Source organism: Mesoplodon densirostris, chromosome 3 (assembly GCF_025265405.1).
Source record: "Mesoplodon densirostris isolate mMesDen1 chromosome 3, mMesDen1 primary haplotype, whole genome shotgun sequence".
In the NCBI taxonomy this organism is placed as follows: domain Eukaryota; kingdom Metazoa; phylum Chordata; class Mammalia; order Artiodactyla; family Ziphiidae; genus Mesoplodon; species Mesoplodon densirostris.
The window spans coordinates 96,076,462-96,203,621 of NC_082663.1; the positions used below are offsets into that span (position 1 = coordinate 96,076,462).

The 127,160-nt window shown below is 40.3% G+C and overlaps 2 protein-coding genes and 1 pseudogene across 2 annotated transcripts; all 3 read right to left on the reverse strand.

Annotated features, from left to right (window-relative positions):
• Positions 1-65,862: 65,862 nt before the first annotated feature.
• On the reverse strand, positions 65,863-104,334 carry TRIM36 (tripartite motif containing 36). The gene is made up of 10 exons (XM_060091857.1): positions 104,001-104,334; positions 101,461-101,695; positions 93,796-94,121; positions 92,099-92,245; positions 87,810-87,905; positions 75,750-76,003; positions 75,391-75,515; positions 71,668-71,958; positions 68,404-68,701; positions 65,863-66,952 (listed from the first exon to the last, which is right to left on the reverse strand). Exons 1-10 carry the CDS (start codon positions 104,025-104,027, stop codon positions 66,598-66,600), a joined length of 2,154 nt encoding a protein of 717 aa, XP_059947840.1. The 5' UTR covers positions 104,028-104,334; the 3' UTR covers positions 65,863-66,597.
• LOC132485344 (tRNA methyltransferase 10 homolog B-like) lies at positions 85,753-86,933 on the reverse strand. Its single transcript, XM_060091855.1, has 3 exons — positions 86,718-86,933; positions 86,218-86,683; positions 85,753-86,158 (listed from the first exon to the last, which is right to left on the reverse strand). The coding sequence occupies exons 1-3, from the start codon at positions 86,900-86,902 to the stop codon at positions 85,859-85,861; spliced, it is 951 nt and encodes a 316-aa protein (XP_059947838.1). The 5' UTR covers positions 86,903-86,933; the 3' UTR covers positions 85,753-85,858.
• Positions 104,335-105,535: 1,201 nt separating the features above from the next.
• Positions 105,536-113,313, reverse strand: LOC132485346 (E3 ubiquitin-protein ligase TRIM36-like; annotated as a pseudogene).
• Positions 113,314-127,160: the final 13,847 nt, after the last annotated feature.

The window sequence follows — 127,160 nt, forward strand, 5'->3', positions numbered from 1 at the left end:
GTGTAACTGTGTGTCTACTCTTTGAGAGTATTAGCTCTTGGAAAATAGAGCCACTTCTTAGGCACCTTTGCATCTTCTGAATTTAGCACAGTGGCCTGGCATACAGTAGGTGTCCAATAAATGTTTGCTTGCATTTACATCTTACTTATTATTTATGTATTAGTACTTGTTATTTATTAGAGTGGGTTTTTTTTATCTGATGCTCTAGCTTATTCAATAGTCTTTTTTGAAGGGGGTTTGAGTAAAGCAGTTCTAGGGACCTGACACCTTTTTTGTACATTGATAAAATCATGATTCTGGACTTCAAAAAATGAAAAAATTCCTAGATCCCTCTCTCGAAATATGATAACCACATCAAGATAAATTCATCCAGTGAGAACCATCTGGTTTCTATAGATGTCATCTCTAGTTCTGCCTGAAGTACAATAATCTACATTGTGTTTGGGGACATGTAAAGGAGCTCTTTGGGACTAAGTATGAAAATATGATGGAGTTTTAAGAAGCAAACTATAAAACTCTACTGAGGGATATAAAAGAAAACTTGAACTACCTAAAAGCAAAACGGGCAAAGGATGTAAACTAGTAATTCACAAAAGAAATAGCACTGCTCACATAAGCAGTTCAAGGATTATAATCTGACAAAGATTAAAAAGACTGATCCTGTCTGGCTTTAGTTAAGTAGAGAGGCAGGCACTGTCAGCAGCAATGTAAATTCATACGGCATCTTTGGAGGGAAATTGACAATATCCAAAAAAAAAAAAGTAAATTTTATATCCTTTAACCTATCACATTTCTAGGGATTAATCCTGTAGATATACCTGTGTGAATGCAAAAAACACATGTACACAGCATATGTTCACAGCAGCACTAAGACAGAAAAAAAATTGGGAATAATCACATGACCATATGTTGCCAGTTAAGTGACTTTTGGTGCATCTATGAATAGAATTCTATACACCCACTAAAACAACCAAAATGAAAATGTTCTGAGACAGAAACATGTCCAATATAGTGATGTAAAAGAAAATTATAGTATATTATTAAATGATTATTAAAGAATAATATGATTAAAGGATTTCATTTAAAATGATAATTATTTGTAAAAATTTTTCAACTTCAGGGTAGTATTAGGGTACTACCTTCAAAATTGCTGCCATATTCTATACCACTCATGCTATTATTTACTTGTTTCTTAAAAATCAACCAATTTTTTAATATAAATGAATGTATTGGAAGAGAAGAGTGATAACATCCATGAAATCTTGAGTTCAATATGTATGTTTTTCTGATACACCTGGAAAATAAATGCAGAATATTAAAATAAAATATGTTCTTCCCTGCACCACCTAAGGTCATCTCTTGTGTGTCCCACTAGTGTTTCACATTCCTCACTTTGTGAGTCAGTGTGAGGACTGGCAGAGAAGACCAGCCAGATGTGGGGATTCCGTCACCAAACTGATAACAACTGGGATCCGTGGGGCTGGGGTGCCGAGGTGGTATTATAAAGAACTGTCATTTTCTCCATTACAGATGTCTGGGATATTGGGGGTATCCCCAGGATAATGAGCACACAGCACCTTTGTACTCAGAAATTAATAAATATTTATTTCAAGGTTTCTCTGTCTTGGATTATCTGTCAGAGAAACAAATATCACACTAACTAGACCTCAGACAACATGAACGAACAGCAAATGAATCACCTTTTAAATGAGGCCAGCGCAGTGCTCTAGCTGCAAGGTGGTGGCCACAGTCTAAATGTCACAGGTGGGGGCTTCCCTGGTGGCGCGGTGGTTGAGAATCTGCCTACTAATGCAGGGGACACGGGTTCGAGCCCTGGTCTGGGAGGATCCCACATGCCGCGGAGCAACTAAGTCCGTGAGCCACAACTACTGAGCCTGCACGTCTGGAGCCGGTGCTCCGCAACAAGAGAAGCCGCGATAGTGAGAGGCCCGCGCACCGCGATGAAGAGTGGCCCCCGCTCGCCGCAACTGGAGAAAGCCCTCGCACAGAAACCAACGCAGCCATAAATAAATTAATTAATTAAATGTCACAGGTGGGACTGATGTGTGAGCCTGAAGGATGAGTCTGTGCGCGTGGACAGCTTATAGTGATGAAGTGACTGCCACGCCGCCGTCCACAGCACCAGCACCTCTTCCAGTCCCAGGCCCGGGAGTCACTGAGAAAATAAACTCCTGTCACGCATGGGGAAGATACGCCACCCAGCACCGGGCTGCTGTTTGTGGGGAATGAAGACATTTACTGCTGCCCTGGAAGATCATCATCTCCGGCACTCAGGATGGGAAAATCAGTGCCTGTGCCAGGGTAGAGACAGGAGAGAGGCTCAAAGGAGCAAGAAGAGTGGCTTGCGGTTAGACTGAGTCTGTGCAGCACCCTGCTCGCCCTTCACAGCGACCCCTGCACAGAGGAATGAGAGGCATTCTCGACTAAAGCAAGCCCTCTCCCCTCTCCACACAGACAGCTCTGCTCCAGTCTCTGCACCTCTAACCTGAAATACTGGGTTAAACAACAGTGATGATGGCGAGGAGGGGGAATGTGCCAGTTCCGCTTACACTACCTGCAGCCTTCTAAGATTCTCAGTCTATGGGTCAGGTCCCAAACCACTGTTCTTATGTAAAGGCAAGCATCCTGATAAAATTGCACGTGAGTGCTGCTGAAAAACAAATAACATGAATTTCTTCCCACCTCGTTTAAACTTTTCTTTATGTTATGCAGCTAGATACCCACAGGAGTTGATGTGTAAGATATTAGCAAGTGACCAAAGAGGAATGTATAATGACGCCAAACCAAACATCTAGAAAAGATTGACAATTCCATGGTCAAAACAGAGATGTTAATATAAATGTTAATAATTGTTAGCTAAATAGCATACTGTGTAGCTATTCTATGAAATTACATCTGTGTAACAATTTTAAAGTACATAAGTCTTGAAATATGTAATAAGGATCTGGTGGTTTAAGTACAATTTCCACGAAAATAAATAAATAAGAAAACAAGTGAGTAGAATAAGGGGAAAAAGGTTTTTTAATATATATTATTGTCACCATATGAAATTACTATATTAACTCAATCAACCTGAAACTGTCATCCTTAAAAGCAGAGTCAAGACAAATCCAATTATTTCTTAAACATAAAATAAAATCTTAACCACTCTCATTTACTAGAGCACAAGAAGGCAGCCTCCAACTTCCGGCCCCCTCTGGTCCTCAGCTTAATTGCTTCTGGACAGGAAGGCAAATCCTAAGAGGTGACCACATTTGTGCTCTGAGTTGCAAAGCATGTTATCTGGCTTTAAAATCTTTAAATGAGATTATCCTCAAAAGACAAAAAAAAAAAAAAAAAAAAAAAATAGTTCTTTTATTCTCTGAAAATGTTCTCCTATCCATAGAAGATTAAATGAGACACTGCCATTTTATTAGGGAGGCAAACTATTGGGGGGGGGGGGGTTACTGACCTTAAATAAAAGTTAAAACACCCTTTTAACAAAATATAACAATATATATGTAGTCAATTACCTTCAAATATTTTTGCTCTTGTTTTATTTTAAAAACCAGTTTTACAAAATGAGCTAGATCTTGACCACCACTCATCTGTTCAAACATTTATGAAACACCCTACTATGTGTAGGGCTAAGAGTTGGGGATTCTGAACTGAATGATATCAAAAGGTATTGAGTCTAATGTAGGAGAGAGGTGAGCACATAAATAATTATTATGCATCTAAATAAGTAACATAAAAATATATGTGGTGAATTTATAGTCATTGGGCACTTAGGATATACTAAGCACCATGCTGACATCTTTATATACATTGTATTAATTCTCTCATTTCTTTTTGACTAAATGCCATTACTGAATTTATATTGTAAATGAACTTATATTATAAATGAGGTAACTGATGTAAATTGAGGTTAACATACTGGACCAGGATAACTCAGCTATCAAGGGGTTGAGCCAGAACTGGATCTCAAGTCTCTTTGGTTCCAGTGCTGGAATCGCTGGCTGGACTGGGAGGAAATGGGATGGGAGCAGGTCAGGGAGGTCCTTGGATGCCATGTTTAGGATTCTCTTTATCCTTTAATCAGGTGGGAGCTACCAAAGAATCATAATCATGGGAGGAAGACTTGTTTTTGAGAACATCTCTGCACAAATTTTAATAAGTGTTAGCTAAATAGCATACTGTGTAGTTATTCTATGAAGTCACGTCTGTGTAATAATTTTAAAGTATTTAAGTCTTGAAATATCTAATAAGGATCAAGTGTTGTTTTAAGTACATTTCCATGAAAATAAATAAATAAGGAAACAAGTCAGTATAGCTAATTGTAGAGAAAGAAATTTGGATAAATTGACTTCTAGACTATCGCTATAAACTTAAGAAGGATTGGAAAACAGACTAAGCAGAATTTAATGACTGGATGAGTGAAGTGATGGATAGTGAGTGACTCCAAATGTCATGACTTGAGTACCTGGATGAACCATAAGTAATCAATTCATATAGGGGAACAGCAGGAAGAGCTTTGGAGCCAGGAGCAGGGGTGCAGTGGAAAAGAATGAGTTCATTTGGGGGCATGTTGAATTCAACTTATGTGGAATAGAGTAGACACATCCAGTGGGCAAATAGAAATATTACTCCAGAGCTCAGCAGTTAGACCTCTTTAAAGACGAGCTTAGAAATCATCAGCTGAAAGGGTGATTAAGCCCACAGAAAGACACAGAGGAGCGTTCTTCCATTTCTCATCCCCTAACTTCCTTTCCCTCTAACTTTCCTCCCCTCCCTCTGTCTTTAACTGTTGTAATTTATCAAAGAAATACAGTAGGCCAAATAATGCCTCCCTCCCAAAGATGCCCATATCCTAATCTCCAGAACCTATGAAAAGGTAGCTTATATGACAAAAAGGAGTTTGCAGAAATGATTAAATTGAGGATCTTGAGCTGGGGATATTATTCTAGATTATCTGGGTGAGCTCAATCTAATCACAAGGGTCCTTATAAGAAAGAGACAAGAGGATCAGAGTCAGAGAGAGAGAGAGAGAGAGAGAGAGATTGGAAAATGTTACACTGCTGATCTGGAAGATGAGGAAGAAACTGCAAGCCAAGGAATGCAAGTGGCCTCTGGAGGCTGGAAAAGGCAAAGAAACGGACTCTCCCATAAAGCCTCTGGAAGAAACACAGCACTGCTGATATACTGGCTTTTACCCAGTGAGACTGATTTTGGACTTCTGACCACAAAAACTGTAAAATTTAAAAAAGTGTGTTGTTTTAAGCCACTACATTTGTGGAAATTTATTATAAGAACTATATAAACTATATAATTCATACAAGTTTATATACAAACTATGTAAACTAATACAAGCACTAACCTATTTTTGTTTTACTCTTTAGAGAGCATTTTGCATGACCTGTTATTATTAATTGTTTGAACTCTATTTTATTTTTTATACAGCAGATCCTTATTAGTTATCCATTTTATACATATTAGTGTATATATGTCAATCCCAATCTCCCAATTCATCACACCACCACCACCCCCTCCACCACTTTCCCCCTCAGTGTCCATACATTTATTCTCTACTTCTGTGTCTCTATTTCTGCCCTGCAAACTGGTTCATCTGTACCATTTTTCTAGGTTCCACATATATGCATTAATATACGATATTTGTTTTTCTCTTTCTGACTTCACTCTTTATGACAGTCTCTAGATCCAGCCATGTCTCTACAAATGACCCAATTTTGTTCCTTTTTATGGTTGAGTAATATTCCATTGTATATATATATACAACATCTTCTTTATCCATTCATCTGTCGATGAGCATTTAGGTTGCTTCCATGTCCTGGCTATTGTAAATAGTGCTGCAATGAACACTGGGGTGCATGTGCCTTTTTGAATTATGGTTTTCTCTGGGTATATGCCCAGTAGTGGGATTGCTGCATCGTATACTAATTTTATTTTTAGTTTTTTAAGGAAGCTCCATACTGTTCTCCATAGGGGCTGTATCAAATTACACTCCCACCAGCAGTGCAAGAGGGTTCCCTTTTCTCCACACCCTCTCCAGCATTTGTTGTTTGTAGATTTTCTGATGATGCCCATTCTAACTGGTGGGAGGTGATACCTCGCTGTAGTTTTGGTTTGCATTTCTCTAATAATTTGTGGTGTTGAGCAGCTTTTCATGTGATTCTTGGCCACATGTATGTCTTCTTTGGAGAAATGTCTATTCAGGTCTTCTGCCCATTTTTGGATTGGGTTGTTTGTTTTTTTAATATTGAGCTGCATGAGCTGTTTATATATTTTGGAGATTAATCTTTTGTCTGTTGATTCATTTGCAAATATTTTCTCCCATTCTGAGGGTTGTCTTTTCATCTTGTTTGTAGTTTCCTTTGTTGTACAAAACCTTTTAAGTTTCATTTGGTCCCATTTGTTTATTTTTGTTTTTATTTCCATTACTCTAGGGGGTGGATCAAAAAAGATCTTGCTGTGATTTATGTCAAAGAGTGTTCTTCCTATGCTTTCCTCTAAGAGTTTTATAGTGTCTAGCCTTACATTTAGGTCTTTAATCCATTCTGAGTTTATTTTTGTGTATGGTGTTAGGGAGTGTTCTAATTTCATTCTTTTACATGTAGCTGTCCAGTTTTCCCAGCACCACTTACTGAAGAGACTGTCTTTTCTCCATTGTATATCCTTACCTCCTTTGTCACAGATTAGTTGACCATATGTGCGTGGGTTTATCTCTGGGCTTTCAATCCTGTTCCACTGATCTATGTTTCTGTTTTTGTGCCAGTACCATACTGTCTTGATTACTGTAATTTGTACCATAGTCTGAAATCAGGAAGCCTGATTCCCCCAGCTCCGTTTTTTTTTTTTTTTTTTTTTTTTTTTTTCCTCAAGATTGCTTTGTCTACTCGGGGTCTTTTGTGTTTCCATACAAATTGTGAAATTTTTTGTTCTAGCTCTGTGAAAAATGTCATTGGTAATATATATACATATATTTTTTGCAGTACACGGGCCTCTCACTGTTGTGGCCTCTCCTGTTACGGAGCACAGGCTCCAGACGCGCAGGCTCAGCGGCCATGGCTCATGGGCCTAGCCGCTCCACGACATGTGGGATCTTCCCAGACCAGGGCATGAACCCATGTCCCCTGCATCAGCAGGTGGACTCTCAACCACTGCGCCACCAGGGAAGCCCACCATTGGTAATTTGATAGGGATTGCGTTGAATCTGTAGATTGCTTTGGGTAATATAGTCCTTTTCACAATATTGATTCTTCCAATCCAAGAACACGGTATATCTCTCCATCTATTGGTAACATCTTTAATTTCTTTCATTAGTGTCTTATAGTTTTCTGCATACAGGTTTTTTGTCTCCCTAGGTAGGTTTATTCCTAGGCATTTTATTCTTTTCATTGCAGTGGTAGTTGGGAGTGTTTCCTTAATTTCTCTTTCAGATTTTTCATCATTAATGTATAGCAATGCAAGGGATTTCTGTGCATTAATTTTGTATCCTGCAACTTTACCAAATTCATTGATTAGCTCTGGTAGTTTTCTGGTGGCATCTTTAGGATTATCTATGTATAGTGTCATGTCAGCTGCAAACAGTGACAGTTTTACTCCTTCTTTTCCAATTTGGATTCCATTTATTTCTTTTTCTTCTCTGATTGCCATGGCTAGGACTTCCAAAACTATGTTCAATAATAGTGGTGAGAGTGGACATCCTTGTCTCGTTCCTGATCTTAGAGGAAATGCTTTCAGTTTTTCACCATTGAGAATGATGTTTGCTGTGGGTTTGTCATATATGCCCTTTATTAAGTTGAGGTAGGTTCCCTCTATGCCCATTTTCTGGAGAGTTTTTATCATAAATCGGTCTTGAATTTTGCCAAAAGCTTTTTCTGCATCTATTGAGATGATCATATGGTTTTTCTTCTTCAATTTGTTAATATGGTGTATCACGTTGATTGATGTGCATATATTGAATAATCCTTGCATCCCTGGGATAAATCCCACTGGATCATGGTGTATGATCCTTTTAATGTGTTGTTGGATTCTGTTTGCTAGTATTTTGTTGAAGATTTTTGCATCTATATTCATCAGTGATATTGGTCTGTAATTTTCTTTTTTTATAGTATCTTTGTCTGGTTTTGGTATCAGGGTGCTGGTAGCCTCATAGAATGAGTTTGGGAGTGTTCCTTCCTCTGCAATTTTTTGGAAGAGTTTGAGAAGTATGGGTGTTAGCTCTTCTCTAAATGTTTGATAGAATTCACCTGTGAAGCCATCTGGTCCTGAACTTTTGTTTGTTGGAAGATTTTTAATCACAGTTTCAATTTCATTACTTGTGATTGGTCTGTTCATATTTTCTATTTCTTCCTGGTTCAGTCTTGGAAGGTTATACCTTTCTAAGAATTTGTCCATTTCTTCCAGATTGTCCATTTTATTGGCAGAGAGTTGCTTGTAGTAGTCTCTCAGGATGCTTTGTATTTCTGTGGTGTCTATTGTAACTTCTCCTTTTTCATTTCTAATTTTCTTGATTTGAGTCCTCTCCCTCTTTTTCTTTTTTTTTTTTTTTTTTTTTTTTTTTGCGGTATGCGGGCCTCTCACTGTTGTGGCCTCCCCCGTTGCGGAGCACAGGCTCCGGACGCGCAGGCTCCGGACGCGCAGGCTCAGCGGCCATGGCTCACGGGCCCAGCCGCTCCGCGGCATATGGGATCCTCCCAGACCGGGGCATGAACCCGTATCCCCTGCATCGGCAGGCGGACTCTCAACCACTTGCGCCACCAGGGAGGCCCCTCCCTCTTTTTCTTGATGAGTCTGGCTAATGGTTTATCAATTTTGTTTATCTTCTCAAAGAACCAGCTTTTAGTTTTATTGATCTTTGCTATTGTTTCCTTTGTTTCTATTTCATTTATTTCTGCTCTGATCTTTATGATTTCTTTCCTTCTGCTAACTTCGGGTTTTGTCTGTTCTTCTTTCTCTAGTTCCTTTAGGTGTAAGGTTAGATTGTTAATTTGAGATGTTTCTTGTTTCTTGAGGTAGGATTGTATTGCTATAAATTTCCCTCTTAGAACGGATTTTGCTGCATCCCATAGGTTTTGGATCGCTGTGTTTTCATTGTCATTTGTGTCTAAGTATTTTCTGATTTCCTCTTTGATTTCTTCAGTGATCTCTTGGTTATTTAGTAATGTATTGTTTAGCCTCCTTGTGTTTGTGTTTTTTACGGGGTTTTTTTCCCTGTAATTGATTTCTAATCTCTTTAGTGTGTGTTCAGAAAAGATGTTTGATATGATTTCAATTTTCTTAAATTTACTGAGGCTTGATTTGTGACCCACGATGTGATCTTTCCTGGAGAATATTCTGTGCGCACTTGAGAAGAAAGTGTAATCTGCTGTTTTTGGATAGAATGTCCTATAATTATTAATTAAATCTATCTGGTCTATTTTGTCATTTAAAGCTTGTGTTTCCTTATTAATTTTCTGTCTGGATGCTCTGTCCATTGGTGTAAATGGGGTGTTAAAGTTCCCCACTATTACTATGTTACTGTCGATTTCCTCTTTTATAGCTAGCAGTCGCATCATGTATTGAGGTGCTCCTATGTTGGATGCATATATAATTCTTATATCTTCTTCTTGGATTGATCTCTTGATCATTATGTAGTGTCCTTCCTTTTCTCTTTCAACATTCTTTATTTTAAAGTCTATTTTATCTGATATGAGTATTGCTACTCCAGCTTTCTTCTGATTTCCATTTACAAGGAATATCTATTTCCATCCTCTCACTTTCAGTCTGTATGTGTCCATAGGTCTGAAGTGGGTCTCTTGTAGAAAGCATATAGATGGGTCTTGTTTTTGTGTCTATTCAGCAAGCCTGTGTCTTTTGGTTGGAGCATTTAATCCATTCACATTTAAGGTAATTATCGATATGTATGTTCCTATTACCATTTTCTTAATTGTTTTGGGTTTGTTTTTGTAGATCCTTTTCTTATCTTGTGTTTCCCACTTAGAGAATTCCTTTACCATTTGTTGTAGAGCTGGTTTGGTGGTGTTGAATTCTCTTAGCTTTTGCTTGCCTGTAAAGCTTTTGATTTCTCCATCGAATCTGAATGAGATCCTCGCCGGTAGAGTAATCTTGGTTGTCGGTTCTTCTCTTTCATCACTTCAATTATGTCATGCCACTCCCTTCTGGCTTGTAGAGTGTCTGCTGAGAAATCAGCTGTTCACCTTATGGGAGTTTCCTTGTATGTTATTTCTCGTTTTTCCCTTGCTGCTTTCAATAATTTTTCTTTGTCTTTAATTTTTGCCAATTTGATTACTATGTGTCTCGGCATGTTTCTCCTTGGGTTTATCCTGCCTGGGACTCTCTGTACTTCCCGGACTTAGGTGGCCATTTCCTTTCCCATGTTAGGGAAGTTTTGGACTATAATCTCTTCAAATATTTTCTCAGGTCCTTTCTCTCTCTCTTCTCCTTCTGGGATCCCTGTAATGCAAATGTTGTTGTGTTTAATGTTGTCCCTGAGGTCTCTTAGGCTGTCTTCATTTCTTTTCATTCCTTTTTCTTTATTCTGTTCCACAGCAGTGAATTCCTCCATTCTATCTTCCAGGTCACTTATCTGTTCTTCTGCCTCAATTATTCTGCTATTGAGTCCTTCTAGTGTATTTTTCATTTCAGTTATTGTATTGTTCATCTGTTTGTTTGTTCTTTAATTCTTCTAGGTCTTTGTTAAATATTTCTTGCATCTTCTCCATCTTTCCCTCCATTCTCTTTCCAAAGTCTTGGATCATCTTCACTATCATTATTCTGAATTCTTTTTCTGGAAGGTTGCCTATCTCCACTTCATTTAGTTGTTTTTCTGGGGTTTTATCTTGTTCCTTCATCTGGTACATAGCCCTCTGCCTTTTCATCGTGCCTATCTTTCTGTGAATGTGGTTTTTGTTCCACATGCTGCAGGATTGTAGTTCTTGCTTCTGCTGTCTACTCTCTGGTAGATGAGCCTATCTAAGAGGCTTGTGCAACTTTGTCGTTAATTTTTTAAGTACATGAATAGAATGTTCTAAAGACAGACATACAGACACACAGATGTATGTATTTATTTTTCTTCCTCAATTTATTTTTCTTTTGATCAATGGCAGGATCATGGTAGGAAAAGTTTTGATCATGATAAAAAGATGGTTTCCACTCCTGTTGGATTTCCCTTAGCAAAGGTTTCCACTAGGCAGTGCTTCTCAATCTTAGCTGCACATTATAATCACCAGGAGAACTTTTTAACTCCCTGCCCCACCCCACCCCAATGGCCAGAATCTCTGGATACAAGTTTTCCAAGTGCGGTTCCTGCACCAGCAACATCAGCATCAACCAGGAACAAGACAGAAATGCAAATTCTTAATCCCAAATCCAAATTTACTGAATCAGAATTTGGGGGTGGGGCCTAGGAACCTGTGTTTTTACAAGTTCTACAGATGATTCTGATACATTCTAAAGGTCTGTTCTAGTGAAAGAAGTCCAAGGTTTACCTCTGTTCTCCCTTATAATTCCTCACCTGGACTCACCACTTCCTGGAAGGAAGAGTCAGTAGGGATTAGTTATACATGGAAACACTGGGTAGATCATGTTTGCTTGGGGTGCAGTCACTTTGCACTAAAAGCTCAGCTCTTAGGCATGGCTCTCTCCCTTCTGTCTCTAACACCCATGGATCCAGAGCAACAAGTCCTCTTGACCAAGTAAGTCCTGTCATCACCACCCCCTTTCAGATATTCTCACTTCTCTCTCCAGGAGAAAGAGAAGATCTTGGCTGGACCAAGATCTCTAAAGGCCTAAGCACTAAATATATTATAGTAATTCCCTCTGACAAAAGTAATGAAATAAAATTTTTAAAGTTTCTTCAAAATGAAACAAAAGCTGTATGCTTATAATAGAAGTTTCTTTCTAGATTTTTCTAGGAATATTCAAAGCAGCTGACTTGTCTTTTCTTTGCTCCAGCTTTTCAGGTGTCCTAAGCACACACTTAAGCATATCTCAGCCTGGCCCTCCAGAAAAGAGCTGGGGTTATCTTTTCTGTGGGGCAGCCTCCACTGATTCCACTCAATGCCAGATGGATGCCTCCAGCACAGGTAATGTGAGTGTTGGATGGTCCTCTCCTGGTGGCAAGATTGAAGATTTGGGTGTGAGCTTCAGGAGATAAAACAGAAAATGCTCACTAGCTTTGAAAAGATGAACTCCAGGTAGTCCTGCCCAGCTTCCCAGAAGTTGGGGCTTTGATCCAAAGCTCTAGCAAACAATAAGGTAGTACTTTGCCTCTGAGTTGTAGGTCGTTGCCTCCTTGTGTATTATATTCATTTTTCTCAAAAACTAGATGAGGTGAAGCAATCGATTATGGATATTTTTTAATCCCATCACATGGTTACAATTCCTTCATCACTTCCAACAAGCAAGTAGTAAACTTGATGCTCCAAACATTTAGCAGGAATACAAAGTAATATTAGACATAATTCATGCAGAAGAGCTTTGACTCTTTGGGAAGAAATCCATATACATAAACCCAAGGGATCCTTTTGATGACCTATACTGAAAATCACAGTTTTCACGATGTCAAATGTGGAGATCTGGTGACTTCTACGTGTTCCACTCTTCACAATAAGAATAAGTAGAGGGCTTCCCTGGAGGCACAGTGGTTGAGAGTCCACCTGCCAATGCAGGGGACACGGGTTCGTGCCCCGAGCCAGGAAGATCCCACATGCCATGGAGCGGCTGGGCCCGTGAGCCATGGCCACTGGGCCTGCGCGTCCGGAGCCTGTGCTCCGGAACGGGAGAGGCCACAGCAGTGAGAGAGGCCCACGTACTGCAAACAAACAAAAAAACAAACAAAATAAACAAACAAACAAACAAAAAGAAAGAATAAGTAGAGATGCATTCATCCTCCCTACAAAAGTGCTTTATCATTGTGTTATTTAGAATAGTTCCCAGAAGGACACATACTTCCCTGTGCTGCTTGGCTAAGTCAGAAACAGCTGCAATGCTCACTGTGGACAGAGTCAAAAACAGCTCTTGAAAGCCACAGAAAACGTTCATCTGTAGCTACTCCACTGAGTGGCTTCCTAAAAGAAGTCTCTCTGCTCTCCTAGCCAGTGCCATGTGCACAATGACGCCACACAAGGTCAAGCTGGCCATGGGAGTGCGGCCACCATGCCTGCAGGCACTTATCACATTCTGGAGCCTTTTTGTCTCACACAGAGGGGATACTGGCTCTGAAGCAGAAGTGGTGACTGGTAGGGTTTATAAGAATTGGCTGCCAGCCCAGGGGCTATTTGGATTTCTCCACTGCTTTAGCTGAACGATTCTGCAGGAAGATCCTTTCAGGGCACCCACTGCCATCTGAGGTTACATAATAGCAAGCATCTGAATAAGTGATTATTTGAAATTCTTGCAAAACCATCAAAGCCCAATTCCTGGTCTGAGAGAAGGGAGGGGATGGGAGGACTTGAAGTTTCTATCTTTGGAAGCTGACAGCTTATTATTAAGAAGGGCAAGGTGTCAGAGGCTTGACATTTTTTGTTACCCCTTTCACTGACTTCATACTCAAGCAAATGCACTTGGCAGCCTTTTAGCCAAGCACCAGCTTGAGAGGAGAAACCAGTTCAGGAAATGGATTTATACTCCAAGCTCGGATGAACCTGAGCTCATTTCAGAGGGGACACCAGCGGACTGGCAAGGACATGCCTCTGAAATCAGCTCAGATTGACAGTGTTTATAGGCAAGAGGAAAATGCTCACATTCTAATATGTTTGGGGATGTAAGCAGAGGTGGACCCTGGCAAGGGCAGAATAGCTAGAATCTATCCAGGCTAGGTGTTGCATGGTTGTCTGGGATAGGGAGTGAGGTGAAGAGGAAGGGCTGCAGTTTTCTGACAAGTTCACAGTCGACTAAATACAGAGCTACTACATCCAGAGGCATTTGAGGCAGCAACTGGGCCACGTCCTGAGATGCATATTCAGCTGGAGAAATTTCCATAAGTCACCAATGACCCACATCTTCATTGGTGGACTTGCATGCAGAATGACATACATTAGGCACCCTCACAGAAGATTTTCTGATCAGTCATAAAGTTGACCACTCCCAACCATTTCCCTGGTGTCACAGCCTAAGGAAGAAAGGGTTTTCAGGAATCTTATTTACACATAAAATGGAATTTGTGGAGACAAAAAAACCTGAAGGTCTTATTTGCCTACAAGATCAATGTGTGGTAAATGTACATTGGAGTTAATCAGTCAATCTTAGAGTGCATTCCCATTTCCACAAGTATAGCGGATGAAACCTCAGAGGTGATGTCTCCGTTGTTCTGGCACTGTGTTCTCTTCCCAGTGCCTTTTAAAAGAATCACCGTATCAGTTAGGATGCCTTCAGTTGCTGGTAACTGAGAACTCCAACTGAAACTACCACAGATGACACTGAAATGAGTTAACTTTAAATTAAAGAAGTTCAGAAATCTGGTCATCCAATTCCTGTGATTCACTTGGCTTTGTTCTTCTCCATGTGTTGGCTTCACCCTCCAGATGGGTGGGAGAGTTCTAAGCTTCACATCACACGCAATCAAGTCCACAGGCAGAATAGTGTCACTTCTCCCACTGGCTTCCCTGGGGAAGGAGGAAACATCTCCAGAAGCCTCTGTCCCCAGAGATCTCCCTTCACATGTCATTAACCAGACCTGGGTTACAACCCTTTCCCTAAAGCAGCACCACACAGAGAGACTAGGATTCCCAGTATTGTCAGGAGCCAACTAGCATCCACCACCAGGGCTGGAAATGGAGACAGTTTTTCCTGAAGCGTATGGATGGATGTGTGAAAGAAGGATGGAGGCCTGAACAAATGCAGTCTCTGCTAGGAAGGAGAAAGGAAGGAACGGCTATCTGGTGGGTGACCAGTGGTGCCTGCTATAGGCATTCATCAGCCGTCCCTTATGCAAGGGAAGGTGATAGAAACATGTTCTAAGTGATTAATCCCTTATTCAATTCAGAGTCCAGTTCCAAGGGAAGGTTTACAATGAAAGGTCTGTGGAAGTTAAGGGTTCCTTCTTCAGATAGTCCTGACTGGATTACCATAGAGCAGAGAGACCTTCAGCTCATGTCAAAGCATAAGCAGCCTCTGCCACCATGAGGATCTGCAGGGCCAGCAGGCAGTAAGCATGAGCCCCTGCAGATGGCTCCAGCAGTAGCCTGTGGAGGATCCTACAAAGTAACTCACACAAAAGCAATGGAGAAACAAACGTTGTGGAGCACAAAGAAAGTAGATAAGGGAGCACAGCTGCTACCTTCTAGCTCTAAAATAGTAACTTGTCCTGTGTATTTCTAGACTTAAAAACTGGGTATTCTGAACAGAAGTTTCAGGAAAACAACTTTTAGCTCAATATAAAATTGAGGTTACCAACAACCAGAACTGCCCAACAATAGTATGGGCTCCCATTAAAGGCTGAGAGGTTCTTTTCACTCAAGGAGTTCAGGTGACAAGGCTGGTGACAAGGAGATCTGCCCCAGGAGAAACACACTCAAGGCATTTTAATAACAGTACAACTCATTTTGACACGAAGCATCATGCTAGTAACTTATAAGGCTCAACGAGTGCTTGATTGTCATGTATAACATGGATTTATTTAAAGTTTCTTAAACCTGAAAAATATTCTCCACTAAAATTTACAACCAGGAAGCTCCCGTGCATTGATGAAGTTAGGACATGGGTTCATTTCCTCTGTATGAGTGGGTAAGGTGCAAAAGAATGGCCAAAACCAAACTCATCTTCCCCAAAGTCAGCACTGACTCTTGACTTCCCTACCTCACCACCATTCTCCTTGTCACCCAGGAGTAAGTCCTTGGAGTCAGAGGTCCTTTCCTTTCCCTCCCAACCAGCCAGCAAGCCATTTGAATGTGGCCTCCAAAATGCTTCTCACATTTATCACTTCCTCCCTTTCCGACTGATCCTCTGGTTCTGAGAATAATTACCTATCCCTTGAATTTATGCAATAACTTCCTGACTTGTGTCTCTGACCCAAATGTACTTCCTAAAGTTCAGCTTCAATGACATTACTCGTCTGCTCAAAAATTTCCATCAAGTAAGGACAGCTAAGCCTCCAGAAACACACATAATCCAAGAATAGGTGGGTCTAATTAAGGCACAATCCACACCTCCAGAGTAAGGGGGTCTTCACAATGTCTGCCCAGTGGGATTTCAGCATGCTGTAAACCAGTGACTGCTGTAGGTCTGCCATTCTTCCCCCTTCCAAATGGGAGTTTAAAAATGGCTCCACAATTATACATGAGGGGAGAGGGCAAAAATCTTATCTCTTTAGTTTATAGGAGGAAGGAGGAGTTCATTGAACTAATAGAAACTGTTGTAAATCACCTGGAGATCCTGAACTCAGAGCTGGGTAGAGTGACTGGATTTGTGTTTGGATTGTTTCCCTTGGAGAGAAGGTGACTATAATCTATTGTAAAAAGCTCATTGACAAAGCAACTGAGAAGAGACAATTCCAGGTTTTGACAAAATCCCATTTCATATCCCTTTTCCCGAGCACACAGGAAGACCATGTTTCCCAGCCTCCCTTGTAGTTGGATGGGGCAATATGACTGGGTCCTAGCAAACAGGATGTTTACACAAGTCAAGCAGGACACTTCCAAGCCTGGCGCTTAAAAACTTCTTGCAGGACCCTCCATTCCCCTCCGCTGTTTGCAGCAACCTAAAACTGTTCAAGTCAGTAAATTTCCAAGACAGTGGAGCCTCTATCAGCCTGAGTCCCAGAGTAACCACAGAGTAACTGAGTCCCAGAGGAACAGAGCCCCTCCCCCTATTTACTCTGGTTGGTACATTCTGTGCTTGAGAAATGTTCCTTCTGACATTTGACATTTAGGGTCAGTATAGCTGGTGCTGACTAGTCCATACACAATCCCCAACCAGATATTTCATAAACTATACTTTTGGTCAAAAAAGATCCAGAAGAAAGAGTGTGGTTAAAATTAACCAAATTCATCCAACCTTCAGAAAAATTCTCCCAGGGTATCAGAGTCCTCTTACTATTAAAAGTTAGCACAGGTTCATCATCATCTGCATGTTTTACTTTAATCACCAAAAATTGCCATTCTTGACCAAAAATTAATTTCACCAAACTTGAAGCTTTTCCTTACTTCATCAAGAAAAAAAAAAAAAAGCGGGGAATACCTTTTCCCTTGAATATCTGAGGAAATTTTTACTACAAAATTAAAGTTAGAGGGCCTCCCTGGTGGCGCAAGTGGTTGAGAGTCCGCCTGCCGATGCAGGGGATACGGGTTCGTGCCCCGGTCTGGGAGGATCCCATATGCCGCGGAGCGGCTGGGCCCGTGAGCCATGGCCGCTGAGCCTGCGCGTCCGGAGCCTGCGCGTCCGGAGCCTGTGCTCCGCAACGGGGGAGGCCACAACAGTGAGAGGCCCGCATACCGCAAAAAAAAAAAAAAAAAAAAAAAAAATTAAAGTTAGAAAGTAGCTCAAGCTGTTAAAAAAAATTTTTTTTTAAGCAGCTCAACTGTAAAACTCACAAGCAGGAGTCTAAAAAGAAAAGACTAGTCCACACGTTAGGTCGTCTTTAATTTTTGGTTTAAAGTGATGTGGTTTTAACATTTATAAAATATCCAATCTTATTGTGGGAGGTAGGAAAACTTACTAACCTAAAAGATGAATACGACTTGAAAAAATAGCATTGATCTGTTCTCAAAGGGCAATGTTACGTATCTTTAAATATTAAAATCAAAGAAAAAGCTAGTTACTTAAAGCACTGAGGTAGCAATTTTTAGATTGCAGTGTCAGGCAACAGTTGTAATTTTCAACAATATAAACTCCCCTCTGTGCTTGTATGTGGTCCTATGAGGCCTCTTTGGATTGCCCCTTGGAATCTCAACACCCATGTTACCAGAATATACTTTAACTCCAATAATCCATTACAAACTTTCAAGTACACAGACTTCATCCACATAGACAAAGACTAACCAAAGCAAGCCAACACATGAAATGAAAAAAAAAAAAAAAAAAAGAGTTAAGCAGAGAGAAAACCACAAGAATAGAGAAAAAAGAATAAATTGGGGAAAAGAGTGAAGCAAGGGAAGGTGTGTAAACAGAGAAGTGCATTATCAGCATCCCTCAAGTTACCAGGAAAGGAAACAGGAGGAAAGAATAAACAACTGAGAAAGGCCACGTGGAATCAGCTGGGCAGAAGCGTTCCCTGAGTCTGATGTCCTATGAAAAATTAACATCTCAGGCTTTTGTTTCTGTCTTATACCTGGTAGGACCACAGAATTTGTGAGTAGGAAGGTCCCAAACACCATACCTACCCCTGTCTGACGCAGAAATCTTCTTAAATGTCTCTGAAATGTTTTCCACTGGAACTGGAGATTGGGTATCCCAGCATCACTAAGCTGATGAAATTTCATAGGAGCCAGAGTAAGATTGAAAATGCCAGGCAAGTGTCTGCTTTTCTTTCTTTCTTTCCTCCTTTCTTTCCTTCCTTCCTTCCTTCCTCCTTCCCTTCGTTTTTCTTTCTTTCTTTTTCTTTCTTTCTTTTTTCCTGACTCCCAAGATGTGGGAGTAGCATGTGATACACTTCCTCTCCTCCAGGGAATGTCTCAGCCAAGTTACAGACTTTCAGATTTGGAAGTAGAAGTTGAACATGGTCAAAGAAGGGAGGACAAACAGAGAAATGAAAAGTTTAGCGACAAAATTCACTGCAAAGTGAAAATACAAGATTGTTTTCCTGGGAAACTAGGTTTAGGGCAAGAGCTGGTCCCGTCCTGGATAAAAGCCTTTAAAACTTTAGCTGATGTTAATGATCCCTCAGGGAACCTCGGAGATCCATCCTCAGCCACCCTCTCTTTTCACCCTACACACTCTCTGTTGACTCTTACCTCCCTACCCTCACTCCACTGGGAAGGCTTAACCTTTCTGAGTGGCAAAAAGACAGGGTGATGACAATTGCATTGACCCAAATCGATTCACAAAAGCTACCATGTCAGGAGAATGAATTCTACATCCTCCCAGTCTTGGGGTTTCATTCTAAGCAAAAGTGATCACCAGGGAGAAAGAAATGGCAACACAGATACATAAAAATATTCATCTGATTTTCATGACCCCAAGCCAGCAAGAGACAGGACAGGTTATAATACAGAGGAAGTTCCAAGCATGAAAACTCAATTCCTTCCTTTGTTTACAACTCCAAGACTACCACCCCTATGATCTCACCCTAATCACATCTCACGACCCTTGCAAATTCCTTTCCAGATCCTTCTCCAAGGTGGAGCCAGATTGATCAAATACTGTCCATTTATAATTATTGTTTGATTTATTTACATTTGACTTGCCTCATTATAATATCATTTTCAAGGAAGAGACCTCTCATTCCAATAACCAGCTACTCACTCTTAAGACCTCTGTCCTATCTGGCCACACTTTGAGTGTGTTCCTTGTTTATGTCACCATTAGAGTTACAAGAATTCAGATGCTATTCGGCCTCCTCTTCATTATCTTAGTGAACTGAGTATTTCAACTTTAACTTAAAAAACCCCAAGTACTAAGGTCTACAAGATTACCTCTTTACAAGGCCTTTTACCAAATGCCAAACAGTAACATGTATAGACCCACATACTACTATTGCTTCTATTCTCCTACAACAGATGTCCTCCTTCTCTTTGTCAGAATCTATCCCTCTCCCAGAGCAAACTCATCCAAGCATGGTTTCACTACTGTCCTTAGAGGGATGAGGTCCAAGTCTGTATCTGAAGCACAGACCTTTCTTCTAAATGCCAGCCTCTATTTTCAGCTATTTACCTGACATGTCCCTGAGCCATCTTGCTTAGCTTGGCTTCCCTGGAAAGCAGAATCTGAGATGGAGATTTCCACGTGGTGGTTTATTGGAGCTGCTCTTAGGAACACCACCTGTGAGGGAGCGCTGTCAGCAGGGAGGGGCAAGGAGAGGTTGAATGGAGATGCAGCCCCAACAAAGGCTCCCTCAATCCCACAGGAACCAGATGATCCTTCAAATCTGTTCCAAACTGGGGCAAGGAGGCTCAGACTTTGTATCCCAAGATCTACCAGCCCTTGACTGTAGGCCACCCCCAGAGAAGGGGGCATAATCTTCAGCGAAGCAGTGTCCTTCATGGCGAGCTCCAGGAAGGAATTCAGCTATGAGCCATGGCAGCCAACTTCCCAGGCAGCTGGGGAAATGAATATCTAGCAGCTTTAGCTCCTCCTGATGGTCAGAAGCAGGTGCTACTGCTAAGACCATGACTTCTTCCCTTGCCTCATGCTATATTGGCACGAGGAGCCTGAAGTAACTAAGTGAAGGCATAGCTGGAAGTTTAATAGAGACTCTTCTTGTGTTTCCTGATGGAAACATGTCCTTCTGAGAACCAGGACTTCTAAACCCGTGAAGCCCAGGGTTGCAGGGGCAAGAAACACGAATTCCCCAAGTGGGTCAATGAAGCAATGGCAAGAGGGGCCACCTTCCACTTCTATCCCCTTGGTTTCCAGACTCACGTATTCCACCTTCTTGGGACATAGCACCACATATTGGTTGTTGATTTAGAATGCATATTGCGTCCTGGAGGATGACCCCATCCTGGCAAGGTGTTATCTCAAAGTTGGTGCCACAGCTGTGCCTTTGAAAGGCCATTCTGTTGCTCTCTTTGGCTGCACCTTCTAGGTGGCATGGTATATTAGGGCTGGAGGTGCAGTATGTGGTGGACACAGTGGATCCCATGGTCAGGGGCGCATTGCTTCACTTCCTTTGTGGTAAGTAGGTGCAGGTGGCTCATCACAGTAACACATCCAAACTGAACTCATCGTCATCTCTATCTCCACTCCCAATCCACTCCACATCCTACTTTTCTTATCTGTCACAAGCACACTGCCATGCTGCTCAAATGTGATGTTCCCAGGCAAGCAGTGCCACAGCCTGTGTAGCCCTGGCACTGCATCTTCTCTGGCACATGATTCCATATCCCAGAATATATTCAAAGCATCCTCCTGGAGCAGAAGTTCCTCTCCAAGATAAGTAGCTTTTAATAGCATTACTATATAGAAATAACAAATATGTTATACAGTAGGACAAGAAATCAGATGAATTTTCAAAAAAACAGACAACTTCAAATAAATGTGGTGTTTTAGCAGATTGATTTGGACTGGATGCCCAGAATCCCAGGGAAATGTATGCACTGTCCTTTATCCTTAGAAATTATTTAAGAGAAGGAAGCACTGCTTTGGGAATGAGCACTGGAGTAATAACTAAGAGATCTGAACTCTAGAATTGGATTTTCAATTGATAATGATATAATTTAGTTAAGACATTGAGCAACTTAGTCATCCATTTCCTCATCTATGACCCTATCTACAAATATCTATTCCATGTCTTCTCTTGGATGTCTCAAAGGTACCTCAAACTCAACACGTCCAAAACCTACATCATAGTTTTTCCCTACAATCCAGTCCTTTTCTAATATTTCCAGTTCCTGCAAATGGTACCACCACCCATTCAATAGCTCAGGCCAAAAATCTAAGAATTCTCCTTGACACCTATTTCTTCTTCAACCCCTATATTAAATCTATAATCAATCCCTGCTGATTTTACTTCCTGAAATCAGGATAGATGGCTCTAAAATTCATCCACTCCTGTCCATCTCCTCCACTACCATCAACACACCCACACCTACTCTAGTCCTAGCCACTTTTCATTTGGACCAATGCAGGATCCTCCCAACTGTTCTACCTGCATTTACTCTGTCTTCTCCCCATTCTCTTGAGATTCTGGGCATTTAGTCTAAATGCCCCACAGATGCAGATACACACACATACACACACACACACAGATCAATTGTCCACAATACAACCAGAGTAACCTTTTTTTTTTTTTTTTGGCTGTATTGGGTCTTCATTTCTGCACTCTGGCTTTCTGTAGTTGCAGCGAGTGGGGGCTACTCTTTGTTGCGGTGCGCAGGCTTCTCATTGCGGTGGCTTCTCTTGTTGCAGAGCACAGGCTCTAGCGTGCGCGGGCTCTAGAGCACAGGCTCAGTAGTTGTGGCGCACGGGCTTAGCTGCTGCACGACACGTGGGCTCTTCCCAGACCAGGGCTCAAACCCATGTCCCCTGCATTGGCAGGCAGATTCTTAACCACTGCACCACCAGGGAAGTCCCCAGAGTAACCTTTTGAAGAGCAAATTCCCTCCTGTCACCACTGCCTGCTTGTTTAACATGACCTAAGGGGCAGGACACGGCCAGGCCCCTGCCTCCCTCTCCAGCCTAGTCTGAAATCAAGCTCCCACTCACTCTGCCTCCTGGAAATGCTCCTACCTGTTGTGGGCTGAATTGTGCTCCCCCTCACCCCAACCTACAAAAAATGCATGTGTTAAAGTCATAACCCCCAGTATCTCAGAATGTTATTATATTTGGAGGTAGGGCTTTAACGTAATTAAGGTAAAGTGAAGTCATGTGGGTGGGCCCTATTCCAACCTGAATGGTAAGTAAAATCAGTAAGAGGAGATTAGCACACAGAAGAAAGACCATGTGAAGACCTAGAGAGGATGGTCAAATACCAGCCAAGGAGAGAGCCTCAGAAGAAACCAACCCTCCTGTCATCCCAGTCTCTGACTTCCTGCCTCCAGACCTGTGAGAAAATAAATTACTGTTGTTTAAGCCACCCAGTCTATGATAATTTATTACAGTGGCCCTAGCAAACAATCTCCCTAAACAAAATTCCTAAATCACATCCAAAAATAACAGCTATCAGTTTTTGAGCACATGCCTTGTGCCAGGGCCTGCCCTTGGCCCTTTGTTACATTATCTCCTTTAACTCTGACAAGAACCATTGTCCCTAATGAGAAGGAACATGAGAAGCTCATGGATTTGCAAAGACCACCTGGCTCCAGAGCCTCTGCTCTTCCACACATGCCATGGCTTCCTGAGGAAAACTTGTCTAATGTTTCTGAAATTCTTGGGGATAATCTGGATTATTGCTTAAAGCATGAGTGTTATAAAAAGCCAAGTCTCCTTTCCACTTGGAAGCTGAAGAGTGGCTCTCAGCCCTGCTGGTGGAACACCACAAGAATTCACTATGATGGCCATGGAAGGAGGAGGAAGGTAGTAGGGATGGGGGGGTGTCTTTCCTTGGGGGAGCTTTGTGATCTAGCTAAGGTTCCCCCCAGCCCTCCCTCCCAGAATCTCTACATACAGGATCTCTACCATCACAGGGACTGAGACCACCAAGGTCTACACCATCACAGACACTGTGACTACCAAGGGGGCCATTCTTTCTTCCCATTGGTCTGTACAAATTCAACAAATTCTTACTGAACACTCTCTGTGCACCAAGCACCCTGCTATCTGCGGTGGTCACTGAAACTGACAGTTTTTGCCATTGTAGAATTAAAGACAAAAATTAATAACAAAGCAAAAAACACATAATTGCTAACTACTCTAAATGCCAAAAAAGGAAAAAGCCCAGGGTGCTGGGAGGGCTTATTATCCGGGATATGACCTATGGGAGTGGAGTGAAGGAAGGCATCCCTGAGGAAGCTAAGAGGGAGGGGAGGAAAGGAGGTAAACAAGCACTGAAGGGAACATGTGCAAAGGTCCTGAGGCAGCAAGAGGATTGCACATTAGAGGAAGTAAAAGAAAGCCAAAGGGGCTGGAGCACACAGTCAAATGAATGTGGTGGGAAACAGCACTGGAGAGGTGACGTGAAGCCTGGTGGCACAGGACAAAAGACCACCAAGCACCTTCCCCACCAATGCCCCCTGCCTCACTGGACTGCCCCACCTCTGGGATGCATGATCCCGCCCTCCCTAGCAGGTTTGCCTGGTCTCTGAAATCTAGTGCTTTCCACCTGGGTCCTTCCTGGTTTCAACCTCATCCAATTTCTAACATTACCTAAGACTGTATTTTATTGTGAATTGATACAAAGAGTGTGGTCCTCTGATGACAGAGGTGAGCTCATAACAGGGAGGGCAGAGGCTTTCAGCACAACAGTTGGTAGTCAAACTATCAACAAGTGTTTTCCAGTGATAGCGATTAGGGGTCCACATTGAGGAGCTGTGAATTGTGCCCCTCCTTTCCTAGAGTACATAATGCTCCTGCAAGACTCTTCCTCTGGTTTGCTGGTAAACAAGATCAGAACACCACTTACCAAGAGAACTCCAAGCACCGGATTTTGTTTTTCAATGCCATGCGTGGCATTCAGCATTAATGCTAAAAAAAAAAAAAATGCAACTTTGCCAACAATAACCCACGGAAATGTGAAGGACTCTTTACAGTGAATAACATCTGTGATGATGAAGAAAGTTCAAGGGAAAAAAGCCTCAGCTGCAGTCCTGCAGAGATGAAAGCGAATCCAGGAGAGGAGGGGACCTTGAGATTCAGCGCTCTTGAAAGGCAGCATTATCTTTCGCTCAGTCAGTTTAAAATCCTCACGCTATATTTCAGGGACAGGGACACTAATGAATCCAGTGAAGCAAGTCACAAAAACCCCAGATGGAACCGAGGCGGCCCTTTGTCCAGGTCCCATTTTCACCCTATCCCCAGCTAGGACCTCATCCAGCTGATCTCGGGCATCCTTCTGCTTGGACCCCCCCAGCACACCCAGCTGGACCCAGACCACCGGAGAGGAAGGTCAAGATTACTGAAGACTTCTATTTTACAAGTAACTGTGCTGCTCAAGAGACAGAGGAAAAGTAGACTACACGAAAACTGTATGAAGATACCACTTTGTCAAATTCATTAGAAGTTAAAAAAATAATAAGACAAAAGAAGGGCAGAGGCTTTTTCAATCCCTAAAGAAAAGCAGTAGAGATTCACCTGAGGCGAGTACTTAACTATGAGTTTATTTTGAACCAAAGTTGATCCTTTTTTACTATCAGTTTAAAAAGTAGCTCATAAAGAAAGATAAGCTTCACATATTCCTAATTCAGAGCGTGTTTCATGAGGCTTGCCCACGATGAGACACACATACCACAGCTCACCCTCTGTCTTCAATGAAAGGATCATCCAGCTGGGGGCGGTGGTTTCCAGGCCCCTCAGCAGCCCTGCGCTCAGCCATTTAGCTGAGCCCTTTCTTACCCTCCATAGCAATGGCCTACCAAACGCCGGCAGAGTTAGTCCAGGAGACCCGCCCACCTCCATTCCGGAGGGCTCTGCTGGGAAAGCTAGTACACACTCATCCACACTGATGCTTTCCCTCCCACTCATCCAACAATCCAGAATCATGAGATGGTGGGATTCAGAGGGGGCAACGTCCAAGTAAACATGGTACTGCCTGTCAAGGCTTTAAGACAAATTCAGCAGTGGGTCCAAAAAAAATGTGCATGCTTCCCCACGCTTTCTGAGCTTGACTGGGGCTCTAGGCTCCCAGAGGCAATAAATTTAGGAGCAATTGTGTGCTTTCTTGACCTGACAACGGGGAAACTAAGAGAAGATGACAAACAGAGGTAAGAGAGCAGCAGCTGCCGAAGGATGTCAGTGCAAACTGTGGGTGGGGTCGTTGGTTTAAAATAAAACTTGAAAAAAAAGGAAAAGTAGCCAGCTTACCCTGAGCAAGGTCTGAGTGCCAACTTGATCTTCTGAGTTCACACAGGGTCATCGAGGGTCAGCCTCTAGAGCACCATATTGATACTATCATCCCCATTTATTGAGCACCAATGGTATGCCAAGCAGTGTTTAAAATGCTTTATCTGCATGCTATCATTTATTTCTCACTATAACCCCGCAAGTTTGGTATTTTCACTACACCCATATCACAACTGAGGAGAACAAGTCTCACAAAGGTCAAATCAATTGCTCCAGGTCACACAACTAGAAAGCACAGACCTTCAGACCCGGGACTGCCCACCCCCAACAAGGCAGCATCTTGTTCATCTCTGCAGCATGGCCACCACAGCAGGTTGTCAGCAAACCACATGGAGTTGAAATGACACGACCCCAGCTGCTTCCAGCTCACATCACAAGAGCCCCAGCTGAGTTTACAACACCTACCTTCTGGTCGGGACCATAACTGGGGGGGCGGAGAGTAACACAGGGCCCCCTCTGTTCCAAGAGTGAGGAGACCTAGGCCAAGTGGCTACCAGAGCCTTCGGTGGGCCAGAAGGACAGACCCCCAGGGTGGAGCCAGCTTCCAGCTGTCACATCCGCAGACACATGTCACATCCTGCTCCTGAAGGCCAGGGCAGAAGTTGTGACACTGTGAAGGGAGAAATGAGAATCCCTCTACGAGGAGTCTTACCCTCCATTGCAGGGTGGGTGTTAAGGAAGCACATAAAGCCAGCTGAGCTGACAAGTGACAGGCTGCAGGAGGCCACAACTCCAGCTGCCATATCTCACTGCCAGAGCTCTGGGGAGATGCAGCCTTGGGGAGCACAGAAGGGGGCCTGAAAGGCCAAGGAGATGCAGTACTGGCAGCAGAGGCCCTGGCCTAGGACATGCTCCACAGATGCCCAATGAAGAAATGAACAAGGTAAGGAATTCAGAGGAGCAAACGACTATGTGTAAAATAAATAAGCTACAAGGATACATTGTGCAGCACAGGAAATACAGCCAATATTTTACAATAACTATAAATGGAATATAACCTTTAAAAATTGTGCATCACTGTGTCATACACCTGAAACATATAATATTGTACATCAATTATACCTCAATTTTTAAAAATCAGTTCTGTAACAAAAAAAAATGAACAAGTTGCAAACAAGACCTTGGACCTGGATGTTGCCTCGAAACCCCACATGAGATGGATTGCTGGAATTCTTCTGGCCTAAAGCAGGAATTTGGGAACAGGGTTCTAGATGGGGATGGGGTATGGAAAATAGCAGCATTTTTAGATAATTGAGAGATTATAAAACAGAGATGCCTCACCCGAGCCCACACAGGTCAGTGAGGAAAACAAGGTAAGAAGCCCAACCTCCAGGTGCCCCCTCCATAGCCTCCCCTCCCCACAGGGTTTCTGCACTTGCCTAAGGGTCACCTGGGGCACTTGTTTTAAAAATATGAATTCCTGGGCCTGACTCGACATTTACTGAATCTGAGTCTCCAGGGGCCAGGGCATGCATCTTTTTCATACGGACTGCAGGTCCTCGTAAGAGCAGACATGTCTGGGAAACACAGCAATAGTCCATGACCTTCTTGCAATGGCCTTTCTGACATGAGAGCCTCACCAGTGTAACAATTTTGAAAGCTATTTCCTAGCTCAAATGAATGTTTAGTGGTTTCAGGTTTAAAAAAATTAAAATACAATACAATGGGAAAGTCATTTTTGAGAGAAGAGTAAGAATTAAATGAAAATGGACCATTTAGCAATTATTTTCAAAACTCAGATGATTTTGTAGAAAACCGCCAGCACAGCTGAAGCTGAAGGGATCCATTGTACTAATAAATATACTAATAAAGATTTATTTGGAATTCAAATAAAAGTCAAAGAATAAGCTCACTTAAGACCTGCCTGTATTTTTAGAGACTGTGCTTTCTTAAGAACTCTAGACCCGAAATTAGGAAAAGTCAGTGAATCCTCTAAGTAACTGAAAAAGGTCTTGATCCCAGCCTACCTCACAGAAGGCTCCATCGTCTAGGCCCTACTAGATGGTAGATTTGAGACTCTCCTCTTTCCGTCTACTGGCTGGCCTGCAGGAGGCTGGGTGAGGGAGTCCCTGAGGAAACAGGCAGACCTGGAGGGTTTCAACTCCTGTCTCCATAACCATATGTCCTTGGGCAAGTAATTTAAACTCTCTGGGTCTTGACTTCATCATCTATAAATTAGGGTAATAATGAAAGCTCATTCTCAGGGTCATTAGAAGTATGAAATGAAGGAAGTTAACACAGAATCTGCACTTAGTCAAAGCTCCGTAAGTATTAACCTGTTTCATTACTATTTTTATTGTGAAGTCTCAGTGTTACTCAGCTTTTTAATTAACACTGGCCTCATGTGGTCACTCACGCTAAAATATTTTCTATTCCTGGCTTCCAAATTTGCTTGTATGCCCGACATCTGAATTTTTACCCAGACCTAGTAGCATCATCCACATCAGCATCACAGCTTTTTAAAATCTCTCTCTCCAGGCAATAGGTTGCTCTGAGTTGCCCCATGATAAAAAAAAAAAAAAAGTACTCCTAAAGGGGAATGGACTGAATTTTCCCATATTTAACTATGCTGAAGAGTCAGATCTTATAAGTACACTTCCTGTGATGGGATTCCCTCATTCACCATTCAGCCAAGTCTTACTTTTCCCTTAAAACCTCCTATGTGAGGTCTTTCTTCCCAATGAACCTAATCTGTGATGGGGTCACACTTCACTAATGACCTACATTCAGCAATCATTCATTCATTCATTCCTCAACAAAGATTTACCAAACACCTACTAACTGCAACATTGCTTTTGTCTGTATCTTTCATCTGGCACTCTCTTGTGATTAATAATAATAATTATTATTATATTATTCCCTCTCCACACTAAATTGTAACTCCCTCACCATCAGAGACCATGCTGAATTCCTCCCTAAATCCCTAGTGCCCAGCAAATGCTTTCCATACAGCAGACTTCCAGGAAAAGCTTTCTCATTGACCATGATCCAGATCCTTATCCATGTGGGGCAGTTTCCCTCACGGTAGAGAAGATAGGCTGCTCAACCAGCTTGCTTGGTCTTACTAGCAAGGTATATGACCTTAAGGTAAGTCACCATGTCTCTGAGATCCCCTCAACCCTTAAGACTTGATGCAACTTAGATCCTTGTACTTCTAAAGCTTAGTTACTTCATCCTCGGCCTCAGAATTTCCACTAAAAATGCTTCTCTCTGGGCATCCCAACATAGACAAAAGCCAAGGGACAAAGAGACCTGCACATCCTCAGAGAATGGTTTCTGCATTTTCCCAGTGAAGTCACATATTCTGTTTCATTTTATTAAAAAACTCAAAAACATTCTGCTGCTAATCTTATCCACTTCCCATCTCACCCTTTATCGTCTCCTTCCCCCCAGGAAAAGACAAATAAAAACACATTAAGACCAAGTTGACTCCAATCAACACCAATTTCAGCATTCCCTGAAGAACAATGAACTCAGTAGTTGGCCAGTGACCAAAGATAAGAAAATTACAAAAACAAAAAGACCAATATCTGTCCTAAAGTAGACTGAAAATTCCCTGCCCGTCTGATTTGTTGCACTTTTCATCCAGATGATTTGGCATCATGGAGACACAGGTTTTTACTCTGTTTATATTTTCTGCCTTCAAAGGCAATTCATAAAAAGTAAAATAAAAATTTTTAAAGTATAATTCTTGGGTGATAGGAGTTTCATTAAGCCATATTTGTTACTTAGATTTGGCACCATAAATTGTATTTGAGTCTGATATTTGACTTCTTTCATCAACTTTCCTAGACCTCTAAAATGTAGAAGTTCATCCATATTTTCTTCTTCACTCACAGATATCTTCCAGTGACGTTCTAAGTTGGTGAATAAATTATTATAGAAGTTGTCTGAATTGCACAGCCTCATTGGAGACCAAGGTGAGTCTCTCTGGAGCCACTGGTCTTCACGCTGCACTCTGAGAGCACACTGTACCCATTGCCCTGCTCACAGCCCTGTCCTTGGGAACTAACTGCTGGTCCTGAGGCAGAGAGAACAGAGTGTGGGTGAATTTGAACAAAGTCATCACCATGGCTAGAGAAGCAAAGTACAGTTTGTGCTCATGGTGGGTGAAAGGCATCTTTGGACTCCGAGTACAGGACACTTCACTTTCATAAAATATTACTGGGATGTTCTCAGACAACAAGTGATGCATTTGATTCCCACCCTAAGCTGCCCCAAAAGGCAATGATGAGAAAGTCTGGCCATTAGCTTGGGTACAGCAAGTGCAAGAAAATCACAGGACGTTTATAGTTCCTCAACTTGCTGGCTATTTCATGCTCAAGGAACATGAGATTACATTTCTCTTTCTATTCAAACAAATTAAGCTACAGACTCCAGTTCCTGCAGCTGGAGCCATCTTATTGCTTCATAGCCTCTTTTTGCTTCTCTTGGTTTAAAATCTTGTCATGGGGGTGGATCGGACCAAAAGACCTACTACTCCTCTCATAGAAATAACCTCGCAGAAGATACGAAAAGAACTCTTGGTCATTTTTCTAAAACCTAAATGAGCACTTGATGCTGGGAATAGCGAAACTATTTTTTACTGTTCTATCCCAATTTATGTACTCTTGTCTTGCCTGGTAGTGAAATTTGTAATGTGATTATAAAGCCATGAACTAGATACAATGTCCCTAAATTTAATAACTGGGCTCCACAAGCAAAAACAGTAGGGAAAAAAATAATAAAAAACAATTGCCCTAGAATCACCCGTTCTCTCTAGTTGGGAACAATACTGGGTAGACTGGCATTTTAGGTACCATTTGGCAAATTCATTCTAACAGAACCCACACAGCCCCCAGACCAAAAATTAGTTCATTCATTTGGTAAAAGGAAGCATGCAGCTCTCAAAAGGTCAAAGTCATGTGAAATTCTTTCATTCCCCATTTAAATAATAAGCCCAGTTGGCTTAGGGAGTGAAGACATGCTAGGTTACAAGAAACAATATTCATTTCCCTACTGTTCTTCAGTAACATCCTCCTCTCTCCCTTCTTTTTTCCTCCCATAATTTCCTCCCTGAAACTTCAGTTTGCCATTGTCATGAATGGACCCAGAGTCCCTTAGAACAGAGTGAATGTTCCTGAAGAAAGAGGAGTAAATGGGGCCACGTGAAAGTAGACAGCCACAACTCAATTCTTCAGGCAGTTCTTTACCTAACTTCATTCCTTACCTTACAAACCTAGATGGGTGGCATAAGAAGAACATAGCTAAAAGTAAGAAGACATTTTAATCCAAATAAGAGAAATTCATGATTATTCAGAATCATCCGGGGTTCATTATTGCTTTTTGACCCTTCTTTCTGAGTAGCAAATAAATTCTGTCAGAGGAAGTGAGATCTTATCAGTCCTCTCTGGGAGAAAACAGACAGTTATACTTTTCCAGTGAGGAAGTGCTAATGTTAAATATATCCATATAGATATAGATATATAACTATATAGATATAAAATATATTTCTATATAAATTTTTAATATTTATAAATATTTTATAAAAAATAAATATATATTTATGTGTAAGTTATGTTTATATATAATATAAACATGTTTTATATTATATATAAAGTATATGTTTATATATTATATATAAATATATATTTAAAATATTTTATAAATATATATTATATATAAATATATAGTTAGACACAAAAAATACAGATAGGTAGATATGGATAGATAGATCTAGATAGACAGAGCTAGATAGAGATAGGCAGGTTGATGATTGATTGATTGATAGGTAGATACATAGATAGGGAGATCAATTGATCATCATTCCTAGGACATCAGTACAGAATTGAAAAACAGTACTGCAGGTTTGTACACAAATGCAGGAACATATGACGCCAAACCTAAAGAACACTAAGCTGCTTCCTAGAGGTTTTCAGGGGAAAATATTTTTCTTCTCAAATATCATCAGGTAGAGAATACTTGAAGCCAAACCAAATAACACTGAGCTACTTCCCAGAGGTTTTCATGGAACAATATTTTTCTTCTCAGAAACTATCAGATGGAAAACCCAATGACCACACAAGGAAGATCACAGTTGGTTACAACAAGCCACTTTACCATGAACAAGCTTTCCTGTCCTCACTGAACTGTTTTGGCAGATCATGCTGTAGTGTTTGAGGCGAAAGCAAATCCAAAACAAGACCACCTAAATCACAATGGGTACTTTCCCTCCTTTGTCTCTCTAGAAAGAAAGGAGCTCAAAAGCAAACCAACTTCCCCATCATAAGCTGAGATTTCTCAGGTTCCATTTATGGAGGAGCAGTACTATGGAGAGAACAGGAGCATGACCTCCATAGTCTGAGATAACTGTGTCCCACTTCTTCCTCTTCCTACTAGTAGGACTGAAGTCTCCATTTCCCCATTAGGCAAATTAAACTGTTATCTACTTCACTGTATTATTATAAAATGTAAGATTAATACATATAAAGGATCTAGCCCACCGTACACAGTAAATTCTCTATAATACTAGCAATAGTTATTATCTTTTGATTATAATACTTGTAGTTAAGATTCTGTAAATCTTGATATTGTCATGACAATCAAGAGGCTGCTTAAAAAGATTATGTATCTTGCACCCCTATATTCATAGCAGCACTATTTACAATAGCCAAGACATGGAAACAACCTGAACGTCCATCGACAGATGAACGGATAAAGAAGATGTGGTACATATATACCATGAAATGTTACTCAGCCATTAAAAATAATGAAATAATGCCAATTGCAGCAACACGGATGGACCTAGAGATGATCATACTAAGTGAAGTAAGTCAGAAAGAGAAAGACAAATACCATATGATATCACTTATATATGAAACCTAAAATATGACACAAATGAACTTATCTATGAAACAGCCTCACAGACATAGACAACAGACTTGTGGTTGCCAAGGGGGATGTATTGGGAGTTTGGGATTTGCAGACGTAAACTAGTATATATAGGAGGGATAAACAAGGTCCTATGTATAGAACAGGGAACTATATTCAATATCCTGTGATAAACCGTAATGGAAAAGAACATGAAAAAGTATATATATATGTATATATATATATATATATGTATATATATATATATACATATATATGTATACATATATATATGTATTTATACATATATATAACTGAGTCTCTTTGCTGTACAACAGAAATTAACACAACGTTGTAAATCAACTATATTTCAATAAAATTAATTTTTTAAAAAGATCAGGTATCTCAGAATTTCCAGGACAATTTCAGTTTCAAATATCTTATCCTATGGTCATACATCCAAAGTATTCTCTTAGTAACTAGGGTACTCACTGATAGATACTGCAGGTTATTCGCAATGAAAGAAGGAAGGAAGAAAGGAGAAATTAAGAGAATACAGGATCTACTGAATATGGTCGTTTCCAAACTGGGGTTCCTGAACCCCTTAGAGATTAATGAGAGCAATCTTTTTGTGTTCCTAAAGTCATAATAGACATCTTACCAACTACACAGTCACAAAGATGCTAAAATATAACCAGCACATTAGACAAGTATACTGAATGCTTTAATGGAAAAGGAAACGAGAAATGCTTTCATAAATCTAGCTTGCCAAAAAAATAGTAATAAAAAGGGTGTTTAGTGATAGAAAACTTAGGAACCACCACTTCAGATGAAGTTCTTCCATGGCTTCAGGGAAATGGACAACAAAGCTAGGTAGGCAGTTACCTAGAAATACTTTAGTCTCTCAGTTACTTGCTGTTGAGTTTTTGATCCAAAGAATCAAAGAAATGCCACTGTCATCAATCCTCCCCAAGCTCCTCTTAAAGTAGCAAATCAGCGATTGCCTTCTTTTTAAACCATAACTAGATGTGAAGTGATATTTTTGCAGAATTGGTTCAATAAAATCACACTGTAACAGTGACTAGAAAATGTAAAACATGTGTTTTAAGTGAGGGTGCTGGCCTCTGTTTTAATAGATAACATAACTTCTATGTCTTGAATGGGATGGTGGTTCTAACAGTTACTTTTCAGTGAGGCCTGGGTTCTCCTCCCAGGCTTTTATCCTTATGCCTCCCTCAAACCACGTACCTTTGTTGTCTGGATTCAGGAAGATTCTGTGGCTGTGGAGTAAGTTAACCTCTATGGGGCAGAACTGGCTAGCGATGAGGTAGAAAGCTCCGTCTCCATCCATCCCCTTCGTGACTACCAGTTGTAACCAGCAGAGCCTCAACACAGCACTTGGAAAAGAAGACAATGGGTTCCCCCTAAATACATACACTTACAGGTCGACCATCATTATCAGCTCTTAATTGCAGAGCACCAACAAGCTGGAGCACAATGAACTTAGAGGTGGGAGAGTCAAAACCCAGAATGTCTGGGCTTCCCTGGTGGCGCAGTGGTTGAGAGTCCGCCTGCCGATGCAGGGGACACGGGTTCGTGCCCCGGTCCGGGAAGATCCCACATGCTGCGGAGCGGCTGGGCCCGTGAGCCATGGCCACTGAGCCTGCGCGTCCAGAGCCTGTGCTTTGCAACAGAAGAGGCCACAACAGTGAGAGGCCCGCGTACCGCAAAAAAAAAAAACAAAACAGAATGTCTGTATCCCAAGTCAATAAGAGCTGGCTGTGACGCTCAACACACCTGCACACAAAAGAAATTCCAGGGGCTTCCCTGGTGGTCCAGTGGTTGAGAATCCACACTCCCAACACAGCAGGCAGGGGTCTGCTCCCTGGTCAGGGAACTAGGATCCTGCAGGCTGCCCAGTGCAGCCAAAAAAAAAAAAGAAGAAGAAATTCCATCCCCTGAGATTGCCAAACCTCTCCACAGCCTAAGCTGGTTTGTGGGTCTGAGGGGTGATGCTGTCTACCCCAGAAGTGAAGAATTGTGTGGGAAGCCAAGAAAGAGGAGAGGAGTAACGTCCCTCTGTTTTGTGTCTGCCCTCCTTTATGTGGCTTCCTTATTTTATTTAAAAGTATATCTTGGAATGCTCTGAACACACTTCTGTATTTTCTTCCTAAATGAAGCTAAATATGTCTGGACTAGAAAATATTGTATTGTTACTATCTAAAGAAAAAGACAGAAATTAGGGACGTACCTCCTGACAAGCTCAACAGTGTTTTTTTCTGCCACCTTCAAGGTACACTGCTGCATCGTACTCAGAGGTTTCCCACCCATCACAAAGAAAGACATACTGTTCTCTGGAGGAAGAGGAGAAGAGGGGAAACACCCTTTCAGGGAAGGGCACCTGCTTAGTGTTTTCTCATATTTATTTTCTCATATTTATTCCCCCTTGTGACCAAAGATTATGTTTATGAGATGCCTCTCTTTTTTATTTTTCCCATTTCATTATGCTATAATCCACGAATAACCATACTAAAAGATACCATTTATAAAGCACCTATTCCATTCCAGGATCAGTAATAAGCCCTTTCATTTAACTTTGACAACAACCCTTGAGCTAAGTATTATCACCACATCTGGATGATGATAAGTCAAAAGCTCAGAGAAGGTGTGTAACATGCCACACTTCACAGTCCTAGGAGCCGCCAGAGCTGGAATTCAAACCCACATCTCTTTGTCTACAAAACCTAAGTTCTTACCACCTCACTAGATACACCTGCCAAGAGGCAGACTGGCAGACCCAGAGTTAACAGGATTACAGGGGTTGGTGCCAGGGACACCCCCAGACACGTCTTTCCTGGCCAGTCATGCCAGCTGGTGAGTCCACACAGCCGTATTCCCCTCTGTCTCCCCTTCCCCAAGTGGCTAGCCTGCCTTGACCCACCTGAGTCATGACTTTGACTTGGTGAACCGACTCCAATCTCTTTGCTTCTGACATTAGTATCTAGTTTTGGGTCTGGTTTATCCCAAATCCTCACCTCTAATCTGAGCCTAATCAATCCTTCCCAAGTAGTTTTTCCAGTTGGTCTAGAACCCCATCTCATGAACTGGATGCCAGAAATAATCAGCACATGTGAGCTAAGAAAGTCTTCCTATTAAAGAATTATGAGTGTGTGTGTATATGTGTGTTAGACATAGATACAACCACATTATTTATTTAAAAAAAAAAAAAAACAGCTAGTACTAAGATGACCCTCTAACTAGCCTGAGGATAGACCTCCCAGGAATCCTTTTGCTTCCTTCAGAGAATTCTTCACAGCCCCACACGTCTGGGGAAAACGGCCCTACAAGATCAAACCTACTCGACACAAGCCTCACGTTCTTGCTGTTTTTCCCAGGCCTAGCTTGCCATCTACTGGCAAGAAGCAGCAGCAAGAATCCAGGGGCAAGGACACAGGAAAAGAAAGACAGGAGCGGAACCTGACAGCTGCCCTCTACCAAATATTCATGTCCTTAGATCTTCCAAGGCCCAGATCTGCTGGACAGCCATGGAAAGGCTGGGAGCAAGGCAAGTTCTCACTCCCAAGCTGCTGGCAATATCTGTGTCTCCCTAAAGAAACACTATGAGCAAGTGAGTGGTCCTGTGTACTTCACTGGCAGAAAATTTTCTTCCATTTAAGAAACTACATTTAAGAAAACGCATTAGACAGAAGAGGCAAATATGAACATCCTAGAGAAAGCTCCAGAAGACAGCCCAGGAGGACTTTGATGCTTCCCAGTGTGCTGGCAGATGGCATGGAGAACACACAAGTCCACGGCGGGCCAGCGGACAAAGTGGTGAGAAAGCAGTTCATTGCTCTTCCCAGGAACTTGAACTTGTGAGCCCAAACTTGAAGGAATGCCAATAACGTTCTAGAGCCCAAACTAAAGCCTAATGTTAACTCTTTTACTGACCTTCAATGGAAACATTCTCTGAAAAATAATAATATCCTTGCCAAGCTCATATAAAATTAGAAATGTCTGTATTAAACATATCAAAAACATATCGCTCAAATCTGATTTCAAGGCCCACACCCTTGCAACACCCTGAGCTTCTCAGTAACAGCGAGTCCTTCCAAAAATGACTTTCTTTTACAAGCTTTGATTTTGTTCCCTAATCTTCTCCACATCCTGAGAAAAGATGAGAATAAGGAAGAAAAATGGGCCAGTCTACCTCATTGCCCTGTGCTCTCACTTGTCAGAAACTGGCCTAATGGGCTTTAAATAAATTTTAAGTGTTGGGGTCTTTTCTCTGTTTAGAGTGCATGTGAATTTCAGGTTAATCGTGACAGATGGATCACGCCTATTCATTTCCTTTCCCTCCCAACACTTGACTGAAATGACAATGACAAAATTAAAAAGATATTACGCACAAGGGCAAAGAGAATGAGAGAGGAGGCAACAGCAGACAAGGGACCCTGGCCCACGTGTGGAACACTGAGCACTGGTGGACGTTACAGAGCAGTGGTATTTCCACCTAAGTGCCCACAGGGAACAGCGCTGCAGAGAAGCACAGGAATTCAGTCTGCAGAATCACAGAGGAGAGCCGAGTGTCTGCTGCAACCTGCAATCCAAGGCAGGTAAAGCAAGAGGTACAGGACAAGGAGTTGGTTGAAAGTCTACAGACAGAGCAGTTAGAAGTCATTTCTCCCCAAACAACCTCATCCCCGCAGAAAAAGATGACTACCTTTCTCACCCACCACCGGGCTCCCTGCCCCAGCCACACTGGAGACTGAGGTTTATTCTCTGGAGAAATCAAGCCTAAGAGAGGCTCAAAATTTTGGGGTGCCAAGCAGAGCCAAAAATTCCGATATGGCATCAGGCAAAAAAAAAAAAGACTTCAGAGTGAACTCAGCCCTGCACCCTGAATACCAGCAACCAGGTTTACACATCACTATGGATTCAAACGGTGTAAACACTAATTATTCAGTTCATCAGAACTATGTCACAATCATTACTGACTTAACCAAAAATTGTGGAATAACTATAGGGAGGATTGAGGGAGGGAAGGTGGCAGAGAGAAGAGAAGACAGCAGGAGCCTAAACTGCTACCACAGAAGTCTAGAGATAAAGTGAAATTGATATATTTGAAAATGGTAAAAACTTAATGTTTGTAAATATGCAGGTAAACATCAGAAGAAACCATTAAAAGAGTAGAAAGTAATTGCCTCTCAGATGAGTCAAGGAGATAGAGAAAATGGGGGCACTGATCTTCTCTGTAAGACTTGTTGTACTATATTATTTTTAAATTATGTGCATGTGTTACTTTGATAAAAATATTTTTAATGAAAACAGTTAAGGAGCTTCATTTTGCAGAGATAAAAAAATTCCGGAGATGAATGGTGGCGATGCTTGTACAACAATGGTAGTGTACTTAATGCCACTTAAAAATCATTTAAAAGGTAAATTTTATCTTATCTATTTTTACTACAATAAAAAATGTTAATTAAAATAGCATTTGGATGGATAAAGAAGATGTGGCACATATATACAGTGGAATATTACTCAGCCATAAAAAAAACGAAATTGAGTTATTTGTAGTAGGTGGATGGACATAGAGTGTCATACAGAGTGAAATAAGTCAGAAAGAGAAAAACAAATACCGTATGCTAACACATATATATGGAATCTAAAAAACAAAAAAGAAATGGTCATGAAGAACCTAGGGGCAGGACGGGAATAAAGATGTAGACCTACTAGAGAATGGACTTGAGGACACGGGGAGGGGGAAGGGTAAACTGGGACAAAGTGAGAGAGTGGCATGGACATATATACACTACCAAATGTAAAACCGATAGCTAGTGGGAAGCAGCCGCATAGCATAGGGAGATCAGCTCCGTGCTTTGTGACCACCTAGGGGGGTGGGAGGGAGGGAGATACAAGAGGGAAGAGATATGGGGATATATGTATATGCATAGCCGATTCACTTTGTTATAAAGCAAAAACTAACACACCACTGTAAAGCAATTATACTCCAATAAAGATGTTTTTAAAAATAGCATTTGGTAATTAAGTCAGGGATGATTGAACCATTGACCCACTGGCAATGGTTGACCATTCGTTGCCATCTACAATATGTGGCAAGGCTAAGTGGCTTTTCTTATATACATAAACTTACAGGCTCAAGCTAGTTGGTACAGGGCATTCATTAATTTCACTGAAAAATTATCAAATGATACAATAAGCACATGACTGAAAATGATGAGAACAATGGGAGACAAATTTTGACCTCAAAGGGTTTAGAGTTGAACATACAGAGAAGAGCGATCAACAATGTATTGCTAGATGTAAGAATCTAAGATGTAGTCTGTGAAAAGACCTAGATGGTGCCTCACAGCAACCACTCCATGAGTGCTTGTCAGTGCTGAACAGAAACTGGAAACAGGTAACTGCTCTACTGTTGGTGGTAACAAGGTTTTGTAGAAACGTAATTCTACCCAAAGGACCAGGGGAGACTTTCCAGAGGAGATGCCTTTTGAACAGAGGTTTAAAGACCATTCCAAGCAGAAGCCAGTGGCCTCTCCCAGATGTCCAGGCTATCCAAATACACCACAAATACTGGAACTGGTGAGGCTGCCATTTAAAGCTACAACAGCTTTACCCATAAAGGCTTTGAAATAAAGTCAACAATGAATGATTTTATAGGGCAAAACAATGCTTTCTCTGACAATCTGTTACCCTGAACAGAGAGGCTGATGGTCTGAGGCAGGGCAGGGAGACAAGGGCTTGGACGGAGCAGGGTGGGGGGAGATGGAAAGGAAAAATGTTCATCAGGGGTCTAGTATTTGCTAATTCTCTTGGTCTTACCATCCAGAAGCAATTACCCTTCAACTTCACTCACCTTTCCCTAGGTTAAACAAACCAAAAACTTCGCCTGAGAAAATTGCCCAGTTTTTCAAGCCACCCAACAGAAGCAAACAAGACAATTCATAAAGAGGCTCAGAATACATTGTAAAGCAATTATACTACAATAAAGATGTTAAAAAAAGGTGGGGGGGGGGCCACCCTGGTGGCGCAAGTGGTTGAGAGTCCGCCTGCCGATGCAGGGGATAGGGGTTCGTGCCCCGGTCTGGGAGGATCCCATATGCCGCGGAGCGGCTGGGCCCGTGAGCCATGGCCGCTGAGCCATGGCCGCTGAGCCTGCGCGTCCGGAGCCTGCGCGTCCGGAGCCTGTGCTCCGCAACGGGGGAGGCCACAACAGTGAGAGGCCCGCATACCGCAAAAAAAAAAAAAAAAAAAAAAAGGTGGGGGGGACTCCGTAGCTTAGAGGAGAGGTATATGGGTATATGCATGGCATCACCCTCCTTCTTCTGCTAGTCTCAGAGTTCATCTTTAACTCGTGATTGCCCTACAGAGAGGCAAGCTTTTGATTTTTATCTTGATGGGCCTCCATGTCCTACACACCAAGAACATGATTTCTAGCAAAGTACTAGATCTACTATGTTACCATTAAGACCAAACAAATTGTCTGATAGAGCTCCTTCCTATGGAATTTTACATGCTTATGGAAGCACTTACCTCCAAATCATCTAATTAACTCTACTAACTGACTTTCTCCAGTCCTGACCTGAAGAAATCTCATCATTTCAGGTATTCCTGGGAATTTTGAGAATTTGGTTTAGTTTCTCTATGGTGGAGGATCCCAAGAGCACTTTGATTCTATTACATTTCTACTGTAATGTTACTTGTGCCCTCTTTAGCTCCCCATGGAACCGTGAGCCCCTCTGAGGAGGCACTGTGTTGTATTCCTTGTGAAAGGAGTAAGAGTTGATAGAAACAGAGAAGCATAAAGCCGATGCTATGGTACCCTGTGTTAATGACCTCAGCTCACCCTGGAGGGCACTTGTAGGTGGTTCTTATTCCCACTGCTGGCTTCAGGCATCTCTATGCCCAGAGGGTGCCATCAGGCCATGGGAGCGTGTCAACCTACTTGTATAAGATGAAGTGTGAGGATTTAATGCCCCAATGAAGGAGGAAGGTTAATGGATAAATGTCCCGGTTTCCTGACCCTCAGTGGGACAACTCAGAGCTATGCTCCAAACAAATTTCTCACGTGGTCCCCAGCACAATGAAGATCTGGTTGTCCATGGCTCATTAATGGCTTTCCTTGTCTTGTTCCCGCAATCGCTCATAGAATTTCTGTAACCACCTCTCAAATAAACTTCCTATATGGAGTCTTTGGAAAAGCCCAATGGAAGAATCACAGCAAAGCAAATAGCAGTTCACCGTTTGGAAAGCAGCTCTAACAGGTTGCTAGAGGCTGAATGGCCACAGAAAATCAGGAGACCGCATGACCAGAGCTGCCATTCAGGAGCTGGGTACGGTCAGATCCATGAAGTCCTAAGGTCAGGCAGGCACAACATGAGTGGCTGGCACAAGAGAAATGCTATTTTTAGGATTGAGCCCAAACAGGCTGGAAGGTACAACAGATTTACACAAAAAGATGATCCAGACCCTAAGCTGTCAAACTCTTGTCCCTCCCTTAGTGCTTATCTATGATCCTGTGAGAGATTCCCGAACACCAGCCGATAAAGAAAGGAAAAAAAGAATAACAGGCCTGGTTCATGGGTAGGTCATAAAAATGTACTGCTACCGCAGTACAGGGCGCCCCGGGGAATCCTGCAAGCAGCACACATGGTCATTAACTTTGTGTGGAGGGAGAAGCGATCAGAAGTCAGGATATTCAAGAACTCCTGGGCAGTGGCAACTGACTCAGTATGTTGGTCAGGGGCCTAGAAGGAGCAAGAGAACAATATTCAGAAATAGGCACAAGGAGGTCTGGAGAAGAAGCACTTAGATGGATCTAGGAGAATGGGCACAAAATGTAGGTCACTGTGAATCAGATCAATGTCCACCACCAGATCATCCACCATGAGATGTTGTACAGAAAGGCTCATCCCACGGATGACAGCGAGCCTCTGTCCTTGAGCACCCCAAGCATTTACACAACAGGTTCATAATGGAGTAGTCAGAGTGGCAGGGATGGAAGCTATGCATAGGCCCAGTGGCATGGGTGCCTTCTTATTAAAGATAACTAGTTATTCCCTCTGATAAATGTTAGCAGCAGAAACTAATGTTGAGCACTTGATACGATACATTCCCAAGGGGGCCAGGTCATCTGGTGGCAAGTTGATTTCATTGAACCCCTTCTACCCTAGAGAGGATAGTGATCCTTCCTTACTAGGATTGACATGTATTCCAGGTATGAGGTTTGCCTTCTTTGCTTATGCTGCCTATACCAATACCACTATCAGAGAGTTCACGGAGTATCTGATTTACAAGTGTGGGATCCCATATAACTTGTTCTTGGACCAAGGAACCCACTTTACAGCAATGCAACAATGGACACGTGATCAGAGGATCTACTGGCCCTATCATTTACCACTCCACCTAGAAGGCTGCCTGCCTGGTAGAACACTGAAATGACCTCTTAAAGGCACAGCTCATGTACTAACTTGGGAATGACACCCGATGAAGTTGGGGTGTGGCCTTCAATATGAAGTATAAACATTGAATCAATAACTCTTATGAGGTCAGCGTCCCAATAGTTAGAATACACTGATCTGGGAACTAAGGGGTAACAGCAGAATGACCCTCTCTCCATCACTTCCAGCAAGCCACTTGTGGATTTGGGGCTTCCTGTCCTTGCAACTTCAGGTTTTGGGGGATATAGAAGTTATAGTCCATGGGGGTGGAATACACATGTGAGGGGACACAGTATAGAATTCCACTGAACTTAGTTACCACTGCCACTTGGCCATTTGGGGCTCCTCTGTAGGAGTTCATATACTACTAGGGGTAGACTGTGATTATGATAAGGTGGGTACCACATAATGGGGGCAGGAAGGAATATGCCTGAGAACATGAGTGATTCACTGGGGTGTCTCTTAATGCTTCCACAGCCTTACAAGGGCAAAATAATCAGGGAGTCTCAGCAGGGCAGAAGGTCTGGGTCATCCCATCAAGCTAGCAATCTACAGTGAAAATGTTAACCAAAGGCAAGGAGAATCCAGAATAAGCATCTGTGAGGGAGAGGATGAATATCATCTTAGCCTAGGGAACACCACAGCAGTGCCCTACCAACTCTCCTGATGTTAAGTCCTTATATTAGAGATAGGACTAAAAACCATGTTGAAGAAGAATCAGTGCCAGAGTGACTTAATGTGGGGCATGATGATGAGCAGTACAAGGGAGGCACCAGGGAAGATGTATCCATGCCCTGCTCTTATCCCCTGACACACCCTGGAGGTCATGTGAAAATGATCATTCCCGCATGGTCCATTGGCTTCCTGCATCTCTCTGAGTCTGAGGGCTTTCTCCACATGGGAAGTGTGCTTGGCTCTCCCATGTGGGGTAAGCTGGTAGTACCAGGGAGTTAACAACCCCGGAGTGACTCAACCAATGAGAGGCGTTGATAATGACCCCAGCTTTCTCACCTTTTGGTGGCACAATTCTGAGCTGTGTTTCACACTGTCTTAGAGGGATCCCAATGAGACTGAGCCCCAGTTACCCCCAGATGTCACCCCTGATTAATGCCACCCAAATTGTTTTCTTCCTTTTCCTGTCTCACTTCCCCATTCCTTCTGAGTGCTTCCTGGGATCACCTCCCAAATCAACTTCTTAACTCCCAAATCCTTGACTATGGTCTACTTTAGGGGAAATCCAGGCTAGGACCAGAAAGTGAAGGAAATGTTGATATATCCAATTAATAGAATAATATGTGGTCAATGAAAATGATAAGTATGGAGGAATATGAAAAGACATATGCATTATAGTGTTGACTGAAAGACAACTGTCTATTTGTTTACAACCGAAAGCATGTGAAAACATATGCTTAGAAAGAGAATAGAGAGATTGACCACTGCCTTGTTGGAGTTGAAGGAAGAAAGTCTCTCAAGGAGGGAGACCAATAGCGTCAAGGTGCTGAGGGTTCTAATGAGAGCGTTGCTCTCAAAGTTCTCAGCAGTCACAAACCACAAATCAGGGGCAAGATCATCACATCCTGGGTACTGCCAGTCCTTTTCCCCAAAGCTGGTCATTTGCTCCCAGAGAGAAGGCTGGGAAAGCTCAGCTGATTCTGCTGTGGCTCTGGAAAGCCTAGATGGGAGAAGCTAGACTGACCATGTACAACCTTTGTAAACCAACCGCGGTTTGGAAGAAAAGCTTGACCTCTATGTTGGGATACTCAGTAACAAAACTCACTACCCCACAGACTCCGAGCAATTCTGACCCACCTTCTGAGTCCAACAGGGCAGAAGGTACCAAAGCCACAAAAAAATGGCTTCTGTCAATGGAAATTTTCCTTTTTACTGAGAGAAAACCGATTAGCGTATGTCACAGACCAGACCATAAATGAAAAAGGTTTTAAAATTTACCATATAAAAATGTAAGACAACTGGGGGGAAAAAAACCCACCATAAAAAGAAAGTCAAAAGCTAAACAATAAACTGGAAAAAACACTTGTAATATATACTATGACAAAGGGTTAATATCTTTAATAAACAAAAACAGGAGACAGATGGTGAATAATCTTTATTCATAAGCTTCACCAACATATTTGAGATAGTCAGCTCTCAGCAAATATTTGGAATTCTATGCTGACCTAAGAGAAAACTTTAAATGCTTTAAGAAGTCAGCATTTATCAATGGCAGTGGAACTGCTAGATTTTGTGAAGGAATCCAGGAAAAGCATTGGCTCATTTCCATGGTTTTACACTGAGCAAAATAAGGAAAGGAAAGTGTTATGCTGGGGCTGAAGTTGTATATTTAAACATAAAGCCCTGTGACCTAGGGCTTTCCAAAAGTTAACAAAGTCCTGGCAAGCTATGGGGAAAATAAATAATAAGGAAATCATTCAATAATAGCTCTGTTTTTAATAAGCTAATGATTTGACAGTTCTATAGATTGGTTTGCTTTGGCAAGCTTGGAAATAATCACAGAATAAAATGTGAGATAATTATTTGGATAAAAATAAAAGCAACAACAAAGCCCAAGATTTCATATTGCACAAAGGAAAGCAGCACCTTGTATTCCTCAGGGACTGAAAACCACACAGAAGCAGATACCCATACTGTAATTTGAGGGACCCTAGAAGCTTCCAGTGGAGAGTGTGTCCCTAATTTCCTCCACTAAAATTCAACCTTTGAAATTCAATTCACCGAGATCTCAAAGGCCTTTGGTTTCTTATGCAAATAGCAACAAGGCTATCAATCGAAAATCTTTTGCAACTATCACCTTTTGGGGAGGATGTTTTTCAACTTAGAGTCAGACCCCAAGGGAAGGAGAGTTGAGATGGAGATTGAGGTGAGAACCCTAAAACGGGAAGGCCTGGAAGGGGGAAAATACACATTTTGAGCCATTCCAGTTGTGCCAGCCAGGCTTCCGCTGGGTATGCACACTCACAGGCACATCTGGAAGGCGTATGGCTCAGAAGAAAATGCCTCTGGATTCCAGAGTAAGGTGATTGCTAAAGTGTGATTTACTGGTTTAGATAAGGCTCACTTAAAACACATAATGGACAAGCCTAGAAGGTCTTAACTCCTCCCACTGAACCTCAGTCTTTGGGGCCTCTCCAGAGTTTCACAAACCCACCCGTTTCACAAGATGAATGAACTGCCCCAGCAGTGGGTTTCCAATTTCACCACAGCCGCTGCATGCCCTTCTCTGTATTTGCACACCTTGCTGGGTTTTAACAGTGAGGACAATTGGTCACAGATCAGTTAGCACCTCAGGCAAGGCAAGAAAGCTTTTCTGAGAAAAGAAAGAGAGATAGTCTGCAAGGCCTCCAGATGCTGACCACTTCAGAAGAATTGTTTTGAACTGAGCATCCCACACAGCTGAGAATCTTCCTCATTCTAAACCACCTCCCACCAACCCAGGGATATTCAGGCCATTCCCATTGTCTTCTGGGGATATCTCCCTTGTTCAGAAACCAAGAACATTAAATTCAAAAGAAAATTAACATTCTTTAGCACCTACCCATATCAGGCACTGTAAAAGGTGACTTACATTCATTTAATCCTCAATTTATCTCCATTTTGAGTGTGGGTGTTATTGCCCCTATTTCACCAAGGGAGGAACCGGTGCTCCTAGGGCTCAAACCCCTGCCCAAAGTCAGCAACTGGGGTGGAGTCAGAAGGCAACGGAAAAACCAATCTGATCGACACTAAACCTGAGGCCTTTTCCACTTCATCACTGTACTCTTAGGTTTGTGGCTATGGAAAAAAAAATGCACCTAAACTGGGTTAAGGTCCACACAAATCAACTTAATAGAGGAACTGGGTATACTCCTAAGATCCTCACTGGGGAAGAAAAGAGGGAGAGAAGTGGCCCCTGCACTAATGCAATATCATCGGCACATTCATTCATTCAACAAGTATTTACTGAGTGTTTTAAGTCCTAGAGGATGTTCTAGGTGCTGGAGATAGCCTGGATGGGGACAGACAAAATCCCTAGCCTCATAGAGCTTATGTTTTAGTCAGGGAGAGAGATGATAAACACAAAGAAGTCATGACAGGTGGCGACAAGGGCAATGAAGAAAAATATGCAGCGGTGGGCCAAGGGGACAGGACAAGTGATGTTGGAAGGGTGGGAAGAGAAAGCCCTTTGAGGAGATGACCCTTGAGCACAGCCCTGCCTACAGTGAGGAGGGAGCCACCCACGTGGCTGGGGAGGAGGTTGTGGGCTGGGGGACCACAAGTGCCAAAGCTGGGAGGATTTCACTTGTCATGTTCCAGTAATAGGAGAGGGAGGAGTGAGGGGCAGGGCTAGGAGCTGAGGGCAGAGGACAGGCCACAGGCCAGCCCATGCAGACCCATGGAGCCACCCAGAGGGTGGCTGAAAACACAGGTTGTTGGCCACCCTCAGAGTTACTGCTTCAATAGGTGGGGCCTGAGAATGTGCATTTCTACCAAGTTCCCAGGTGATGCTGATGCTGCTGGCCTGGGGACCACACTCTGAGAGCCACTGATGTGGAGCCTTGCAGATCATGATAAGGCTTTGAATTATGTTCTCAATGGGTCAGGAAGGCACTGGAGGACTCCAAGCAGGGGATGAAGGAAAACTGTCTGTAAGGGGCAAGTATGGAAGTAGGGAACCAGCTGGGGAGCAACGACACCAGCACAGGCAGTGAGAGTGAAGGTCTTGAACTAGGGTGGCTGGAGGGGGAGGAGGAGGGGGAAATGGTCAGATTCAGAATATATTTTGAAGGTAGGACTGACAGCACTTGCCAATGGACTGATGTGTATGAGAAGCAAAGAGAGAAATCAAATGATGACTCCTTCATTTTAGATCAACCTGCTAACGGTGGAGGCATTTGCAAAATTGGGGAAGACAGCTTTGGGATTGGGGTTCATTTTGAACATACTGATTTTCTGAGATGCTCATTTGAATCCAAGCAGGATAGCAAGTAGGTAAATAACTTACATGTCTCAAGCTCTGGGAGAGGTCCAGACCAGAGGTATAAATTTGGGAGGCACCATTTCCTAACCAGTACGTGCAATGATACGGCTGGATGTGATCACGAGAGAGTATAAACCAGCAACAGCCAGTACTGAGCCCCGCGGCACACAAAGGAGATGGAGAAGGAACTGCCGATGAAAAGGAAAAACCCAGGAGAATATGAAGTTGTGGCAACCAAGAGAAAGACTGTTTCCCTGAGAAGGGAGTGAACCAGTCCTGGTGACAGAAGAGGAATGATGAGTGGCCCCTGGGCTTAGCAACCCGCACATGGAGTAGTTGGGTGGTGGGAGAGACAAGGCTCAAAATATATGGAGAGAGAAATGAGTCTGTGCAAAGTTCCCATTTATAAGCAGGATGTTCATTTTCATCAACACATTGTCAAAATGGAAATTCTCTCCTGTCAAGAATATACTTGATATTGCTGTGAAGACAGTTATTAATATAGGCTATTTATTTGCTTTTTTATGTGAATCATGTAAGATAGAGTTTATCAGAGTCCCTATATTTGTTGGGTACAAACCTGTAGCAATAATACAAACAATGAAGGTAACTTTATGTCAAGTTGTATGTTTTATGTATCCCAAGTATCAATAATAGAAACAAATGTTGGTCAATTATTTATTCTAGAGGAAAGACTAAACTGTCTTTATATTCTCTCAGTAGAAAATTATATTACAGAATTTTGTCATGTGAGGAAACAAAGAACATGCAGAACCAAGAAAGTTAAGGAACAAGTTATATAAAAGTGCGTCAGACACTTAAGTCATAAAAAAAATTTTTTTTGGATTTTGTAATGTTTGTGATCTCTACCAGCTTTTTACAATCCTTAATTCGTTGTGACTTATTTTCTCATTCCACATATTTATTTTCATGCCTAGTCTTGTATTCATAATTTGATACTCTTACAGAGGCTTCCCCACCCAGGAAATTGTATAAGCTTCAGGTCCACAAAACCTGCATCCATCCCTGAATGGAGGGGACGAAAACCAGAATGGGATATGTGCAAGCAATGGTGGGAAGAAAAGAAGTACAGACAGCAGGTATGAAAGCTCTTCGGTGGCACAGGGGTAAGGCCGGGGGCCGGGGAGTGTGGAGGAGGGGTTACAAAAGGAAAGTTAAATCATGGGAGGAGTGCCTGGGAAATGACACCACAGATGTCTCACATCAATTGGAGATCCTTGGCTCTCACATCTTCTGGAGTTTTCAGTGATGGATAACAAGGGAGTTGGGAGCTTGGAAGATAGACCACACACAACTGAGCATCACCAAAGAGCCTGTATCTCCAGAATTTCTCCTGGCACCAGCCTTACACTCTGACCTTGTGTGAGCACCAGAGAGAAAGGGAGGTTTGGCAGAAGCTGTATTCTAAATCACCTCAGGCACACAATTTCAGTGGGTTTTTAGCCATTGTTAAATGGCATTTGATTTTTGCTTAAGTAAAAGAGCCTGTTCCATCAAAATCTTATGGGCATACCCAATATCTATCAGAGATTAAAACACAGAGACCGGGCTTCCCTGGTGGCACAGGGGTTGAGAGTCCGCCTGCCGATGCAGGGGACGTGGGTTCGTGCCCCGGTCCGGGAAGATCCCACATGCCGCGGAGCGGCTGGGCCTGTGAGCCATGGCCGCTGAGCCTGCGCGTCCGGAGCCTGTGCTCCACAACGGGAGAGGCCACAGCAGTGAGAGGCCCGCGTACCGCAAAAATAAAATAAAATAAAATAAAAATACAGAGACAAAGGAGCTGCCAGATTTGGTGTCTGGTGAGGGCCCACTTCCTGGTTCATAAACAGCTGTCTTCTTGCTGTGCCTTCACACGGTGGAAGGGGTGAGGGAGTTCTCGGGGTACTTTGGTGAGGGTACTGCCCTCATTCATGAAGGTTCTGTCCTTTTTACTCCTTACTAGCCAATTCCCTGTTACTCCAACCCCCGTAATAGTTAATATCTACGCTTAACTTTTCCTTTTCAAAATACTATGTGGTCTTTGTCTCCCGGTTGGACCCTGACCGATACAGGTGCTCAGAGGAAGGACGCATTCTAACACACTTGCTCTCCCTGATAACAAAACCCAGAGAAGCCTTCAGCCTGGCCAGTTTTCCAAATTAAAAACACCGAATCCAACATCCTGACGTTGTGTATAGAATCTGACACCAGCGATATTTAACACAAGGTACATAAAAGGTATAAAAAGATTTTCTTCCATGAAGGACAATAGGTTCCATATCCTAGTGGCAAAATTCATGCCACAAAGTAAGCAAACACTTATCACAAATGTGAAGGAAAACCTTGTGAGCCAAAACTCATCTCTGAAATGAGCTGCTCCTTCTAAAGGTGCAGCCATCTCTTATACTCACAGAAGATCACAGTCCCTGGAAATGTCCACGCTTGGGTTCCAACCAGTACCCAAATGGGCAATAGTTACTGTTAGTTACAGATTTCCCTCACACCGCATAATTACCATTAGTTCTTTTGAGCAACCACTAATAAGTCAAAATCAGGGCAATAGTCTGGGTCCTTGGGCAAACATGAAAAGCTCAAAAGTGTTCAGCTATGGTTTGAGGAGGGGGCGCTCCTGGCTGGGCTACATTTCAGCAGTAGGGGGCACTATCCTCATTTAGAATCTGCTCTCCCCTTAAACACACCTAATACATCTTTGTTGTGGCTTTATTCCTCCCAGTTAAAGGGAAGAATCCCAAGAGTAAAAGAAAATCAAAGGCCGTTCAGAGTTCACTTGGGGACTGTGAAAGACTTGCTCTCCAACTAGTTTCAAAACTCCCAAGTGTGGTCACTGAATTCTGGTTTTTACCTGAGCAGTTAGAACGTGTGATTTTCGGTGTGAATGACTCCCGGTCTTATCCATTCAGCACTGTCCCCGCCCTCATCATAACTTGTTCTGCTAACCCCAAAGCACCCCTGGCTTCCACCTAGCAGGTACATGGACCACAGTTTCAGTCTAACTCCCACTGTGACAATGAGGAAACTGAAAATCAGTTACTCTTCAGAGCTTCCAGATCCAGCTCTGAGACCAGAGCCAATGGTCTGGAGAATCCCCAAACATTGCTCTTTCCAGTGAAGTTATATTTAAAAACATCGTAACAGAATTGACAGAAAACGATTCCTCCAGGTGGTGTAAAAAACTTCTCCAACAGGAAGAATTGAGGCTCTGTTTCCACCATGGTAATTCAGCTGATTGCTTGTACACAGCTCATGTTTGGAGTGGATAGCAATTTGCATCTGTATCACGGCAGTTACACTACACATTTACTCTTTGCCAAACACCAAGGCGGATGCAGAGAGTTCTGCAGTTTGTTTACTGCACAGCAGTACTCAGCTCAGGGGCCCACACTCGGCACTGCCTCTTTTTATAACCGACACAATGGTGTCATCTACTCACCAAGCTGTGTACCCCCCAAGGCAGTGTCTGTGAGGAGGAGGGTGCCTCTTCTAATTCACACAAAAGCACCCCATGGACTAGCAGAGGCCCTCGCAGTGAAAATGGCTTACACGGTTTATCTTAATCCTCATTTAATTACTGCAACCTTATGAGGTGACTCCTATCATGCACACTTCACAGCTGAGGAAACTGCCTCGTTCTAGGTTTCCCACATTACACAGACAGTAGGTGATAAAGCAGGAATCGAACCCAGGTCTGCAGTGCCTAAGCATCTACAAAGTTGTTCTGGTGCAGACGATGAAAAGCTGTATGGTTACCAGTGTCAATCTGACCTCACAACATTTACATACAGTCCCAGGGAGAATAGTCGCCATGGGATCTTCCCCAAGTCCCCGTATGCCCCTTCCTCTCAACTGTGCTCCAAAATAAGCATGTAAAAATGAAACCAAATAAATTGGAAGGCTGTTGCATTAGCTATTTCATTGTGAAACATTATATATAAGAAAGCACATAAAACAAATGTATATGCACTAGAGATTATCATACTAAGTGAAGGAAGTCAGAAAGAGAAAGACAAATACCATATGATATCACTTATCTGTGGAATCTAAAATATGACAAAAATGAACCTATCTACAAAACAGAAGCAGACTCACAGACATAGAGAACAGACCTGTGGTTGCCAAGGGGGGTGGGGGGAGGGAGAGGGATGGACTGGGAGGCTGGGGTTAGTAGATGCAAACTATTACACTTAAGATGGATAAATAACAAGGTCCTACTGTATAGCACAGGGAACTATATTCAATATCTTATGATAAACCATAATGGAAAAGAATATAAAAAAAGAATGTACATATGTGTATAACTGAGTCACTTTGCTGTACAGAAGAGATTGGCATAGCATTGTAAATCAACTATACTTCAGTAAAAAAAAGAATAAACAAATGTATAGTTTAAATAATAAAGTGAACACTCCTATAATCACCACCTAAGTCAAGAAATTACCAGCACTTCCGGAGACACCTTCCTATTAGTTCCTTCCCAGTCATAACTTCTGCCTGCATCCCTAGAGGTAAACTTCCCCTGACTTTCATGTTAAGGGTTTATCTTTTTTGATATCCACATATACATACCTGAACAATATGGTTAAGGTCACTTGGGCCAGAGTCTCTGTTCTAGGCATTTGAAATAAGATCCTTCCCCTCATGGGGCTTATGTTCTAGCAAATTTGTGTCTGTTTTTGAACTTGATACAAATATCATGCAGACATATAGCACTGTATTTCTTCTGCACAACATTGTGATATTCACTCACTTTGTTATATGTTAGTTGTAGTTATCTTTCATTGCTCTCTATAGTATCCCACATACAAATGTTTCATAATTTATTTCTTCATTCTGTTGTTGATGGACATCTGAGTTGTTTCCAGTTTGGGACTATGAGCTTTCTCGTACATGTATGCAGATGGACATGAGAATGAAATCTCTAGTACATAGACCTATGAGTAGAATTGCTAGAGCATTAGATATGCAAATTTTCAAATTTATGACATAATAAAACTGTCCAAAAACGGTTGTACCTATCTACCATCTCACCAGCCATGTATGAGTTCCTAGTATTCCACAATTTTGCAAGTACTTGTTATTGTCAGATTTTAAAATGTTTGCTAATCTGATGTGTTAGTGATATCTCAGTGTGATCTTGTTTTGCATATCTCCAAACATGCATTGTTGGATTTCCTCTTTTGTGAAGTGTCTATTCTAGTCTTTTGCTCACTGACAGTGAAATACAGAAGCTAACCTGATCTGGAGTATACGTCTGATACTGTTAGTCTACAGGCTGTCATTATAATTTGGATGGTTTTTTTTTTTTGGCCACGCCACGTGGCACACGGGTTCTTATTTCCCCGACCAGGGATCAAACCCATATCCCCTGCAGTAGAGTGAGGAGTCTTAACCACTGGACCACCAGGGAAGTCCCTAGATATTATTGTTGACATGACGACAGTTGTACCACAGGCTGATGGGGTCTAGAATTTGCTGAGCACCTATTATATGCCAGACACTATGCCAAGGAAGCTACAGCGGAAACTCACCTCAAACAGTAATTCCAAGGTAATTGTAAACAGAAGCAAAACAACAATGTAAAGACAACTTTCTATCATCTAATTCAAGATATTGGTCTAGCTAGAAAAATAAAATTGTTCAATTAAAATGAAAAAAATTCATTTTTCTTTGAACATACTCTATTGATAGGACACTTGACTATAGGAGAACAACAAAAAAAAAATGGAAAACAGAAGAAAAAAATCTTACTTCCTCAATCTACCAAGATCAAACGAGAATCTCATGTTATTGAAGGGAGCCAACGAGTATATTCCACTGTGTGAGAGAATTATAGAGAAACCCAGGGGCTTCTAGAGAAACCGGGACTTTGTGACATTTGCTCCCTGTTTGTGAAAGTAGGAGGGAATTAATATTGTTTATACACCAGGCATACATTACTTCAGCTAATCTTCACAAACTCTACAAGATAGGTATTTTTTCATCTTATAGGTGAGGAAACGGTAGTTTGAGGGGTTATGACACCTTGCGGAGGTTACTCCCTAAAAAGTAGTGGATCTGCCAATTGAACTTGTCTACCTCGCTCCAGAGTTCTTTACATCTCACCACAATCCCTAGGCAGTGGGTCCAGAAAGCATGCCAAGTGAGGACATTGTTGCCAAAGTCCAGGAGACCAGCTGGGTCAGAACTTCAGCAACACTGACAGGAGGCAGGGAGGTGGGGAGAATTTACCACAGAAGCCATTATTGTTTATGATTTATTAGGCTCTCAGAAGTGGGATGGCGAATTGCTGACATGATTTTCTGGTGCACTTTGATGAGCAGTTGAGGATACAAAAAGGACCCTCTATCTAAATTCTCTCTCTAACCCACTGTTCTATCTTTTTTAAAAATAATAATAATAATAGCTCTCCTTTTAAAATGAACTGCCTAGTTGGGGAGAGCAAGGGTCAAGAGCCCTGGGAAACTACAGCTTAGTTTTGAGAAACTCTTGAGACATCCAGTGTCCATGGCAAGTGGGCGGTTATATAAATGGATTTGGGACACAGAGGAGAGGTACAGGCTGGAGAAAATAAACTGTGGAACCATGACTGAAGTCACGTGCAAAGATGCGAGCACTTAAGGGATTAGGATAATCCCCAGGGCTCCACTATGTTCCTAGTGTTAATCAATTAATAGGCTGGAATTTGAAAATCCTAAAACACCAAGAGCAAACACAGATGGTCCAAAATGACTCAAGATCCTCTCCCAGAAAGTCAGTAGGAGAAAAATGCAATGATCTGGAGTCTCTATTTTGTTTCTAAAGACTTAACTGTTTCTAAGAGATCTGATCTCTTCAAATTTAACTCATTTGCAATCCAATCTCTTAGTACAGGAGACCAGGGTAGGCAGCCTAATTTCAGTTATCTTTTTACAGTAAGAACCTAATCCTTCAGTCTGCGTTTCTTTGTCATGTTGCACCCATCTCTCTTTTTTTTTTTTTTTTTGCGGTACGAGGGCCTCTCACTGTTGTGGCCTCTCCCATTGCGAAGCACAGGCTCCGGACGCGCAGGCTCAGCGGCCATGGCTCACGGGCCCAGCCGCTCCGCGGCATGTGGGATCTTCCCAGACCGGGGCACGAACCTGCATCCCCTGCATCGGCAGGCGGACTCTCGACCACGGCACCACCAGGGAAGCCCCCATCTCTTCTATTAATACAAGTGCAGATTCCTCAGATGTCTAGATCCAAACCTAAAGTCATCTAACTGCCAAAGGCTGTTTCATGTCCCTATTCATGGGAAATCTAGGTTGGAAAGTCTTGGAAATATCATTAGAAAAATGATCATTTGGGCAAAAAAATGTCAAACTCATGGGCCAACATAATCCAAGAATATTAAAAGCCATGATTTAAGTCCAGGTGAGTCAATTACATTCCTAGATAAATTAGGAACAGATGCAAATGATTCAAATAATTGCCCTTTATTTCATTTACCTCCCTCATCAAAATATTTTGGACTATCTTCGATGTGATTATTTTGTTTAAATCAATACTTTTTTCACTTCAGTTGCCCCTAAATTAAACTATACATCAGTGGAATGCCAACCTTTCTAGTTTCACAAATAACCTTTTAAAGTATAAAGTAATTTTATTAACTACATACAAAGGAACTGTGGACAGGTTGGAAAACTGGAGAGAAGTGGTTGTGGCTCTTGGTTGAATTAAAACTGATGAAACAAAAAAGTCTTTGGAGGAGTGAGGGAAATGATCTCAAAGAACTCAACTGAGACTATTCACAGATTGAATTAAAATCTTTTCTGGGGCTTCCCTGGTGGCGCAGTGGTTGAGAGTCCTCCTGCCAATAGGGGACACGTGTTTGTGCCCCGGTCCGGGAGGATCCCACATGCCGCGGAGCGGCTGGGCCTGTGAGCCATGGCTGCTGAGTCTGCGCATCCGGAGCCTGTGCTCCGCAACGGGGGAGGCCACAACAGTGAGAGGCCCGCGTACCGCAAAAAAGAAAAAAAAAATCTTTTCTGAGGCAACTTACATTTTAGGGTAAAGGGAAAAGGCAAAGGGTACTGTAGACTAAGCAAATAATAAAGACAGATTTGGGCACTGTCACCAAGGTACACACATCTCTAATAATGGCAAGGCAAGGTGCTACCTAGAATAAATCTAAACTTTGTAGATAACGGGATTTTCCTTAACTGGAATCTAATAACTCCATCCATTTTAGAATTGATTATATAAATCTGAAAATTGTCTATGAAAAAGATTTCTTACCACCAGAATCCTTGCCAAACCATCTGCATTACAAACTTCACGGGTATGGTTTCTCTCGAAAATACTTAAAAGCTGAGTCTACTAAAGATACTGAAAAGATAGAGAACTTCTCATCTTCCCAACTGACAATACATCTCTTCAAAACTCTGTGTGAGCACTGAAAAGCTCAAAGGCTTTCAGAGGCGGGGCAAGTTACAAAGGTGAGAAGTGATCCTGAAATGGAAAGGTACATGCCCTGCCCCAAAGCAGAAAGGCATTCAAATTCAAGTTCTGTTTTGTTTACAAGACAGGTATTTTTCCCATTTACAGTTGAGGAAACAAAACATACACAGGTACATTCCTCCAGGAGTGGCCACTTTCAAACCCATGTACCAAGGACTTTCTTCGAAGCATTATGTACAAGAGACTAGAAAATCTAATGATCCAACAATTAAATTCTATGCAGTCATTTAAAACTTGTTCTCTAAGAGTTAATGATAGAATCTATTTTTTCAGTTATTGTCATCATTTTACTTGCAAACATTCCTCAGTATTTAAGTGGGTTTAACAGGAAAGTTGGATACTGTTTCAATAGTTAGATTTGGGGATAAGTTTTGAATTCAAATCCCCCTCTGCTACCAATTAGCTCTGAGACGCTAGGGAGGTTATTTAATCTCTAAGCCTCCTCACCTGTACCTGATACACTCTTGTGAATGTTATGAGAATTAAAATAAGATCTACATAAAGCAATATGCATAAGTTCCTATAATACAGCAGTCAACAAATGATAATAAATAATAAATTCTAACAAATCTTTTAGCTAATCGTGGCTATATTCACAATTACCTCATTCTAGTATTACCAAGGACCAAGGGTTAGGATCAAGCAAATTCAATACAAGACACATTCTGGCAGATATATGTTGAGATTGGTTGGTTTGTTTTAAATAGATGTGTTCTATAACCCCTACACTTAATTTGGGACGTCCAAACTCACTCTATTATACTGTATGACCCAGTATCTTGGAAATTTCAATTGAATGTTTACCCAAATGCCCGAGCTGATTCAAACCTTTTTTAAAAGATAATTTTGGCCTTACCTGTAAATCTCATGAGGCCAAGCTCAGATGACAGTTCCCATTCCAGTTGAGCTGAGACTGCTAAGTTTTCACTGCAAACTTTATGCCGTCATACCTCCTATCCCGGCTCCCCAGCCATACACGCACAGAGGAACCGTCCTGCTCTCTACAGCCCGGCTACTCACACTGTGATCTATGGATGAGCACTATTGGCTTCACCTGGAGCTAATTAGCAATGCAGAGTCTTAAGCTCCCCCTCAGCCTTCCTGAATAAAAATCTGCATTTTAACTAGATCCCCAGGTGATCCATATGCATGTTAACACTGGAGAAGCACTGCCCCCACAGTACCTGCTGCTTTTTAATTAACAAGATCATCAGCAGGTTCCAGGAGCCACTGAGAGATACACAGTGAACTGAGTTTATGAGACCCTGAATAGGTGACACAGACTACATGTCCTTTTCCTTTGTGTTTTATGTTCTCTTGCTCATTTTTATATAACAGCAAAGAAACACACCTGGACCACATTATCGTGGCCTCACAGAAAACTGAATTATCTGACTGGCTGAATTATACCTCAAGTTAATTATTCATATACAATAGTTCCCCCCTTATCCACAGTTACAGTTTCTGGTTCAGTTACCCACAGTCAACCAGAGTCCAAAAATATTAAATGGAAAATTCCACAGATAATTCATGAGTTTTAAATTGCACGCCATTCTGAGTAACATGATATCTCACACTGTCCTGCTGCATCCTGCCCAGGACCCTCAACCATTGACATTGTCCACTCCTGACATCCAAAATCAACCACGATATGATCATGGCTTGATGATCCAGGATCACCCAAAGCAGATGATCCTCCTTCTGTCGTATGGTCAGAAGATCAATAGTAGCCTAATGATATTCACAATGCCTGCATCACTCACATCACTTCATCTCATCATGTAGGCATTTTAACATCCCACACCATCACAAGAAGGATGAGTACAGGTAAATAAGATATCTTGGGAGACCACATTCAGGTAACTTTTATTAGAGGATAGTGTTACAAATGTTTTATTTTATTATTGTTGTTGTTATTCTCTTACCATGCCTAATTTATAAATTAAACTTTATCATAGGTATGTATGTATAGGGAAAAAACATAGTATATATAGGGTTCAGTACTGTTTGCAGCTTCAGGTATCCCCAGAGGGTCTTGGAACATATCCCATGTGGATAAGGGGGGACAAGGGGGGACTACTGTACCTCTCCAGTTTGGTTTTGGACATTAAAAGCAAATAACATCAGTTGAAAACTCTGAGTCCCCTAGTACAATTTTGTATTCAAATATATTCCCATCATTTGTAAAAGATATCTTATGAGGTTAAATACTATTTTCAGAAATGCTATTTAAAAGCAGAATATATATGTGAAGTCACCATATACTGAGTACTTACTATATACAAGACACTGTGCTAACTATTGTATATACATTATCTTATTTACCTAAGTACACAGTGCTAGAACTATTTTACAGATAAGATGAAGCTCACAGGTTATGAACTTGTCTAAGATCACACAATTGTTAAAAGACAAACCTCAGATATAAATCCAAACCAAAACTTCATACTAAACACTACTGCTCTGTCCATGTGATCCACAAAATTCTCTGTGAGACTGAGCCATATAGGCAGTAAATGCTGTTAGAATTCCTGCAGTCAAAAACACATCAAATATCTAATTTTGCTTAATGGAGTATCACCCAAACTTATTTGCTCATGGAGTCCCCTCCTTTCCCCCAAACCTGTAAACTACTGTTAGATCACCCTTTAGACATGTACCACAATGTACTAACTTTTACAACATTTTTAAATGTTTTTAGAACTCTCTGTCACTCAACAGTTTTAAGGCATATTAGGGACGCTCCAAGAAGGAATTTAAATGCTTACATGTCAAAGATATGGGCAGGGGGCTTCCCTGGTGGCACGGTGGTTGAGAGTCCGCCCCCTGATGCAGGGGACGCGGGTTCGTGCCCCGGCCTGGGAGGCTCCCGCATGCTGCGGAGCGGCTGGGCCCGTGAGCCATGGCCGCTGAGCCTGCGCGTCCGGAGCTTGTGCTCCACGGCGGGAGAGGCCACAACAGTGAGAAGCCTGCGTACCGCAAAAAAAAAAAAAAAAAAAAAGATATGGGCAGAACTGGTAATCCAAGAAATTTTACCAGGAAAATAACTTCTGGAATACAAATATTTCCACTTAGTCAGATGTGCTTTGTTTAAAAAATGGAGGGACCATCTAGGGTACAAAGAATCCAAATGGGAAAACAAATTAAGGTGTCATACAGCACCTTAAAACACTCGGATTTTGTAAAATACTGAATCTACTCACCAAATACAAGTTCAATTTACCACTGATTTTCCAAAAAATATCTTCTATCAAACAAAGTACATCTATACACTATACTATAGCGCCATCATTTAAAATAAACAAATAAAACCTTAAGAGTCAAGGAGGGACTTCTCTCGTGGCACAGTGGTTAAGAATCCACCTGCCAATGCAGGGGACACGGGTTTGAGCCCTGGTCTGGGAAGATCCCACATGTTGCAGAGCAACTAAGCCCATGTTACAACTACAGAGCCTGCGCTCTAGAGCCCGCAAGCCACAACTACTGAAGCCCGTGTGCCACAACTACTGAAGCCCACGTGCCCTAGAGCCCGTGCTCTTCAACAAGAGAAGCCACCGCAAGAAGCCCGTGCACTGCAACAAAGAGTAGCCCCCGCTCATTGCAACTAGAGAAAACGCATGCGCACCAACGAAGAACAAACGCAGCTAAAAATAAATAAATTTTTTTAAAAAAAACTTTAAAAAAATGAGTCAAGGAGTTATTTTCTAGAGCATTATAAAATGAAGATCTTAAAAAGATTCTAATTATATGGATTCACCATTCCCAAAATAATATTTTATCTAGTTTCAAGATGGCAAAGTCCTATCCACCTCCTCCTCTTGAAAATCACCCCTAAAATGAACAAGAAACTGAAAAGCAAACTCAACTACAGTGCACCTAGGAGACATTATAACTGCAAACTATAATGAAAAGAGAACAGACGGAGGAATGGCAAATGCCTTAGTGAAGGAAGGTCAAATCTAAATGCTTGCAGAGGGAGAAGCCCATGAGAAGCAGGCTGATTAATTCACACAGACCCCAGATGGGCTCAGGAATTGCAGGGACCATGTACCACAAAGGCAGAGATGAGTCACAGGGCTGAAAACCAAGGAAGACTCAAGGTGCTGGGATCCAGCAGTGATAAAAACTGGGTAAAAATCCTGCCCTCGTGAAACTGCATTAGAGGATGCAGGCAAAAGTTAAACTTAAAAGTGCTTTGGAAAACAAAGCAGGGAATGAAAAGTATTGGGGGGGTGGGCACAATTTAAATAGAATGGTATCTGGTTCTCATTGAGAAAGTGACATCTAAAAAAAGACAAAGGTAGGGAAGAACGTGTGGATACCTGGAACAGCAGGAGTAGCATGAAATGTTTCACTTTTTTTCAAAAGGCTTATTCTGATTTTTTAATCGAGAAAAAGTAACAGTGTGAGGGCTTGAGGTATAACATTGTTAGCCCTCACTCATATCTGGTTGTCTTCTTCCTGAGCACTCAGAAGATAACACGCCCATGCCTATTAGTTAGCATCATGCAATTAGTTCCAGCCAATAAAACATGAATGGAAAGCATGTGCTGAGGCATTATTAACTGCTGGGACTCCTCCATGCTCTTTTCCTGCTGTAGTAACTTTAGAAACCGTGAGCTCGGAAGGTGGTGTCACAGAAGGTAGGGATCCTGATCCCTGTATCATCAGTGGAGGAGAGCTTTACTGATCTACAATAGATTTTGTGAGAGCAAGAAATAAATTTTGGTTAAATCCAGAGGTTTCAGGGTTTATTAGTAGTAGAACTTAGCTATCCAACTAATTCATGGCTAAAGAAAGAAGACCTGTTAGGAAAATATTATAATGATCAGGTTAGAATGTTGGTAATGGTGGAGGTGGGAGAAGCTGGATTCTGAGTATTCTGAAAGTCGAGCTAACAGGGACTGTTGGAAAATTAGTATATATAAGGAACAGTTAAACCCCACCCTTCCAGCTTCCCAGCTCCACCCTATATTATCAGATGATGACCCTCCCTCCCACCTCTCTCCTCTCCACCTGAGCCTCTACCACTACCACCACCAATCACTTCAAAAGAAGATAGAAGAGAAAGTCTCTGAAGAAAACTGGAAGAGTTCCTTATTCAGGGACAGCAAGTCCTCAGTTCCTAAGGACCACTATTCCGACAGAAGATTGAAGAACTCTTCTTTGGAGAAAAATGAATATCTCCAGAAGAAAGACCTGTAGAGTGATTTGGGGGATTTGGGGGGTGGAATCTAACAAAAGCCACCTCATCACTTGATTAAGTGATAGTGAAGTCCAGCAGTTAATAATCAGCCTTTAGTGCTTCAATCTTTAATAGAAATAGCCAAATACATGCAAACAATTGAGAAAATGCTCTAAAAGGGAAGTCAGGAAAAAGAGTGGAAAACTCAAAGGAATAAAGTAACAAAGGGAGGAAAAAATTTTTCAGAAAAATAATTTAAAGTCTAAGAGTAGTAAAAAAAAAAAAATACTGCGTCAGTGAAACAAGAACAGGATGCTATCAAAAAGAATAAGAATATGAAGTAGTCTAATAGTCACTAGTAAGACTGTTGCAAAAAGGTAGTGATATGAAATTAAGGGGAAGAAATCACCAAAGAAATAATACAAGAATGCTTCCCAGAACTGAAGGAAATAACCAAATTTCCAAAACACGGAACAGGGGAAAATAACACACACTAAGAAACATTATAAATATTCAAAACAACAGAGAGAAAAACAGAAGCTAAAAGCTTCCAAAGAGGAAAAACAGGTCACAAACAAAAAAATCAATAATCAAAATGGCATCAGAGTTTAATAGCAAGACTGGGTGCTAGGACACAACAGAACAATGCCTTGAAAAATAGGAAAATGATTTCAAACAGTTAAGTGGGAGGTTAGAATAAAGAAATTTTAGAATGCAAGATTTCCAAAAATTCTACCTTCTCCAAACCTTTTCTCAAGATACTTACTGGAGAATATGCTCACTAAAACTAGGGCATAAACCAAGTCAAAGAAAAACATAGGATCCAGGAAATGGGGTTCAACTCAGAAGAGAAGGATGGGTTATTCCTGGCATAAGGGCAAAGGGAAGCCCCAAGAGAGCTATGTAACAAGCTGAGGAACCAACTAGTCCATATTGGAACAGGATGACAAAGAGCTCTAGGAGAGATTCCCCAGGAAAAATAAAAACATAGAAATATGTTTGATCTGTGAAAATGCCATATTAGAGGCATTTTATAGAGCTTTTGGAAGATGTAGGACAACTTAGCTAGAGAGCCAAAGAAAATTACGTAAACAAAATAGGCACTTATTAACTCCAAGGGAAAAAAAAAGTTGTACAAGAAAGGTAGACATAACAGACCTACTTAGCTGAATATTGAACAATATTTACTTAGAGAGTTAAAATCCTCATTTAATATTATAAGATGTTGGTAAGTAATGTCTAAAATTATTAGGAGAAAATGAACATTACTATAAATGCAGAAAAAACAAGAAAGAGTTAATGTCACTGACTCTAGGGAACTGGAAGGGGTGGAGGTGGGGGACTGGGAGGCCTCTGTGTTTTGGTATGCATCTTTTTTTTTTTTTTTTTTTGTGCTGTACGTGGGCCTCTCACTGTTGTGGCCTCTCCCATTGCGAAGCACAGGCTCCGGACGCGCAGGCTCAGCGGCCATGGCTCACGGGCCCAGCCGCTCCGTGGCATGTGGGATCTTCCCAGACCGGGGCACGAACCCATGTCCCCTGCATCGGCAGGCGGACTCTCAACCACTGCACCACCAGGGAAGCCCTGGTATGCATCTTTTACCATTATTTGACTTTATAAACCTTGCATTTATTATTCTGGATATATAGATATACTATATACATATTACTTAGAAGAGAGAAAATACTTTTACAGCAGCTAACAGTACTCACCACTCTACCAAGGAAAGAAAGTTAGAAAATCAATGTTGCTCCAATAGTCTTAATAACACATGACAGGTGTACTTTTCCAAAGGACGTTAGCTCTGTGCTGAAAAGACTTAAGGTCTTTTAAGGAGACCAAGACTTAGAAAAAAAGAAACCAGATCTTCAGAAGTAGTCCTATAATCTGGCCAGGGAGCATAGATTCAAACTCATCTGAACCACATTCTAACGTAAACAAAATCAAGGAACTTTTTTAGGTCTTCTAGAAGCATGCAGTATGGCATTTGAAAAACGAACAAACCACTGTGTTCAGATAAGATAAACAAAGGAATCTAGGGGAAAAAAGTATTTTTTATTATCCACAGGCAGTCAGACTATAGCCTATAATTCACTTATGGCACATTTCAATTTTATTTTGACAGTATGTTACAAACTTACTTCTACATGCAGGCATCAGTCTAGCCAGAACTTTAAGGGCACTTTTTTTCTTAACCATAACACTTATTCTTCTCCATCCAAAGATATTTCAGACAAGAGATGGCAAACTCAGAAAAGAAGCAACTCCATTAGTCTCAAAGATGAATGATCTCAGCATAGAATGGCCAACGGGGAAGAGAAATACTAAAAAAAAAAAAGCTAAAAGGAAAAAGTGCATTAGCTTTCTAAGTCTTTAGGAATCAAAATGATTCCTTTCATTTTTATGTGTTTTAGCATTTCAGAACATTATAAATACCCTCATTTAAGCAGCCAGCTAGCACAATGGCCCATAGCCTCCCTTCTTTTCCCTCAAATACACCAAACTCCTCCCCAGTTGTGCCAGTTATTCTCCCTTTACGCCACCCGCACAACCACCACCAGATCCCTGCCTTCCCATCTCTGCCCCCAGGAAGATGATCCCTGCTGTGTGCATCTCTAGAGAGCGCTTGCTGGCTGGCTGCCAGTTGGGTTTGGTCAACAGGCAGCCCCAGCAGATCAGGTGGAGGATCTTTCTTTCTGACTCCCACCCTGTCTTGGGCACCACATCTTTGGCAACCACTGCATCCCACGGCAACCCTTCCTTCCTGTTCTCACTCTCCCTGAGATCTAGTAACACTATTTCCCCTTGACCCCCTTGCTCTAGAGGCGGTAATGGCTTCAGGCTGTGGCTAGTCTATCCCAGCCTCTCACCACTGCTTGTTTCTTCCTTTCAGGCTGCCCATATCTCTAAGCAACTCTTAACTTCTTTTCAATTAAACCAGCTAGGGTAATTCTATTACCAGCCAGAACTCTGACCAATTCATTATCTCAAAGCCTTTTTGCACTTCATGTTCACTATACCTAACATGTTCTTCACTTAGCCCTTTTGTATACTGGCTCCTTAGAGATCAGGTGTCAAATTCCTATCACCCTCCTCAGAGGGGCTTCCCTGACCACCAAATCTAGTATTAGCTCCCACCTCAAGCACTCTCTTAGTCCCTTCTATTTTTATCATCTCTTTCTTAGAAATTAAGCTCCTACTAGTAGGAACCTAACTAGGCTGTCTTGTTCACCTTTTACTCAGTGCACAGCATGGAGTCTAATAACAGCAGGAGTTAAAGACTTCTTATAAAATGACGTGGTTTCAAATCAAACTTTTTAAAAAAATTCCTTCAAGTTTAATTTTTAAAGCAAAAGAGTCCCAAGACAATCTCCAACTCTTATGGGATGTTATTCCCATAAGCAGGTAAAATTCATTTAAAATGAATGCAAATGTTTGGTAGAACATCATTTCTTAAGAGTATTCCCGCCTATAACACTAGTTCGCGATTATTTTCTGTAGCAATCCAATAATTGATTATATTTCCACATGGGATACACTGTCAGGGCCTATCAGATAACGGGGGATAGTCCAAAGATTTAACAGGCTCAGATGGTGTTCAATCCCCCAAAGGTAGCTCTAATTCCTACTACTTTCAAGAAAGCAATTGTGAATATGAGAATTAAGTTATTATACAGTATCATAGGGATATGCATGAGTCAACTCTTATTTATTTTAAAATTAAGACCCATCAAGCATTTGTAACAGTTCACTGCAATTCAAACTTAACTACCAGAGCCCCATAACCCAAGAGTATGAATGTGAACTAAAGGGCCACTCATCTAAACCAAAATCTGACCTATTATGGATCAGAAAAGAAATATTAGACAAACATCAGTTTAGACAGTTGATCCTTCTACAACACAGGTTTAAACTGCATAGGTCCATTTATACGTGGATTTATTTTCAGTAAATATGTTCTACAGTACTACACAACCCCTGGTTGGTTGGATCCTCAGATGTAGAACCGAGGATGCAAAGGGCCAACCATAAAGTTATACTCGGACTTTCAACCGCATGCAGGGTGGACACCCTTAACCCCTGCATTATGCAAGGGTCAACTGTAAATTAGTTTCATGTTATGCTTTTCTAATGATCATCTCTACAAGAATTAAAGCTAGTAAATGCCCAAAATAATTTTATATAGAACTTTAGCTCTAAGTTAATATATTCAGTCAAACATCTTTTCATAAACTGTTCTTATTTTCCATATAAGCACAGAGAATTCCTGGAATGTAGATTTCTATAATTATACTTAACTTACTTTAAGCTTTTATTAAAAATGAAAGAAGTCCAAGAGAACAATTTATATGCAACTATACAATGTTTTATGTGGCTTTCCTATTCCTATTAAAGCTTTATACTTAAAATGTCTACATAATATGTGCTTCACAGGCTTGACACTATCAAACTTTATCACACATGTGACTTTAGCAGCTTTATTGCACAATGATCCACGTTAACACTGCATATTTGTTTAGTTCACCCTATGTCATAAAGTGCTATTCATAGCTGGGAAAGGAACAAAGCTTACTAAACACTGAAATTCTCCATGGTATTTCCTCCCTCAGTCAGGGAAAAGAAAGCTAATTTAGTGCTACCAACCTGAATAGCAGATTTCCATTTATATATATATATATAAAACCAGAAAGAAAAAAAAACAGATCTAAGAGTTTTGTTTAGTCAATTAAAATATGTCAAAAGAATTCCAAGATGATTAATGCTAAATGCCTAACAGTCTAGTTTCTGAATACTCTAACTTTAAAACAACTAACCAGTTTAAATAAAACCACCCAAGAAAGAATCTTTCAAAAATGAAGATAAAATTTAGATAAAATGAGATTCTTCAAATTCAAAGAACTTTTAACTTTAAGAAAGGGTACACACAGTCATTATGGTTTTAATTATTATTCCTAAACAATTAAATTTGTATTTTTACTTGCTTATATGACAAATGCTTACTACCAATGAGTCATAGAAAATGCCATACAACTGACCAGATAGTTACTTCACATTTTATAATATGTTTAATGACACTAAAAATGTATCAAGAACTTTTCAAACATGTAAACATAAACCAGAACAATCTGATATATAATATTTGTGCCAAAGAATGAAAATTACAAGACACAAAAAGAAAGCAAAAGAATATAAGAATTATCAGTGTATCTTCACTAATATTTACGAAAAATAATTATTTGATATAAGCTCAAATATTTTCATAGAGGAACTAAAAAAAAAAATTGAAGAAAAGAAATTTCCCAAAAAATCATATGAAGCTTCGTGTGTTAGCCAAGAATTTTGTGTTTCCTGCAAGAAACCATGTTTCCTACACATGCAAGTATGGGCATTACAGCTAAGAGAACTCTTAAAAATGTCCTTAAGAATACAGTTTGTGGTCTTAAAAAAAAAAACAGTAGTATTCATTTTCCAGGCAATATATTCTGAATATTAAATACATAATTTTCCATTTAAATATACTACTGTTTCTATGGCCTTTTTTTTACCTATCTATACCTTTGTCTTCCCATTAAAAATGAATGCACAACACAATGCTTAGTACTAATTTCTATCCAGAAGGTATTTAAAAAATATCTTCTCTTAGGACATAAACATGATATAAAAATGAAAAACCAAACACAAAAGAAGCATAATAAATACTTTTGTATCCCTTCCCCCAACCCCGAAACAAGGAATGTAAGTATCGGCAACACAGGCTGACATAAATAAATTAGATTTCCCATGCATAAAAAGATAATCCAGTTAACCATTTCAGTGTTAACTATGAAAAAGTATCTTTTTCCCGGTGTTTGTGAAAGGCAGGAAGGCTGTTTAGGTTTTCAGTTTTAAGAAGAAACATACACAAAAAACAAGTGTGGCCACAGGATACTTAGATGATATGTAATTAGTTACAAAGGTTAACACCAAGGCATTATTTTGCTCACATTTTTTATCCTAAGTCGCATCAGATGCTTAAACTACATGGTCTCTTGGTATTCTAGATATTTTGCTGTGATGGGTTCTTCAAGCTGAATTCCTCCACTGCCCATTAATGCAAATGCTGGATACATAGTATGTGAACAGTCCACTTGGCGCTCATAAAGGCATTTCATGTGATCCATATCATAGAAACCCACTTTGCCTTTATCATAGTCAAGGAAAACCCCTATACTTGTTGGCATGGGGAGAACTCGATTTTCAGGTTCATTAGAAGAAGTAGGTGACTTGGGAATAAAAAATTTCTTCATGCCTATAGTAACTAACGTAAAGGGTTGTGAAGAATCAAAACAGGTATCCTCACTTCCGCTGTCATGCCCACTGTCTTGCTCGTATCTAAAATACACACAAACAGACAAAGCAGAATCTTATCTGTATCAGCATAGGCTTTCAAGTAGCTTCAAGACATTTTCACAAGATAATATATATTGAGTGAAAATTAAAATCAATTGTACATCAAAACCTTTCTGGTAAACCATAATCAATTAAAAACATAAGGACTATATACCTTGCCACTTAGAATTACACCACAAACTCAGTCCCAAATTCTGTCATTAAGTAGCATCCATTTTTACCTATATACCTGAGAACCTAAAAATAATAATTTTGGCCTATCAAAAATAAAACAGGGGGAAGGGAACTGAAAGGACTTGACAAACATTAAATATTCCTAGCACAAAAATTATATATAAAAAAATTAAAAACCAAGACAGGCCCCCTACTCCAAGGAATTATCAGACTAAGTAAAATAAATGGGCACTGCAAAATAATGCAGGAGAAAAAACCACGTTTCATTCTCCTGCTAAGAACTATATTTACTGGTTGGGAGCTCTACATGGATCTATGATGCAAGCAAGTATTATGAAGGGTTTTTTTCCCCCCTTGATTATAAAACAGTAACACCTTGAAGAAAATTTTGATACAAAGTTCCTTCCATTTTTTCCCTATGCATAGATTGCTTCTTATATATTTGTGATAATACTACATCAACAACTTTAATCAGGTCTTTTCACTTGTAATATTTCTCATGTTGTAAACTTTTTTAGCATTATTAATAATAATCTACCAAGTAGACATGCCACTATGTTTAAGTGACTATTACCCTATTTCAATTTTCACCGTTATTTCAATTTCTCATCTTGGTGCAAAAAGTTTTTCGTATTACTCAGATTGTTAATCTGGGATTTCTGTAGACATAAATGGTCAAAAATTACTTGACTGGACTAGTGCACACTATACCATCTAACAAAAATAAACTGTACAGTCTCCATTAAATAGTCAAACTCAAGAAACTGGAATTCTCTGCCATGGAAACACGTTTACCATGACCCAATTTTATAAGTACTTACGGGACAGTTTAAAGAATTGTATCCTTTAACCAAAGAACAACTTAATATCAATTGTGAAATATGGCATTTAGAGGCATTTCACTATTTATGCAATTTTATCACATCATTAAGGTACCTGATATAAAAGACTTTGAAAATTCTAAATTGCGAAGCTATACCATAATCAAGAGGTGTACCCAAAACAGACTTATTTCCTCACAGCATAAGAAATTAACTGCTGAATCTCATTATTCACTGTGTGAATACAACACAACCTGACTCCTTTTCTTAGCCAGCCACATAAGCACAGCCAAAACACCTGAGTCTAAGAAATGTATACTCTAAATACTAAATACTCTAAATGCAACAAGTAAATCCAAGTCTATTTTCAGTCTCACCTTGCTAAACCAGGATGTTTACTTCCTAAAGAACTAAAGAATTATCAGTAGAAGAATCTACCTTGGACTAACTGCATCCCGGGGAGACCGGAGCCATTCTTGTAGTTTATCACTGGAAGCAACTCCCACTTTTACCAGGTACGAATATGGTTCTACACGGAAGGCCCAAAAGTGCTTCCCTTTTGTAATTCCAACATCTCCAATGATGTAGTCTAAGCTTGTGTAGTAACCCACTTGGATCCGCTCTGCAGCAAGCAGAAGATTAAGTCCAGCTCTGCTCTCTACACAGTCTCTCTTCAAGTTCAGCAAGAGGTGTTCATTATTGTAGCCGCATTTTTCATCAAAAAGGAAACTGAAAACTAAATACAGCAGAAAATTAGTCTGCAAATTGTTAGCATTTCTACATTCTATGGTTAAATTTAACAGGTTTTTCAAATAGGAATTACTAAAAAGATATAGGAAGAGGAATATAGCATTCTACCCTACACAAACTATGACAAAACAAAACCCCAACTTAGAAATAATTTCCAGTAAATTCTCTGTACCTGAAAATCTTCAGAAATTTCAAAGCAGAAGAAACATTTTAAATGCATGAGAAATTTATGAATGCAGTTCCTTGGAATAGATATAGCAAATCTATCCTAAGTATTTTACACTCTTGAATCTGTCCTTTTATCCCTAAAATAAGGGGCTGTACATTTTCAAAAATATCTATGTATTTTATTAAAATTTTATTCCAAATTTTATAAATATGGAAACTTAGCAATTTTAATAAGGTCTTTTCCTTATCAATCAAGATGGCAGACATGAGAAACAGTGTACAGTGTAAAAAAAAAAAAACAAAAAAACACAGGCTTTGGGTTCAGAGAGACCTGGGTTTGATGCCTGGCTCAAGCATTTAACTAGAGTTTAACCTAAACCTTGATTTCCTCAACTACAGAATGAAGATAATGTTGCCGGTGAATTTAACGTTCTTTCTTCGTCGTGAAAGAATTTGGAGAATTCCAAATTCAAGAAGTGGATTTATTTAGCGAGAAATACACTCCACAGACAGAGTGTGGTCCATCTTGGAGGACAAGAAGTCTTGGGAAAAACACACTCCACAGACAGAGTGTGGGCCATCTTGGAAGACAAGAAGCAAGAGGCCTTGAAATACAGCGTGGTTAGTTTTTATGGGCTGGATAATTTCATAGGCTAATGAGTAGGAGGATTGTTCCAATTATTTTGGGGAAGGGACGGGGATAGCCAGGAATTGGGCTACCACTTACTTTTTTTTTTTTTTTAACATCTTTATTGGAGTATAATTGCTTTACAGTGGTGTGTTACCACCCACTTCTTGACCTTTTATGGTTGGCCTCAAAACTGTCATGGTGCTGGCAGATGTGTCATTAACATGTTAATGTATTACAATTAAGGCTCAAGGTCTACTGGAAGTTGAATCTTCCACCATCTTGGACCTAGTTGGTTCTCACTAGTTTTCTTCATGTACTATGGCTATACCTTTCTTTTAAAGGTTGTACCCTGCCCCTTCCCTCCTGTTTCAATAACACTACTCTTCTATCAACTTAAACCCATCAAGCCTAACATTTAGTGGCTACTAGCCCAAAAAGTGGAAACATTCCAAACACCCATCAGTAGATGAATAGATAAAGAAAATGTGGTATATACATACAATGGAATACTATTCAGCCTAAAAAAAGTAAGGAAATTGTGAGACATGCTACAACATGCATGAACCTTGAAATAAGCCAGTCACAAAAGGATTATGTGAATTCATTCACATGAGGTACTTAGAATAGGCAAATTCATAGAGGCAGAGGGAGAATAAAGGTTACCAAGCTCTGGGGGAAGGGTGGATGGGGAGTTACTGTTTAATGGGCACAGAGTGTCAGTTTGGAAAAATGAAAAAGTTCCAGAGATTGTGAGTGGTGATGGTTGCACAACACTGTTGAATGTACTTAATGCCACTGATCTGTAAAAATGGTTAAAATGGCAAATTTTAACTATATAATACCACAATAGTAAAAAACTGTCTGCTAACAAGCTAAAACTATTCTCCATATGTGATTTGACCAGTCTTCCTGGTAATGCCTATTGCCCTGGCATGGCAATTCACACTGTCTCAATCTCAAAAGTCTCCCAGTTTGCAAAATAAATTTAAATGGTCACCCTATTCATGTGGTTTCTCTTGGAGAAAAGAAACACAGTCTTTAATGTTTCCTTTCCTCCATCCCCCTTCACTTTGTCACTGAAAACAGTAGCTACTTTCAGGTTTCCTTTTTCTTTCAATTTCAGTCAGAGACTAGAAAAGAAAGCAGAAACTGCATAAACAGTAATATATTTACTTAATACTTGCAAATGGATCCTAAAACTCTCTTTTGGATTTTATTAAAATTCAAGAAAAATAATTTGAGCCAACCCTATTTATTTGTATTTCTTTTTAATTAGCCACAATGTACATGAAAAACAGAGTGAATAGTACACTCTGGACAAAAAGGGAAGGATGGGCAGAGTGCACAAAGTATGGGTACATAAGCCACTAAAAATGGGAAGGAGCAATGAGGTCTAAAAGCCAAATGAAGGAACCTCTGAGGCCGTGACCAACTGGGCAGAAGGATTTCCTGCTCACCAGGATGAGCACAACTTTGGTTCTAAATTTCCCTTATCCATGGAGACACTGTAGTGAACATCAACTTAACCTGTAAGTCATTCTCATTCTATAAAAATTTACAGGTGCTGTTTAAGTAGTATCAGTGGTTATTAACTTGGCAGGGGGAGGGAAGGATTGCTGGGCAGGAGGAGCTTTTAGTGTAGGGAAAAGCTATCCATGTGGTTCTAATACCTGCCTTCCATCCCCATGTGCTTGTAATCACTGAGTTAGAAAAGCCAGACAAGTCCGAATTAGGTAAATTAAAATTATTCTTCACGTTATTGTATCAATAAATTTTTAAAATATCTGCCTAGATCCTATGTTAATAGAGATTTCTATAAACGGATCAAAAATACAGAATTATACTATTTAATACTTGTAAGGTAGCATTTATGCTATTTTAATCCCAAATTAATAGCCCTGCCCACTCAAATGTCATGTTTTTTCTGTATCTGATGTCAGTCAGAAATCTAATCCTGTTCTCAGCCTAGATGGTGAAATTCAAGTATTCAGTCTATTTCTAAATCCTAACTGGGTACGGAATCTACTTTTCTAGAGTATTTTACAGATGAGAGGTGGTTTTAATGTAGGTCTGCATGGACACATTAACTGGTTTATTTTTTATCACGGTCTCTTCCAACTCTATGCTTTTCTTATTCCCACTATTCACAATACCTGGAGCTGGAGGAGTATGAAGAATCAATTCCCTGCTGCAAGGACTGCAGATTGAACCCTTGTAGGCTCTTACTCTGAAAGCATAGTTACAATTACTTTCAAGATCGGAAATGACTTTACTTGTGCCACACACTTCTATCTCATTCCAAGACAACATTTCTTCATCTCTATTAATCTTCCGATATTCGAGGACATAGCTATCAGCTTTATCCTTTTCTGGATGGTGCCAATTTATCAAAGCACTGTTATAAACTTTGCTCTGTTCCTCATTGATCTCTGGCACATCTATGCCTGAAAGAATTATGAAATGGAAAACAACGTTAAAATATTATTTCAGAACCTTTATTTTTCCTCAGTAAAAATGATTTATTGATAATACTTAAAGGATTTCTCTGCTGTTCAAGACTTTCTACATTTATAATACTGTGTATAAGAAAAAGAATAAATCCTGCAAATACAACAGGATGTTGGACTTTGAGGACATGCTAAGTGAAATAAGTGAGACACAGAAAAACAAATGCTGACTGCGTGATTCCACTTTCGTGAGGTATCTAAAGTAGCCAAATTCATAAAATCAAAGACTGGAATGGTGGTTACCAGGGGCTGAGGAGCAGGGAGAAATGGGTGCTTATTAATCAACAGGCATAAAGTTTCAGTTAAGCAAGATGAATAAGCTCTAGAGATGTGCTGTACAACTTGTGTCTGTAGACAACAATACTGTATTGTATACCAGAAATTTAAGAGGCTAGATCTCAGGGTAAGTTTTATCATAATAAAATTTAAAAAGGAAGGTATATTGAGATTTTAAAAGGTATATTTATGTTTATAACTGAAAGGGGAAAGAAGAATGAAAAATAAGACAGACAAAATAAGTAAAACTCAATTTTAGCTTAAATAGTAATTCTGAAACACCATAAATTAAAATTTTTAACCACATACTCTTCAATTTCCATCTACTGAATAACAACCCTAGACTTGAAATTTATAATATGTATCCTCCTATAAATTATTTTAATAAATATTTTTAAATCTAAGTTTGGACAGTATAATAATAAACAAACTTCAATAAAACATTATATAGTTTTCTTTCATATTATCTTCCACAGAGTTGCAAAGTAATTTATTTATTTATTTTAAAATTTATTTATTTATTTATTTATTTGGCTGCACCGGGTCTTAGTTGGGCATGCGGGATCTTCGTTGCCCCATGCGGGATCTTTGTTGCAGTGTGCAGGATCTTAGTTGCGTCATGTGGGATTCAGTTCCCTGACCAGGGATCGAACCCAGGCCCCCTGCATTGGGAGCATGGAGTTTTAACCACTGGACCACCAGGGAAGACTGGCAAAGCAATTTAAATGACTTTTTCTTGGTATAAACAAGATACGTTATTTTTTAAAGAAAATCAGAAACTACATAAAACACACACAAATTAAGTAATTCAAAGATTATCACTACAGTAATTTTGTGTAGCTCCTGCCAGTACTTTTCTTCCAGTGGCATTCCACTGTAGCAACATTTAACTATTTTCAGAAACATGTTTCCAATTTTTCACTAAAAATACAATGATTAAAATATCACAGCTAAATCTTTGTGCATATTCATAATCTTTTCCATAGAATAAATTCCAAACAGCTTAACTGCTTTGGTCATATGGTAAAAATAAGCTATAGGAGTTACACATGCACACGCACACATAAATAAACACATATTTATATCAAATCACAGAGAAATACATGAAATGAAAAGCAGAAGTCTCCCTCTTCTCCTTATCCTCCAGCTATGTACAAGCAATGTACAGCATAAGTATGTCTATGTGTGCATTTGTGCAACTGAATGTTATGCAGCCATGGAATCTGAAAAGTCATCCAAACTACATTTTAAAGTTAAAAAAAAAAGCTAGTTAAAGAATAACATGACTGGAATGCTCTACGTGCATGCAGCAAAAAATGAGAAGAGCATCCATCAGCAGGAAGCTGGGTGACCAGCAGCTTTCCATTCTGACCCACCCGTTTTACTGGTCCTTCGTTACGCACTGGTATAACCAGAGATTACCCACACTCAACTTCCTTTTTCCAAAGACTGTTTTGGGACCCCCAGGGAAGGGAGGACCTTGTACTCCTAAGTAAACTAGCATGTATATAAAAAACAATTCAAGTATACATTTTGGAAAAAGAAGAAAGCACAGTATATGAAATAGAATCAGCATTTCAAATATCACCACATATTGGGAAAAACAAGATCATCATAATAGACAAGAAAAGTACATACCTGACAGAGATTCAGGTATTGATTGGAAGAGAAAGGTGGTCATAGTAAAAATCCTTCAGTGTGTTTAACTTTTAAACAAGACAAATTTCCTTTGACTGAATACAAATCTATGCATCCATACCTGTACAGTAATTAAACTGTAAGTGTACTTTTCCAAGGACTGTAATTGTTCACCATTATTAGAAGAGAAATCTGAGGGAGATGAACAAGGTGAGAAGAAAAAAGGAAAGGAAGACCTCCCTGCTGGGGAGCAGCAGAACACAAACACAACTAAATGTTAGGGGTTGAGTTGCCCGCCCTAAAACTCATATGTTGAAGTTTTAGGCCCTAGTACCTCAGAATGTGCCTTTATTTGGAGAGAGGGTCTTTAAAGAAGTAACACAGTTAAAATCAGGTCGTTAAGGTGGACCCTAGTCCACTATGTCTAATAGGACTGGAGTTCTTATAAGAGGAAATTTGGACTCAGATATGTATAGAGGGAAGACCACATGAAGACACGAGAAGACGGCCATGTGCACACCTAGGAGAGGGACCTCAGAAGAAACCAACCCTGGCGACAGCTTCATCTCAGACTTCTAGCCTCCAGAATCCTAAGGGAATTCCCTGGCGGTCCAGTGGTTAAGATGTGGGCTTTTACTGCCAAGGACCTGGGTTTGATCCCTGGTCGGGGAACTAATATCCCGCAAGCCCCAAGGTGTGATTGATAGATAGATAGATTAGATAGATAGATAGATAGATCGGGAACTAAGATCCCGCAAGCCCCAAGGTATGATAGATAGATAGATAGATACATAGATAGATAGATAGATAGATAGATAGATAGATAGATAGATAAAACCTTTTACTGCCAGAATCCTATGAAATTAAATTTCTATTGTTATGTCACCCAGTCTGTGGTACTTAGTTTTGGCAGCCCTAGCAAACTCATACAGCAATGTAAACACTTAAACATCTTAGAGTCATTTTTAGCCTGGAGATATCATTTCTAGGTTTCTGCCCTAGGGAAACTCATACACATACACGAAGAAACACTGACAAAGATGTTCAATAGAGCATTGCTTACAACAGAAAAAAACAGGAATAGACTGTCTCTCAGTGGGAAACTTACTTACATAATGGAATACTGTAAAGTTAACATATAGCTGTAAACCAGAACTTCATGTATTAACAAATATTTATCTTAAACTTAATTTCTCAAAAAAACAAATTACAAAAAAAAATACATACAATGTGGTGCCATTCACACAATGTTTAAAAACATACAAACCAAAAGAATCTAGCTTCTGTGCATAAAAACTTGGTTATAAAAACATAAATGGCATATGATTTTAGCATATGATGGTCTGGGCAACTGAGATGCTGCATTATAATGTCAAACTAAAGAGAATTTGTGTTTCTCCTACACAATGTAAATTCAAACTAAAAAAGTGAAGGTATGCTGTTACTAAAACTCACCACTAGAGAAAAAGGACAATTCTCCAAGAAGTTCTGTTTGTTTAGATGTATTAACAACATAGTCTTCAAAAGAAGTCTGAGCCGCAGGTCTAAAGCTCTTCAAAGATTCTGTAGCTTTCTGTATTCTACAGACAGACATAAAATATTTTACACAAAAATTATTCTTTAAAAAGGCAAATCAGACTAAGTATTTTCAATGAGATTAACAAAAGAAAACTTCACTCAACATTCAAGTTAAGAGTGAAGCAAGAGATACTGCACATAACACAGCATTCTGAACCACTCAGAGCTACAGCTGAAACATAAAGCAGCATTTAATGACACTGCTAGAGAGAGACTGTCAGTTCAAAGTTAAATACCTGAGGTGGAGCTGTTTTGCGGTCTGAACAAAGCAAGACTGATCTGTCTCCTTCAGCACTTCTTGAGCGTATCCCACGAGTCCGTTGTTCTCTAAAAGCCCCTGATACTCTTCCATTTGAGTCTGAAATTTGTCTAATCTTAGTTTCTTAGAAGCATCAATTGCCTTCAAAACAGATGATTTCCTTTCTTCTAGGATTTCAAAGAGATTTTCAAAATGTGTAATTGCTTCTTCTTTAGCCCGCTCTCCATTACACTATTATAAAACAAGCAAAGCGTTACCTCATCTGCTAAATCCAAATGTCTTTTCAAGAAAGAGTAGCAATTCAACAAAACGAACCCAAATACTGGAAAGAAAAAGATTTTGTCTGACTCCTTGATGTTTTCAGAACAATAATTTGGCATCAAATATGCTTACTAAGGAATGATCAGCAACTTTGAGACATACTTTGTAATTTTATAATACTGTATTTCCTTAAGCTTTCAATCTCCAAAGTCCAGCAATAAACAATTTATTCAATGAAATAAGAAAGCAACATTCAATTTGTATACAAAGGAACTTGAGGCAGAAATGAACTGATTTAACCAAAGACACAGGAAAATACAATCTTGCACTTATTTATTTTTATTCATTTCTAATTCAGGAAATTTTATCCTTTCTACCATATACCAATTTTTTAAAAAGTTAAACCACAGCTATGAAACTCAAAAAATTACATCCTATACTAAGTAATAAAAATGTAACTCTTCTCTTCAAATTAATATTTAGTTATATATAATTATAATTAAGCTGCAATTTAATTAATATTGATTTAATTATAAGTTATGCAAATTAACTTCTTTATGCTTGAGTTTTTCTCTTCTGAAAACTAGGGGTAAGAGAGACCATTTAAGTTTTCCTGAAGATTGAAAATGATTATTTACATAAAATGCCCACCACAATGTCACATACTCTCAATAAACATTATTTTCACTGCACACATAGCTATTCCTCTACTTTGCCATAAAATGATCCTCTCTATAGTGGTTATTAAACATTTTGAATGTCCACAAAATCAGAGCTTGACCTGATTTTGAAAATAAGACCAGCAAAGCACTTACAAGCATTTATCATAACAGATTCATAGCAGCAGCCAACAGAAAAGAGTCTTCAAGAACATTCTTAAAAGCTGACAATATATGGTAGAAGTGCATTGCTCATTTTCCAATGGCTTCTGGCCAACATTTAAAATGAAAGGAAATTTTTTCCAGATTTCCTTCTCTGATTCCTAACCTCAACAGCCAATTTTTTTAAAGGAGGATAGGAGGAAAGAACAGAGGGTAGTGACATTCTGGTAGTGTTTCAGTGACATATCACATTAAGTTCAGAAATATCATTATACATAGATCAAGAGGAGAGTTTTTCCAGCTAAGTATAATTATAGATAAAAAGACAGTGTCACAGTCTTCACTGAGTAAAATTCAAGAATGGAGACAAATTCTCTAGTGCAGAAGATTCTTACTGATAAGACTACAAATGCAGCTTAGGTCAAAGGCACAAGAAGAGGTTAAATAATTTCTCCAGGATTCCAAGGCATCAATTTCTACATGAATACTTGATGCCTGAGTTCCTCAGTTTTCAACCTACTGAATGACAAACTCAAAAACAAGCACTGGGTTTCCTTCTCTCAGAAGTAAAGGCAGCCTGACTGAGAAAACCAATAAAGACAAATCTAAAATTACCACAGACACAATCCCTCAAGCAACCTACTATCTAGATGATAATGTGCTATGTGTTCGGGGATTATAGTAAACTGAGAGAGTTTGTCAATCAGAAACAAATGTGAGAAACAGAATCCTACTTTTAAATTACATGAAAATGCAGTCAGTGACTAACAGAAAAATATTATTTAAAATATTAAAGCAAAACTGGTAATATGGAGATTGGCTCAAGATGGCGAGGGCTTCCCTGGTGGCGCAGTGGTTGGGAGTCCGCCTGCCTATGCAGGGGACATGGGTTCATGCCCCGGTCCGGGAAGATCCCACATGCTGCGGAGCGGCTGGGCCCATGGGCCATGGCCGCTGAGCCTGCGCGTCCAGAGACTGTGCTCCACAACGGGAGAGGCCACAACAGTGAGAGGCCCGCGTACAGCAAAAAAAAAAAAAAAAAAAAAAAAAGATGGCAGAGTAGAAGGATGTGCTCTCACTCCCTCTTGCAAGAACAACAGAATCACAACTAACTGCCAAACAGTCATTGACAGGAAGACACTGGAACTCACCAAAAAAGATACCCCACATCCAAAGACAAAGGAGAAGCCACTATGAGATAGTAGGAGGGGCGCAATCACAATCAAATCAAATCCCATAACTGCTGGGTGGGTGACTCACAAACTGGAGAACACTTATACAACAGAAGTCCACCCAATGGAGTGAAGGTTCTGAGCCCCACGTCAGGCTTCCCAACCTGGGGGTCTGGCAAGGGGAGGAGGAATTCCTAGAGAATCAGACTTTGAAGGCTAGCAGGATTTGACTGCAGGACTTCGACAGGACTGGAGGAAACAGAGACTCCACTCTTGGAGGGCACACACAAAGTAGTGTGCACATTAGGAACCAGTGGGAAAGAGCAGTGACCCCATAGGAGACTGAACCAGACCTACCTGCTAGTGTTGGAAGGTCTCCTGCAGAGGCGGGCAGTGGCTATATCTCACCATGAGGAAAAGGACACTGGCAGCAGAAGTTCTGGGAAGTATTACTTGGCATGAGCCCTCCCAGACTCCGCCATTAGCCCCACCAAAGAGCCTGGGTAGGCTCCAGTGTTGGGTCACCTCAGGCCAAACAATCAACAGGGAGGGAACCCAGCCCCACCCATCAGCAGACAATCGGATTAAAGATTTACTGAGCTCTGCTCACTAAGGCAACAACCAGCTCTACCCACCACCAGTCCCTCCCATCAGGAAACTTGCACAAGCCCCTTAGATAGCCTCATCCACCAGAGGACAGACAGCAGAAGCAAGAAGAACTACAATCCTTCAGCCTGTGGAACAAAAGCCACATTCACAGAAAGATAGACAAAATGAAAAGGTAGAGGGCTATGTACCAGATGAAGGAACAAGATAAAACCCCAGAAAAACAACTAAATGAAGTGGAGACAGGCCATCTTCCAGACAAAGAATTCAGAATAATGACAGAGAAGATGATCCAGGACCCTCGGAAAAAGAATGGAGGCAAAGATCGAGAAGATGCAAGAAATGTTTAACAAAGACTGAGAAGAATTAAAGAACAAAACAAACAGAGATGAGCAACACAATAACTGAAATGAAAAATACACTAGAAGGGGGCTTCCCTGGTGGCGCAGTGGTTGAGATTCCTCCTGCCGATGCAGGGAACGCGGGTTCGTGCCCCGGTCCAGGAGGATCCCACGTGCCGCGGAGCGGCTGGGTCCGTGAGCCATGGCCGTTGAGCCTGCGCGTCCCGAGCCTGTGCTCCGCAACGGGAGAGGCCACAGCAGTGGCACGTACCACAAAAAAAAAAAAAAAAAAAAAAAAAATACACTAGAAGGAATCAATAGCAGAATAACTAAGGCAGAAGAACGGATAAGTGACCTGGAAGACAAAATGGGGGAATATCACTGCTGTGGAACAGAATAAAGAAAAAAGAATGAAAGGAAATGAAAACAGCCTAAGAGACCTCTGGGACAATATTAAACACAACAGCATTCACATTATAGGGGTCCCAGAAGGAGAAGAGAGAGAGAAAGGACCTGAGAAAATATTTGAAGAGATTATAGTCTAAAACTTCCCTAACATGGGAAAGGAAATAGCCACCCAACTCCAGGAAGTACAGAGAGTCCCATACAGGATAAACCCAAGGAGAAACATGCCGAGACACATAGTAATCAAATTGGCAAAAATTAAAGACAAAGAAAAATTATTGAAAGCAGCAAGGGAAAAATGAGAAATAACATACAAGGGAACTCCCATAAGGTGAACAGCTGATTTCTCAGCAGAAACTCTGCAAGACAGAAGGGAGTGGCATGACATATTTAAAGTGATGAAAGGGAAGAACCTACAACCAAGATTACTCTACCCACCAAGGATCTCATTAAGATTCTATGGAGAAATCAAAAGCTGCACAGACAAGCAAAAGATAAGAGAATTCAGTACCACCAAACCAGCTCTACAACAAATGCTAAAGGGACTTCTCTAAGTGGGAAACACAAGAGAAGAAAAGGACCTAAAAAACAAACCCAAAACAATTAAGAAAATGGTAATAGGAATATACATAGTGATAATTACCTTAAACATGAATGCATTAAATCCTCCAAACAAAAGACACAGGCTTGCTGAGTGGATACAAAAACAAGACCCATACATATGCTGTCTACAAGACACCTACTTCAGACCTAGTGACACATTCAGACTGAAAGTGAGGGGATGGAAAAAGATATTCCATGCAAACAGAAATCAAAAGAAAGGTGGAGTTGCAATACTCATATCACATAAAATAGACCTTAAAATAAAGACTATGACAAGAGACAAAGAAGGACACTACATAATGATCAAGGGATCAATCCAAGAAGATATAACAATTATAAATATATATGCACCCATCACAGGAGCACCTCAATACATAAGGCAACTGCTAACAGCTATAAAAGAAGAAATCGACAGTAACACAATAATAGTGGGGGACTTTAACACCTCACTTGTACCAATGGACAGATCATCCAGACAGAAAATTAATAAGGACACACAAGCTTTAAATGACAAAATAGACCAGATAGATTTAATTGATATTTATAGGACATTCCATCCAAAAACAGCAGATTACACTTTCTTCTCAAGCGCACATGGAACATTCTCCAGGATGGATGACATCTTTGGTCACAAATCAAGCCTCAGTAAATTTAAGAAAATTGAAATCATATTAAGCATCTCTTCTGACCACAATGCTATGAGATTAGAAATCAATTACAGGGAAAAAAACATAAAAAACACAAACACATAGAGGCTAAACAATACGTTACTAAATAACCAGTAGATCACTGAAGAAATCAAAGAGGAAGTCAAAAAATACCTAGAGAAAAATGATAATGAAAACACTATGATCCAAAACCAATGGAATGCAGCAAAAACCGTTCTAAGAGAGAAGTTTATAGCTATACAAGCCTACCTCAAGAAACAAGAAAAATCCCAAACAACCTAACCTTACACCTAAAGGAACTAGAGAAAGAAGAACAAACAAAACCCAGGGTTAGCAGAAAGAAAGAAATCATAAATATCAGAGCAGAAATAAATGAAATAGAAAACAGCAGCAAAGATCAATAAAACTAAAAGCTGGTTCTTTGAGAAGATAAACAAAATTGATAAACCATTAGCCAGACTCATCAAGAAAAAGAGGGAGAGGACTCAAATCAATAAAATTAGAAATGAAAAAGGAGAAGTTACAACAGACACCACAGAAATACAAAGCATCCTAAGAGACCACTACAAGCTACTCTACACCAATAAAATGGACAACCTGGAAGAAACGGAGAAATTCTTAGAGAGGTATAAGCTTCTAAGACTGAACCAGGAAGAAATAGAAAATATGAACAGACCAACCACAAGTAATGAAATTGAAACTGTGATTAAAAATCTTCGAACAGGGCTTCCCTGGTGGTCCAGTGGTTAAGAATCTGCCTGCCAATGCAGGGGACACAGGTTCAAGCTCTGGTCTGGGAAGATCCCACATGCCACGGAGTAACTAAGCCATGCACCAAAACTACTGAGCCTACGCTCCAGAGCCTGAGAGCCACAACTACTGAGTCCATGTACCACAACTACTGAAGCCCACGCACCTAGAGCCCGTGATCCGCAAAAAGAGAAACCACTGCAATGAGAAACCCGCACACCACAAAAAAGAGTAGCCCCCGCTCGCTGCATCTAGAGAAAGACCATGCGCAGTAACGAAGACCCAATGCAGCCAAAAAAAAATAATAAAATAAATAAATAATCTTCCGACAAACAAAAGTCCAGGACCAGAGGGCTTCACTGGTGAATTCTATCAAACATTTAGAGAAGAGCTAACACCCATACTTCTCAAACTCTTCCAAAAAATTGAAGAGGAAGGAACACTCCCAAACTCATTTTATGAGGCCACCATCACCCTGATACCAACACCAGACAAAGATACTACAAAAGAAGAAAATTACAGACCAATATCACTGATGAATATAGATGCAAAAATCCTCAACAAAATACTAGCAAACAGAATCCAACAACACATTAAAAGGATCATACACCATGATCCAGTGGGATTTATCCCAGGGATGCAAAGATTCTTCAATATACGCAAGTCAATGAATGTGATACACCATATTAACAAATTGAAGAAGAAAAACCATATGATCATCTCAATAGATGCAGAAAAAGCTTTTGACAAAATTCAACACCCATTTATGATAAAAACTCTCCAGAAAGTGGGCATAGAGGGAAGCTACCTCAACATAATAAAGGCCATATACGACCAACCCACAGCAAACATCATTCTCAATGGTGAAAAACTGAAAGCATTTCCTCAAAGATCAGGAACAAGACAAGGATGTCCACTCTTGCCATTATTATTCAACATAGTTTTGGAAGTCCTAGTCACGGCAATCAGAGAAGAAAAAGAAATAAAAGGAATCCAAATTGGAAAAGAAGAAGTAAAACTGTCACTGTTTGTAGATGACATGATACTATACATAGAGAATCCTAAAGATGCCACCAGAAAACTACTAGAGCTAATCAATGAATTTGGTAAAGTTGCAGGATACAAAATTAATGCACAGAAATCTCTTGCATTCCTATACACTAATGGTGAAAAATCTGAAAGAGAAATTAAGGAAACACCCCCATTTACCATTTCAACAAAAAGAATAAAATACCTAGGAATAAACCTACCTAGGGAGAAAAAAGACCTGTATGCAGAAAACTATAAGACACTGTTGAAATAAATTAAAGATGATACCAACAGATGGAGAGATATACTATTTTCTTGGATTGGAAGAATCAATATTGTGAAAATGAGTATACTACCCAAAGCAATCTACAGATTCAATGCACTTCCTATCAAATTACCAATGGCATTTTTTTTTTTTTTTTTTTTTTTTTTGCTGTACGCGGGCCTCTCACTGCTGCGGCCTCTCCCGTTGCGGAGCACAGGCTCCGGAAACACAGGCTCCGCGGCCACGGCTCGCGGGCCCAGCCGCTCCGCGGCATGTGGGATCCTCCGGGATCGGGGCACGAACCCGTGTCCCCTGCATCGGCAGGCGGACTCTCAACCACTGCGCCACCAGGGAAGCCCACCAATGGCATTTTTTACACAACTAGAACAAGAAATCTTAAAATTTGTATGGAGACACAAAAGACCCTCAATAGCCAAAGCAGTCTTGAGGTAAAAAAAATGAAGCTGGAGGAATCAGACTCCCTGACTTCAGACTATACTACAAAGCTACAGTCATCAAGACAATATGGTACTGCCACAAAAACAGAAATATAGATCAATGGAACAGGATAGAAAGCCCAGAGATAAACCCACACACCTATGGTCAACTAATCTATGACAAAGGAGGCAAGGATATACAATGGAGAAAAGACAGTCTCTCAGTAAGTCGTGCCGGGAAAACTGGACAGCTACGTGTAAAAGAATGAAATTAGAACACTCCCTAACACCATACAGAAAAATAAAATCAAAATGGATTAGAGACCTAAATGTAAGACTGGACACTATAAAGCTTAGAGGAAAACATAGGAAGAACACTCTTTGACATCAATCACAGCAAGATCTTTTTTGATCCACCTCCTAGAGTAATGGAAATAAAAACAAAAATAAACAAATGGGACCTAATGAAACTTAAAAGCTTTTGCAAAAGAAAGGAAACTACAAACAAGATGAAAAGGCAACCCTCAGAAAGGGAGAAAATATTTGCAAATTAATCAATGGACAAAGGATTAATTTCCAAGATATATAAACAGCTCATGCAGCTCAATATTAAAAAAACAAACAACCCAATCAAAAAATGGGCAGAAGACATTTCTCCAAAGAAGACAGACAGATGGCCAAGAGACACAAGAAAAGCTGCTCAACATCACTAATTATTAGAGAAATGAAAAGCAAAACTACAATGACGTATCACCTCACACCAGTTAGAATGGTCATCATCAGAAAATCTACAAACAACAAATGCTGGAGAGGGTGTGGAGAAAAGGGAACCCTCTTGCACTGTTGGTGGGAATGTAAATTGATACAGCCACTATGGAGAACATTATGGAGGTTCCTTAAAAAACTAAAAATAGAATTACCATATGACCCAGCAATACCACTACTGGGCACATACCCAGAGAAAACCGTAATTCGAAAAGACACATGCAGGCTTCCCTGGTGGCGCAGTGGTTGAGAGTCCGCCTGTCGATGCAGGCAACACAGGTTTGTGCCCCAATCCGGAAAGATCCCACATGCCGCGGAGCGGCTGGGCCCGTGAGCCATGGTCGCTGAGCCTGCGCGTCCGGAGCCTGTGCTCCACAACGGGAGAGGCCACAACAGTGAGAGGCCCGTGTACAGCAAAAAAAAAAAAAAAAAAAAGACACATGCACCCCAATGTTCAATGTAGCACTATTTACAATAGCCAGGTCATGGAAGCACCCTAAATGCCCATCGACAGGCGAATGGATAAAGAAGATGTGGCACATATATACAATGGAATATTACTCAGCCATAAAAAGAAATGAAATTGAGCTATTTGTAATGAGGTGGATAGACCTAGAGTCTGTCATACAGAGTGAAGTAAGTCAGAAAGAGAAAGACAAATACTGTATGCTAACACATATATATGGAATTTAAGAAAAAAAATGTCATGAAGAACCTAGGGGTAAGACAGGAATAAAGACACAGACCTACTAGAGAATGGACTTGAGGATATGGGGAGAGGAAAGGGTAAACTATGACAAAGCAAGAGAGAGGCATGGACATATATACACTACGAAACGTAAGGTAGATAGCTAGTGGGAAGCAGCCGCATAGCACAGGGAGATCAGCTCGGTGCTTTGTGACTGCCTGGAGAGATGGGATAGGGAGGGTGGGAGGGAGGGAGACGCAAGAGGGAAGACATATGGGAACATATGTATATGTATAAGTGATTCACTTTGTTGTAAAGCAGAAACTAACATACCATTGTAAAGCAATTATACTCCAATAAAGATGTAAAAAAAAAAAAAAAGACGATGTAGTACATATACACAGTGGAATATTACTCAGCCATGAAAAGGAACGAAATTGGGTCATTTGTAGAGACGTGGATGAATCTAGAGACTGTCAATACAGAGTGAAGTAAGTCAGAAAAACAAATATCGCATATTAACGCACATATGTAGAACCTAGAAAAATGGTACGGATGAACCGGTTTGCAGGGCAGAAATTGAGACACAGATGTAGAGAACAAACGTATGGACACCAAGGGGGGAAAGCAGCTGTGGGTGGGGGGTGGTGGTGTGATGAATTGGGTGATTGGGATTGACATGTATACACTGATGTGTATAAAATGGATGACTAATAAGAACCTGCTCTATAAAAAAATAAATTAAATTAAATTTTAAAAAAATACTGGTAATATGGTGTTAATTCACGTAATTTTTCAATGATTTTAACCCATTTTTGAAAAAAATTTGTAAGAAATGACAGTCTCATACTAGTCAGAATATTTTTATATTTAATTACAAAACATAAAGTGATCAAGGGTAATGGCTCTTCAGTTTATTTCAAATAGAGAAAAGAAATAGGGATCAAAATCAGTGAAGACTATTAGGAATTTTAAAATAGCCCAGTCCTATCCTCTCTTACTATACTTTTTTTTTTTTTTTTTTTTAGTTTTAGGGCTAATTCATTATTATGTAAACTTTTTAGTCAACACGTATCTGGGCACTTCCTGTGAGCCAGGCACTATGGGAGATACAAAAGAGCATAAAATATGGTCACTGTTAGTAACTCCTATCCCAGTGAAGAGCCAAGATGTCAAGTAAAGGCAAATGAGTACCACCACCATCCTCTGATCTTTTCTTTGGTCAAGGCAACTCCAGCAACTTCACCTCCTGCAGCTGCAATCTTAGGCTGTCCATCATTCCACTGAGTTCTGAAGAGTATAGCCTTTTCTGGAACAAACTCCTTTCTTCAATGCTTCAGGCCAGTTTTGAGTCTCAAAGTAAGTGGACAGGATATCAAACACTTGATTGATGGCCAGTATCTCTGAATGATAGTTTTTCCCATTCTGGCATCTGACCATGTGTTCCTGGATTGGTAAGCGAGCAGTCTTGACAGAGTGTTCTTGGGCCTTTTGAAATGTCACCTTCTTCTGAATGCTTTCGTCCACAAGTCCACCAAGGATGTAAACTTTGTTTAGATCAACATCTTCAAGAGCTAATGAAAAAATGAAGGCCACTGAGGTCAATCTGTTTTATAATTTCTAAATCCAAAGACATGTTCTGAGTCAGGAGTCAGGTACACAAGGGTTTCCAGAGGAAATAAACTAAAGCAGTCTTCTTCTGTTATGTCTAGCAGATAACTAGAAAATCCATCATTCATCCTCAAACACTCTTCATACAGGGGACTGTCTGTGGTGAATCCAGTGAGGTAGATCCAAAATGGCCTGTCAGCTTTTTTATTTGAACCATACAACCTTCGGATCTGTCCAGCCAGTCTACTTAATTCCTTCTTAGACATGTGGTGGGTCATACTCAAATCGATACAGAGTCTTGGTCCTGAGTGTTTAGCTTCCAAAAGTCTTTCCTTGGTTAAGGATCTCAGAAAACGTTTGCTGTGCTGGGGGTAGATGCCTGAATTTTCTACACGGTTGGCTTTTCTTCTTTCTTTCTCTTGTTTTCTTTTACTCTTCTTTGCTGCAACTATCTTTTCCCAGTGTCTCTGTTTTCTTTGGACATTTTTCTTATATTATCCAGAAAACAAAATTGTTTGAGAACGAGTGCCACACTGCATTGCTTGTAGGCAGGGTCATCTCCTCTCGATGCTCACATTCCACGTCAATCTGTAGAAGCTGGAAGCTTTCAGAGATGCCATCTTCACCTGTGTCCTCTAGGGTGACTTCTTGCTCCTGCAGCACGTGTGACTCTGTTTTCTGAGCGCTCCCTTCTAACTTCCAGTCCATGTGCTTAGTCCTCTGTCCTGAACCCGCCACCTCACGCAGCAGCAGAGCTCTTACTATACTTTTAAGGTGCTATCAGTTTTTAAAATTTTTTACTGAAGTATAATATGCAAAGAGGAAAATGTACATATAAGTGTAAGGATCAATGAGGCTTTGCAACCACACCCATGTAACCAGCATCCAGACTGAACAATATTACCAGTATCCCAGAAGCCACCCTTGTAACCTTTCCAGGCACTAATCCTCCCTCTCTTCAATAACTCCTATCCTGAACAACAGTCTTGTTTCACCTGTCTTGGAATCACCCAGCATGTACTCCTTTGTATTTGGCATCTTCCTTTCAATATTAGTGCCAGACTTATCTACATTGTTGCACATAGTTGTAGATATTCATCCTTCACTGCTATTTATATTCCACTGTTAATGAACATTTGAGTACTTTCCATTTTGTGGCTATCACAAATAATGCAGCTAAGAACATCTTAATACATGTCTTTTGGTGAACATATGTGACAGGAATATACTTCGGAGTATCTGGAAACTTAAATAAACCTGGTCTTATCGACATATAGTACATTTTTCAAATGCAATCTGTTAGTTTTATAAGATACAGATAATCATAAAAGCTATTATTTTCCTTATATTGCTACTTTGGAGAACTCGTTAACTGCCACATAAAGAATTAGTCATTCTTTCCTCTGTGTTCCAATATCATTTAATCACAACCTCTATCAGCACTGATCACATAGTATTATATTTTACGTTTGTTTTCTTAGTCCCAGAAAAGCAGGAGTGAGATCTAACACAACTTTGTACTCCCAGCTCAAATAATACCCTCTGGATTTTACGAATGAATAAATGAATGTCTAAATGAATAAGTGAAAAATATGCAAACCAGCTTATCACTTACCTCCGTTTCTTTCATTAACAAGTTTAGTTCAGAAATCTGACTCTTCACCTGGCTCTCCTTGCCAATAAGGTAATCAATATCTTTTGAAAGCTTTTCCTATTGGAAGATATTAGAAACAGAAATAGAAGTGTAACAAAGGCCTTCCAGAATTTCTTTTAACACAGTATCCTCTTCTCTAGCCTATGATGAACAGACAGTAAAATCAACAATGGTGATTATCATTAATTAACCCAGGGTAAACAGGCACTGGCATTGAGCACACAGGCCTAAAGATACATGAGGGATTAGAAGCAGTCAGAAAAAAGAACAAGGTAGTGATGCTCAGATTAGTAAAAACTCCTGAATACACAAATAGCGTATTTTGGTTGTCTCATCATCACTCCCAGAATGCTTCCTCCCAAGGCTTCTAAGTAAATGGAAGGACAGCGATCCAAATAGTGTTGTCTTCCACCAGATCTTATAATTCACTCTCCCACACACACACCCCACACACAACAGGAAAAACAACAAAGACCCTTCCAAAATAATCTTCAGAGTCCATCCCAGCCTAGATGTTCACTAAACAATTACACAATACACAATAATGGAAACACAGATTTATAAGAATAGGTAACTTCAAGAGCTTATTGAATAGTTTGTTCATAAAGTAGTCATTTTGAAACTGGTATAGTTTACCATAGAGATAATGTCATAGATTTTGGTGAGATCACTAGTGTAGCCCAGAAAACATTAATATACCTGAAATACATTTAAAAACAAACAATAATACCCTGACATACCACGGGGTACAAAGCAGTAAGAGACAATGTATCCTGAGACTAAGTTAGAATAAGAACATCCAGAAAACACTTCCCATGCTGTAGCCCTGACAGGAGGATCTGAACGTTTCTTGCTCACAACTGGACTAAGGGTTGAAAAGAGTTAGGAAGAAGAGGCGCAAAGCTCTTAGGAATTAAAGAAGTGAGTCTCCTTCTTGTATCATCGTCCTCTTTTTTTACTTAGACCATGTTACAGGGTAAGAGAACGTATGCAGAAATCAAAGTGACAGGTCTCCAGCATGGCCTATCTTTCACTCTTTGGGACACCCAGCAATCAGACCCAGTGAGTTTCCTTGATGGCTCACTGGAGGGACAGAGGAAAGACCTGTTAGGCAGAGGAACAAGATTTCTGAGAACTCAGGGCAGGATGGGACCAAGAAGGAAACCATAAGATGTTAAGGATAGGAAGAGACATTAAAATCCTGCATTTTAATCCAGCATTTTACAGATGAGGAAACCAAAGCTCACTTAGTACAAATATCACATAGTCAATGGCTGAACTAGAAAATTCCTCACCACACATTAACCTTGATGTCACAGGCTGAGAGGTGCTTCCTCAGCACCAAGCTGCAAGGAAGATGATAGTTCCTCCAATACCACCGCTGTCAGGCCCATGTTAGGACCAGACCTACGGGGTATGAGTGCTGGCACTCTTTTTAGCTGTAGTAGCAAAGAAAGGAATTTGGCCATTTAAAGTGAAGTAGGGCTTAGTTCTGAAACAGCTTAAGTTAACAGTGCTAAATAGGCTAGAGAAGAATAGAGGACAGAATTCAGAAACACCGTCCAAGGTCTAAGTGGTTCCAGTGAGCTGTGAGGCTTAGACCAAGTCTCTGGCCAACCACAGCCTTTATCTGAGACGGCTCCAGTCTTCTCAGTCCCCTTAAACTTTGGCAGTCTGTGTTAAGACTAGATCTGTCTTAACCAAGAATCAGTGGTCCCTTTATTCATAATCCTCCAAAAAGTATACGCACCAGACACTGATACTAGGCGTTTTATCCAGGAAGTTCATCTAACATGAGAAGCAGGTTTAAATCCTTTAGTGTTAGAAGGACCCCAGTTCTCTAGGAACTGATCAGAGGCTAAATTCTCAAGGACCCCAAAGTTGCTCAAAGCTTCCTCTAGAGCAGTGGTTCTCAAATGCTGGTGTGCATTATCAGTCTCCTGAGAGTCCATAAAGAATATAGAGGCCCAAGGTAATTAAAGTAGTACAGGCCTGGCTTCCATAGTTTTACCAAGTGTTCCAGGTGATTCTAACACCCAGCAGAGTTTGAGCTCTCTTCCTGCAACACTCAAGTGAGTAAAAATGAAAATGGTTTTATAAACCTACCTATGTCACCTACATCACGAAGGTCTTCGGCTTAAAATCTAAAACAAGTAAAAAGGAAGATCTAAGGAGATCTGTTTGCTACTTTCAGCAAAACTGAATAATTTTACTCTTACTAAAAAGTGAATAAATTGAAAAATCCATTATGGAGTCTCATTTTTAAAAGTGTGAAACATAAATGGGAGAAATTAACAACAAGGCAAAGGATAACTTAAGTGTATGCTATTGTCAAATATCGATTCCAAGTAATAGAAAAAAAAATTTTGGACAACTTATATAATATCCAACCAATAAGAAACAAACAAAAAAGGTGGCAAAGTTAAAATTAGCAAACAGTGTTATTGCCACTGTGAGGCACAGCAGAGAAACAAAGACTGGATTTACTCACCCACTTGAAACAACTAAAAAAACCTAACAGAATAAATGAAACAGCTCTCAAGATACTGGACATCAAGAAACGAAAAACAGTGCCCCTGAGGGATGGGAAACAAGATGAGCCTATGATTGCTCTCAGCTTATTGTCAGGAGAAGGCTTCCCAGGCCTGGTGCAGAGAACTCAAATGGGGCCCAGGATCTCCCGTGAGATGAGGCGATGAAGCTGGGAGTCTGGGGAGGCCAGAGTTTATAAAACATAACACCTAAGAACAGGTGGCCATAAAGAGAAAGAACTCCAGAGATTTACCAAGCAGCCCCCTTGCTTATTCATATGAGCTTTGATCAATTTTTATGTGTGAGGAAATTGTCACAGGCCAGGGCAAGTATCACCCAAAAGAATTAGAAGGAACAATTTCAGAGCTCACACATGCCAGAAATAGTGCCTGTTCCCCACCAGCCAGATTAAAAAAAAAAAAAACAAACCCTCAAAATTCATAGGGCTTTGGGAAGAGTAAACAAATGGCTTTACTTCAATAATCACATAAAATTAGTCCTAGAACAAAATGTTGCTCTGTCCTAACAAAGCTTAACAGCAAGACCAAAAAGGAACAAATTGTTCCCAAGTAACTTAATCACACAAAAGAAGAAAACTCAAGAATATCTTTAGGAATATAAAAATATCCAGTGCCCAACAAGGTGAGCTTTACAATACCTGGCAGCCAATCAAAAGTTGCCAGGCTTGCAAAGGAGGAGGGAAATACAACTCATAATGATAAGAAAAATCAGTCAAAATTGACCTAGTAATGACACAGATAACAGAATTAGTAACTGAGGATGGACAAAAAACAACAATACTTGTAACCCATGTGTTCAATGTAGAGGGAGGACTGAGCATGTCAGACATACAAAATACAAAATATGAAACTGTATGTATAGATGCAAAATAGATACAGGTCAAAAAATGCATACACATATTGTTAAAGGAATCAAAAATTTAAATGGGTAGTAGATTTATAAATGAATTGATTCCTTTAAAAAAGAAAAAAGAATGAAACAAAAAAATAGCATTATACCACTGCCTACTTGGCTGTAGATTATCAAATTTGAAAGTTTTAAAAGGGCCATGTGGGCTTCCCTGGTGGCGCAGTGGTTGAGAGTCCGCCTGTCGATGCAGGGGACACGGGTTCGTGCCCCAGTCTGGGAAGATCCCACATGCCACGGAGCGGCTGGGCCCGTGAGCCATGGCCGCTGAGCCTGTGCATCCGGAGCCTGTGCTCCGCAGCAGGAGAGGCCACAACAGTGAGAGGCCCGCGTACCACAAAAAAAAAAAAGGGGGGGGCCATGTATAAGGTTAACAGACAGTAAATAACTCAGTTTTAGCTGGAACCCACCAGAATATACAAAAATGTTTATACTAATTCTATTGGCAGCAATAAGAATCAAGTGTCTTAAAACAGCTACTACCCTTCAAAGTGTGTCACTCCCATAACCACACTCAATGTCGTGGCATTGAGCTCATGTAGGGATGGATCATAATGAAGTGTCCTTCATCCCTCTCTTTCCTCAGAACTAGATATCATCAGTAGGACAAAGAGCTGCCTGGTCAGAAATACTAACAACCTAATATTAATAGATCATTAAGTAACACTTTAGATTATTAACTCACTTCAGTAAAACAGACCACACAATATGCACAATATGATTTTATATAGAAAAAGTTAAAGGTCTAAAGTTATAATGGATCAAAATTTAGTTCTAAAAATAAGTTCTACCTTTAAGGTTTTGTAGGCACTGCTCATGGTGGTTACACGGTGGTTGGAATGATTACCACCCAACTTACAGAGATGACAAACTGGCCTCCTACATAATTCACAGTACATGTTTATTCTCTCCGTTTCATGTTCTGGGCACATTAAAATCTATTGAATAAAGAATAAAAGTGGGATTAAGGGTCTTCATAGCTTACATGGCATTCAAAAGATTTCAAGTAATTGGATAAAGTCCCAAAACACAAAGATTTGCTTTATGAAATCACTAAATAAAGCCATTTAAAGTAATGAAAGTATAAAAAGAAATAAAAGCATTTGGTACATTATATGAGAATTCTCTACATTAGAATTACTGTTTTTCAATTTGAGGGTTCAAATGGTCAATTAATTTTCTAAGTGTTATTTCCTCTAAACTTGGTGATAAGAAGGTAAAAATTTACTTCCCATAAGACTTAAGTGAAATGCTTAAACAAGCTAGAAAGGTCCTCTGATCATAATGACTAGGTAAATTCTTAATGATCATGATCAATATTTTTTAAGGTATCATAACAAATAACTTATGAGGACCCATAGCCTCATTATCCTCACAAGAAATTTGTTACTAAGAGAGTCTTGGAACACTTTATAAGCTTCCAGATGTTTGCTTCTACATATTGACTGCACACACATTGACCAAATTTAGAACTGTGTTCTCCTGATTTAAGTTTCTACCTTTTTGTTTACTCTGTAAACTATCATCATAGTTACACTGAATTTTTACATAATGTAGCTGTTTTCATTTGGAAGAGAAGGAGGATTCTTTTAAACTAGTGTCTTAATGGAAATCAAAAAGCTGCCCATTATTCCAAAAGATTAGATTTTAAGCAACTACAACTGGCCTGATAACTTAGAGAAATTTTTTTAAAATTCCATTATAAAAAGTCTTAATACCAATGTGTAGCTCCAGGAGAAAAACTGGAAAAGATTTCAAATGTCTAAGCATGCCCAGGTTCCTACATTCTCAAAGCCATTACATTTAAAATAGAATATAAAGTCAGGCTTTCTGCAAGGAATGCAAGAACTCAAAATTATAAGGCAAATATTCTATAGGATGAGACACCTTTTTAGAATTTGACTATAGTGAATTACACTATTCACTACTTTGTTTCATCTATAACTTCATTCATTCATAAAGTTTTTCTGTACATTACTATAGAAATTACCCAGACTATTTAAGAAATGCAAATTCCACTTCAAATACTATATAACCATTATATAATAAGCTTCAAACTATTAGGCTGTTGTTACTCTTATTTATTCATAATATAATTTTAGGTAACCAAAAATGTCAGAATGTTTCCCAATCACATCTTTTAGACAATTATGGATTTATCATATTAAAGCACAAAAGCTTTTTAACTTTAACCATTTCAATCTTAGAGAGTATATCTGACATCACTTTTCCTCTCTTAGTCATTTATCATTACAAGCATTCATATATTGTATTGTATCACACTGTATTGTAATAGAGTGAACCATGATATTGCCTTCTAAGCTCTGGGGATGTTTAGCAACATACTAAATAACTCCAACTACTAGGCCTTAATTTCTTGTTCCAGCTTTTAAAGTTATTTCCCTTCTTACTGTCAGGTTCTAGACTTGTTACAATTTATCTTATCACATTAAGTTTAATACTCTAACTTAATAGAAACTTCACTTACCTTGGGTCTAAAATTCGTAGTTGGGCCCACATACTCATGCTGCGCTTTTACAGTACCCCAAGGATGATAAATTTTGAAGCATTCATTGCAGTAGCTTGCACTACAGTCCATGCAACTTTTTGTGGACTCTTGAGGTGGTGGTTTACAAAGGTCACACATAATGGCTGTGGCTGCCCTGGCTGCCTGACGATATCTTTCAACAATAGTTTCCAAAGTGAAATTTCGAAACAGACCGTTGATTCCCCGTTCTCCAAGATCCACATCATGTTCACAGCCAGGACAAGGAAAAGTAGTTGTCCTAGGGGTCAATGAATTGCGCTTCCAGCCTGTGTAATTAGTTAAGTCCTTGTTTAGTTACATCAGTAGGAAAATGGATAAAATGAAAACTAAGGAGTCATGTTTTGGAAAGACTACAAATATATTGCAAAAACATAATACTCAAAGTGGCTCCATATAAATCAATTTATGTACTGAAAATGCTTTTTTTTAAATGGTTTTTCCTTGGCATACAAAAGATAAGCCCACATTATTAAACAGTGATCAAATCAAAAAGGAATGAAATTATTCTATAATAAATCCCATATAAAAACCATATTAAATCAAACAGATATGTGGACAAAACATATAATACAATACTACACAGGGTCAAAATCTTTTGAAATTATACAATTAACATTTATAGTTAATTTCATATATCATTCCCAAAGGAATTTGGCTTGCATTTAAATGAACACAGCCTTGGCTCATTGATAGGAACTGAGTTTATACATAAAAGAGCAAGAGTCCTTAACCCAGCTAGGGTCCATGGATTGACTCTAGGAAGATTCAAATAGTTTGGTAAACTACTTGAAATTATATGCAAAATTTCGCATGTATGTATCCATACATATTTTCTGGTTAAACAACCCATAGCTTTTATCAGATTCTCAAAAGAATATGTGACCACAAAACCGTTAAGAACCACTGCAAGAGAGGGTATCCCACTGTAGTATTGTTTTATCTAAAAAATTCAGTAGGCAAAATCATTACTTAATTGAGTGCAATCTATAAAAGAGTAAAAAGCTCATTCATAGATCTAGAATCTAGTGACTTTAAGAGGAACCAACCATTTAATATCTTCTTATGACCTGAAAAAAAGAATCATTAAGATTATTTAATTCATAAGCCAGAAGATACATCAAAAAAATTACAGATAACTTTACAATATATAAATAATACAGTGAATGACCTTAAACATCACACTCTTCTTCAGTATTATCCTGATTTTAACAAATCAAGAAACCAAGGCATGACAGTCCTTACCCACAGGTTCACTAGAATCTGGGGTGGTCTGTTTAACACAGGTGTATGCCTATCATGTTCCCTCCTCTTCTGTATAAATTTGAGTATGTAGCCTTGGTTGCCCGCAAAATAACTTCCTAAATATAAACACAAACTTTTTAACCTACAGCCTTCTTTCATACTACTATGTATCCAGTACCAAAAGTGAATGGTTAAACTTAGTATACAACATTTAGAAAAGGTCTTTAAACAGCTATGTTAATATTGCTTTGGCGACATTACTACCATCACTGAAGACTGTCTTAAAAGATATCTAGCATATCACAACATAAATCACTATAGGTAAAATTTAGTGATCAGCCCACGATATTATTTATTTGAAGTGACTTTACACCATGCAAAATGGCATTAGGCCCCCAAAGCTACTTATGCAACAAACATGCAGCTGCACTATTTTAAATTTTAAATATTTTCAAAATATTTAAAGATACTTTTAACCTTCATATTTTAAAATATACCCAAAAAAGCATACAAAAAAATCTTCCCCATAAAAATTTGAAAATCCTACATAAAATATACTCTTGTAATAATTCTAAAAACATGCAATACAGTACAAGATATTTCACACCACAGCAGGCACATAATAAAATAAGCAGCAGAGCTACTTTTAAAACACATGCCAATGAAAATTTTGTTTAGTGAAAAAACAAGCCAAGTAATTCTGGAAGTGATATAGTACAGTGGTCAAGTTTAAACATATGGAAATTCATATTTAGTTGCATGCTTCCACACATGAACTAGGTGATAGAAATTAAAATGGATAACTAATCTCAACAGTCAATGTTTTTAAAAGAATGAATTATTGGTTTTATGAATAGAAGATTGTGATCAATTAAGTAATGGGGAAAAACAAAAGTAAATTATGCCAGTAAAATCACGCTTTAACACATACACTGGTGACACCCAGATTTTGGCCTCATGTTCAGAAATTTTAGAAAAAAAGTTTTATCCCTTTTCTGTAAACCTCTTTTAACTTGTTTTTATAATAAAAAAAAAAAAGGTGTAAAGCATCACACTGAACTACTTATATCAGACAAAATATTAAATCAATATATCTGCTAAAGAACTTTTATTTCTTCTTTCTTAACTTCTACCATTGTTTTCATAAAAACAATCAATAGAATATATATTCAGGGCAATAAGGAAAACAGGACAGATCTAAGGATATTCTGGGAAGTAAGCCTGATGGAAAAAAATCAAGACGGTAGAACTAAGAATAAAACATAACAGAATCAATATTTCTCTATAACTCTGCTAATATAGTAAACAGCCAAATGTGGCTGTTTAAATTTAATTAAAATTTAATTTAAAATTCATTTCCTTAGTTATAGTATCCACATTTAAAATTCTCAAGAGCCACATATGGCTAGTGGCTACCATCTTGTATGGTGCAGGGTCAAACATTTCTATGATTATAGAAAGGTCTATGGGACAGTACTACCCAGTAGCATGATATAATGGGGAAAAAAAGTAATGATGTCTTAGAGAGGTAAAGAAGCAATATAGGCCAAGCAATGCAATTTTCTATGTCAAACTCCATTTGCGGGGTCAATAATATTTGCTAATTATCTGAACACTGCCACCTCACAGAATCAAATCTTTCCCCCATACCTTTAACTTCAAAGACAGATTAAACTAGTTAAGCATAAACCATGACACAATTATAAAATGAAGACGCAAAAAAAATTTCAAACTCGTTTATAGCAAATCCCCCCCCAAAAAGTCAGCTTTCCATCATATGTTTTACCGTTTAAATGATCAAAGAGAATAATAAAGTATTTCAAAACAAAGAGAGTCAATTCATAACAGTTTCCAAACCTGTGCCAGCTGCATCTTCTCCCATATCCTGGCTGCAAACAACCTCCCCACTGTTACCACCTGGACACATTAAGTAGACCATTTCTCCTCATGCTGGACACTCACGTTGGGCTTCCTGGTGTTGTGCGTTGGGCTGATGCCTTATGCTTCCACCTTAATGCTTCCACATTCTGACCATCTGATGCCTATTAGTTACATTTACCCTTTGAGCAGTATTAGCATTTTCAAACTGCAAAAACTTTTTCTCGACTACCCTCTGAATCAAAAGTAGGTAACAAGGTAATTTTTTAAGCAAACTGTTCCTATCTTTCCTCCTAATTATTAAATTTCAACACTTAAAATTCTCAGGGACTCACTAAAGCCTGTAAGAGAATGGATTACATGTGGCTTCTAGAAGTGGCTGTAAGATTTTAAAATCGAGGCATGTAGAAGCAGGTGAGGAAACCAGAAAAGGGATACATTTCAGGTGTTTATTTTCTCCACTAAAATTTAAGGTATCACCAGCATTCCTAAAAAAAAAATAGCCAATTTTACTTTAAAGGTCAACTGGAGTAAAAAAAAAAATTATTTTAATAAAATGGGTTGGCCCACCTTTCACACAAAAGCAATGTACGTTATTTACCCACAAGTGAGACCTGAGTGTTAAAACTCTGATCCCAAATACCTTAAAATAAAAACAAAAAATACACCATATGCACAAACAAGCAAAGATTATGGTATTAACTATAAAAATTATCAATACCTTTAAGCAAATTTTTATATACAGAAGAAAGTACTGGCTTATTTAACCTCCCAAAGGGTAATATGGCTGTCAACATAAGCTTTGTTCCACTAAGTAAATGTAAAGCATTTTTAAGGTAACATTAAAAAAAAACAAGGGGATGTCATTTTCTTTAAAAATATCCCATAATGGATATGTGTGTGTGTGTGTGTGTGTGTGTGTGTGTATACATGGCAAAATGCAAGCACTAATAATCAGAGCTCCATTTAAAAACATTAGAAATTGCTTGGAATTTTAGTCCTGTTGACCTTTAAGTCATGTCAGCCAAATTTGTTCACTTTCTACATGATTTTGAAGACTTGACCACTGATGTTTATTTTTTAAAAAAACTTTATCTATATAAAGTTATTTAATTTAAATCTAACACTATACTGCCTGCGGCCACACAAGCAATAAAGCATTTTCTACCTCTCCACCCCAAAGATCTCCGTTGTGATGCTGTGAACAATGAACAGAAAGCTGGATTTAGAATTTAATTTCAAAGAGAAGATTCACAACATGTTAACAAAAGATAAAGCAGTAACTGTGTCCTACACATAATACAATTATTGAATTAACAGTAAAAAAAATGTTTTTCCTGGTACACATGGTATTTATATAAAGTCACCAATGTAAAACAGTCATCAAGCTTATCCTATCACAGTTCAGAATTAATCACTGTTGGTGCATCACTTAAGAGACCTATACTTTATCCTATAGATTTGTATTTTTAAACAATCATACTTCTGAAAACTGTTGAATATATAAAGTAAAAATCAAGCATCTTTTTTTTGGTTTTTTTAAGTGACCTAAATCAACACAGTAAATAAACATTACTAACAATGATTGTATCTTAATGACAACAGGTAATACAGAATGGGAGAAAAGCTTGCATATATTTGACCAAAAATGAACAGTTATATAGCTCTTTTATTTTTACACAATTTAACATGCTAGTGTTATACACACAAATCTTACTCTCCTTTCAAGGCATCCTTTTATTTTAAAATCTGTCAAATGACCCATGCAATGCTATTTGAAAGGAATATGTGTGAAAGTGTAAGCCACATATGTCATTTTACATTTTCCAGTAGCCACAAAAAAGTAAAAATAAACAAGTGAAATTAATTTTAGTAATACATATTTAACCCAATATATCCAAAAACTATCATTTCAAAATGTAATATAAAATTATTAGAGATATTTTATATTCATTTTTTCATTCTAAGAGGTACAAGTGCATATCTCAATTCAGACTAATGTGTTTCAAGCACTCAACAGCCATATGTGGCTAGTGTACTCGACAGATCTGGAATTTTTGCTGTGAATATACCCAGAGTACTACTACTCTTCCACAAGGCAGCCCTCATATTCTGCAGTCATCCCTTCACCAAATATTCTTATTTCCTATCATTGATCTCCACAGAGAAGCTTTCTAACTTGCCCCCCATGAGGACATAATACAGCTTAACAGGGTTCTTCCTAAAGAAGAGGGAGGAACATCTCGGTAAATCTATTTCTGATCTCTTGTTCTGGAAAAAATGCCATCATCGATAAATATAAGCCATCATGGCATGCTCTGTACAAATCTTATAGCAAACGTTTGTCATTCAACATCGACTCAACACATACTTATTAAACATCTACCAACTACTGTGCTAGGTAAGTTCCTGAAAACAGAAACAGTTAACTATTTTTCATCTATATTTCATTCATACTTTATATCGATCACATAAAAACTAACCAAATCTTAAGATTCGAAGCCTATATAAAACACAGAATTTCATGAAATACACATGTGAGCTCAATCTAATGATCAGTAGAAATACTAGTATTCAACTAGAATTTTATTTAATGGTCTGTGCTGAATATTAATATACAAAAAGTGAATCTTCTTGGTCAGTCAAGCCAGGGTCCCTAATTATCCAATGAGGATCTACCAACAGAATATGAATTTTTATCTGGTAGAATGATTTCAAGCTATCACTGTCTTCCCTCCCCTCCTCAGTATGCCAGTTTCCTAACAGGGACGAAAACATAAAAGTGATGACTTCACAAAGAGCATAACCCTCTCCAACCTCATACATCCTGCACTCTCATCGTTACCTAATGCTCCCTTTTTTGTATATACATATAATTTTTATGTGTGTAAAATATCCTCCAAGGAACTGGTGATCACCATTTTTAAAAAATTCATATTTTAAAAATACCATAATACCACTCTTAGAACAAATCTCCTCTTATACACACTTTGATGGAGCACATAGACACAAATATTGCCCAAGGAGACTCCATATCACAGCATGGACCAAAAAAGTTGGCATTCTCTAAAATGCAAATGAGGAGGAAAAGATTCTTTTCTGATTAAAAAAAAAGGGTTTTTTTTTTTTTTTTTTTACAATATTAAAAAGTTACTCCTATACTAAAGAGGGAGAAATAGACAGAGTGGACAAAAGGATTAAACTGAAAACCTCAAAGCCCAAACTGGGCAGAGCTGAAGCCCTGAAGTCTGGTGCTCATGGCTGCTCAAGGACTCTCCTCCATAGGAAGGAAGTGCTGAACATGATGCTGTGGTATTTCTACCCAAACTTCTGCCTCCCCTTGACCCTTACTGCTGATTTTGGCCCTTAACTTCCCAGTGGCCCTGTTCCCAATGATTTTAAATTAATTTTGATCTACATTAATCCTGCAATAGATGTTCAGAAGAAAGAAACACCATCCCAATAGGAAAAAATTTAAACAGTGGCTATATAATAATGGTATAGGACTTCCCTGGTGCCACAGTAGTTAAGAATCCGCCTGCCAATGCAGGGGACACAGGTTCGAGCCCTGGTCTGGGAAGATCTCACATGCCACAGAAGCAACTAAGCCCGTGCGCCACAACTACTGAGCCAGCACTCTAGAGCCCGTGAGCCACAACTACTGAGCTTGCGCACCATAACTACTGAAGTCCGTGCGCCTAGAGCCCAAGCTCCACAATGAGGAGCCACCGCAATGAGAAGCCCATGCACTGCAATGAAGAGTAGCCCCAGCTCACTGCAACTAGAGAAAGCCCACACACAGCAATGAAGACCCGATGTAGCCAAAAATAAATAAATTTATTTTTAAAAATAAATAAATTTATTTTTAAAAATAAATAAACTTATTTTAAAAAATAAATAAATAATGGTATAGTACATGTGCTATACATCTAATTAGATCTACACACTACTACAGAATTCCACTACTGTTCAGCTGATGTTCAAAATCCTTATTTTAAAATTTGGATTACAAAATGGCTGAAGAATAAAATGGAATAAAATGATACCAAATAACATTCCTCTAAAAAGTCTTCTAGAACTGGGCATTATGTAGTCTCATCCCTTAATTCTGCATATTTATTTACCTATTACCATACACAGATGGTTCCCTAGTAAGTACTTCAGTGGTCCATTATTTCATTCCTCATATAAAGGACTTCACAGGGTCAGAACACCCCCTAAAATACAGACACAGTTAATAACGGGTTCAATACAAAATTCGTTTTCAATACCCAATATCCATTTTAAATGCATACCAAAAGACAATAAAAGTTCATTTTGACGTTTTAAAAGTTCATTTTAAAAGAGAGAGGGATCCCTTTCTAACTATAGTTTTAATTTATTCACCTGGAATGATTAACCCCCAAAACAACGAAAATAATTTCCCTTCCACAATTATCACTGAACATATAACCAAACTCCACCACCCCAGGTTCTACCACATACCTGGTCTGCTAATTCTGTCAATTTTATCCATGCTAGGGGAGGGAAGCCGAAGTCGAGGACTGCTCTGATTGGAGTTGTCTGATCCCACGTCATTGAATGAATCATCAAGCATCAGTAAGAGTTCTTTTACACATTTATGACAGATACTATGTTGACAAGGGAGAATCAATGGGTGGGTAAACAGCTCCTTGCATGCCGGGCAAATGAGCTCTCTTTCGATATTCTTAATGGTAACCTTAAGTTGAGAAAAAGAAATCAGAATCAAAGGCTTTTAGTGTGTAAATACATTAACATGCTTGTACCTCTTGTATAAGTACATGTGTTTACCTTTCAAAAAATAATTAAACAGATTTTTTTAAAGTCTGAAGTTTAGTTTTGGCTATGAAAGTCTATACCATTAATTATGTCCCCCGCATCATCCATTGCCTAGAGGTGAAGGGACATGAAATGGTTAAAGAAAAAAAATAGAGAAAACCTGAAGTATGAGAAAAATTAGCATAACGTATTAGGGGACCATAATATTTCATCAACAATTATTAAGTTATTAAATCATTATTAATTAACTGATTTAGGACTTCAATGAAATCCTGAAAGTAGATTACTTCAATAAAAATTAAGTATATAGGGCTTCCCTGGTGGCGCAGTGGTTGAGAGTCCGCCTGCCGATGCAGGGGACATGGGTTCATGCCCCGGTCCGGGATCCACATGCCGCGGAGCGGCTAGGCCCGTGAGCCATGGCCACTGAGCCTGCGCGTCCGGAGCCTGTGCTCCGCAACGGGAGAGGCCACAACAGTGAGAGGCCCACGTACCGCAAAAATAATAATAATAATAATAATAAAGTATATAGCACTAAGAATAGGATTATTCCTATTTAGCACATTAGCTCTGTAACTGGCAAGTAACAAGAGCTGGTAAAAACTGGGTTAGCCATTATGTTCATGGAACTCTACTTGAAATCTATTTACAAGCTGAATTCTCAGCAACTTTCTACATTAAATGTGACCATTTTCCACGTGCTGCAACTGTAATGTAGGCAAGAGTTTCTCAGGCTGCATATCAAAGCAGTTATCTTAAAAGCACTTTATGAATACTAAAAGGGTATAGGGGATTAGAAGGAACCATTATAAGCGCTCTCATACTACAGGCTTGCAATATTTTCAGTGAGAAACATTTAGACTCATCACAACTAAAAAGGTCTGATGACCTCATACCAGTTTTCCCATCCTTTGCCTGTGTAGTTTTTCCCCAGGGATCCCAAACTTCAGGTGCTATGAATCTATATTTAGCATCCCTGCAATTTTAATGATGGTAGAATTTTAAAGTACTCATAACCCTGTACAATCATTTCAACTACTGGAAACACAGAAAATTAAAACTGAATTAATTCACTTGTTTTAGTTAAATAAAAATGCATGTGAGTATTCCCCTTAAAATGACACCAAGTGCTTTAATAATCCCTGACAATAGCACTTCAGCCAACTGGCTTTATCACTGTCAATGGGTCTTGTGATGTAGCGTTTCTTGATGCATCACACAATGTTTAAAAAAAGCCCACATCACGTCATAGTTTTAGTAAATTTGGAGGATATCCACACCTCACAATTCACATCAAAGAATATAGAATATTCACATCCTCTCTCATTTCGTAAAGAATTTGACATCTGATTCAAAAGGAAATTATTGTCCTGAATGTTCAGAACAGGCTCTCACGCCCCATTTTATGAGAGGTTTACTTCCCACTGAAAGATCTAAAATCATTTCCACGCTTCTTGTACACAGAGCAGTGCATAAGCTTGCTAATCACGATGGATATAAAGCAATTCTTACGCAAAAGAAAAATTTAGTGCTCATTTTACACTCACTGAGAGGAAACAACCTGACTAAGAGAAATGTGATGTGCTGGCTCCCCCAATTAAGCTATTTCAAAATAAATGAGGTTCGACGGGAAACTAGCAAGTTGAAAAGAATTGCATATCCTACCCCTTGAAACAAAAACACTTGTACCCCGACAGCTGCTGGAGTAAGCCCGCCTCCCGCGAGCAGGCAAAGGCGGGGAGGAGCCACTGCTCGCGGCGACTGCGGGCCAGGCCCGCGAGGGTCCGAGGGGGACTCGAGAGCCGGCGCCACCGCGCTCCCAGACAAAGGAAGGCGGGACACGCGCCCCGGACCGCGACGGGCACCCGACTCCCTAAAGCGAATTAATTCTACAATCTGAATACCATTGAAGAGCCCCGCCCAAACTCCCCGAGGTTCTCAGGTGAGCCATCAACGCACAGGAGTGGCGCACTCTTCCGGGCCCCGGTGGCCCCGAGTCCGACCGTCCCACTGAGGGGCAGAAAGGGGGTGCCCCGGGTTGCGGAACCCTGCCCGGGGCGGGAAAGGCGAAGAGGAAGCGGGGCCACCACACGTCCGCCCTCGCTCCTCCGGGGGGGGGGGGGGGGAGGGTCCCTCACGGCTCAGGGCAGAGGGGAAAGAGAGACCCAGGGGACCCGGCGCGCCGCCACCAAGGCGTTAGGCGGCCGTCCCTCTCTCCCACTCACCAGCGAGTCTGAACCATCCCCCTCCATGGTAGCCTTCTGCCAGGTGTCATCAAAGGCAGGCTCCAAACAGGCAGACGGGCGGCCCCTGGCTGGGTCTGGTGGGCGGGTCCCTGTGGCGGCCTTGGAGCCTCGGTTCGGAGCCGGAGGGCGAGCTGGTCAGCCGGACCCGACCAACGGACCGACGCGGCGAGGAGGAGGCCAGGGCGGGCGAAAGCAAAGACGCGGAGAGACGAGCTTTGCTCCCTGCAGTGGCTCCGTGAATCTCGCCCCGTAGCCGGCTGCAGCGGCGGCTCCTGCGGCCTGCGACTGGGCGGGCAGCCACGCGCAGACCAGGGCCAGGGGGCCGCGGAGGGCGGAGCCGGGGCGGGGCGGTGCCGTCGCCCTGGCAACAGCGCCCACCGCACAAAGGAGGAGGGGCCGCGGGCGGGTGGGAGACCCAGCGGCGGAGCAGCGGGCGGGGGTGTGGCAGTCGGCGGGGTTCCAGCTCTCTCAGCCACCGCCTCTGCCCCTACCCCGCCGCTCCTCACTGCCGCCCGGGCCGCCACCTTCGCCCCCTGCCGGGTAGAAAGCCTCGGAGGGTCGGAAGTGAGGGCGGGGAAGGGGCGGTGGAGGCCGAGGGCCGAGCCGGGGCGGGGCCGCGGTGGAGCGGTGCGGCGGTGCTGCCCCTGACTACTGCCCTGGCCACTGCTCCGCGCCGACCCTCTGCTCTTCATTTTTCTTTCCGTGCGCTTTGCTAAAGCGCGGACTAAGCATTCAGAGACAAGCTCCATTTCCTGACTCTAGCCGGGGCGGCGGGGCGAGGGCTGGCCCAGGCCGCCTTCCCGTGCCGTCGCACCCGGCACACAGAGTCGCGCGCGGGGGAGGCGACCAGGGCGAGACCCGGCTCACGCCACCCCAACCGGGGCCGGGGGTTTCCCCTAGAGGGTCCCTGTCCCCACCCCGCTCTCCTCCTTCTCTTCCGGCCCGATTCGTAGCGTGAACTTCACATTCCCTTACTGGTCACCAACCACTCGTTTTCTGCTTCTGCTTTTACACACCAGGGCGCCGCGCTGCCACGCACGGCACGTTCTTGCCAAGTGGCGCGGGGACAAGCCGCAGCGTAGAGGTCCCTCTCCCGTGTACTGTCCGGGAATTAGAGGCGGCAGCTCCCTGCCTCGCCTAGTGTGTGCGTCCCGCCGTCGCCGCCGCGCGGTTCCCACCCCCCGGCACGGAGGGTGCGGGGAAATCGGGACAGCTGGTTGGTCTTTAACGGCTCCGGCACCCACGCACCCAGGCGGTGGGCGCCCGCCCCGTGTTCAGGCACCGTTTTTCCAGGTCGGAGACTAGCCGCATAAAGTTCACCTGCTGCGGTTCAAGCGCGTTTTCAAGGCAAACCGAAAACACATTAACGTGGGGTTGTTGGAAACCGTACTGTTAGATCACGCCACCGCCCTCCCAGCTGGCTAAATAATTCCATCTCTTACGTATAGACTGAGAAAACAGGAGCTCTAAGCAGCTGGGCGAAGGGACCACAGAGCTGCAGCGCGGCATCCTGTTTAGGTTTTGACACGCTTCCCACTTTTATTTCCCATTTGGGACAAGTCTCTGTCTGTGGCAAGTTCCGCCGTCTTCCCACAGCACTGTCAGCAGTAATAGCCTCTTCTCCAGTCGACAATTAAATAACGCTGTGGCAGTGCAGAATTAAGAACAGCAAGGGACCGTAGCAATTGTCTTTAATGGAATACCCTCAGTTTACAGATGAGGCGCAGAGAGGATGAACCCCTTGCCAAGTAATGGCTGGACTCTTCTGATCCAGATTAATGCCCGCTGCGTGGCCGAACATGCTGGAGCTGAGGCTGCTTCCCCCCACAGGTTCTGAAGCGTCCTAATCAGAAGGGAACTGAGGAAGATAACAAATGCGTGTGTAATTTAGTTACCTATATGATGTCCTACACCATGTTCCCATATAGATTTTCAAAGGCTCGACCATTAAAAAGCATTATAAGTCGGTTTCTGTCTTTAATTCTGGTCTTTGGGTTCAACAATACCCCTTTGGCTGTAATCTCACATCGGCATACTTGAATAGTGCTTTGGTCCAAAACTAACGAAAGGACAGAGTAAAAGAGATTAGAAGGTTTCATTAACACGAACTAAAGAAAAAACTGTATAGACAATACTTGCTGAAAATAAATTTGAAAGCCCTTCCATTATGCAAATCAAATGACAATGAGTTATTTTCCACCTGATTCTGTTAATACACTTGGTAAGAATGTGGGAAACTAGACACTTTCAAACTTTTTTTGTAACAGTGTAGATTGGTCCAGCTTATTTGAAGGGAAATTTTGTAAAACCTATCAAAAAGTTTCAGTGTTTCTACCTTTAAGCAATTCCACTTCTAATAACTTTCCCACTGAAAGACTTGCATTGTGCACAAAAACATGTACAAAGATCTCAGGGGGACTTCATAGAAATTAAATATCAACCATCCATAATGTACATCCATGCCATGAAAAGGATTTCAAAAATAGTGTAAAACAAATACAAAACCATATGGATTCTGTATGTTGCCACTTTGGGAAAAAAAAAAGGTGAGACAGGTAGGCATATTGCTTACATAGGCAAATAAGTAAATAAAAGTAAGTCTGAAATGGAGCACAAAAAATTGGTAACAGTGTTGTAGAGAAGTAAGGGGATGGAGTCAGTTGCGGAAGACACTTTCCACCCACACTGTATTGTATTATTTGCACTTTATAACGTGTATGTTTTACTTCTAGAAACTTTTTAATGTAACTTAATCCATAAACTTTTAAATCTATATTTATTTAAACTATTTAACCCATATACTTTTAAAAGCAAAACAGGGGAGGGGGAATATTGGTAAGAAGATAGCAAATATGAAAACCACCAGTCTAAATGACCACTCTCCCATTTGCCTAGTCATTTCTTCCCCCTTGGCTGCCATGCTTTGGGGCATCTCATCACTTTCTCTCAACATCCATCCATCTCAGCCTCCCAGTTTTCAAAGACACCAAGAGCCTTCCCAGTTCCTCAACTTAAAATCCTGTGTGGTTTGGGTTTTTGTTTTTGTTTTTTTAATTCTTCTCTTTCCTTTCCCCGTACCTCTCTCTGACAGCCTTCAAATCCTCTTACAACAACTCAAAATGAATCTAGTATAGTATGGAGGGCCTAGAATTACCATGCTTCTTCTCTGTAGACATTTGAAGGCGTTTATGTAGGAATGACATGAAAGATGTGTTTTGTTTTGTGTTTTAAATCATTATTCTCCCAGTTTGTATTGCATATACCATCCCTCGGTGCCTGCCCCTCCCCAGTTTGGAGTATCCTAGCACCTTCTTTTCCAGTAGTTTCTTTTAAAACATGGGTCAAAATTCAACACAAGGAAGCCTATTCTGCACCTATCACCCCCTCCAGTCCACAGACCTTCAATACGCCTGCCTATATTATGATATCTTGTGCTTGGTGGCGTTGTGTAATTGCTCTTCTATCTCAGGGGTGTGAGCTGTCTCAAATCTATCTGCTTCATGAAGTCCAAAAGGTCAATTTCTCCTCCTTCACCTGCCATCAGCCACCACTCCCGAAACACACACACACATACACTATTCAGGTCTGGTAAAACAGACGTTCAATAAATGTTCATTACCTCACACTTAAAATATAAACCGGATACCTTTCAGTTTCTACACTATTCACTAAACTGACTTGCTCTCTTTCCACACTGACTCCTAATACCCAACCAGAGCTTAACTTCCTGGCCAAGTCAGGTCCTAATGACCCTGGTGCCTACTTGAGTCGGTGCCGTGAGGTACCACTGGCTCTTAATCTGTCTGGTCAGAGGTCACACGGCCGGGGTACCGTTCTGTTAGTATATCCTGAACAAGAACAAGCAACAAGGTCCGATGACCAGCATACTTCTAAACCTTGCCCCCTGGTGGAAACAACATGGGTTTTCAATTAAGAGAGCCCCTGGACTTAGGGGAAGTACAGAAGGTGGCAATGAAGTCAATGAAGTCAATCACAGGGTTTCACAGTAGACTGGCCCATGCGCTGTCTAAGCTGCTGGGTATCAGGAGGTTACAGGTGAAGGCACAACAAATGACGCTTACCAGTTATTGACCCAAGCATCTGACAAGCCAAGCTGACCTGTCATAAAGTGTTTCTGTGGGAACAACCTCAGGGGAGAGGAGTCCAGCAAGCCAGGAAGTTCAGATTTCCCTTGCCGAGCCAACTCCAGCTCATCTTTCAAGGTGCAAATCTAGAGCCTCCATCCTCATTAGTCTAGTTCTCATTGATCAGCTCCCTTTACTCTGAGTTCCTCTAGCACTTAGAGTCTTACTGCTCAGTTTAACACCATTACATGCTCTCATTTCGTACACTCATGTTTGATGTTTTGTAAGCCTTATCTTCCCATCCATTTCAAGCTTTTGTTTGTTTAAGAGAAAATCCAGGAGGCATTTATCCGCTCACTGGTAGCACCAGACCAACAATTTGAGAGTTGATGAGAGATACAGTGCTGCTCTGGCAGACACGTCCCCATTAAAGGCAGGAGTGTATTGGCTGCATAACTGGTGGGCAAAGGGGTCCCTTATCCAACTTGGGGTGTGAACAATATCGATAATATTCAGAGGTTGTTAGCAGGTCCCCTTTGACCGCATCTTATTATTCCTACACTTAGGGTTGCTAGGTTTAGCAAATAAAAACACAGGACACCCTGTTATATTTGAATTTCAGATACATAATGAACTTTTTTAGTATATGTCCCAAATATTGAATGGGATATACTTACATTAAAAAATCTGTTGTTTAACTGAAATTCAAATTTAACTCTACATCCTGTATTTTATCTGGCATCTCTACCTCCCATTGTTAATGATCATAGTTTTCATATAAGGTGTCTCAAGACCCAACCCTGTTGTCAAAGTAGCTAGATGTAATAGCTTTACTTACTGAAGGCCTACTATGTGCCAAAAACAGTATTAGGAGCTTTGCACAGAATATTCATTTAATCCTTGCAATAACCCTGTGAAATAGGTATAATTCCCTTCAGAGGGGACATGTAGCAGTCACAAGTCCTCTCCACCTCTATCCGGAGATTAAGTGATACCCTCAAGGTCACATGGCTAGATACCAAGAGCCAAGATTCAAACGTGGGTTTCACTCTAGCATCCCTACTCAGGCCCACAGGAGTGTCTAACATGCAATTTCAATTTAATAGAAAATATGATTTAAACATTCTTTGACAAAGCAGTTTCAGAGACAGTTTTTCCCCCCAAATTATCTTTCGAGTAATGTAGTAAAAACATCAGGGGAAAATTCTGATATTTATAAAATTAGCTATGTTCAAGTGATCCTGCTATCGTCTAAATCTTCTCTTCACCTTTCCTCCTCCCCACAACACACACACTTTACCCAATCCCAAGATATAAAAAAAATATTTTAAAGGATACTTTGCAGTGGGCACAACCTTAGTATTATCACCCAGTTTAGATTCAGTTGTGTGGGCAACTACCTGTTGAGCCTTCTGAAACAGATCATTTGGTGGTATGTTTGTTTTGGTCCCAGGAGATGTTTAAGGCTTTACATTAGTCCAGATGTGAAGATTTTCTAAACGTAATTCTTTCAGAGTATAAGCATCTTCTTGAAAGCAAATTTTGTGTTTATAAAAGTTCTTGAATCTTTTGTGCCTCAAAGATATTCAAAGTTAAAAGTAATAATTCACCAAGTAATGGAATCATCGCCTGTTTCTCTATTAAAATTAAATGTAAGCTTTCCAAAGCCTCTTTATTTTGCTCAAACTATTGTACTCCTTGGATGTGCCTGAACAGTAACTATTGAACTGTGGGAAACAAGAAGTGCTTTCTGGCTGTGATTACATAAATATAAGTATGTTTAAATGCTAAATAAAGAAGCATACTGAATTTAAATTCTTCTATGTTCCTTGTCATCAAATCTTCATTATATGATTCTAGAAAAGTGTGTGATAGTGTGAAGAAAAGAAGTGTATGAAAATGATAAAAAATTAATAGAGACCAAAACAGTTTGAAAATACTGCTGTGTGTAATCCTAGATATTGACCACAGAGTTGGAAAGCTCTCTTTTAGCCCAAAGAGATGAGTTACAAAAGAAAAACCAAAACAAAACAAAAAAACAAAACCTCAGAAAGCAGCTGCCAGAAATGGTACAAATTTCTGTATTTCTGTGATAGTGAAATATAAGCAAGTCCGTTTTCATTGATTTTTAAACCTCTTGAGAATTATCATAGGTATTAACCATACTCATAGGGTATTGTTTGATGAACAGAAAGACTACAATGGTAGAGATCACTGTGTACTTTAAATATTAAAGTAATCATCACAATAGAGTAAAACTAGATGATCAACTTTGTCACGTGGGTTTTATGTTACTCTAAGATGAAAGGCTCACCTCCCACATTCAAGAACACAACAGTAAGCTAATTTAATTTGAAATAGACACACAGCAAACTGCTGCCACTGGGAGATGCAGTGGATTGGAGGTGGGAGTGAAGTTCCACCTTTTACTCTGTAAAATTTTCTGTAAAGTTTGAATATTTTGCAATGAGCATGTATTAAACGTTGTAAAAATTTAAAGCCATCAGAGACAAGTGAAAGAAATTATGATGATGGTCAACCCACTGGTCTCAACTTTGAAGGAAGGGAAGGAAAGGGCAGGGGGTTAGGAAGACAAGAGTCTCTGCTCTTTTTTTTTTTTTTTTAACTCCATGAACTTGGCGTAATTAGATCAGTTTCATATTATTTTTTACCTTACCAACTTGAGCTACAAAGTGGAACCTAACTTCTCAAAGGAAAATAAAGCAAGTCAGAGGTCTGCTAGTCCATGGCTAATACTCAGCGAGGTATTCGGTGTTCAAATCCTGTATAATCACATATATACGCAGGGTTTTAAATAGAGTTAGGGGGCGGAGCTGTGAGGAAAGTGGGCAGAGAATAAGCTTAAGTTGTAATGGTTAGGAGGCTACTCCTAACCACCCCGCCAAATAAAAGGCAGAGGGAAGAACTGTCCTAAGATCTCACTGTGAGAACCTACTTCCCAGCTCAAGAGATTTCACAGGGGTACCTGCCTCTCTAACTTTGGAAGTCAGCTGACCTCCTGCTCCTGCTTTTGTTTCAGGTCCATTACTGAAACCTAGTGAAGAGGGTCCGCCTACTGGAGAGCAAGGCAGAGAAATTCAGTGGATGAAGCCAGAAGGTTATTTGGGTTTTGTTTTTTCATTACAGCGAGCATATTGTGAAACACAATGCTAATTCTGAGAGGTTTGTTTTTGTTCACCTGACTTTATTATAAGAAGTTTTAAGGGTTCACTAATGGTTCTGCCCTACTCGTCCATTTAGTATTCATGAGAAGTTCACCTGACTGCTTCATAATCACCTGGGATGTCAACTTGCAGATCCCTGGTCCCACCTCAAAACTATTATCTCCGCATATCAAGTGTTGCCTGCTATTGAAGGAAAGTATTAACCAACTAATACAATTCTGGCTTACTCTGAAGAATGTCTGAGCACCACGGGCCTAAACTCACCTCTCCATCATCCTATTCCCGATCCCATCAAGAGTGGTACATTTATTTTGCAATCAACAAAAGGCATCTTCTTTCCTTCTCCCCGCCGCCCCCCGCCCGCCCGAGTTCCTAGACAACCAGGGTCCTGCTGTGTGCTTTAGAGGGCCAGTTTCTGGCCCTCTGGCAGCAAGCCTTCTCGTTCAGGGCCATCACTTCCTTCTGGACTTCTTTCCCAAGGGTCGGTCCTCCAGGGGGTAGAGAGGGCTGTAGTACGCATCCCAGATGGGGCGGGGAGGGGCAGGGTGCTGGTGGCCAAGGGGAAGCTGTTTGGGGCGACAAGGAGCTTGGAGATGCTGGTCAGGATGTCCCTATGCATGTGCAGGAGGCCCCTCGAATTGTAGGATGGAGCCCCAGGATTCGAAGAAAAGTAGAACCAGGGTCCTCCATTTGTACTTCTGGTCCGGGGTGTAAATGATAGGGATGGCCCGAAGCACAGCCTCTACCTCGAAATGTTAATAAGTATTCTGTTTCGGATGAGTGTGTTCCGTGTTTGCAGAACAGGAGAGAGAATTCAGGGAGGCTCACAGTTCGCCCGGGACGCTTTCGTCTGGGAGGGCGTTAACCGGTTCCCAGCCCCGGGAGCCGCGGGACTGTCTGGCCTGAAGCACCCACGGAGTTGGGGTTAGTGAGGTATGAGACTGATGTTTCAGGTGCTCGCACCAGAGCTGCAGATCATCCTTCTCCTTTCTGATGACCTTGCGCAGGGCCTCCTTTTCTCGTCTGTGCCACAACCTTTTCTCGAAACTCCAGGTGCAGAAGACAAACGCAGACGCCGTTTCTCGCCTTCTAGCCACAGGCGAATCCCGGCAGGCCGCGCACCGCGCAGCCTTCGCATTTCCCGACACTTCCCGCCTGTAAACCAATTAGGTGCCTCTCCAGGCACTTTCTCTGAGGCAGCGCGGAGGCCCGCCTACCCGCAAGGCTTTCAGCTTAGGCGCGGAGCCACCCGGCCCGGCCGAGGGCGCGGTCACCATGCGTCACCGACAGCGCCAGCCTGGGTTTCTAAAGGGCTCCGGGACAGGTGCCTGGCTGAAATCCGGTGCCTTAGCATCTCCTCCTCCCCACCAAAGGAAGGATGTTTGAAATGTTCCCGACCTGGGACAACGGCCAAGGACCTGGAAGGAGTGCTGATAACGCCAAGGCTTGGCGAACGGGGGTTCTGCTCCCATTTATCCGCCACACGGTCGGACTGCTTGCTGAACCCGATCCCACCCTCCTCGCCTATTCACCGTCTGGTCCGCCCCTCCCTCTGCGCTCCGCGCCTGGACGGGCGAAGTCAACCACTCGATGTCACCACGCTTAGGAGCCCTGGGTGCGTCAAAGAGAGCCCCCTGGCCAATGCCCGGCCCTCCTCCCTATCTTCGCAGGCTGAGATCTTGACCCTCGCCGTCCCGAGAGCCCCCGCGGTCGCCCAGCTGGCCAAGTGCCTTTTGGCTCATTTCAGAAATGCCGCGCAATTAAAAAAAAAGAAAAAAGAAAAGAAAGCGTCTACTTTGTATTCTGCAGCTACTGGGGCGCCCTGGCTGAGAGCGCTGACCTGGGACTCCAGCCCCGCCCTCCCCGGCGGCTTCAAGGGCCCGGGACGCCTACAGCCACAGGCCGAGTAGTGCCTGGAGTGGGGACCCAGGCCGCGGCTCCGCGCGCCCCGGCACTTACCTTGCCTCTGGCTAGCAATTCCATGATGTAGCCAAATTCACTTATCTCCCCCGACTCAGACATGGTTACGACCCTTCGCAAACTCGGGAGGAACCAGGCAGGTGCATCGAATATGTTTTTTCTCTCTCTTGCTCTGTTTTTAGTCTGAGTTTTGCCAAGCGCCCCGCCTGTATGCTGTTAACGAGGAAAGATAAGAAAGCGGGGGGGAAAAGCAAAAAGCGGGGTTGGGTGGGATGAAGGCCATAGAGGGCTCCTGGGCAGCCAAGTCTGGCGTTCTTAGCTCCGGGCAGGGCGACGTAATGGAACAAACGAGGGCGGCGGCAGCTGTGGCGACCGTGAAATCCTCACCGGGCGGAGCAGGGCGCGGAGGCCCCGCCTCCTCGGGGGTCGCGGCCCGCGCCTCCTGCCAGGGGTCGGATGGCTGCGGAGACAAACACCTACACAAAAGCTTGTCTGCTCCCGGCGTGGCGCCGCCCCAGCCCGGACACCCACTGGATAGTTAAAGCCGTCCTTTATGCGATGGCTGAGACGGTAGCTGTCTGGAGCTCTCAACGCAAGGACCAGGAAAAATCCTCATCCCACTGTCTGGAGGTGCGAGGGCAGAGAGAATGAATGCAGAGCAGGCACAACAAAGGATCTGGCTGACAGCGCCGGAAAAAAAAATAAGTGAGGGCCCAGGAAACGGCAACGCCGCATCTCAAGTCAGCCTTCCTGAAATCCAATAGGTAACAAAGACCAAGCCAGCGCTTCTGAGATGAGAACAAATACCAGGATTGTATTTTAAACACTCTAAGTGTGTAAGGTCGATTGTATCTCTATATCCTCTTGATACTCAACTTTCCTTTAATTTAAAAAAAAAAAAAGGATTCCTACCAGCAAGATTCCTGGACAAACATTCTCACCCCTAGTTACAACTAACTCACTTTCCAATTATTTATTTCATTGATTGTGTTAAACATTCAGTGCATGTTTCTCACATTTTATACTTCTTTTTAAAATAGCAGCTCCCCTAGGAGGCTGCAGCTGAAACGGCCTCTTAGTCTTCTCCCTGCTTCGTTCATACCTATGTTTGCTTCTCTTGAGAAGAAAACTTGGCGGAACAAAGTCAGGACTACTCTATTCCTCCACTATAGGCAGTCTCTTATCTTTCTTGAAAAGGAGGAAAGTGATAAGGGCATCAGCTTTTCTTTAAAAAAAAAAAAAAAAAGAGAGAGAAAGAAGAAAAGAAATGCCAGCTATGATTAGATTAGACACAACTATAAGATTTACTGCAAGAATGAAACCATTTCCCTTAGGGGTTTTTCTTGTTTGCCTTTTCTTTTGGTCATTTTCTGATTTCTCTTCTCTGGTCCAGAAATACAAAAGTATATAATGATTTCTTTCTTCTTTTTCCTGCACATAAAGCTCCAATAATGTTGTTCCTTGACTCTTCTTCCACTAGAACTTTGCTCCTTCTTCAGTGTGTTACTTTTCTCTCTGAGTTGGTGCCGATCGCCTCTTAGAGCAAGCAGCAAAACTTAATGTGTTGGGTGTTCACAGCTGGGCTCAGTAGGAGATAAGACAGAGTCATAATGCTTCTTGTTTAGAAGCTTCTTGTCCTTCTCAAGTTCTGCAGAACCTTGTGTATGCCCTTTGCTTCCATAAAGAAAACTAAACAGAATTCAAGTAAGGTCTGTAGCATCCATGAATGCATTCCTCCCCAATATTAGCAATACTTGACAGATTGCCAGAAAGAGGTATTGCTTTAAAAGAGAAAGTTTTTCACACCCAGAAAGAATTTGGGCACATAATAAAAATCACGATGTTAGAGCCAAACTAGTCTTATGTCAGGCATGACAAGCAGGAAGGAGGAAGGGAGAGACAAAGGAACAACAACAAAAAAAGCGCCAAATGTTTCCCCTTAAAAAGCTTTCCCCCAAAACCCCATCCAATGACTTCCACTTACATCTCCCGTGTGAGAACAAGGACATATGTCCACCCATAGTTACAAGGAAGGCTGGGAAGGTGATTATTTTACTCTGGGAACATTGCCACTCTAAACAAAATCAAGGATTTATTAGTGAGGAAGAAGAAGAAAGAGATATTGAGTAGGAAACTGTCGGTTTCTGCTACCCCTGGGGTAAGTCCATTCAGTTTCCTGAGTTTCTTTCTTCTTTTGTTTTCCCTTTTTTGGCTGCACCACGCGGCATGTGGGATCTTAGTTCCCCAACCAGGGATTGAACCCGCCAGGGAAGTCCCAGTTTGCCGAGTTTCAATTTTCTCTTCTGTAAAATGACTGGTTTTGAACTAAATGGTCTCTAACCTCTTCCTGCTCTTAATGCTAATGTCTCCAATCTAAGGATCCCTTTACCATCTGGCAGCACTAGCTGCTCCTCTTTTCCCTGAATAACTTGCTATTATAAAAGATCTGTCCACCTGATCACTTGCTATTAGGAAATACTCCAGGCAAAATATGCTTAGCAGTTGCCTGGATTCCCACCCAAGGCCAAGATGGGGCTGGGGGCAAGGGTCTTAGAATCAGCTGCTGTAGTGGCAAGAAGTGGAACTGCCCATGAGAGTCCAGATTGGTACCCACAAGTTGGACACTGAGCATTTACTCAGATGCCTGGTGGTATTTACCACTCTTTATTTAGTCACTGAGTGAATAGCACTATGGAGCATTAAGAACCTTTCAAAGATGACAGGCATACAAAATGAAGACTGCATTAACATTTCCCTTGAAATTCTCTGTACAGACTTCAAAGACACAGGATCAGTCAGTAGGTGCCAAACAAAATTTGCTTTATTATTTCTCTTACTTCTAAGAACAAAATAAGATTAATATCATACAGATTAATATCTAACTTCATTCCCCATAGGAACCAAAATTAAGAAAAAAGTTAATTCACATTTCTCAAAAATAATAAAAGTAGCATGATAGATGCTGCTTCACAGGGAACTTCCCCACCTAAAAGAAAGATATTTAATAGAGGGATTACATGTTGTGTGAATTTTTCACACTGAGAAGTCTAGCAATATTAAAGAGTCTCTCGCTGTGGGAAATCTAATTGTCAGTTTCCATCTAATGGAGAAAACTTTTCAATATAACTGCTTAATTGCCATGCGGATTTCTGAAATAACTCTAACCTACAGAGAGCCACAGGTTTTGGCTTCATTTTCATCCATGACGCCCTATATTCTCCTCCTTATGGTAAACAACATAACACAATAGTTTTAACAAATAACACAAAAAATATTCCATTCCAAGTTTTTCTTAGCTGTGGACACAATAATTGTACAAATTTAGAAGTTCATTTTAGAAATCTATGATGATGAATGTTTAGCAGTTTAAGAGTTAGAGACTGGAATTAGTAATATAAAAATATCCTGGTTTTAATAAACCCTCATATTCACTTCAACAGTCTTTATTTCAAAAGTGGAAACATAAAATGTAGCTTTCTGACACAAATGCATCCTAGCACCTATACCTAGAAAGGTCATTTAAAAAACCGAATTTTTTAACAGCTTTATTGAGGTATGATTTACATACCATAAAATTCACCAATTGTAAGTGTACAGTTTAGTAATTTTTATTAAATTAGGGAGTTATGCAATCATCTCATAATCCAGTTCTAAAACATTGGAATATCTCTCCATTTACTGAGATTTTCTCTAATTTCTCTTAGCTGTGCTCTATAGTGTTCAGATATATTGCACTGCTTTTGTTAAATGCATTGCTAAGTATCTTATTATTGTGAATGAACTTGATTTCTTAATTTCATTTTTGGGTTGTTTATTGCTTGTACACAGAAATGCAACTAATAATTGCATAATAAACTGTATCTTGCAATGTTGTAAAATTCATTAATCCATAATTAAAGAAAGTTTTACTTTTTCCTTTCCAGTCTGTATGCCTTTATTTTTCTTGCCTTATAACTCTAGTTAGAACCTCCATTATAATACTGAATAAAAATGACAGGAGTTGACATCCTTGTCTCATTCCCAATAGTAGCAGAGAAACAGTCCATCTTTAACCATTAAATATTGGTTTAGCTACATTCCATAAATTTTGACACATTGTGGGTTTGTTTTTATTCATTTAGAAATATTTTCTAATTTTTCCTTGTGACAGGCTATCCAGAAATATGTTGTTTAATTTCCAAATTATTCCAAATTTCTAAATAATTTAGATTTCCCATATTTCTTCCTGTTGATTTCTAATCTAATTCGGTTTTAAACAAGGACCATTTTAAAATATTATTTCAATGTTTTTAAAATATATTGAGGCTTTTTTATGGGTTAACATGGGAGTTAGCAAACCTTCCCTTACTGGGTGAGATATTAGTTAAACATTTAACACTTGCAGCAATACAGTCTTTTTGATGAAAGCACAGTCAACAATAGCTAAACAAGCGAGTGAGGCTATGTTCCAATAAACATTTGTTTACAAAAATAGGCAACTGAATAAGCACATGAAAAGGTGCTCAACCATCATTAGTCATTAGGGAAATGAATCCCAATACCACTTCATACCCACTGGGATGCTTATAATTTAAAAGAAATGGAAAATAAGTGTTTGTGATGATGTGGAGAAATTGGAAGCCTTGTACATAGCTGATGGGAATATAAAATGATGCAGTGGGAAACAGTTTAGTGGTACCTCAAGAAGTTAAACATAAAACTACCAGCAATTCCACTTCTAGGTAGATACTCAAAAGAACTGGAAGCAGGGACTCAAAGAAATACTTGTTTGTACACAAGTGTTCACTGCTGCATTTTTCACAATAAACAAAAGATGTAAACAACCCAATTCATAGGGACAGAAAGTAGATTAGACAGACCAGAGGGAGAGGGGAATGGGGAATTACTGTTTAATGGGTACAGAGATTATGTTGTGGATGATGAAAAATTTGGGGTATAGTTAATGGTGATGGTTGCACAACATTACGAATGTAAATAATGCCACTGAACTGCACGCTTAAAAATGGTTTTAAAAACTTAAGTGTCTGGCTCTTGAGTTGTAGTTTACTGATTGTTTCCGAAAATATTATCTGTTTTGGGTAATATTCCATGTATGCTTAAAAGGCATGTGTATTCTTCTGTTGGGTGGAGCATTCCATGAATCAGCTAGGTAAAGCTGGTTTTCCATGTCTTAGGTCTTTGTTCTTCCTCTGTTCCTCCTCTACTGTATTCTTTTGTGTTAAACTTTTTTTAGTGAACCTATTTCATTCTTCTGTTGATTTTAACAAAATTACTACTTCTTAATAGTTACTCCAGGAATTATGTTATAAATATTAACTGAGCACAATCTACTTTGGGTTAATACTGACTTAATACCAGTAAAATACAGCAACTTAACAATATAGTTCCAATCCTCCTCCCTCCACTGCCATACATATTATGTATGTATAACACCTACGTATGTTATAAACCAAAGAATACATTCTTATAATTACTGCTTTACACAATCTAACATAAGATTTGCTGTGTTTTTAAAGAAATTAAGAGAGGAGGAAAAAATATATGTACACAATTTATTTATTCACAGTTTATCATTTCTGGTACCTATCATTTCCTGCTATCTGTAGTTATTTCCTTTCATTCTGAAGACCTCCTTTAGTATATTTGTAAGACAATGTGTTAGCAATGTTTCTTCAGTCTTTTAATTAATCTGTAAATCCAAAATAATCACAGTAAAATTACTTTTAGGATTTTCTAGGAACATGTCAAGTTAATTCTAAAATTAATTCAAAAGACCAGTGGGTAAGACTCTGTACTCCCAATGCAGGGGGCCCAGGTTTGATCTGTGGTCAGGTAACTAGATCCCACATGCATGCTGCAACTAAGAGTTTGCATGCCTCAACAAAGAAGTCCACATGCCACAACTAAACATGCCATGACAAAGATCCCATATGCCACAACTAAGACCCAGTGCAGCCAATAAATAAAAATAAATAAATATTTTTTTAAAAAGAGAGAAATGCACAAGATTGGCCAAGACAATTTATAAAAGTACAATGCTGTAGCAAATACAAAAATGAAGCCATAATAATTAGAACAACTGGTATAAGAATAGATGAGTAGATCAATAACACAGAATAGAAAATCTAGATTAAAACTTATTAGATTTTACATGATTTCTGTTTATTTACTAAGTAATAAAGGTGATATTTCAAATCAGTGATGAAAGGGGGGAGATCAAGATGGCAGAGTAGGAGGATGTGGAACTCACATTCCCCCACAAACACATCAAAAATACAACTACATGTGGAACAATTCTCACTGAAAACTAACTGGAGACTGGCAGAAGGACTGCTGTACAACCAAGCCTGTAAGAAAGCTACACACAGAATCAGGAAGAAAGGGAAGTGAAAGAGTCAGGTTGGGACCTGCACTCCTGGGAGAGGTCTCAGAGGAAAAAGGAGATTACACAGGTGGAGACTTGCCCTGGGAGTGAGTGGTTCAAGCCACATATTGGGCACCTTGGCCCTGGGGTCCAACACAGGGAAGACAAGCCCCCTTGCCTGGAGGGCCGGTGGCACTAACAGGAGGGCTGTGGGAAGCCTGGACTCCACTTGTGAAGAGTGCGCGAACACTTGCTTGCTCTTGAAGCAGGGCAGAGACAGTGGATTGAGACGGCATACCACTGTCCCTGCATGTACCCCAGCCTGAGAAGAGTGATAGCTCCAGCCACTTGCATCATGACACAGCTCTACACTAGGGCAAGGTCTGCCAAGGCCCAAGGAGAGAGCTCAGCAGTGAGATAAAAATGTGGCTCATGTGACGTCTGAGCAGGGCGGGGGCAGCCATTACTGGTGCTTACATAGGCAGCACATCAGAAGCAGTCTGGGTCTCTGACCCCAGCTGGACTGCCACAGGCCACACCCTGACTCATGCCAAGTGCCCACACTAGCCCCTCTTGCTCCAGAGCTGCTTCCCTCTGGGGTGAGGGTACTGGTGCTGAGAGGGGCGAGAGCACACACTTAAAGGGAACAGAACTGGCTCAGACCCAACCCTCAAGACTTCTGCTCCAGTAACTTGGGACCAACCCCACCCCTGATAGGGTGATGATGGTCACAGAAAAGACGGGAAGACCTAGCTCACACCTGGCTCCAGCCCTAGCCACTCCATCTCAAGCCCCACCTCCTACCATGGTGATAACTACCAGCACACCCTGGGGAAAGATGTGACTCGTGATCACATGAGATTCAGCTCCCCCCACCAAAGCCACTGGGCACACACAGACTGAGTGAGGATGCTCCCACATAAGGACACTCCTTCAAGACCACAGTAGGTAACTGTTTCACCCAATTTCAGAGTGACAAAGAAAGTCAAACAAAATGAGAAGACAAAGGAGTTTGCCCCAATTGAAAGAGCAAGACAAAACCCCTGGGGAAAAACAAACAATGAAACAGAAATAAACAATTTACCAGACAAAGAATTCAAAGAATTAGTAATAAAAATGCTAACTGAAGTATGGAAAAGGATAGATGAACACAATGAGAATTTTAACTAGGAACTAGAAAACATAAAGAAGTATCAGTCAGAGCTGAAGAATACAATAACTGAAATGAAAAACACACTAAAAGGAATTAACAGCAGACTAGGTGACACAGAAGAACTCATAAGTGATCTGGAAGATAGAATAATGGAAATCACCCAATCAACCACCAAAAGGGAAAACAAATTTAAAAAATGAGAACAGTTTAAGAGGTCCCTGGGACAACGTCAAGTGTACCAACAATTGCATTATAGGGGTCCCAGGAGGAGAAGAGAAAGAGAAGGGAATTGAAAATGTATTTGACGAAACTATGGCTGAAAACTTCCCAAACCTGAAGAAGGAAAAAAATATCCAGGTATAGGAAACAGAGTGTCCCAAACCAGATGAACTCAACAGACCCACACCAAGACATATCAAAATTAAAATGGCAAAAGTAAAAGAAAAGAGAGAATTCTAAAGGCAGCAAAAGAAAAACAAAGAATCACATACAAGGGAAACTCCAAAAGGCTATCAGCTGATTTTTTGGCAGAAATGTTGCAGACTAGAAGGGAGTGGCATGATGTATTCAAAGAACTGAAAGGGAAAAATCTGCAACCTAGGATACTTTACCCAGCAAGATTATTATTTAGAATTGAAGGAGAGATAAAGAACTTCTCAGACAAGCAAAAACTAAAAGAGTTCATCAATGCTAAACCTACTCTAAAAGAAGTCTTAAAGGATCTTCTATAGGAAAGGCAAATACATAGTAAAGGCTGAAGATCAACCACTTAAATAAGCTAGTATGAAAATTAAAAGACAAAAAAATTATAAAATCAACTATAATAATTATTAAAAAGATAAACATGAAATTGTTAAATATGACATCAAAAACACAAAATGTTGGGGAGGGGAGTAAAAAAATGTAGATCTTTTAGAATGTGTTTGAACCTGAAGAACTACTTGTTTGAAACAAGTAGACATAGTTATAGGTCAACATATATGAACCTCATGGTAACCACAAATCAAAAACCTACAACAGATACACAAAAACAGAGAGAAAGGAACACCAGCATACCACTAAAGAAAATTATCGAAACACAAAAGAAGAAAAAGAGAAGAAATACAGAAACAACCAGAAAACAAGTAACAAAACAGCAATAAGTACGTAGCTATCAATAATTACTTTAAATATCAATGGACTAAATGCTCTAATCAAAAGATATTAGGTGGCTGATTGGATAAAAAACAAGACCCATTTATATGCTGCTTGCAAGAGACTCACTTCAGAGCTAAATACATACACAGACTGAAAGTGAGGGGATGGAAAAAGATACTTCATGCAAATGGAAATGACAAGAAAGCAGGGGTAGCAATACTCATATCAGACTTTAAAACAAAGTTTATAACAAAAGAAAAGGAAGGGCATTAGGGATCAATACAAAAAGAGGATATTACACTTGTTAACATATATGCACCTAGTACAGGAGCACCTAAATATGTAAAGCAAATATTAACAGACATAAAGGGAGAAAGTAACAATAATCCAATAACAGTGGACTATTAACACCCCTCTTATATCAATGGTCAGATCATCCAGACAGAAAATCCATAAGGAAACAGTGGTCTTAAATGATACAATAGAACAGTTGGGCTTAAGAGATATCTATCGGACATTCCATCCCCAAACGGCAGAATACACATTCTTTCAAAGTGCATATGGAACATTCTCCAGGATGGATCACATGCTAGGTCACAAAACAAGTCTCAACAAATTTAAGGTGAGAGAAATTATATCAAGCATTTTTTCAGACCACAACAGTCTTAAACTAGAAATCAATTACAGGGAGAAAAACGGGGAAAGCACAAACACCTGGAGACCAAACAACATGCTACTAAAAAAACCAATGGAACAATGAAGAAATCAAAGAGGAAATCTGAAAATGCTCCAAGACAAATGAAAATGGAAACACAATTTTCTAAAATCTATGGGATACAGTAAAAGCAGTTCTAAGAGGGAAGTTTATAGTGATATAGGGCTACCTCAAGAAATACCAAAAATCTCAAATAAACAGCCTAACCTAATTACAAAAAGAAGAACAAAGTCCAAAGTCAGCAGAAGGGAGGAAATAATAAAGATAAGAGAGGAAATAAATAAAATAGAGAACAACAACAACAACAAAAAACAATTGAAAAGACCAATGAAATCAAGAACTGGTTTTGTGAAAGGATAAACAAAATTAATAAACCTTTAGCCAGGCTCATTAAGAAAAAGAGAGGATCCAAATAAACAAAATAAGAAATGAAAGAGGAGAAATAACAAATATCACAGAGATACAAAGAACTATGAGAGAATACTACAAACAGTTGTATGTCCCAAAACTGGAAAACCTAGAAGAAACACATGAAATGAACACATTTCTAGAAACATTCAGTTCCAAGACGGAATCAGAAAGAAAAAGAAATAGACAATCTGAACAGACAGATCACTAGTAGTGAAACTGAATTTGGAATTAAAAAAAAAAATCCCAGCAAACAGAAGTCAGGACCCAACAACTTCATAGGGGAATTCTATCAAACATATAAAGAAGAGCTAATACCTATCCTTCTCAAACTATTCCAAAAAATTAAAGAGGATGGAACACTCCTAAATTCATTCTACAAGGTCACCATTACTCAATACCAAAACCAGACAAAAATGCTACCAAAAAAAAAAAAATTACAAGCCAATATCTCCGATGAATAGAGATGCAATAATTCTCAACAAAATATTAGCAAACCAAATTCAACAATATATAAAAAGGATCATACACCATGATCTCACCAAAAAACTACTAGAGTTCATCAAGGAATTCAGTAAAGCTGCAGGATACAAAAGCTCTTCTATACACTAAAAATGAACTATCAGAAAGAGAAAGCAAGAAAAAAAATCCCATTTAAAATAGCATCAAAAAGAATAAAATACCTAGGAATAAACTTAACCAAGGAGATGAAAGGCCTAAACTCTGAAAACTATAAAACACTGATGAAGGAAATTGAAGATGACACAGAGAAATGGAAAGATATCCCATGTTCTTGGATTGGAAGATTAATGTTGTTAAAATGTCCATAATACCCAAACCAATCTACAGACTTAATGTAATCCCTATCAAAATATCCATGACATTTTTCGTGAAAGAAAAATTTCTCTTTCATAGATACCACTAATCACATTCTTGAGGTCCTATCTTCTAATACCAAAGGTCACCAAAGGTCCTATCTTCTAATACCATCACACTGGGGTTTAGGATTTCAATACAAGAAGTTTTGAGGGGACACATATGTTTAGTCTAAGGCTGAAGATTTTGTCTATTGATCTTGTTTCTGGTCACATTGTTGGGCTCTGTTACTATTTCTAATAGTTTGTTAGATGATTCTCCTGGAATTAAAAAAAAAATTATCTGAATACACATAGGTCATTTTCTTATTTGTTGCCAATATTTAGAGATTTTTTTTCTTATTTTGTTATAACTTTCATTATAATGTTGGATAGCAGAAATGATAACAGTCATTCTAGATTTATTTCTGACTTTAATGGAAACCATTCAAATAATTCACCTTTTTAGCTGAGGATCTTGGGGGTTGAGGATTTTGGGTTAATAATATCCTTTAGTGGGTTAAGAAGGATTTTTCTATTCCTACTATGCTAAAAAGAATTTTTTTATTAGATATACATGTTGAAATTTATCAAATTCTTTTATGAGGCATCTATTTATAGGACTGCATGATTTCCATTTTTAATCTAGTAATAGAGTGAATTATATTAATTTTTTTCCCAGTGTTGAACATCTTCTGGGATAAATCCTGCTTGGTTATGATACATAAATCTATTAATACATTACTCAGTCTGATGTACCAACATGTTCTTCAGCATTTTTGCTTTAATGTCCACATTTGTCCCAACTGGTCACTTTCTGGTGGCCTAGGATTCTTCCTGTTCCCTTTATCTGCCCTGAGTCAGTAGCACATTTGAAGTCATTTCCATTTTTAGGTAGTAGCTTTTCTCTGTTAACATTATTCCATCTACTTTGCATATTTCAGGATTCCTTATAATAATTTCTGGCCCGCCCAGTGTATTCATTTCTGTTTTCTAGTACTACTATGAATTTTTTAAAAAAACAATAAAGAGCTGTCATTTCCACAAATTTGGAATGGGAGGGACAGAGGCCTTTGCATGGCTCTATCTTCCATCTTGTTCAAAATTCAAAATTGATGCCATTTTTAGATCTTGCTGGAACCTGATTATTTCTAGTACTCTCCAATCAGTTTAAATATCACCAGAAAACTAAGCACATCTACCTAACATTTTCTTCCCTTTCCATAATATGCTTTTTGGTTTAATTCCATAAAATGTTAACTGTTAGGAAGAAAGGCAGTAATACATTAGCCAGAGTTGTCTGTTATGGAGATATGTCACAATATGCCTTTCCTACATGACTTTTCAACACCTATTTGGGATAAATTCTTTTTTTTTTCTTTTACCATACAAATGCTATGGCTTATTTTCAGTATAGATCTGTATTAACCCTGAGAATGTGGGGCAATAGATCTTTTTTTTTTTTTTTAAGTTACAGCTACCTGAGATTTTATTTTTTAATTTTTGGGGGATAAATTCTTAAAATTTCTTCTTAGAATGAACCAACTTGGTCAGCTGCCAACATTTTTTTTTCTCCTCTGCATCAGAATAAGGATTTTTTTTTCTCCAAATGAAATGCTGGTTACCTCAGCAACATTAAGAAGAGTTTTCTTTTTAAGTCCCCTTTCCCTTGAGGTGAAAAGGATATTGTATTTTCTAGCAGTTTCTTTTCTTCAGAAGTTTATCACAGACAATCTTTGGCCCAAAGAGGGGGGCAAACTGCCTTGGGGTGGTTTGTTTAAGGACAGAGGATCAATTCTTGTCTCAGAGTTTCCCAAATTGCAAAGTTGGAACTGTGTGCACATATCCTAAATTCGTCCTCGGAGGACACTGTTATTTCTCTAGCAAGCAAGACTTGGCGCAGGAGGAAGCCTAGGATGGCCAACTCAGGCTATCTTAGGAGACTGCGGTCGTACAAGACATGCTGCTGAGCAGAGACTGCACTGCCTGCATCCCACGTCCATTCACTGAGTCTTGATATGTATACCAGTAACATTCATTCATTCATTAAGTATGACTGACCGCCTACTGTGTGCCTGGCAGTGTTCTGGCGGTGCAGATTCAGCAGTGAACAAGATAAACAAGATTCTTAAAATATAAATGTCTTTTTAATACCATGCTGTGTTTTGAAAGCTTCAATTTTGTATTAGATTTTTTGATGCTGAGGTAATATGATCTTGGTAGGGAGGGCAGAACCTTTTTTTCCTGCAAGGTACACTGTGAAATGATATACCATTTCTTTCCTAGGAAATGAGATATGCAAAGAGATCATTGGTTTGTTTGTCATTAGATATGCTAGAACTATATTGGATAACCAGGTTTCTCTTAACTAAGGTCCTAACCACTAACCCCACCCCTGTCTTCCAACCTGTTCACATTGGGGCATAATTCTTTGGCAGATGACACCTTCTATAGGTATGGGGAAGGGAGGGTTAAGAGAGAAAACTGCCTCTGATCAATACAGCTGCATCATAATCATAAATAATTTAAACACATACTCCGTTTTTAGTTTCTTTGATCTGCTTCTATCATGATGCCTGGTTGTGTTACTGCCATAGAACTTTGCTCTTTGCGAGGCTAAAGAATCTCCTTGCAGGACCTCAGTCATCCTCCTGGGGCAAAGGTCCACTTTGTATTATTCCACCTGCCTCATAGCTCAGCATCGATGTTTTTTAACCATCCTGAAGGATCCTGAGTGCATTGCTGCTTTGAGATGTTATAAGCCAGGGATAAAGGAAGTTACTTATTAGTGCTGGAAATAAGATAAATGGGCTGGTTCTAATGACCATCTTCCTCTAATTCCTTGTTTATTTTAGAGGGTTGTTTGTTTTGTGAGAGTTAGGGGAGTGAAGATATAGGAGGAAGGAGAAGGGATCATTTTCAGGACCTCAGATTCAGTTCTGGTATTGGTTTTGGTGGCAGTGAGTGAGGAGATGGGGGTGTATTCTGAGGAAGAAATTAGTGTAAGATTATCATATAGCAGAGTTCATTGGCTCTGGCAAAAGTGATAAAGTGTGTCTTTGTTTTATTTTGCCACAAAGACATATTTTAAAAATCTCCTTCTTGTGCCACTGGTCCTCAACAGAGAACACAGCTCAGATCTCCATTCATTTGAAGTTAAAAATGTTAACAACATCAATATTGGCCACTGACCTACTGCTTAATCTAAGTATTTGCGAGGGCTTCAAGCACTGCTGTCCTATTACAGAGGGGAGAAGTATCTGGGAAGGAATTTGCAGAGTAGAAAACAATGCTAAGAAAGGGATTCTATAAGCATCA

What these genes read in the sequence shown, in the direction of transcription:
- LOC132485344 (XM_060091855.1), bottom strand. Translation starts at nt 86,902, where the DNA reads ATGGACTGGAAGTTAGAAGGGAGCGCTCAGAAAACAGAGTCACACGTG. An exon ending in AGCAATGCAGTGTGGCACTC is followed by an intron (nt 86,684 to 86,717) that starts GTTCTCAAACAA and finishes TGGATAATATAA; the next exon opens with GAAAAATGTCCAAAGAAAAC. An exon ending in TGACTCCTGACTCAGAACAT is followed by an intron (nt 86,159 to 86,217) that starts GTCTTTGGATTT and finishes ATTTTTTCATTA; the next exon opens with GCTCTTGAAGATGTTGATCT.
- TRIM36 (XM_060091857.1), bottom strand. Translation starts at nt 104,027, where the DNA reads ATGGAGGGGGATGGTTCAGACTCGCTG. An exon ending in GGGATGGTTCAGACTCGCTG is followed by an intron (nt 101,696 to 104,000) that starts GTGAGTGGGAGA and finishes TCTCAACTTAAG; the next exon opens with GTTACCATTAAGAATATCGA. An exon ending in CTACGAATTTTAGACCCAAG is followed by an intron (nt 92,246 to 93,795) that starts GTAAGTGAAGTT and finishes TTTATTCAATAG; the next exon opens with ATTTTAATGTGCCCAGAACA.